Source organism: Hyla sarda, chromosome 7, assembly GCF_029499605.1.
Source record: "Hyla sarda isolate aHylSar1 chromosome 7, aHylSar1.hap1, whole genome shotgun sequence".
Classification (NCBI taxonomy): Eukaryota; Metazoa; Chordata; class Amphibia; order Anura; family Hylidae; genus Hyla; species Hyla sarda.
Genome location: NC_079195.1, coordinates 187199931 through 187344109, shown reverse-complemented (window position 1 = coordinate 187344109; position 144179 = coordinate 187199931). Strand labels below are relative to the sequence as shown.

General features: G+C 43.1%; 2 protein-coding genes across 8 annotated transcripts in view; one reads left to right on the top strand and one right to left on the bottom strand.

The window, feature by feature from the left end:
- The window catches only part of NMNAT2 (nicotinamide nucleotide adenylyltransferase 2), a 74037-nt gene extending 30548 nt beyond the window's left edge, over window positions 1-43489 (bottom strand). The window contains exons 1-2 of the mRNA XM_056531875.1: window positions 43240-43489; window positions 5093-5181 (exon numbers count right to left, since the gene is read on the bottom strand). Coding sequence (XP_056387850.1) covers window positions 5093-5181; window positions 43240-43324 — 174 coding nt within the window. The 5' untranslated portion in view covers window positions 43325-43489. The remainder of the gene's footprint in view (window positions 1-5092; window positions 5182-43239) is intronic.
- Window positions 43490-66641: 23152 nt separating this feature from the next.
- On the top strand, window positions 66642-142868 carry SMG7 (SMG7 nonsense mediated mRNA decay factor). 7 transcript variants are annotated; one of them, XM_056531871.1, is made up of 23 exons: window positions 66642-66886; window positions 90976-91007; window positions 95002-95119; window positions 99794-99926; window positions 101203-101374; window positions 111216-111287; window positions 117566-117716; window positions 117790-117925; window positions 120043-120205; window positions 121955-122111; window positions 122609-122679; window positions 125517-125577; window positions 126878-126997; window positions 127210-127642; window positions 127748-127871; window positions 128001-128383; window positions 129501-129899; window positions 131192-131341; window positions 136233-136313; window positions 136415-136574; window positions 138236-138406; window positions 138511-138662; window positions 141252-142868. In XM_056531871.1, exons 2-23 carry the CDS (start codon window positions 91001-91003, stop codon window positions 141363-141365), a joined length of 3528 nt encoding a protein of 1175 aa, XP_056387846.1. In that variant the 5' UTR covers window positions 66642-66886; window positions 90976-91000; the 3' UTR covers window positions 141366-142868. The 7 variants fall into 7 exon arrangements, with proteins under 7 accessions (XP_056387846.1, XP_056387842.1, XP_056387843.1 ...); XM_056531867.1 differs by lacking the exon at window positions 66642-66886 and adding an exon at window positions 67002-67189; XM_056531868.1 differs by lacking the exon at window positions 66642-66886 and adding an exon at window positions 67003-67189 and having other exon boundaries at window positions 136236-136313.
- Window positions 142869-144179: the final 1311 nt, after the last annotated feature.

Below are 144179 nucleotides of genomic sequence, written 5' to 3'. Positions count from 1 at the left end.
ATATCCCTCAGAAGACCATCAGCCACCTCATCAGGAGCATGCCCAGGCATTGTAGGGAGGTCATACGGGCACGTGGAGTCCACCCACACTACTGAGCCTCATTTTGACTTGTTTTAAGGACATTACATCAAAGTTGTATCAGCCTGTAGTGTGGTTTTCCACTTTGATTTTGAGTGTGACTCCATATCCAGACCTCCATGGGTTGATAAATTTGATGATAATTTTTGTGTAATTTTGTTGTCAACGCATTCAACTATGTAAAGATGAAAGTATTTCATACGATTAGTTCATTCATTCAGATCTGGGATGTGTTATCTTAGGGTTCCCTTTATTTATTTTTTAACATTGGTACATTGTGCACCTATGTATTTTAATATGGAAGAACAATAAATAAAAAAAAGATCTATATATTTTATACAACAATCACAAACCAAGCAATTTGTTATACCCAGAAATTGTCCCTGCCTTGGACGGGTCTCGCTAAACTCTGGCATGATTCGGGTAAATTGGATTAAGGGTGAGTGATAAAGCACCCTAGTTACCTGTGCATTGTATCTCGGCTACATTGGTCAAGTACCTAACAATAGGCAGGCTGACCTTCTCTACCACAGACTCACATGCTGCCTAATCTGTAAGTAAAGGTGTAAGCATCAGAGTCTTCACTGTGCCATAGCATGATGTGTGTTCTTTCTACTACTCACATATAGAGGTCATCATTACATTATGACCTTTGTATCACATACAAATACGTATCCCTTATTCGCAAGATAGGGGATAAGTTTTAGATCGCAGAGGGTCTTTTTAGACTGCTGGGACTCCCCGCAATCTCCTGTACTGGGCCCCGGTGAAGTGAAAAAAATTGTGACCCATAGCCAAATGTGACCTGAGCTCTTGAGCTCAGCCCTTCCCAGTGCTGATCGCTGTGAGAGGTTAGGATTAGGGTTAGGGTTAGGATTAGGGATATCCTGCGGATAGTGGATACGTTTTTGTTCATGATATACGGTATCTCCTTTAATGACCAATCTAAAATGGCCACCATGAGGACAGAGTGAGAGTGACTACTCTCTGTCATTCGGAATTGGACAGTGAGAAGATATAACAATGAACAAGCCCATAGGATAAAGACAAGGCAACTGAAAATATGCATCAGAAATGGAAGATAATCAATGTGAAGCTCTGTACATAGAAGACAGTACGAGGAAACATTGAAAGACATTAAAGGGAGTTAAAAGCTGAAGGCAGGAAGAGAGAGGATGATGACAGGCGGCTGGTACCAAAAATAACAATTACTAGATAAGAATCGTCTGAAACTGGAGACACGTAAAAAGCATAGAAGACAATACAATAGGATCTCTGACTAAGACAAAAATCAAAGCGCTGATAATTGCTTCCATTGTCATGTGTTCTATAAACTATAGTCACTGATGGGTGCATAGACAATATCATTTGCTTACACCGCATATTTCTGCAGTTTAATACAGTGTTTCCCAACCAGGGTGCCTCCAGCTGTTGCAAAACTACAACTCCTAGCATGCCTGGACAGCCTTCGGACGGTACATGCTTGATCATGTGACCAAGGGGCATAACACGGAATTATAAAACACGTGCTTAAAAAATATCAATGAGATGAACAAGGAAATACATATCAACAAGATTTAACAACAATTTAACACCGGCTTTTGATTGACACACAGGGGCATTCAGCCAGCAGCAGCCTTGTGTGTGCAGCCTGCGCATGTGCTAGAAAACACAGTGCTGGAGCCCGCGCAGACTGCACACACAGGGCTGCTGTCGGCCGTTGTGTGTCAATCAAAAGCGGTGATGTTGGGAAAAGAAGAGTGGAGTGTCAGCCCGGCACAGCTCTGGACCCTCTGCGCCCGCCTCTAGGATACTGGCTACCGGATTCAAAGTGATATTTTGGCTTATTTTTGTCCTCAGAAAAGCAAAATTAAGGTATGTTAGGAATTAGCACAGCAAGGATTTTGTGCTTATGGGGCTAGTTTACAAGGGTCAGTTTAGGTGACAGATGTGCTTTAATGGTTTGTTTAAAGGAGTACTCCGCCGCTCAGCGTTTGGAACAAAATGTTCTGAAGGCTTAGAGCCGGTGCCGGGAGCTTGTGATGTCATAGCCCCACCCCCTCATGACATTACACCCCACCCCCTCAATGCAAGTCTATGGAAGGGGGCGTGACAGCCGTCACGCCCCCTCCCATAGACTTCCATTGAGGGGGTGGGACGTGACGTCATGAGGGGGTGGGGTTACGATGTCACGAGCTCCCGGCGCCGGCTCTAAGCATTCGAACATTTTGTTCCAAACGCTGAGCAGTGGAGTACTCCTTTAAACCCAATTGAAGCCCAATTCACCATTTTTTAATAGTGTGCCACAATTTTCCTGACCTTCTATCTCGCCTATCTTTCCTGTCTCTCCCCATACACATGAACACTCAGTACAGCCGGCTTATCACTCCTAGAACAATAGGGTCGGGAGGTGAAACTCCAGTATCACCAGAATTCTTGACTATTTGCAGTGTTAAACCTGCCATGCTATTTTAGTTTTACCTAGAATATTTCTTTAAAAACATATTTAAAAATCTTATTATTTAAAAATAAATGTAAGATGGTATTTGCAAAGTGACTTTGCTCCCCAATATAAAAGAAGAATCCTCAAAGCAAACAATAATGCACTGTATAATGGGCTGATTAATGGAGCTGACAAGAGGGAAAGTGGCACAGAGCTTTCCTATTGCTCTTGTCACTTTGTTCTACTGTTGGCGTGGGTCACAGCAACCGGACTCCACTACATGGACATTGATGATACCGCTTTCTGTATGCAGCTCCTATGTATGTGTCTCCATGGTTACAGACAGGGATCAAGTCCTGGGGAAAAAAGTGTGGGAACTCACCCAAGATTTTCACTCAAGGGCTGGTCCTTCAAAACTCCTGCTAATGAAAACAGTGTCCTGCTGTGGAAAAAGTACAGGAACTCCATTCCCATGCATTCCTGTAGGACTTGAGCCCTGGTTACAGGCTACAAACAAACCCTGTGCATTCTTTATATAGCTACATGTTACTTGTGTAGATTTGCCCCTCTTCTTGTTATCCTACAAGATGTATGTAATTTCTTATGTAATCCACATCATGCATTTCAGAATAATGTCCTACTTCTCCAGCAACTGCAGGAGATAGAGATTGTCTCTTATACCAGAGTTTCTGACAAGACATAACAAAAACTGATTTGGATTTTTTAATAGAACTACAAGTGTAAGTTTCTTTGCTGTAGAAGACAGGCTTAGGACAGTGCTACCAGGATTTATTGAGTTGGATAATCATTCAATTTCAGTATAACCATCATCGCAGTCATAAAATATGCATTGCATGTAATGAAAAGTGGGTGGAATGAAGAATTGCTCTAATTTGGGGACTGCCAAGAAAAATAGTTTTGGATAAATAATGACCTTACTGCTCAGTATATTTTATGTATTATTTCCCAATTCTCTTTTCACATCTGACCAACCCTCTTTAAACAATATTCAGTTTATGGAATTATATATGTTTTATCCTGCTGGGAATATGGGAATAGAATTAAAAGAGTTGTCCAAAGTCACAAAATGTTGGCCTCGGCTGAGATAAAAATGTAAAATAAATTATACTCCCCTGTCCCCAATCCCCTGCTGCACTGTCCTGATGGTCCCTGATCCCAGTTGATCAGCACTTCCTGTTTTCATTTCCACACACAGAAAGGACCCCCTCAGCCAATCACTAGCCACAGTGGTGACCCACACTAGCCAATGATTGGCCCGAGTTGGGAGAGACGATGCAGCAGGGGGAAAGGGCCGGGGGGGGGGGGGGGGGGGAGAATCATTTATTTTACATTTTCCTCCAAGCCCTTTCCTACATATCACAATTGTGTGGTAACCTTTCACCCCTAAAAGACAGACTGAGGCATCTGAACAAATCTCTTTGAAGTTATTCGACATAATCAAGGATGAACACATCACAGGATAGGCAGTGTCTCTTTTATTAAATAGGCTCTGGTAGGTTACATTGCCTTTGCTTTTTGGTGGTAAGAACCTGTGCTGGATCACCCTCTACAGGAGAAATGCATCCAATTTAGGTCAATACCAATTCATATTTGTGCCTGTTGAATATCCCACAGGTGCTCTGCCCTGACTGCTTAAAGCAGTGGTCACCATTGAGTGGTTTTCCAGCTCCCAACATACCCCAACAGACTAAACCTGTAAGAGAATGCTTGGAGCTGCAGTTTCACAACCGATGTGAACCACAAGTTGCAGGATACTGCCCTATAATCAGACAGTACATGACATGACTCTTCTCAGATCACCTGAATGACTTACAGGACAAGGGGAGCATGTGTAACACTTTACACTAACCTGGAGACCGTTTATCTGGTGCAGTCTGGAACATGTCTTAAAGGGTACCTCTCATCAAATAAACTTTTGATATATTTTAGATTAATGAATGTTGAATAACTTTCCAATAGCATGTTAATGAAAAATATGCTTCTTTCTATTGTATTTTTCCTGATCAGTCCTGTCAGCAAGCATTTCTGACTCATGCTGGAGTCCTAAACACTCGGTGCTGCCAGCCTGCTTTGTTCACAGCCAAACAGGTTGTGAACAAAGCAGGCTGGCAGCTCTGAGTGTTCTCGTTTGTGAACAAAGCAGACTGGCAGCTCGTAGTGTTTAGGACTCCAGCATGAGTCTGAAATGCTTGCTGCCAGGACTGGTAGGGAGACCCCTAGTGGTCATTTCTTCAAAGGGGAAAATTAAAATAGAAAGATAGCATATTTTTTAATAACATGCAATTGTGAAGTTATTCTGCATACATTAATCTATAATATATCAAAAGTTTTTTTAATGAGAGGTACCCTTTAATGTGAAGGGCCATGTCTCACCAATAGTTCCATCATTATTACTGCAGGAACTATTTGTAGATCTTTCCATTTATTCCCTGGCTGAGTAATAGGGACACCCAAGCACAGGGTATAATTCCCGATTAATGTCCCCACCACTTCTTATATCAGATTTTAATAGGAAACAAGCACGAAGTAGATAAATAGTAGGGCGAGTACCTGTTTCCCATAAGAATCATGGACGGGTGAGATGATTCCTCCAATCACAATAAACCTTCCTGTTTTATGCAGGTAATCCCGGGCTCTCTCTGCAAAAAGTAAAAGGATTAAGATTAAACAATATAGGAGCTCGGATGATATTTATCCACATTTAATACACTTGAAATACAATTCATCCTCAAGGCAGCAGGTAAAATGGTCATTATGGTGGCAATCAAAGGGAAGGTTCGTTTGGAGCAGGATAGTGGCGCTGACCGGAACAAAGGATCAAGAAGCCAGGATAAAATCCATCTGTTTTATTTCCAATAATGCAACGCGTTTCGCTGCGCATGCAGCTTCCTTTTCAGAGTAGTATAGTACATGTAGTACAGTTAGAGAGCAGTGAAGTAAATATAGTACAGGTATATGTCAGTATAATATATGTAGTACAGGTACAGAGTAGTACAGTACATGAAGTACAGTTAGAAAGCAGTGAAGCAAATATAGTACAGGTATATGTTAGTATGATACATGTAGTAAAGTTAGAGAGCAGGTCAGTAAATATAGTACAGGTATATGCAAGTTTAATACATGTAGTACAGGTACAGAGTAGTATAGTACATGTAGTACAGTTAGAGAGCAGGTCAGTAAATATAGTACAGGTATATGCAAGTTTAATACATGTAGTACAGGTACAGAGTAGTATAGTACATGTAGTACAGTTAGAGAGCAGGTCAGTAAATATAGTACAGGTATATGCAAGTTTAATACATGTAGTACAGGTACAGAGTAGTATAGTACATGTAGTACAGTTAGAGAGCAGGTCAGTAAATATAGTACAGGTATATGCAAGTTTAATACATGTAGTACAGGTACAGAGTAGAATAGTACATGTAGTACAGTTAGAGAGCAGTGAAGTAAATATAGTACAGGTATATGTCAGTTTAATACATGTAGTACAGGTACAGAGTAGTATAGTACATGTAGTACAGTTAGAGAGCAGTGAAGTAAATATAGTACAGGTATATGTCAGTTTAATACATGTAGTACAGGTACAGAGTGGTATAGTACATGTAGTACCGTTAGAGAGCAGTGAAGTAAATATAGTACAGGTATATGTCAGTTTAATACATGTAGTACAGGTACAGAGTAGTATAGTACATGTAGTACAGTTAGAGAGCAGTGAAGTAAATATAGTACAGGTATATGTCAGTTTAATACATGTAGTACAGGTACAGAGTGGTATAGTACATGTAGTACAGTTAGAGAACAGTGAAGTAAATATAGTACAGGTATATGGCAGTATGATACATGTAGTACAGGTAGAGAGCAGGTCAGTACATAAAGTACAGGTATAGAGCAGTATAGTACATGTAATATAGGTAAAAAGCAGTACAGTACAAGTAGCACAGGTAGAGAGAAGAAGAAATTATATTCAAATAAAATGTGCTTAAAATATATATACTTTTTGACTTTTTGATCCTAGAGTAAAATAAAATTTGGGAGGTCAGGGTGATCCAACAGATGGATTTTATCCTGGCTTCTTGATCCTTTGTTCCGCTCAGCGCCACTATCCTGCTCCAAACGAAGCTTCCTTTTGATTATACTCTACGTGTGCTCAGGAAGGCTGCAGACGGAATTTATTTTACTACACACCTTTCCCATTGTTGTGTATGTAGTTGCACAACCTGATCTGGTAAGCGGTATTGAATCTACCCAATTGTCTACCCTTACCATCTATGTTACTCCACAAGGAGCGCCTTTCCCTCTTTCTTTTTCATTATGGTGGCAATGAATTTGCAGCACTTCCCTTTGAAGTAGGCAACAGTAAGGTCTTCTCTAGTGTGAAATGGCTCATATCAGATGTGCACAGGAAATGTAAAAAATATAGAACTATGTTCTCTAATGATAAATAAAACTGGCACATTAGATGCTCAGCCGGTCTCACCAGTTTGGCTAAAAATAAACTAATGTGTACGACCAGCTTAAAGGGTTATCCGGTTATAGAAAAACGTATCTCCTATCAACTGGATAGGGCATAAGTGTGTGATTGACTATCCATGATCTTAAGAACGGAGCCCATATTACCTCGTTCAGTGCTCTGGCCCCCACCTCGGTAGTGACAGGCAGCTTAGTCAATCACCGGTTGCAGCGTTGTCCCACCTCAGTCGGTGATTGGCTGAGACGATCGTCACTGCAAAAACCAGTTAATCTCGTAAGGTGGGGAGGCCAGAGAGCTCGGCGAGGTGAGAGAGGCCCCATTTTGGAGATTTTCAAGGGGTCCAAACAGTCAGACCTGTGGATAGGGGATACGTTTTTCAAAACTAAATAACCCTTTAAGGACTGATAGGTCACTTATACTAAAGTGACTAGATCAGATTGAGGGCTAAGTCATGAAGAATGTAAATCTAAATTATTAAAGGAAACAATTAACATCATAACTATATGTTAGGGTACTGCTATTTATGGAAAAACCAAAAATTTCTGTAAAATTACAATAAAAAAAAAAATAGTTCCAAATATAATAAACTAACATAAAAAAAACTTTATTCATCCAGATGTTAAAGAAATAATAATAAGAGGCTCCCCCTCTGACTCCAAAGCTATCCAGCACATAGCTCCTTTGGGCAGCCAGTTTTTGCTTACTATAAGCTGACTCCTGACCTCCGCAGCCAATCAGTGGCCTCAGTGGTCACATGTGGGCCATTTATAAATAAAGAAGGGTGGCAGACCACTGAACCTACTGTGCTGGATTGCCGCAGGATCGGGGGGGGGGGGGGCTCTTACTTTAATTTTTTTTAAATCTGGATAAACCCTTTAAAGTGTTCTATCTATTTTTATAAGAAAGGCCCCCATTTACTGATCACGACATGTCCCGCAGATGATCAGCTGTATTGTCAGTGTAATCCTGGTAGCAAGATGAATTTTCTAAAACAGACAAGCTCTTTGTAATAGAAAGAGAAAAAAACTGAGAAAAACTAAGGCAGCCAAAGTGCAAGTGAAAGCTATAGAGACAGAAGCCTCTTTGATCCTTCTCTTTCCTAAATGGCTCTTATAAAAGAACAGTATGTTTATAAATGAATTATGCTTCTGATAATTGAAGCTTCTTACTCTGTGCAGCCTGACATGGTACAAGGACCTGTACTCGATCAACCCTTAAAGATTCCGATTAAATTAGTGAGATCCTAAGAGACTTGATGATCAGTAAGAAAAAAAGAACAAGACTAAAAGCAGAGAATGACCACTTTAGTATTACAGATATTTATTATCCTTGCCAGAGAAGACCCCTGTATTGATTGCTTATCTAAAGTGGCTCCATACCTTTGTTTAATAAAATAACTGATATAACTAAGAGTTGTCCAAACAATAAATAATAACTAAGTATAACTTTTCTAGATAGCTGCTGTAGGTTTTGGGTGTTGCTTTTTTTTTACATACAATTTTAATAAAGCATTACAACTGCACAGTACATACATCAATTTATATGAATGGATCTAGGATTAACAAATAATCCTCCATATTAGGGCATTCACTCTACGATAGTCATTCTAAGTTTTTGCTGTAACTTGAGACCATTACTATATGAAAACCTAATAGCAGCAGGACACTTAGATAGCAGGACAGTACATGTACCACACGAAGAGAGCAAGATGGTAAATGGAGTATAGAATAGTACAGTCCATGTAGGTCGAGTGGATGGCAATACTTTGCATACAATACAGACAGAAATGAGTACAGTAAACATAGGCCAAGGAAAGAATGGTATAGTACATGATGCACAGGGAAAAGATTAAAATTACATGAAGCACAGGTAAAGGGCACTATACTGCATTTAGTACTGGTAGAGAACAGTAAGTGGTACAGTGCATTTAGTATAGATAGTTAACTGCAAAGTACATATAGTACAGGTAGATAGCAGTATATGACATATCGAGAGAGCAGTATACTACACTTAGTTCATATAGAGGGCAATACAGTGCATGTATTGAGCAGTACAGTACTATAAGTACAGGTAGATAGCAATACAATACATGTAGTATAGGAAGAGATTAGTACAGAACATCTAGTACAGGTAGATAGCATCATAGTGTATGTAGTACATTTAGAGAGCAGCACGGTACATATAGTACAGGTATATGTCAGTTTAATACATGTAGTTCAGGTACAGAGTAGTATAGTACATGTAGTACAGTTAGAGAGCAGTGCAGTACATATAGTACAGGTATATGTCAGTATAATACATGTAGTACAGGTACAGAGTGGTATAGCACATGTAGTACAGTTAGAGAGCAGTGAAGCAAATATAGTACAGGTATATGTCAGTATAATACATGTAGTACAGGTACAGAGTGGTACAGTACATGAAGTACAGTTAGAGAGCAGTGAAGCAAATATAGTACAGGTATATGTTAGTATGATACATGTTGTAAAGTTAGAGAGCAGTGCAGTACATATGGTACATGTATATGTCAGTATAATACATGTAGTACAGGTACAGAGTAGTATAGTACATGTAGTACAGTTAGAGAACAGTGAAGTAAATATAGTACAGGTATATGTCAGTTTAATACATGTAGTACAGGTACAGAGTAGTATAGTACATGTAGTACAGTTAGAGAGCCGTGAAGTAAATATAGTACAGGTATATGTCAGTATAATACATGTAGTACAGGTACAGAGTAGTACAGTACATGAAGGACAGTTAGAGAGCAGTGAAGTAAATATAGTACAGGTATATGTCAGTATAATACATGTAGTACAGGTACAGAGTAGTACAGTACATGAAGTACAGTTAGAAAGCAGTGAAGCAAATATAGTACAGGTATATGTTAGTATGATACATGTAGTAAAGTTAGAGAGCAGGTCAGTACATATAGTACAGGTGTATGTCAGTTTAATACATGTAGTACAGGTACAGAGTAGTATAGTACATGGAGTACAGTTAGAGAGTAGTGAAGTAAATATAGTACAGGTATATGCCAATTTAATACATGTAGTACAGGTACAGAGTGGTATAGTACATGTAGTACAGTTAGAGAGCAGTGAAGTAAATATAGTACAGGTATATGTCAGTTTAATACATGTAGTACAGGTACAGAGTAGTATAGTACATGTAGTACAGTTAGAGAGCAGTGAAGTAAATATAGTACAGGTATATGTCAGTTTAATACATGTAGTACAGGTACAGAGTGGTATAGTACATGTAGTACAGTTAGAGAACAGTGAAGTAAATATAGTACAGGTATATGTCAGTTTAATACATGTAGTACAGGTACAGAGTAGTATAGTACATGTAGTACAGTTAGAGAGCAGTGAAGTAAATATAGTACAGGTATATGTCAGTTTAATACATGTAGTACAGGTACAGAGTAGTATAGTACATGTAGTACAGTTAGAGAGCAGTGAAGTAAATATAGTACAGGTAAATGTCAGTTTAATACATGTAGTACAGGTACAGAGTGGTATAGTACATGTAGTACAGTTAGAGAGCAGTGAAGTAAATATAGTACAGGTATATGTCAGTTTAATACATGTAGTACAGGTACAGAGTGGTATAGTCCATGTAGTACAGTTAGAGAACAGTGAAGTAAATATAGTACAGGTATATGTCAGTATAATACATGTAGTACAGGTACAGAGTGGTATAGTACATGTAGTACAGCTAGAGAGCAGTGAAGTAAATATAGTACAGGTATATGTCAGTTTAATACATGTAGTACAGGTACTGAGGGGTATAGTACATGTAGTACAGTTAGAGAACAGTGAAGTAAATAAAGTACAGGTATATGTCAGTATGATACATGTAGTACAGGTAGAGAGCAGGTCAGTACATATAGTACAGGTATAGCGCAGTATAGTACATGTAATATAGGTAAAAAGCAGTACAGTACAAGTAGCACAGGTAGAGAGAAGAAGAAATTATATTCAAATAAAATGTGCTTAAAATATATATACTTTTTGACTTTTTGATCCTAGAGTAAAATATAATTTGGGAGGTCAGGGTGATCCAGGGTGCAGAAGGGACCCTTTTAATGGCAACTGCAACACTTGTCACAAAAGGCGCAATTGCACTTTTGTTTTTGGTGTTATTTTAACCTAGGATGTCATAAACATTATATTATCCATCCATCATCTATCTATCCTAGCTAGTTCTAAGTGTGTAAAGTGTGAAATAGGCCTTGTGATAAGATGTATACAGTAAATGTCCTCCTTAGTCTCCTTTGTTACTCTACTTCATAAGATTGTGATACTTATCTCCTGCATAAAAGCAGAAAATGGTATCTGCATTGTCATAGTGTTTCCTAACCAGGGTGCCTCCAGCTGTTGTAAAACTACAACTCCCAGCATGCCCGGACAGCCTTTGGCTGTCCGGGCATGCTGGGAGTTGTAGTTTTGCAAAACTGGAGGCACCCTAGTTGGGAAACACAGATGTCCGGTAACAGCAGACATTTCAGATTTGTCAGGAAACAGCAACATTTCAGGACCAGGAGGCTGGACAGCTCCCAGACTCTTATCATAAGGCTGCATTGACTTGAAGGCTTTCTTAAAGTGGTACTCCACCCCTAGACATTTTATCCCCTATCCAAAAGGATAGGGGATAAGATTTCTGATCGCGGGGGTCCCCCACGATCTCTCCTGCAGCACCCGCTTGTCATCAGCTGCACGGAGCAAAGATCACTCCATGATGACGACTCACTATACAGGGGCCGGAGTATCGTGACGTCACAGCCCCGCAGGTCACGCTCCCTCCCATAGGCTTGCATTGAGGGGGCGGGGCTGTGACATCACGATACTCCGGCCCCTGTATCGTGAGTCATCAGCACAGAGCAATCTTCGCTCCGTGCAGCTGATGACAAGCGGGTACTGCATGCTAGATTGCGGGGGTCCCCAGCAGCAGGACCCCTGCAATCAGACATCTTATCCCCTATCCTTTGGATAGGGCATAAGATGTCTAGGGGCGGAGTATCCCTTTAAGGAAGGCCACCATTCATTTGTGCTCCTAACAGATGTCATAGTTCTGTTTGGGTATGTTCACACGGCAGAATGTCCGTGCGGAATTTCACATGAATATTCCGCACGGACAATCCGCAGCAGCAGAGTCCCATTGATTTCAATGGGATTCTGCCCCTCTGTTCACAGGGCAGAACTTCCACGGCAGCAACATCTTCCGCGGAAAGCCTGATTTTGCAAAAACACTGTACCTGTTTGTCTATGAGACGACGCATTTCCGAGCGGTCCTAGAGCCGGCATGTTCTGCTGGTGCTCCACTGTCTGTGGAATGTCACATATCACTATGCGAACATAGCCTTAGACTATCTTAGCTGCTAAAATCGTATAGACATTCAAGTGCTTATATGCTCAATACCTTACCTACCTTGATGTGAAACGTGTTCTTTGATCATTAATCACTATTAGGCTATGTTCACAATGTGTAAAAAAATTGTGTATTTGCAACAGTTTTTTCGTCAAAATTGCCAAAAAGTGCCCTTTTTTTAATTAGTCACAAATACACGCATAAAAAAGATATGCCCTATTTTGTTTGTTTTGTTTTGTTTCAGATGCTTTTTCGGCCTTGCTTGACAAGAAAACAAGAGGATGTATTGTAATATCATAAAAACTAAAAATGTACAATAAAATGGAATATAATTATGTTCTATTTTTGGGAAACAAAGTGTAAATGCTTTTGTGCATTCAATGTATAACCTAGTGTTTAGATTTTGATAGTGTCATAAGTATCAATTATTTATCTGCTTGCATCAGCAACACACGATACTACCTTCTCCCTGATAATATAGATCAGAATATAGACCATCAGACAGCTTTACATTCAGCTGATCAATAGATCAATGTATGACATTAGTGCCATTATACAGAACAACAGAAGTAAGAATAACAACGCGCCTATATACATTGCAACATGTTAAATTCAGACAAAAAATATATATACAAAGCAACATAACTTACATCTATTTAAAATAAAAATATCATGTCAAATAACCACAGTAAATCTTATATCCATATAGCCACTTCCTAGTGTATGTGAAACACTGACCGTGTCCTCTGCTAGTTACGAAGAGTGTTGCTTGGAAACTATCTCAATAATCCTGTTACTAGATTAAGCATCACATTTTACATCATGCTAGTTATGTTCTCCATTAACTGTGTAGTATAGAAAGGATAGCCAGAATGGAACATTCTAAGAAGAATGAAACCCCCAAACACCTGGAACACTAAAAATCAAGTGAATGAAAGGTTCACACACAATCAGGGGTGTATTGGAAGAAGCCAATCTTTCCTGACCTCTTAAATGGGCACTGTCATTAAAACTATTTTTTTCTATTGCACTCCTTATGGTAAATAAAAAATCTTTCTAATGTACTTTGTTTAGAATTTTTTTTTTAGTTTTCTATGTTTTATTTGTGTTTAAAAAAGCTGCCACTAGGTGTCTCCATACTTGTCCAGAGCACATTTCCCCCTGTCTCTTGCACACACTTTGGACTCCTGCTGTCCTGACAGAAGTCAAAAATAAAGAAATGCAGTCTGGAGTGCTGAGGGGTGTGTGTGCAGCCAATCATAGCTCATCTCACACTGAACTGCTCTGGGTTGTGTGTAGCAGAGTGAGGGAGGAAGTTCTCCCTTGTACGGCTTCAGATGATGTCACGCCTGCTGGGTAACACCCCTTCTCTGTCTGTGAATCTGACTGAGACTGAGCTGAAAATACAGAACAATATCAAGGCATAAAACTAACAAATAATAAAAATAAGGGGGTGGTTTATCATGACAGGTACTCTTTAACATAAAATAGCAGAAAAAGGATCCAGCAATCCAAGGGTACTTGAAGCTTTAGTTAATCTATACAAAAGTCCAAATGAACATACAAACAGTCTTAAGACAGGAACACAGAACTTGATGCATTTCGTGGCGAACCACTTCATCAAAAGTGAGCCTTGTGATTAAGTGGTTTGCCACAAAACACGTCAAGTCCTGTGATCTGAGTAGGGCATCTGTATGTACAGATTACTACAACAGTTTTTTTTTTTTTTTTTTTAGTGACCACAGGTCCTCCTTAACCGGTTGCCGTCTAAGGACTCAAACCCGAGCCATACCGGCCGGCCCCCAGCTGATTCTTGTAGTTGGGGGCCGCCGCTAAAAGCCAACATGCACCGATTGCTCCGGCCGGCTATTAACCCTTTAGATCGCAGCTGTCAAAGCTGACAGCGGCATCTAAAGGCAGCTTTAACCAGTCCCTGGTGGTCCAGTGGGGTGGGAGATCCACTGCTGAGGTAGCCGGAGGGCTTACCTCTACTTCCATTACTGCTGCTGTGACTCTGAGATTGATAGAGCCTGGCAGATCACACAGATCAATGCAGTTTTATGGAATTCCATTGATCTGTATGAGAAATCTAATGATTACTCCTAGAAGTCCCCTAAGAGGACAAATAAAGTGTAAACAAAGAATTGAATAAAAGTTTAAAAAAAAAAAACACCCATTAACCCTTTCCATATTAAAAGTTTGAATTCCACCCCCCCCCTTTTCCCTAATTCAATATAAAAAAATATGTAAACACAATAAAAATAAACATGTGGTATTGCTGCTTTCAGAAAAAGCGATCAAAAAGCAAAACAAACATGGTACCAATAAAGACTTCACGTCACGGCACAAAAAATGAGCCCTCATACATCCCTGTATACGGAAAAATAAAAAAAGTTATAGGGGTCAGAAGAGGACAATTTTCAACATACTAATCTTGGTGCATGTAGTAATAAATAGTTTTAGATAGTAAAATAAAATAAAACCTATATAATATTAGGTATCCTTGTAACCGTTTAGACCTACAGAATAAAGATAAGATGCCATTTTTACCGAAAAGTGCACTGCGTAGAATCGGAAGCCCACAAAAGTTACAAAAGGGCGTTTTAGTTTTTTTTGTCATTACAAAATAAAATTGGTGGCGCCAAAAGCCCTCATATGAGTCTGTAGGTGGAAAATGTAAAGCATTATGATTTTTAGAAGGTTAGGAGGTAAAAACAAAAGTGCAAAAATGAAAAATGGCCCAGTCCTTAAGGGGTTAAGCCCAAAACAGGCTTGGTTTAAAAAAATTTTAGGAATTGAAGTCCTCTGGTATGCCAAAATTACTTATTTGTTAAATGGGCACTGTCACTTGTGACATGTCAAAAGTTTCGATCGCTGAGGGTCTGAGTGTTCAGACCTCCAACAATTAGGAGAACGACCCGGGCTCTCAATGTATGTCTCGATCACATGACACAGATCAGAGAGATTAGGTCTTCTTCCGGCTTGTTCTCCTGATCAGCGGGGTCTGAACACTCAGACCCTCGTCGATCAAAACTTTTGAGATAAAAAAAAAATAATAATTTTAAGAAAAATAAAAACAGAAAATGCTACACTGTTTATTGTTTTTTTTAAAATTAATTTTATTGTTTGTTAAGGTTTTCATGTATGCTGTTTTTGTAAAAAAAAAATATTTAATAAGAAAATTGTGACAGGATTTTTTTCACATATAGTTTTTATTTAAGTCTATTCTCAAGTGTAAAAAGTAAAATTTTCCATATATACTTCCATAAAAAAAAAACTGACAGCTCATTTATGGTTACATTTTATGGCCATAATTACCGTATACCAACAACAAAAAATAAGTGCCTAGCATATGTATTGTTTTACATAAAAATGTCTTTTTTTATGCATTTGTTCACATTTTTAAATGATTTTTGTGCATAAACAATTCAAATCGCAAGCAAAGTGGCTCCAAAAACAAAAATACACATAAAAACAATCCAAAAAGTAACACAAAAGGTTGACACATGAGGCTCCTTTTGCTTGTAAAACAAGCATATTTTTGAGCTTCAAAATACACTGTGTGAACATAGCCTTAGATCAGTGTTTTCCAAACAGTGTGTCTCCCTCCAGCTGTTGCAAAACTACAACTCCCCGCATGCCTGGACAGCCAAAGGCTGTCCGGGCATGCTGGAAGTTGTAGTTTTGCAACAGCTGGAGACACACTGTTTAAAAAACACTGCCTTTGAATGACGGATCTTTATTGAATTTACTAAATACAGTTATAACCAAAATTCCAGTAAGTTCCAAATCTCTCCTTAGTGGTGGATGAGCCAGAAATGCATCTTTTCACTATATGCCTATATAGGGGATTTGGAGTTCTGTATCAAAAAAGGGAAACTCTAACTGCTATATAGAAATACACTGCTCAAAAAAATAAAGGGAACACTTAAACAACACAATGTAACTCCAAGTCAATGACACTCCTGTGAAATCACACTGTCCACTCAGGAAACAGACAACAGGTGGAAATTATAGGCAGTTAGCAATACACACCCAATAAAGGAGTGGTTCTGCAGATGGTGACCACAGACCACTTCTCAGTTTCTATGCTTCCTGGCTGATGTTTTGGTCACTTTTGAATACTGGCGGTGCTTTCACTCTAGTGGTAGCATGAGACGGAGTCTACAACCCACACAAGTGGCTCAGGTAGTGCAGCTCATCCAGTATGGCACATCAATGCAAGCTGTGGCAAGAAGGTTTGTTGTGTCTGTCAGCAGAGTGTCCAGAGCACGGAGGCGCTACCAGGAGACAGGTCAGTACATCAGGAGACGTGGAGGAGGCCGTAGGAGGGCAACAACCCAGCAGCCGGACCGTATGTATTCAGAAACCAGCAGTGAATTTTGGAAGTTAAAGGGAACCAATCATCAGATTTTACCCTATATAACGCTTGGCAAAGCGTTATATAGGGTAAAATCTTTATTTTCACCATTCCCGGGGGATGCTCCTGCCCCCAGGGATGGTGAAGATATAAACTTATAAACTAGTCACCGCCGCCGCCGTAAGTAGTCACCTGGGCGGGGAGCTCTTCTCACCTACTCCCGTTCTTCGGCCGGCAGCGACGCCCCCTCCACTTGATTGATGGGCCGCGTCATCACTCTGCTCCGTCTGTTCAGTGAGCGGAGCAATGACGCGGCCCATCAAGCGGAGGGGGCGTCGCTGCCTGCAGAAAAACGGGAGTAGGGGAGAAGAGCTCCCCGCCCAGGTGACTACTTACGACGACGGCGGCGGTGACTAGTTTATAACTTCCTATCTTCACCATCCCTGGTGGCAGGAGCGTCCCCCGGGAATGGTGAAAATAAAGATTTTACCCTATATAACGCTTTGCCAAGCGTTATATAGGGTAAAATCTGATGATTGGTTCCCTTTAAAATGACTTTATGTTAACAGGTAATAGATGTTAATAGATTCACATTGATACAGGTTTAAATATCTCAGTAGACGTTTCCCAGTGTCAGTCCCATTCTAAGGATGCATGAATTGTAAAACAATTGGAGATCATCAGAAGAGCAGGACCTCTTCCTATCCTCAGCCAGATTAAATAGTCAAAGATGGTACTGCCATCTATCATCACGAGAGCCTATCAAGCATTTGAAAATTCTACATATTACAGAAAACAAATAATGCTTATGTATGTTATTCAGTAGGTCATACAGATGCTTTATATGTATTTTTTTTATGTGTCTAGCTTCTGTATTTGGCTCACAAATCCCTCTGTTCTGCAGCTCAATGATTCTGAAATCCACAGCTCAGGAAGGTGTGTTGCCAAGACAAGCACTGAGCCCGCCTTCACTCACCATGCATTCAGAACCTCCCTGAGTCCGCTGTGCTGTACTGGGTCGCTTCATACAATCATTGTAGGCTGCTCTGAAACCCCCTCCCCACTGTTTTCAGACAGGAGTCTGAAAGGAATGAGCACAGAGGAATGCTAGTTCCGCCCTCACTTCCAGGACTTTGTCCCAGGCTGTGCTTCAGCTGGGACAAAAATGATGTTGCAGCCAAACAGGATTATGTTCTGGATGGTATGGGGTCCCCTAGTGGTTATTAATATAAGCCATACTTTCTATAAAAAGGAGATATGATTTTTATTAAGTATATTACAAAGGTTAATATTTTGATGTACATGATATAAAAAAAGTTTTTTATTCTGACAGTGCTCATTTAAAGTGTCATTGTAATTTAAAAACTTTTGACATGTAACAAAGAAATATCAAAACTTGTCATTAGTCAGGGTCTCAGTTTTGAGACCCCAACAGATAGATATAGCTGATTACACACATTACAAGAGAGAGGCTTCATTGTAAGCCTATGGAGGCTGTCTCCTGCAGTTAGTCGGGCCAGCTGGAAAGTCAAGGGTAAAGTAGCATATGTCCTCCATCTATAGCTAGAGATCTGTGGGGGTCTCTAAACAGAGACTCTGACTGGTCAAAACTTTTGACACTTCTGTGTGACATGTCAGAATTTCAAAAAAACATTTTTTAATGACAGTAATGCTTTAAGCATAAATTGGGTTTGACCATGCCATAAAGCAAAGGCCCATCAGTAAGATATGCCATCATTTTCGCTGGACTGCAGGACCCCAATCAATCCTGATCATGAAGGGCCGAGGATAGGGGATAAGATGTTTGATCGCGGAGCTTCTGCCGCTGGGGACCCCCGCAGTTTCTTCTGCAGCACCCCCGTTCTTTGGCTGCACAGGGAGAAGATCGCTCTGTGGCTGATGACGGGCAATACAGGGGCGGGCATTGTGACGTCACGGCCCCACCCCCATGTGCTGTCACACCCCGCTCTCTTAATGCAAGTCTATGGGAGGGGACGTGGCGGCATCTTTAGATAGGGGACAAGATGTCTAGAGGCTGAGTACCCCATTAAGATAAAATGTTATTTACACAGAAAGCTCCATTAATAAATAATGTGTTTACCCTCATTACATGACAGCCAATATGGTTGCACTTCATGTTGTGTCTTTTACAAAAAAAAATTAAATCACTGCAGCAATACAATAGAATTTTAGGTAGCACAACTATGTCCCATATTAGAGAATACAGGCTGATTAAAGAAAGTAGATGGTGTTGTACCCTACAAATTGTGTGATAGAACTTGCTATTTCATATGTCCTTCAGAATAAATTATGCAGCTGCAATTGTGTATCATGCAATGTCGTCATTTCTTGTCCTGGTAACTTCGACCAGTGATGTTAGATGAACACAATTTACCATTAATAAATAACGAATGCGGACCAGCGCTGGAGGAACATGTTCAGATTCATCATTTATTAATGCAGCACCCAGACTGATAATGTCTGTTATATGTCTGAGGAACATACCCTCACAATATATAGGTGTCCATCGCAATATAAAGTGTGCCTATTGCTTCATTTTATTTAAATTTATTTATTTAAAAAACAAAATGGCTTGGTTTTGTTAAATTAACCCTTTAGAGTGATTACAAGGGGATTTTAGTGCTCCTCTTATAGAGCCCTCAGAGTCCCCATTTTTCATTCTCTCCATTTCAGCAAGTTGGACCAAAGCTAGGCCAGTGATATTAACATGTTCGTTCTTTCCCTTAGTTGTCTGGCCACTCACAGCACCAAAAAAGGTAAGAAACAGTAGCAGCACATCAGGGATTACACTGAGCACTGAACTGCTGCAGGCTGAGATGACAGGGCAGCCTTAACCCTTCAGTAACAGTATGTATCCTCTGGATTAGGCAGACAGTCTCAGCTTCCTTTTAAACAGCCCAGGCTCTCTCATGACACTAGCTAAGCTTTACCCCCACTTCCTGTGCTCAATCTTGATCTTTAAATTTACTGGAGATTGACTCAGCCTATGGACTCAGCCTATGGACTGAGTGTAACAACAGCAGGGAAGTGAGACACCTTGTGGTGAAGACTTTAGAGCTTTTTTTCTGGGGTAAGGAGTCATTTTTGGAGAATGAAGTAATATACAAATATGATAGGAAACACATAGGCTATCACATGGTGGGAGGTTGTTTGAAATAACAGTGACCATATAAATATGAACTATGAAGAATCACAGCTTTATAAAATCAATGTTCTTAATTGTGTCATGAAAAGCAATACAGTGATCCCTCAACTTACAATGGCCTCAACATACAATAGTTTCAACAAACAATGGACTTTTCTGGACCATCGTAACGTGAAACCAGACTCAACATACAATGCTATGGACAGTCCAGATCTGTGCAACGTGTCACAACTGGAGGAACTGACCAATCAGAATGGGCATTTTACTGGTAAATCACCTCTATTACTGAAGTGCATGCACTGACTGGCTGTCTGGTAGCACCCCCTACAGTACAGGGAGGAACTACAAGTTCTGTACTACTCCTTACCTGTGCCAGGGTTAGCTGCTCCTTTGGACACCAAGTAAGGGCAGCTCCATTTGGGACACTGTGTGTACTGTATAGGACCCTGAAGAAGCTCCTGTCCCCTACATAAACCATTGTTTCCCAACCAGGGTGCCTCCAGCTGTTGCAAAACTACAACTCCCAGCATGCCCGGACAGCCGTTGGCTGTCCGGGCATGCTGGGAGTTGTAGTTTTGCAACAGCTGGAGGCACCCTGGTTGGGAAACAATGACATAGACAGTGATTACAGCTCCCAGCAGATCTTTCTTGCTTTTATATGTAAGGATTTGCTTTATCTATATTAGTTATCTACTTATTTTTCTTTAATCCTCACTTTTTCCTATTTTTGGATGACATTTTGGTGGCTTCAGAACCAATTACCAGGTTTCCATAGAGTTCTGGTCTCAACATACAATGGTTTCAACATACAATGGTCGTCCTGGAACCAATTAATATTGTAACTTGAGGGACCACTGTACTTCTTTCTTACCGTATCACACAGAGCCATGACTTGTTTTAAGACACAGAATTGATAACTCTACTGTTACCAGCCATATATTTTAATATGGTAATGTATACTCTGTAGCCTATGTGATTAAAATGACTTGGTTGTCCAGCAAAAAGCTAACCAAAAAAAGCAACTTGGCAGCAGCAGAAAAAAAAACCTTGTACCTGTCCATCGCACACTGCGTATTAAAGGGGTACTCAGCTGAAAAACATCTTATCCTCTATGCAAAGGATAAGATGTCCGATCGCTGGGGTCCCGCCACTGGGGACCCCCACGATCTCCAGAGCGGCACCCCAGTCATCCGTGCACGGAGCAAACTCCGCTCTGTGCCGGATGACTGGCGACTACAGCTGCCACGCCCCCTCCATTCATGTCTATGAAGCTACGGCTACGTACTAGCCACCACGCCCCCTCCCATAGACATGAATGGAGGGGACGTGGCGTGAGATCACAAATACAGAAGCTCCAAGCTTCTGTGTTCTGAGAGCTGCCAATGCCGGCCGGAGATCGTGGGGAGTCTCCAGCGGCGGAACCCCCGCGATCACACATCTAATCCCCTATCCTTTGGATAGGGGATAAGATGTTTTTCAGCAGAGTACCCCTTTAATCCAAGTAGGCATCAATATATAACCACATAGGAGACAATCACTCAAACTATGTGGCATCAGTAAGGACATCACAAGATCTTCATTTGAATAAATGGGTACTTTAATATACAGTCCTGGCCGTAAATGTTGGCACCACTGAAATTTTTCAAGAAAATGAAGTATTTCTCACAGAAAAGGATTGTAGTAACACATGTTTTGCTGTACACATGTTCATCAAAAAAGGGAGGAAAAAAAGAAAATTGGACATAATGTCACACCAAACTCCAAAAATGGGCTGGACAAAATTATTGGCACCCTTAACTTAATATTTGGTTGCCCACCCATTGGAAAAAATAACTGAAATCAGTCACTTCCTATAACCATCAATAAGCTTCTTACACCTCTCAGCCGGAATGTTGGACCACTCTTCCTTTGCAAACTGCTCCAGGTCTCTCTTGTTGGAAGGCGCCTTTTCCCAACAGCAATTTTAAGATCTCTCCACAGGTGTTCAATGGGCTTTAGACCTGGACTTATTGCTGGACACTTCAGAACTCTCCAGCGCTTTGTTGCCATCCATTTCTGGGTGCTTTTTGATGTATGTTTGGGGTCATTGTCCTGCTGGAAGACCCAAGATCTTGGACACAAACCCAGATTTATGACACTGGGCTGTACAGTGTGACCCAAAATTCGTTGGTAATCCTCAGATTTCATGATGCCTTGCACACATTCAAGGCACCCAGTGCCAGAGGCGGCAAAACAACCCCAAAACATCATTGAACCTCCACCATATTTCACTGTAGGTGCTGTGTAGTGTTGAGCGGCATAGGCCATATTCAAATTCGCGAATATTCGCGAATATATTGACGGATATTCGTCATATATTCGCTAAATTCGCATATTCGTAATATTCGCGTTTTATTTTCGCATATGCGAAAATTCGCACGCCAGTCTCACACAGTAGCATTAGAGCCTTCTCTACACTACACAAGCTGGAAGCAGAGAGGGGTGATCACTGTGATGTGTACTGAAAAAAAAAAACCGAATATTCGTAATTACGAATATATAGTGCTATATTCGCGAATATTCGCGAATTCGCGAATATGCGATATTCGCGAATAAAATTCGTATTGCGAATATTTGCGAGCAACACTAGTGCTGTGTTCTTTTCTTTGTAGGCCTCATTCAGTTTTCGGTAAACATCAGAATGATGTGCTTTACCAAAAAGCTCTATCTTGGTCTCATCTGTCCAAAAGACATTTTCCCAGAAGGATTTTAGCTTACTCAAGTTCATTTTGGCAAAATGAAGTCTTGCTTTTTTATCTCTCTGTGTCAGCAGTGGGGTCCTCCTGGGTCTTCTACCATAGTGTTTCATTTCATTTAAATGTCGACGGATAGTTTGCGCTGACACTGATGCTCCCTGAGCCTGCAGGACAGCTTGAATATCTTTGGAACTTGTTTGGGGCTGCTTATCCACTATCCGGATTATCCTGCGTTGACACCTTTCATCAATTTTTCTCTTCCGTCCATGCCCAGGGAGATTAACTACAGTGCCCATGGGTTGCAAACTTCTTGATAATGTTGCACACTGTGGACAAAGGCAAATCTAAATCTCCGAAGATGGACTTGTAACCTTGAGATTGTTGATATTTTTCCACAATTTTGGTTCTCAAGTCCTCAGACAGTTCTCTTCTCCTCTTTCTGTTGTCCATGCTTAGTGTGGCACACACAGACACACAATGCAAAGACTAAGTGAACTTCTCTCCTTTTTATCTGCTTTCAGGTGTGATTTTTATATTCCCCACACCTGTTACTTGCCCCAGGTGAGTTTAAAGGAGAATCACATGCTTGAAACAATCTTATTTTGAAAGGGTGCCAATAATTTTGTCCAGCCCATTTTTGGAGTTTGGTGTGACATTATGTCCAATTTGCTTTTTTTCCTCTCTTTTTTTGTTTAGTTCCAATACACTTATGCATTTCTTTTTGTACATATTTACAATTTTTCTTTATAAATTTTAGCATTTGTTTGAAAGGAAGGTAACTAGAGACAAATTAGTTACACAAATGCTTGGTTACAACAAAACCATTTTGAAAAGGTGTTTTCTTAGATTATCTGGAAAGCATCTTCATGGTCATTTCAGCAGCCCAGGAAACTGATCGATTTGAATTGCTGATTTGCTTTCTATCTCTTTAACCTGATCCTTTTGCAAAATATATTCCCTGAATCTGCAGGATTAAATTTAGAAACACTCGGCTATGGACTGACATTCAATATTTTTATGTTGCATGCATCAGATTTCTAAACCAGGAGCACATGCTCTTGAGATGATCAAATATGAGAAGGCATAAAAAATGAGGAATATTTAAGAGGCCGGCTGGAGGGATGTCAATAACATGAAGATGGAACCAGGTCCTGGAATGTGAGCCGCCCTGGATCCTCAAGGGAAGCAGTGGTGTCAGTCACCATTTTGCTAGATGGATAGAAGCCATCAACAGACAAACAAATTATTCCAGAGCATACACGTCTTTTATAGAATGTGGCTGTGCCATGAAACTGAAAAATTGCTCCTGATCTATAAAATATTAAAATTAAACTATCATAATAGTATCAAACACTCCCCTATTATCATAGGAACTATTGCTCGTATAGTTCAGGTTGATAAACTAACAGAATCATAATTGCAGTGATATCTATACCTCAACAATTAAATGCAATATTGCAGAATATGTTGTGTCCTCATCCAAATGTAAATATTAATCAATTTTTTGCAGTCTGGTTGAGAGTATTAAATGGTATCTTTTTATTTCAGGATTAAATACTAGGTAAACACTACTTTATCTGAAACCTAAAACAAGGTATTTACCTTTTTTGTTATATAGCTATTTTCCTGACTCTTGAACCACTGGGCCTCATTTATCAAGACCACTGGCATAACTATAGCTATAGCAGTCATAACAGCTGCTATGGGGAGAGCCGCAGAGGTAGAGGGGACCCATTTAGTGTCAATATCATTGTACCTATTTATAAGAAATTACAATTTAGTGGCTTTCTGGCACCAATTTGTTGGTTCTCCATTATAAAGCTGTAGCAGCTGCCAAATGATTGGTGTAGCATACTCCACTTTTTGTGCTACGTAAAGACAGAAATCCCACTGTGCTTCTTTGGTGCTCACAATGTTTTGGATGTGTTCCAAGTGACCGCTCTAGGTTGATGTCCTGCTCCAAATTAAAGGAAAACTGTCAGATATTTTCTCCCACACTATCCACAGATACTGTTGGATAGTGCTGGAGATGCTGATTCTCATGAGCCCTACCTTACCCGGATCCGCCCGGCCGTTCAACCGTAATTGCAGTTTTATTATATGTGGAAATCTTGCTGTAACTGGCACGGGTGGGGCTTCTGCAGGTTAACTGGCACTGACGTCAGCGCCGCTTATGAATATGCATCCCCCCTCCCTTCAGTTAGGAGCGACGAAGAGAGGGAGAACTGGAGGGAGGAGGGATGAATATTCATAAGCGGTGCTGACGTCAGTGCCAGTTAACCTGCAGAAGCCCCGCCCATGCCAGTTTCAGCAAGATATACACATAGAATAAAACTACAATTGCGGGTGAATGGCCAGGCGGATCAGGCCAAGGTAGGGCTCGTTGGAATCAGCGTCTGCCGCACTATCCACCAGTACATGTGGATAGTACGGGAGAAAATATCTGATAGTTTTCCTTTAAGTAATACGTGCACAGAGAAAACACACACTGACTCACAAGACAATATACATTCTTCAGTAGGGCGTAGCACATTGTGTAAACATTCTAATTGGTTAGTAGACTACATTTATGTAAGCATTGCATCATTTTTTTTTCTGTGCCAAAAGAGGATGGTCACACAGGTCGTAGTTCAGGATGAAACCACCATCTTAGAAGAATGATCTTCATTTTGTATCTATTATCCATAACAACAAGGAGGGTAGGTGTAGTAATTGAGGGCAGCTGTGGGTAGTAATCCTTCTGAGTTTATTAGTAGCTTTGAGGTATGGCTGAACCCTGTATGTCCCCCCTGTGCACCAGTCTACTTTTGTAATTGGCGTCATTACTTTCCATTACAGATAGGTTGAAAATGGTCAAGACTTTCAAGCAACCTAGCGCTGACTCCAAATGGAAGCCCACAAAGAGTCCAGTGATGGCAGAAGAGCACTTATACAGCTTTTATCTCTTCAAATAAGACAATTCTCCCTCTCAGAGTAGGAACAGGATTATAGGAACGGATACCCTCTCAGCATGGATTGGGGGCAGTTTCTGATTAAAACAACTCTTAAACGCCACATGTGCCATGATTCACTGTCACCCACCCAGAGCTGAGCTCATTTGGTAGCAACTTGAACAAGATTTGGGATTCTCTGACAGGGCCAGGGCTAAGATAATCATGTCTCTGGGGAGAGAGGGTTGGACTTCAGAACATTTTAGTGGCTTCTTGCAGAAGCCTGTATAAAGGTCATGTGACCGAAACTTCATGCATCCTTACATACTTCCACCAGTGGTGGCAGTACACAGAAACATTAACTCTTAGACATCTTAATTCTTTAGTTTATGCATATTTGTAGCAGCGTAAATACTATCTAATACAGTAGACAAATTTAACTGAACAAGGTTTAGCTACCCGGATACACTCTACAGCCACAAGACAACCTTTAGACTACAGCAGCTGGTAGTTAGGTACCAGGACACTGTACTTCTACTGTAAGGTAGATATGGTAATGCATTTAACAGTAGGGTGCATCCCCACTCACCTCTGCATACCTCACATTCGCTGGTGAATGTACAGTACATTAAGGTGAGCTGTGAAGCATTTTGTTACTATTCACCTCAAGTTTGGGCCTGGTGTAAGTTTATCGTGCCAGCCTGGTGGCTGGCTCAATGGCTGTAGCAGGCTGCACTAGCAAGATGTAGTACCACTGTGCTTAAAATAGCAGGCACTGCTCATAGGCATCACAGTGCAGCTTTTGTATTCTACCTCTGACAGGTTGCCAATTTTTTTTGCTAGACAGTTATTATAAAGCAGGCCTATGGTCTCATGGCACTTCGAATAGAGCGAGAGATGCTTCTGATTTAATAGGTAAGGATGGGTATTTTACTGCCAGGAAAAAATAGGTCATATTTAAAAAGGTAGAAAATAAGGACAGCAAAAAGCTGCAATTGGAAATACCTATCCAAAACTATTATTATAACCTGCAACTCTTCATTATGTTTTTGTTTTAAAAAGTAAGTTTGTTTCTTAAAAAAAAAAATATTTGTATGTTTCAACAAATCATGGGAATTTCCTATTACACTAATCGTGCTGTTTTGATGAAGTTTTTTTATGCAGTTGTAAATTAGAGAAAATCATTAATGTGTGCCTCATTGTTTTATTGTTATATGTGTCTGATATGTGGGGCATATGTATAACAACCTAGTGTCACCCTTTTTCTTATATTTCTTGCATATGTTTATGCGAAGGTCTCTGTATGATGTGCAGAAAAGAAGTATATTTCTTCATGTGTCATTGTAAACATGTCTTTGTATAGTTTTTTTACTGGGTTATGATTGGGAAACTTAGAGGTTAAAAGGGTACTCCACCCCTAGACATCTTATCCCCTATCGAAAGAATAGGGGATAAGATATCTGATTGCGGGGGGTCCGGCTGCTGTTGTATAACTATTTTCCTGACTCTTGAACCACTGGGCCTCATTTATCAAGACCACTGGCATAACTATAGCTATAGCAGTTATAATAGTTAGTATGGGGAGAGCAGCAGAGGTAGAGGGGACCTATTTGGTGTCAATATCATTGTACCTATTTGTAAGAAATTACAATATAGTGGCTTTCTGGCACCAATTTGTTGGTTCTCTGATATACAGATGTAGCCGCTGCCAAATAGATTGGTGTAGCATGCTCCACTTTTTGTGCTATGTGAGGGCGGCAAGCCAACTGTGCTTCTTTGGTGCTCACAAGGAGGGTATGTGTAGTCCTTCTAAATGAGTTTATTAGTAGCTTTGTAGTATGGCTGGACCCTGTATGTCCCCCTGTAGACCAGTCTGCTTTTGTAATTGGCGTCTATAGGTTTTGTTACTGGGTCATGATGGAGCAACTTAGAGGTTAAAGGGGTACTCCGCCCCTAGACATCTTATCACCTACCGAAAGAATAGGGGATAAGATGTCTGATCGCGCGGGGGGGGGGGGGGGGGGAGGTCCAGCTGCTAGGACCCCACACAATCTCTGGGCAGACACCACAGCATTCTGAACACAGAAGCTTTGGGCTTCTGTGTTCGTGATGTCAAACCTGGGATTGGTGAATGTTTTGTGCAAGTCTTAGGGGGAGGGGACCAGCTGCAGTCAGCTTGTATAGCTTGGGACTATGATAAGTATTTACCATTGATCGCCAGATCAATGTGCTAACTGTACATTATTTTTAGTACTCGTTATGACCAACTCATTTATTACCGTTGTACACCAAGTAATCTTACTGTTTACGAATTATACATCATTTTTGTTCAAAAGAGAATTGGTGTAAAATAGGTAGGTTTGTGGTGTCTTGTGTGTCTAAAACACCACCAACGGCAAATCTGACATTATTTATATATTCTCCCTGTGAGAGGCAGAGAGGATCCACATGAAAGAGAAGCAGTATTGCCCAGCACATGTAAAGACCCCATGTTGATGGCAGACAACTGTGGGAAGGCCTGCTAAGCAAAGAGTATGGCCATGCTGGCACTCCTTTTTAACACCTGGGGAAACACCACTGTGGTGGGACGCTATTTCCACCAGCTTAGGGGCACCGCATTGGGGAGCCCCTGTGCCCCATCGTACGCAAATTTGACCCTAGGCTGGTGGGAGGAAACTATAGCGTTTGTGGGTGAGCAGGAGGAACTGTACAACCAGGCCATATTTTGGTCTAGAAATATAGACAACATCTTTGTACTATGGTTGGACAGTAAGGAGAATTTTGAAAAATTTGTAAGTCATCTTAACTGTAACCAAATTGGTTTAACATTCACTTTTAAAATTCAGGAACTAAAACTCTCCTTTCTGGATGTTACGATTAGCAAGAATGCACGGGGTAGCCTAGATACTACAGTATACAGAAAGTCCACAGCCACGAACAGCCTCCAGAGATGGGAGAGCTGCCACCTGGTGCCCCTGAAAAGGGGCATGCCGCGGGGGCAGTATCTCCGTCTCAGGAGGAACTGTTCAGACAGGGACAAATTTATACAACAGGCTAAGGACCTAAGAAATCGTTTCATTCAAAGCGGCTATCTGGACTACATTCTACGGAAGGCCTACCACTTTGCTCTGTCCCAGGATAGAACATCCCTCCTGACACCAAAACCAAGCAGGGAGGAGGACAAATATACACGAATTATAGGGACATTCGACAACATGTCCCAGGAGGTGAAAACCATAATTTGTCGACACTGGGACATCTTGAGAATGGACTCGGATTTGAGGGAAGTGATAGGCCCGAGACCACAAATTACATATCGGATGGGACCAAGTGTGGGTGACAAACTAGTCCACAGTCATCTTCAAAATACAACCCCACAAACATGGTTGGGGGCGGGAAGCACGAAGGGTTGCTTTCAATGAGGCCACTGTCAAGCGTGTTCTCACATACTTAAAACTAAACTCTTTGAGGACACGGTATCAGGTACTAATATCTCTATTGAGCATTTTATAAATTGTAGTTCTACAGGGGTCATTTACCTAGTCCTATGCAAGTGTGAAAAGAGATACATTGGCAAGACGATACGAGAGTTTAGTCGAAGAGTGCTGGAGCACGTAGGAGACGTCCGAAATGCCAGAAACACTCCAGTTGCAGTACATATAAACACCATGCACAATAGTGATATATCTCAAATTAAATTTATCGGCATTAATCTTGTAAAGCCATCACAAAGGGGCGGAGATTGGGATAGATCCATCTTGCAACGAGAGTGTAGATGGATCTATAGTCTGCAGAGCATGGCCCCAAGAGGTCTTAATGAACAACTATTGTTTACTTGTTTTATATAAAGTGTATGGGAAGAGGCCCATTGGTATGACTATCCCTAGGGTGGCTGGGTTAGGTAGTCAGGGGAGATCCCAGTGGATCTGTTGATCTAGGCGCCACCCCTTAGTTAGGGTGAATTAGGGCCTTAATAGGAGGTTCGTGAAATCCGGTACCGCCCTTTTTAGGGCATCCATGCTGCTTAGGTTGAGGTGACACAGGGAAGGACCTAATAGGGCCAAAGTAGGTATCCTTAGGGCCATGTCACCCCCCCTCCCCCCATCTTTATTTACTTAGAGTCCAGTCCCATATACTTTTTCCCTGTGGGCCCCATCCCTCCCCCACTCTTATAATATATTCTATATATACCTAATATCAGTGTTGTTCATTAACTCGTGTGTAGGTCTCTCTGTCTCACAAATTTATTGACATGAAGTATTTATTGACATCTTACAGGCTTTTCAGCACTACCAGCCTGCATCGATATTTAGTGTCCATTGACAAAATGGATCCTATACACAATGTACAAAAAAGTTGCAACAGCACTCTAGGTCAAAAAATGGAGGCTCTTAGCGCACTTTTTGATCAAAATGGATCCTATGTTGCTAATCCGATTATACATTAATTGCTCCTAAAGAGAGAATCTTTGACCTTATCTCTGCCCCTTTTTCCTGTGTCCGAGAGTATCATGCATCATATTTTATATTTATCTTTGCTAACAATGGAGAAATTAATATTCACTGCTGCAGCATTTCTGAAGCGTCACTATGTCTTCCAGCAATAATCTATGTATCACATTCCTGACCATTATGCAGAATATGGGCATCATGCATATGCTTATTGCTTACCTAATCTTGGTCAGTCTGACCCTTAGTGGGCCATTGTGTGGTGATCTCTTATGCACAGATTCACTGACAGTCAGTGTTTGACTAAGAGAGACGGCTATAACGTAATGCAGACCTACAGACAGCTATGACTGGACTATGAGAGACGGCTATAATATTGCGCAGACTGGGGAACAAGAAACCCGGTACTGGGCAAATTGTTTAATGTTTAAGTTTTTACTATTCAATATCTGCCAAATGCCAAAATCAGTGACTGTTCCTATACTTTGTTGCACTCAAGCCGGTGCCACATCGGACGTGTGAATGATACCAAGCCTGGTTTACCCCGGTCTCGGGATTCCAGGACTTGAGTGGAGGTCACGGACCTATGTGCGGCGTCATAGGGACGGGCCTCCGATGACGTAAATAGGATGCGCACCGGCTTTATGGAGACGCCGACGTGTTTACCTGACACGCAGACACTACGGACACCGCTCCGGCACTCGCTGCCACTGCAGCGATTCATGTATACTTCTTCCTGAATGGCTATATGTAAGTAATTTGTATAACATATTACTGCTTAGTTTTTGTTTGGTATTATGCGACTATCTTGTCTATATGCTCCATGTACCCTGCTTGAATAAGGTATTAAGTATGGGCATATTGTTGTTGCAGTGCCCGATGCTCTCCCACTATACTTGATCCGGCAAACAGTGAGTACTCACTTGCCAATGCATGATAAACAGCCAAAGGGGTAAGTTATTCACTGGTTGCTAAGGGAGACGCCTATGATTTTTTGTCATTACAGGTTCCTTGTCTCTACTGACCTCTGGACACAGTTGCTATTTGGAGAGTCGGGTGTTTACTGACGCTGGTTGTTTGATGATGTTTTTTTTTATTTTGGTGTTACTGCTTATAATCAGCCCATTTGAAAGGGGGATATATACAGTGACATCTATTAGTGTGATATATGACTCCAGAGCATTTATTAATTACATACCTAAATCCCCTGAAGAAGTGTGGGGGGCAACTTCATATACTATTCCCCTACATGGAAACGCGTTGTGATAAGGGAATTATTGTTTATACCATATGAAAGTGATAATATTCTATACTAAGGAGCATACAATCACAGAATGGTGATGGTTTATTAATCACTGCTGTAATAATTATCTTTTCCGCGTCAATTGTTCGAATTTCTTTCAAAAGTCGCAGGTTACGTGTCAATGCACGACCGCTTTATCAATTTATTTTTCTTTTTCTATCATTTGATTGTTGTTGAACCAATATTTTAACCAATATAATTAAAAGTTATGTTTTATAAGGCACCTCAGTCCTTGGTAGGGACAACTTAATTTTCTTCTATGCAAAGAACAAGACAAGCACTATCTAGTACTGGATTATCATAAAAAATTGATGTGATATGCATATACATGGGTGGTCCCCGCTTGTGAAGATCCCCGCAGGTATATGTGCCAGAGACAGGTATATTCGCCATATCAAAGCATGATTATTAACCCATTCAAGTGCTCACTCAAAGCACATATATCACTGCAGGGAAAATCGCAAACCAAAAGAAATGGGGTGGGGGGGTATCCCACATATAAGCATTATTTTGATATATGGGAGAATTAAAATGTATTAAAAGATCTGATATCAACAATATTTGAAGCCTAAAATAGACTGTATGCCTTGGAGACCAAAAATTTCAATAATGCAGGATGACATCTTGTCTTTTATTCATTCCTGCTGGAAACCTGGTCCCCAATTTGAGTATCCAAAAGACCTCTCGGTCTGGCAGTTTTTGTTTGTGATCACCACCACGTATAGGAGCACTGACCCGTTTGTTGCCCTGGACCGAAATGTTGGAAGAGCTACCTTGATGATGGTCAGCACATTGCTTGCTGACCATGGACATGTGTCGGGAACCAAAATGTGGGATGTCAGACAAATGCTTCTGAACCCTCACCTTTAAGGCATTCATTGTACATCCCACATACTGGACATTACATCCCTGACACGTGACCATGTATACAACAAATGTGGTATTGCAGTTAATATACTGCTGAATTTTAAAACTGCCACCATTGGCAGTAGAAATTAACTCCGTGCTACTATTCATAACAGAACAGAAAATGCATTTGCGATGTCCACATTTGTGGGATCCTGGACATGTAAGCCAGTCAGGTTTAGATCAGGTCTGGCTAGTAAAAAAAAAAAACTGGGTGAAACAATACTGGCAATGGTGGCAGCCTTTCTTGATACACAGCAAACGCCATTACGAAATACATAGGAATATGCAGGATCCCCACTAATCATGGGGATATACTTTAAAATAATCCTACATATGGCTGGAAAATCCTTGCTGTATTGTGTAGAGAATACTAAAGGCTGATCTCAATGCCGCCTTTGTGAAGAGTTTCCCATGGTCATTTATCCACCCCACGTGATAAATTTGCCAGTGGAGGAGATGGTGCCGAAACTGTTCTCGTGATGAGGACTTAGAGATCGGGGCTATTGACTCTGTTTTGTGGATCGGGTGATTCAAATAGCCAAAAAAAAACGACCACTGGGAACTCTTCTCAAAGGCGGCATGAGGTCTAAATAGTCTGGCAATGGAGATAGCCTTTAGTATTCTCTACACAATACAGCGAGGAATTTCCAGCCATATGTAGGATTATTTTAAAGTATATCCCCATGATTAGTGGGGATCCTGCATATTCCAATGTATTTCGTAATGGCGTTCGCTGTGTATCAAGAAAGGCTGCCACCATTGCCAGTATTGTTTCACCCAGTTTTTTTTTTTACTAGCCAGACCAGATCTAAACCTGACTGGCTTACATGTCCAGGATCCCACAAATGTGGACATCGCAAATGCATTTGCTGTTCTGTTATGAATAGTAGCACGGAGTTAATTTCTACTGCCAATGGTGGCAGATTTAAAATTCAACAGTATATTAACTGCAATACCACATTTGTTGTATACATGGTCACGTGTCAGGAATGTAATGTCCAGTATGTGGAATGTATGACGAATGCCTTAAAGGTGAGGGTTCGGAAGTATTTGTCTGACATCCCACATTTTGGTTCCCGACACGTGTCCATGGTCAGTAAGCATTGTGCTGACCATCATCAAGCTAGTTTTTCCAACATTTCGGCCCAGGGCATTGAACGGGTCAGTGCTCCTATACGTGGTGGTGATCACAAAAAAAAACTGCTAGGCCGAGAGATCTCTTGGATACTCAAATTGGGGACCAGGTTTCCAGCAGGAATGAATACAAGACAAGATGTCACCTTGCATTATTGAAATTTTTGGTCTCCAAGGCATACAGTCTATTTTAGGCTACAAATATAGTCGATATCAGATCTTTATATTTTAATTCCCCCATATATCAAAACAATGCTTATATGTGGATAACCCACCACCACATTTCTTTTGGTTTGCGATCTTCCCTGCAGTGATATATGTGCACTTGAATGGGTTAATAATCATGCTTTGATATGGAGAATATACCTGTCTCTGGCATATATACCTGCGGGGATCTTCACAAGTGGGGACCACCCAATGTAAATGCATATTACATCAATTTTTTATGATAATCCAGTTCTAGATAGTGCTTGTCTTGCTCTTTGCATATGTACAGAACATGTTTTGTCTTGCTGATGTGTACCCTATGGGTTAATATATATTTTTGGTTCACCTGTGCATAAGCATCACAGGTTCTGCACATATAACTATGTTTTTTTTATATTTTTGATACTTTTTTCTGTACTTTGATGAAATGTAACACAAATAATAATATATACTATATATTTTTTTCACCATATATATATATAAGTTCTTGACATTAAGTGTTTTGAAGATTATCTTTCCATAGTAATCTCCCACCTTTTTTCATTTTCATGTTATATATTCATATATGTATTTTTATATAGTTTTTTGCATATAAATATTTAATAATATAAATGTGCAGTATAATGTGCCACGTATTTTGACGCTAATACTGTTATTTGATGCACTGGTGGTGAATATCATATGTGTATCCCCGTCTGTCTAGTGGGAGTGTCTCGCCCTCACCTGTCCTGGCATTTCACCTGACGGTGGGTAGAGCTCTCCCCCTACATAGAGGATGTGGACTCTTGGGTTTGTGTAGTACGACTAAGGCAGCTACGCCTGCCGAAACGCGTCTCTTCTTGGTTCGTGCATGCTGTGTTACATGTTCCTGATAATGATGATAATCTAATAAAAAGCAGCGTACTTATTCCATGGACGTTGTGCTGGATATTCCTTGTGCTTTTATGTTAGTTACTATTGGAACTGTAGAGTGTAAAGTAGAGTAAGTTGTAAGTATACTGCACCACCTGTCTCGATCTGTTCTCTTCTGATGTTCTCCATGAAAACCGTGTATAGCTACTCTCTCACTGGCCTAGGTAATACTACCTTGCCACCCCCTGTGCAGTGCCCTCATCTGCTGGCAGTCCCCATTACAAAGTATTTGATGTGGAGCTACATAGTAAACATTTTAATTCTCTTTTAATCCCCTGCTAGTTCCGGCTTAAAAAAATGTACTAAGGGGTACTTCAGATGAAAAACAGCTGCTGTATTCTCCAAAGAATGTTGAGTTGTTCTTTTCAGTCTGATCACAGTGCTCTCTGCTGACACCTCTGTCCGTGTAAGGAACTGTCCAGAGCAGGAGCAAATCCCCATAGCAAACTCCTCCTGCTCTGGACAGTTCCTGACATGGACAGAGGCAGGTATGGCAGGTAAGTACCAAAATCACCTTATGTTGGATAACCCCTTTAAGGGCCTAATATTCCGGCTAAAGTGTTCAGTAGTGTTAATGTCCAAGGATCCCGATCGCTCTAGCTGCCCATGTACATCAGCCTGTATTAACATTCCTGATGTGTAGCGGTTACTTCCACTCCAGGCTCTAGCTCCATGTCTGGAGCCTGTAAAAGTTGTATTTGTTTTCCTAAATATAGAGGTGGTGCTCAGATTAAGAGAAACTAAATAGACTATCTTAGCTTAACAGATGTTGAAAGGTGAAAACCACTAATGGCAGATAATACTTTGCACATTGACAGTGTGACTTTGCTTTTAACATACTGTGCATGACATGTAAATCAGGGTTCTTATGCTGCTTCCTTTCCAGTACAGGTTGTCCCATTAGTAAAAATGTTGCCCATACTATATGTCTTATTAAGGTAGGGTTACACACAGCGCAGCGTTTTTCCTCCATTTATATTTTAGTGACTGTTTTGCACAATTTTGTTGGTCCTTCTCTTTATTTATTTTCGTGTAGTATTATACTTTCTAATAGTAAAGCCAAAAACTTTAATAATTTTGCCATGACAGCCTAAAAACTTCCCTATAGTCCCTAACGAGTAAAAGTTTTGGCTTGTGCATATTACTTTGTTACTGCTAGAGAGCCCAGAATGTGAGAACCTGTCTGCCGTAGGAACTGGTGGTGGCAGTGTTTGTATGGGGGCGTTTGGACTGTTATTGGGGGTGCATGGAACTCATTTGGAGCCTATTGTGTGAGAAAATGAGTACAGAAGCAGAGAAACCCTTTACAGTCACATCCCAAGGTCACGTATGCAGGGAAGACCAGCAAGGGTCAGGACACGTGGACCTATGAGCAGTGGTTCATGACAAAATTTGTGGAATGTGTTTCAGGGTGTATGAATTGTTCTGGGGTGTAATTTATGCTCATTTTTGCAACCTGAATGGGAAGAGAGAGCAGGATTGCATGAGTGAAGCTAGATTAACCCCTTGAAGTCAAACTACGTTTATGTGCTAGAGAAACGTGGATATGATGTACATATGTACCATGTAATACCGGATTTCTCCTAATGGGTGCTGCTAATATTAGTTAATCGTCAGGGCTTTTAGCTGCCAGAGCCAATGTGATCATCTGATCAACAGCAGGTCCTTAGTTAGAATCCAGGTAGCTGTCCAGAGACAACACCATTAAAGAGAACCTGTGGACAGTATTAGAAAAATCAGGTTCTTATGTAGCCTTTGGTATCCTGATTCATCACTGTTTTTATTTTGTTGCTAAGCTCCCCCATTCCCGAGATGAATGAACTTTTCTATTTGGTTGACTATCAATACTTTTTCCACAATATTTAGGTGTGTGGGTGTAAACTAAAAAAAATTAAAATAAAAAAATATATATACAAGTGGTCCCGCAACATACGATGGTAATCCGTTCCAAATGGATGATCGTTTGTTGAAACCATTGTATGTTGAGGGATCCCTGCAGTGTAAAGTATAGGACAGCGGTCTACAACCTGCGGACCTCCAGATGTTGCAAAACTACAACACCCAGCATGCTGGGAGTTGTAGTTTTTCAACATCTGGAGGTCCGCAGGTTGAAGACCACTGGTATTGGAGGTTATCCTCACGTGTCCCCTCACGTGTATCCTCAAGTGATCATCAGCGGACCACACGGGGGACCGTAAACGGCTATCCGGTGACAGCTGAATCAGTCTGCGATGCCGGATAGCCGTTTATGCGATGGCCCCGACATACAAAAGCATTGTATGTTGATTCTGCCTCTGAGAGGCCATCGTATGTTGAAATGATCGTATGTCGGGGCCATCGTAGGTCAGGGGTCACTGTATATATATATATATATATATATATATATCCAAAAAGAATATTTGCAGCACTACTTATCACAGTCCATGAATGGTGCCAGCATCCCAGACCCGATCAAAGTTTATACTAAATATCCAACATGATGGTGCAGCACTCCAAATATAGTGAAAAATGTAATATATTTATTCTCACATCACAACGTTTCTGTCAATCACAGGATCATTTTCAAGCGATATATATATTAACTTGACATATATAAATATATACTTCACAAAGGTCAATACATACTGCAGATTATCAATCTATTTGGATTCTACATACAAAGCAAATCCAATTAAAGGGGTACTCCGCCCCTAGACATCTTATCCCCTATCCAAAGAATAGGGGATAAGTTGCCAGATTAGGGGGTCAAGCTGCTGGGACCCCTCGTGATCTGTGGGCCAGCATCGCTGCGTTCTGAACACAGAAGCCTGGGCCGTCAAGCCCCCTCCCATAGACTTGAATTGAGGGGGCGTGACATGACGTTACAAACACGGAAGTCACTCGTTTCTGTTTTCCGAACGCCGTGATGATAGCCCGGAGATCCAGGGGGGTCCCAGTGTCCGGACCCCCGCAATCTGACATCTTATCCCCTATCCTTTGGATAGGGGAAAAGATGTCATGGGGTGGAGAATAACAACTCTTTTTTGAAAATGTAAATATATTTAAAGAGGTAAAACTTAATACCAGTCGACAGACTATCTCAAGGAATCCCACAGACTTTGAATGGAGGTTCAGTTGCCACTCCAAACAAATGGGACCCCCCATCTCATGATTTCCGAGGATCTCAAACATCACTGATTTTATTATCTGTTCTGTTGATTATGGGAAACCGTTAACTCTGGTAGTCTTTTGCAATTTAGTAAATAGTTTTTATGACTTAATCACTTGTTTTGGTCCTCCCCCTATTATTGTCATGGGTAGGCGGATGCAGAGGGAGACAGACGCTATTTGTCACACAAAATGTTTGTGTAGGAGGCCCTCACAATGACGTCACTTGATTGGTTCAAAGAGAACAAATCCTGCATGAAGATCATCACATTTATATCAGATAGAAAACTAGTCATCGTGAGAATAAGGACTTTTATCATTTCTGTATTTTGACTTTTCTTTAAAAGACCACCAAAAATGAAAGTTCCATCTTTGACTCATGGTGGATGTACAGCGGTCACCTATGACCTTTCCAATCTTTTCGCTATGTTTTGCATCAGTGGTCTTAAACTGTGGCCCTCCAGATGTTGCAAAACTTCAACTTCCAGCATGCCCAGACAGCCGTTGGCTGTCTGGGCATGCTGGGAGTTGAAGTTTTGCAACATCTGGAGGGCCACAGTTTGAGACCACTGCTTTACATTGTAAAATACAGTATAGTAAAAATCTGTTAAATTGTCAATAAGCAAATAAGCTACCACTGACCTCTTTTTATCTATTCCTCTTTTCACAGCAGGACCCCAAGCTTGATCGCTATACTAAGTTATGACAAATAAAATAATAACAGATCTATCAATAGCAGCTTTTTAATTGTTTCTTAATAGCACCAGGGTTTATTTCTATATTGTTCAGATTATAAATTTACTCATTTGTCATAAATTGAGCATTTTTCTTGTGTTGACTGTATAGTAATTGTTAAATAGGGGTTTCAAGACCTTAAAGGAGTAGTCCAGTAGTGAAAAAGTGGTGAACAACTTATCCCCTATCCTAAGGATAGGGGATAAGTTGCAGATTGCGAGGGTCCGACCGCTGGGGCCCCCTGCGATCTCCTGTACGGAGCCCCGACAGTCCGCACGAAGGGGGCGTGTCGACCCCGCACAAAGCGGCGGCCGACACGCCCCCTCAATACAACTCTATGGCAGAGCTGGAGTGCTGCCTTCGGCAATCTCCGGCTCTGCCATAGCGATGTATTGAGGGGGCGTGTCAGCCGCCGCTTCGTGCAGGGGTCGACACCCGCTATCTGGCCGGAGAGCCGGGGCCCCGTACAGAGAGATCGCAGGGGGCCCCAGCGGTCGGACCCCCTGCGATCTCAAACTTATTCCCTATCCTTAGGATAGGGGATACGATTTTCACCACTGGACTACCCCTTTAAAGGGAATGTACCACCTACATTTTTTTTTTACTGATCAGAAAAATGTTCTTTTTTTTTTCTAATCTGTTTAAATTTTTTATTGTCATTTTTTGCTTCATTATGCTTTACTGCAGGACCCATGAACCATAAACCACTACTGACAGGACCTGTACCATTAAGATGAATTGGAAACCTTTCCAGAGGTCATTCTACAGGAGGGCTGATCTCTGTTGTGGATGGGGGTGGATGCAGTGTTATCTACATACAGTTTCTTGAAAAGAAAGGCATTACTGGGAATGAATCTGTACAGAGCAGGAAGTTTCAGATTAGTTTTAAATCTACAGGGTGGGCCATTTATATGGATACACCTTAATAAGATGGGAATGGTTGGTGATATTAACTTCCTGTTTGTGGCACATTAGTATTTGTGAGGGGGGAAACTTTTCAAGATGGGTGGTGACCATGGCGGACATTTTGAAGTCGGACATTTTGAATCCAACTTTTGTTTTTTCAATAGGAAGAGGGTCATGTGACATCAAACTTATTGGGAATTTCACAAGAAAAACAATGATGTGCTTGGTTTTAATGTAACTTTATTCTTTCATGATCTATTTACAAGTTTCTGACCACTTATAAAATGTGTTCAATGTGCTGCCCATTGTGTTGGATTGTCAATGCAACCCTCTTCTCCCACTCTTCACACACCGATAGCAACACCGCAGGAGAAATGCTAGCACAGGCTTCCAGTATCCGGAGTTTCAGGTGCTGCACATCTCGTAACTTTACAGCATAGACAATTGCCTTCAGATGACCCCAAAGATAAAAGTCTAAGGGGGTCAGATCGGGAGACCTTGGGGGCCATTCAACTGGCCCACGACGACCAATCTACTTTCCAGGAAACTGTTCATCTAGGAATGCTCGGACCTGACACCCATAATGTGGCGGTGCACCATCTTGCTGGAAAAACTCAGGGAACGTGCCAGCTTCAGTGCATAAAGAGGGAAACACATCATCATGTAGCAATTTCACATAGCCAGTGGCCTTGAGGTTTCCATTGATGAAGAATGGACCCACTATCTTTGTACCCCATATACCACACCATACCATCAATTTTTGTGTTCCAACAGACTTGGAGGGATCTATCCAATGTGGGTTAGTGTCAGACCAATAGCGGTGGTTTTGTTTGTTAACTTCACCCTTCACATAAAAGTTTGCCTCATCACTGAACAAAATCTTCTGCGTAAACTGAGGGCCCTGTTCCAATTTTTGTTTTGCCCATTCTGCAGCACCTGAAACTACAGATACTGGAAGCCTGTGCTAGCATTTCTCCTGCGGTGTTGCTATCAGTGTGTGAAGAGTGAGAGAAGAGGGTTGCATTGGCAATCCATCACAATGGGCAGCACATTGAACACATTTTATAAGTGGTCAGAAACTTGTAAATAACTCATGAAAGAATAAAGTTACATTAAAACCAAGCACACCATTGTTTTTCTTGTGAAATTCCCAATGAGTTTGATGTGTCACATGACCCTCTTCCTATTGAAAAAACAAAAGTTGGATTCAAAATGGCCGACTTCCAAATGGCCACCATGGTCATTACCCATCTTGAATATTTCCCCCCCCCCTCACATATACTAATGTGCCACAAACAGGAAGTTAATATCACCAACCATTCCCATTTTATTAAGGTGTATCCATATAAATGGCCCACCCTGTAGTGGCCAGAATGGAAACTACAAGATTTTAGGATTATTATAAAATAGCAAAATGTAAAATTATAAAAACAAATCACCAAAAATTTGGTAGCATGAAAGCCGAATTTAAACAATGTAATTTTCTGATGACACATTCCCTTTAATATTGATGGCCTATCCTTAAAGGGGTGTTTTGACTTAAAATTACTTATCCCCTTATCCTGTGGATGTGTCAAATCATGGAGGCTCCCAGTCCCACATGGAGTTGCCTAAGAGAGCTTGATACAGTACTAAACTCTCTTCGGCAGCTCACATATGCGCAACTCACTGCTCTATTCATAACAAAGACCCGGAGCCTCATTCTGGAGATTGCAGGGGGTTTGACCACTGGGACCTCTGCAATCTGACACTTATCCCCTCAGGCAAGAGCATTGGCCTCATCAATGTCTACCAGGCACAGAACTGTACAATTTGTACTGGCCTGGAACTACAACTTACAATTTAAGTAAATGGGATTAATGGGGTACTCCCATGGAATTATTATAAAAAATTTTTTTTTTAATCAACTGGTGCCAGAAAGTTAAACAGATTTGTAAATTACTTCTATTAAAAAAATCTTAACCCTTCCAGTACTTATTAACTGCTGAATACTACAGAGGAAATGGTTTACTTTTTGGAACACAGAACTCTCTGCTGACATCATGAGCACAGTGCTCTCTGCTGACATCTGTCCATTTTAGGAACTGTCCAGAGCAACATATGTTTGTTATGGGTATTTTCTCCTACTCTGGACAGTTCTTAAAATGGACAGAGATGTTAGCAGAGAGCACTGTGGTCATGATGTCAGCAGAGAGCTCTGTGTTCCAAAAAGAAAACCATTTCCTCTGTAGTATTCAGCAGCTAATAAGTACTGGAAGGATTAAGATTTTTTTAATAGAAGTAATTTACAAATCTGTTAAACTTTCTGGCACCAGTTGATTTAAAAAAAAAAAAAAAAAAAAAAAAGTTTTTCACGGGAGTACCCATTTAAGCTACAGGCACAGTCTCTTTAATCAGCTGATCATTGAGAAGTGCCAAGAGTTGGGCCCCACCAATCTCATGTTGATAAAGCCTAACTCTTGTCATCCCACTAATAAGTCATCAATATAAAAGTCCTGGAAAACCAATGTATAAGATATTAGACTTATAGGACAACTGAAGCTCTTTTTCTTATCAGATATTTCATAGCAATGAAATTTAGTATCTCCTGTACAAATAATAAAGGGATGACCACGGAGCACATAAGGCCCAATTATCCCGATGTGTTGGTCGGTAAGAACTTTCGTTCCTCTTATATCCATTGGCTTTATGTTTTAAATATATTAACTTCTGGACAGAAAAAAGTATAACCAATACATGTAACCTCACAAAATAATTTCCCGTGAGAATATATTTTTAATATTAATACTGATATACATATGTTAAAGTCTATTTATCGCAAGTCTGAATTTTTGTCATTTTTTCTAACACATGACTTAAATACGGCACCGGTAATGATGCTGCAGACTCTCCTGACAATTGCTACAAGTCACAATTCTAATTTTATTGTCATTTTTTCACAGCAGGAGATGACATTTGATTTATTTGCATCTACAACAGCTGAGACCTCTATGTCTCGCCCTTAATTTTACATTCTAAATTTAGAAGATGTCAACTCTTCTTGAGACCAAAGCTATTACAATCATTATTATCCTTGTTATTATTACTGTATAATTTTTGTATTAATTATGATTGTTCTAAAATTTAACGCCTTGCCAACTAGAGCTACAACCCAACACGTTTCCCCCTGCTGCACTGGGACCCCACGCAATTACACAGTTTGATAATGCCCAAATGCCAATTAAGGTTCTTAATCCAGTCACCCGGATAAAAACCATTACATCTGACAGAAACCACATAGTGACATGACAGAGATCTTCCTAAAACAAATAATCTCACATCATTAATGCACGTATTAAACCCTGTCCACCAAACCTATGGAGACTGTAAGAATTCACACCCGCCCAAAGTCCCCCCTTAAGCTAGAGGGTCTCTTTGTTGTGAATCCTAATTATGCATAAATTTATCATGGCACAGAATAGCTTTCTTTATACACTGTCTGCCTTGGAAACACACAGAGAGCCGCTAGCGTGTACCCACCACAATATTAACTATTTCATGCATAGATGGAGTTGAAATGAATGGTATTTGATGTATATCATCACATGCACATCTATTGAGCAATGTTAACAAACCGCATTCTGCATTAGAGAACAGGGATAAGGCAGTGTAATAGGTTGATATGTAGTACAGTATAATTGCTATGTCAAGGAAATTTGGTTTGGGGGTTCTGTTGACTCTGCAATCTCCATTATGGAGCAATGCCAACAAGTCAGACGCAATGGAAAAATTGGACTGAAAAGACTGACGGAAGGGCAGGAGAGATGAACACCTAATGGGAAGAAATGTGGATGCGGATGATCTAGAGGAAAGCAGAATGTGGAAGATGGAGGACTGTACAGCTAATGAAGGATAGTTTTGTCAAGGGAGGTTAAAATAACCCATGGAGACAGACAGGTGAACATGCCTATGATGGACTCACCAAACATCTGAATATGTCCTTTGGTGATAGGATTGAAGCTGCCGCAGGACAGCAGGATAACGTGGGTCTTAGTAGTTTCAGCCATGCTGGAAGGTACAGAGGAGCAGGTAGATGATGGGTGGGTGAGAAAGAGGGGTAGTCTGTGGGTGGGGGCAGATTGTGAGTTTGGATAAGGGATTTCTCTAGGTGGGTGGGTATTCTTCGCCTCTGCAGAGAAAGGAGATGAGACTGGCTGCTGAAGTCTCAGAGGAACAAATGCAATAGGCAGCACGTCACTACTCTGCTTCCCTCCCCCTCCTTCACTGTTCTCTCTCTATAGCCTTCCCCCTTTTAACTACTAAGCAACCACATAGCCACCTGATTTATCCTACTGGATGGATGAAAAAACAAACAAAACAAAAGTAGCACTTTATTGCAATGTAATGACATGGTGAAAAAAGTAAACCATAAAAAGGTATGTTGCCAGAAATATCTGTTAGAATACTACGGTATGGAAATTGCTATTACTATTATTATATGAAGCAACAAAGAAGCATTGTCATCTATTGTGTTTATTATTTTACAGCACAGGCTTGCAAAGAATAAAACATTTGTTAATACATAGTAAACATAAATTATTATTAAAGAGTGTTTTAAGGAGTTGTCCAGTTTATAAAACCCATTTCCATACATCCTATTACAGAATTCAAGAGAGAGTCAATAGAGAGAAGTCCTTTGCTCAGCATTTGTATCTACTGGCCACAGAAATGGGGGCCTACAAAGAGCATCTCTCTATCTCTGGGGGACCTGACCTGTCCGGTTTTGCATGGACAACCCATTGATGTGAATTAACATAGTGTAATGCTTTATTTCCCCTGTATTGGTACTGCAGGAAAACTGAACAATTAAGGTGCCTATTAGGGATCGACCGATATCGTTTTTTTAGGGCCAATACGATAATCGGTGGAGGTTAGGACCAATAGCCGATAACGTATATCGATATTTCGGTATAAGTTATCGGCCATTTATCCCCCCGCGACACCGCTGCAGATCATTGATTTAATTCAAAGCGGGCGCTTTAAATCAATGCACTGCAGTGGCTTTTGCGGTTCCATAGGCCACCGCCGCCAACCGCTTCTCTCCCCCTGCCTGTCTGGGGGTCCTGAGACCTATCACCGCCACCGCCGCACCACGACCGCACCCGCGACAGCCCCCCCGACCCGCCGCGACTGACCCCCCGCACCGGCCCCATTGCCTCCCCCATCCCCGGTTTTAGAATTACCTGTTCCCAGGGTCCACTCCACATCTGGCTCCGGTGGCGTCCTCCTGAGCTGTCACTGTGCACACTGACGGTGACGTCACGTCGCGCACGTCACTCGTCATTGCGCACAGCGTAACGCAGGACGCAGCAGGAGCAAGAAGTAGCGTGAGCCCCGGGAACCGGTAATTATAAAACCGGGGATGGGGGAGGCAATGGGGGCGGTGCGGTGGGGGGTGCGACACGGTGCGGTGGGTCGGGGGGGCGGGGCGGCGGGTCGGGGGGGGGGGCGGTGCGGGGGGCGGTGCATTATCGGCTTATCGGCAAGGTAATTGCCGATACCGATAATGCCCAAAATTGTGATTATCGGCCGATAATATCGGCCATACCAATAATCGGTCAATCCCTAGTGCCTATACACCTGGTATTAAAGTTGGCCAAACCTGCACGTGAGACCTTCCGACTATTCCACTAACAGATGTTGTCAGTGGAAAGAAGGGTCAGGTTTTGTTCTGGGAGGGATATGCCATGATTAAGGACCATATGGTTCGAAACGCATCAGCGTCTCTGCTATGCTTTTATCTTTTTTGTTTCCACCATTTTAAATATATGAATTAAACTTTGTGTTACGCCGAGCACTCCGGGTGGCTCTACTCCCCTGGAGCGCTCACGACGTTCTGATCCCTGCGCTCCAGTCAGACTCGCTGACCGGAGGCGCTGTGTCTCCAGCGGGGATGCGATCCGCCTGGCGGGACTTGCCCGTTCGCGAGTGGCATCCCGTTCCCTCACCTGCCCCGTCCCGGCGCGCACGGCCACGCTCTCTAGTGCACGCGCGCACCGGCTCTATGAAATTTAAAGGGCCAGTGCACCATTAGTTGGTGCCTGGCCCAGTTAGTGTAATCACTCCCATTTCCCATATAAACCCACTTCCCCTTCCTGTCCTTGCCGGATCTTGTTGCCTTGTGCCCTGAGAAAGCGTTTCTGTGTGTTCCCTAGCCTGTGTATCCAGACCCCTTGCCATTGCCCCTGACTACGAACGTCTGACCTCGCCTTGCCTTGTCCTTGTGTACTGCGCCTGTCTCAGCTGTCAGTGAGGTTGAGTCGCTATCGGGTGGAACGACCTGGGGGTTACCTGCCGCAGCAAGTCCATCCCGCTTTGCGGCGGGCTCTGGTGAAAACCAGTAACCGCTTAGATTCCGTTCCCCTGGCACTGCCCACGCCATTGCCTCACTGACACAGAGGATCCACTCCAGTGTCCTTTCTGCATACCAGTCCGGATCCTGACACTTTGGACTTTTAATCTACTTTTTTGGGGAGCTGGATCCTGTTCCTTTTTTGTCAAGTATTGGTCACTCCAAGAATGCGGTTGGATGTCAATCCGTGCTTCCTCTAATACCTGCAGTCCTCTTCACATACAAGATATATGGCGGTGAGCTGGTTTTCTTTATAATTACTTTTTTTGCCAGGGATATGCTGGTGCTAGAGCTGGTGCCCAAAGAAAACACATGAATGTTTGGCCGCAGCCAAGACCAGTGTAAAAGTCCATTGTGTGGACATACCTTTGGAAAGATGATATTTTCACAGGATAGGCCATCAATCACTGGTCAGCAGGATCAGAAGAAGAGAATATTTCTTAAGGTCCTTTTTCATGGGTCGATTATTGGGCTTATATGTGTTCCAAATAATGGGCACATGTTAAGGGGCCAACAATTAGACGACAAACATGCAAGCGCTCAATAGTCGGCTGATCACATCCTTTCTGAAGCAAATAAAATGATCAACTGCACATTGCTGCTGAAAGTCAGTCTGTCTGACAAGGCCTGGCGGCAAAGTCCTCCTCATCAAAGGGGTAATGGTCTCTAAAGGACATCAAGGACAAAGAATTTTCAGTAAGAATTCTTCTACTTATTCTTAAAAGTGCTGTCTCAGCAGAGACAAGCCCTCTTAATATTGCAGGCATCACAGTCATCAGCTGATTGCTTTGGATCCTGCATCCAACATCCCCAGCAAACAGATAATTTTTCCAGGGAAAGCTGCAGCCATACTACAGAAATACAGTATTATATGGTGGGGATTCAGATAATTTTCTGTCCCTACAATTAAAGGATGGCTCAAGTCTAAACTGGAGCCGCTCAAACAAGTGGTTCTCTATTGTGGCTCATAGAGGGTGGGGGTCCCAAAAGAGAGTTTCTGATAGGAGGGAAGCAAAGACATTTTACAATGATCACTGAAGTGACAGTACACTGCAATACAAGTGATCAAATTAATCAGAATAGTAAAAGAATGCCCCTCAATAAAAATATAAATCACACCCTGTTTTTGTAAATAAATGTAAACTTCAAAAAATGTACATACAAAAGTTTTTAGTTGTAAAACCAAAACTATGAAAATATTGCTGTCATTGTATAGACCAGCAGGATAAAGCTTAATATGTAATTTTTAATTGCACATTTGTCACAAAACATTGTAAAATAAAGGTGCTATTAAAAGGAGAACTGTAGTGCAATATAACTTATAGATAAGTTATAGATCGCTGGGGTTCCGACCGCTGGGGCCTCCCGCGATCTCCTGTATGGGGACACGGCAGTCTGCTGGAAGCGCTGTGTCATCCCCAGCTGGAAGCTGCAGCAGACACGCCCCCTCCATGTATCTCTATGGGATACATGGAGGGGGCGTGTCGGCCGCAGGGTCATGCGGGGAAAGAAAACCCCCTTCCAGCATACTGCCGCGGCCCCGTAGAGGAGATCAAGGGGGGTCCCAGTGGTCGGAACCCAGCAATTTCTAACTTATCTATAACTTAAAGGGGTATTCCAGGTAAAAACTTTTTTTTATATATCAACTGGCTCCGGAAAGTTAAACAGATTTGTAAATTACTTCTATTAAAAAATGTTAATCCTTCCAATAGTTATTAGCTTCTGAAGTTTTCTGTCTAACTGCTCAATGATGATGTCACGTCACGGGAGTTGTGCATGATGGGAGAATATCCCTTGCATGATGGGAGAATATCCCCATAGGAGCTGGACAGCTCCCGGGACGTGAATCATCAGAAAGCAGTTAGACAGAAAACAGCAACTCAACTTCAGAAGCGAATAACTATTGGAAGGATTAAGATTTTTTAATAGAAGTAATTTACAAATCTGTTTAACTTTCCGGAGCCAGTTGATATATAAAAAAAAGTTTTTGCATGGAATACCCCTTTAAGGACCAAGGGCGTACCTCTACGCCCTTGGTGTTTCCGGTTACCGCCGCACACGGGGCAGTGATCAGAACGGGATGACTGCGGATATTTATTAGCAGCCATCCCTGGACATTGCCTAGGGGGTGATGACCGGCAATACATGGTTTTCCCGGACTGTTCGGGTCTCTGGTGACCCGATCGTCAGAGACAGCGCTGACCACCCTGAAGGATAGGAGTGAGGTGGCAAGGGTGCCACCCCACTCCTATCCCTGCGATTAGCGGGTCAGGACTGACCGGCCAATGGAAGATCAGGGGCGGGCAGGGGTTAACGTTCACATCCCCCACTCTGCCCACCTATGGATGTCCGGCAGAGCGGGGGAACATGGCGGCGGAGGGCTGCAGCGCTTCACCGCCAGTAATATGAAGAGGAGATGGCAATCGTGACCGGCGGGCTGTGGCGGCGATAGTGGCTGTCAGGCTGCGGCGATCAGTGTGGGGGGGCCTCAAGGCTGGTGAGTTCAAACTGGCCCTCTAGAACTTGCAAAACTACAACTCCCAGTATGCCCTGACAGCCTTTTTCTGTCTGGACATGCTGGGAGTTGTAGTTTAGCAACATCTGCAGGTCCACAATTTGGAAACCACTATATAACAGTCCAGGCATGCTGGGAGTTGTAGTTATGCAACATCTTGCAGAACTACATATCCCAGCATGCCTGGACAGTGGTCTCCAAACTGTGGACCTCCAGATGTTGCAAAACTACAACTCCCAGCATGCCCAGGCATGCTAGGCATTGTAGTTCTGTAACTTCTGTCCTTTCAGATGTTGCTGAACTACAACTCCCATCATGCCTGGACAGTCTGAGCATGCTGGGATTTGCAGTTTTGCAACATCTGAAGGGCCACAGTTTGAAGACCACTACACAGTGGTCTCCAAACTGTGCCCCTCCAGTTGTTGCATAACTACAACTCCCAGAATGCCTTTCGGCTGTCAGCGCATGCTGGGAGTTGTAGTTTTGCAACAGCTGGAGGCACACTTGTGGGGAAACACTGAGTTAGGGTCTGTCAACTATCTCAGTGTTTCCCCAGTGTGCCTACAGCTGGGGTAAAACTACAAATCCCAGCATGCACGGTCTGCCAGTGCATGCTGGGAGTTGTAGTTTTGCAACAGTTGGAGGTTTGCCCCCCCTCCTCCCCCCCCAATGTGAAAGTACAGGGTACATTCAAACGGGTGGGGGTTTACGATGAGTTTCCGGCTGCAAGTTTGAGATGCGGCAAATTTTCCGCCGCAGCTCAAACTCCCAGGGGAAAACATGCTTTAAACCCCTGCCCATGTGAATGTACCCTAAAAACACTACATTAACACAAAATAAAGAGTTAAACACTAAATATAATATAAACACCCTTACACAGTGACCCCCCTCCCCCCCCCAATAAAAAGGTAAAACATCACGTATGGTACCGTTTCCAAAACGGAGCCTCCAGCTGTTGCAAAATAATTCCCTGTATTGCCAGACAGCCATTGACTGTCCAGGCATGCTGGGAGTCTTGCAACAGCTCTAGGCACCCTGTTTGGGAAAGAATGTCATAGAGTATTTTTGGTGGCGGTGGCAAGTGTAACACTTGCATCTGGGTCCGTCCCTATGTAAATCCTTAATTTTGGCCTCAAATGTGCATGGCACTCTCACTCCGGAGCCCTGTCGTATTTCAAGGCAACAGTTTAGGTGCATATTTGGTGTATTTCCATACTCGGGACAAATTGCGTTACAAGTTTTGGGAGGCTTTTTTTTTACTTTTACCCTTCTGAAAAGGAAAAGTTGGGGGCTACACCGACATTTAGTGTAAAAACAATACATTTTTACACTAACATGCTGGTGTTAGGTAAAAGGAGAAAAAAAAAAAATAATTTGTAACACAATTTCTCCCAAGTACGGATATACCCCATAAGTGACCCTAAACTATTTCCTTGAAATACGACAGGGTTCCGGAGTGAGAGAGCGCCATACACATTTGAGGCCTAAATTGGCAATTTGCTTTGGTCTGGCTGATAGTTACAGCTGTTCTGACATAAATACAAAAAAAAAACCACTCACATGTGACCCCATTTTGGAAACTACCCCCCTCAAGGATTGTAATAAGGGGTGCAGTAAGCCTTAACACCCAAAAGGTGTTTGACAAATTTTTGTTAAATTGTGATGTGAAAATTAAAATGTATTTTTTTTTCACTATAATGCCGTTGTTACCCTAATTTTCTTATTTTTACAAAGGGTAATAAATGAAAAGGCCCCCCAAAATTTGTAACAACATTTCTTCTGAGTATGGAAATACCCCATATGGGGATGTAAAGTGCTCTGCGGGCAAACTACAATGCTCAGAATGGAAGGAACAAAATTAGTTTTTTGGAAAGAGAATTTAGCTGGAATTGAATGCCATGTTCATTTACAAAGCCCCCATGCTGCCAGAACAGTGGACCCCCCACGTGTGACCCTTTTATGGAACTACACCCCTAACATAATGTAATAAGGGGTGCAGTGAGCATTTACATCCCACAGGTGTCTGGCAGATTTTTTTCAACAGTCGTCCGTGAAAATGAAAAATTTTATTTTTCATTTGCACAGCCCACTGTTTCAAAGATTTGTCAAACGCCAGTGGGGCGTAAATGCTCACTGCGCCCCTTATTACATTCTGTGAGGGGTGTAGTTTCAAAAATGGGTCACTGTTCTGGCAGCATGGGGGCCTTCAATTCCATCAAAATTATCTCTCCAAAAAACAAATTTGGAGGGGTGTAGTTTCCGGAATGGGGTCACATGTGTGTGTGTGTGGGGGGGGGGGGGGTGTACTGTTCCGGCCCCAGTAAAGGCACATGGCCCCCAACTTCCATTCCAACCAAATTCTCTCTCAAAAAGCTTAATGGTGCTCCTTCTCTTCTGAGTATAGTAGTAGTAGTGTGCCCGCAGAGCACTTTACATCCACATATGAGGTATTTCCATACTCAGAAGAAATGGTGTTACAAATTTTGGGGGGCTTTTTCTTCTATTACCCCTTGTGAAAATGAAAAATTTGGGGTAACACCAGCATTTTAGTGAAAAAAAATTTTTTTTTCATTTTCCCATCACACTTTAAGGAAAATTTGTCAATCACATGTGGGGTGTTAAGGCTCACTTTACACCCCTCAAGTAACAAAACAAGGGATAGTTTCCCAAATAGTATGCCATGCAGGTTTTTTTTTTTTGCTGTTCTGGCACCATGGGGGCTTTCTAAATGTTACATGCCCCCCAAAAAACCATTTCAGTAAAATTCTATCTCCAAAATTCCTTTGTCGCTCCTTTCCTTCTGAGCCCTCTAGTGAACCCAAAAAGTGCTTAACATTCACATATGAGGTATTTCCTTACTTGAGAGAAATTGGGTTATAAATTTTGGGGGGCTTTTTCTCCTTTTGTCCCTCGTAAAAATGAAAGAAATAGGGCTGCAAGAACATGTTAGTGTAAAAATTGAGGTTTAGAATTTTCTCCTCCACTTTGCTGTTATTCCTGTGAAACACCTAAAGGGTTAACAAACTTTCTGAATGTCATTTTGAATACTTTGAGGGGTGAAGTTTTCACGATGGGGTCCATTATGTGGGATTTCTAACATAATGACCCTCAAATTCACTCTAAAACTGAACTGGTCCCTGAAAAATTAAGATTTTGAAATTTTCATGAAAATTTGGAAAATTGCTGCTATACTTTGCAGCCCTCTGATGTCTTAAAAAAGTAAAAACAAGTCAACTTTATGATGCAAACATAAAATAGACGTATTGGGCCTCATTTATTAAGAGTGTCGGGTTTTTTCCCGACATGAAATGAAAAAAGGAAATTAAAACAAGGAATAACTAAATTCAAAACAAAGGAAGGAAGGTATGTAGAAGAGAATAAAGGGTTAGCTGACTGCCTTAAAGCGGTACTCCAAAGGATAGGGGATAAGATGCCTGATCGCGGGGGTCCCACCGTGGGGGCCCCGTGATCTTGCACTCCGCACCCCGTTAAAATCAGTCCCCGGAGCGTGTTCGCTCCGGGACTGATTACTGTCGATCACGGGGTCTATGCAAGCCTATGGGAGGGGGCGTGACAGCCTGGTCCTTAAGGTAAAAATGGGCTTGGTCCCCAAGGGGTTAAACAATATTATTTATTTAATAAAAAATCCTCATATAAATAAAAAAAAGTCTGTCTTCTGTCAAGAAAAGGCACAATTATTATTATTTTTTTATGGCTTCCTGCATCGCTATCCCAAGGTGTAGAAAGTGTACTGTCCTCCAGTGGAAAACATTATTTTTTTTTAAATGGACTGTGCCAGAAAGTTAAACAGATTGGTAAATTACTTTTACAGTCATGGCCGTAAATGTTGGCACCCCTGAAATTTTTCAAGAAAATGAAGTATTTCTCACAGACAAGACATTTTCCCACAAGGATTTTGGCTTACTCAAGTTCATTTTGGCAAAATGTAGTCTTGCTTTTTTATGTCTCTGTGTCAGCAGTGTCGGTCCTCCTGGGTCTCCTGCCATAGCGTTTCATTTCATTAAAATGTCAACGGATAGTTTGTGCTGACACTGATGCTCCCTGAGCCTGCAGGACAGCTTGAATATCTTTGGAACTTGTTTGGGGCTGCTTATCCACCATCCGGACTATCCTGCGTTGACACCTTTCATCGATTTTTCTCTTCCGTCCACGCCCAGGAAGGTTAGCTACAGTGCCATGGGTTGCAAACTTCTTGATAATGTTGCACACTGTGGACAAAGGCAAATCTAGATCTCTGGAGATGGACTTGTAACCTTCAGATTGTAGATATTTTTCCACACCTTTGATTCTCAAGTCGTCAGACCATTCTCTTCTCCTCTTTCTGTGGTCCATGCTTAGTGTGGCACACACAGACACACAATGCAAGTGAACTTCTCTCTTTTTTATCTGCTTTCAGGTGTGATTTTTATATTGCCCACACCTGTTACTTGCCCCAAGTGAGCATCACATGCCTGAAACAATCTTATTTTTCCACAATTTTGAAAGGGTGCCAATAATTTTGTTCAGCCCATTTTTGGAGTTTGGTGTGACATTATGTCCAAATAGCTTTTTTTTTCCCCTCCCTTTTTTGGTTTAGTTCCAATACACACAAAGAGAATAAACATATGTATGGAATAACATGTGTTACTGCAATCCTTTTCAGTGAGAAATACTTCATTTTCTTGAAAAATTTCAGGGGTGCCAACATTTACGGCCATAACTGTATATAACAATCTTAATCCTTCCAGTACTTATCAGCTGCTGAATGCTCTACAGGAAGTTCATTTATTTTTGAATTTATTTTCTGTCTGACCACAGTACTCTCTGGTGACCCTTCTGTCCATATCAGGAACTGTCCAGAGCAGGAACAAATCACCATAGCAAACCTATCCTGCTCTGGACAGTTCTTGACATGGACAGAGGTATCAGCAGAGAGCACTGTGGTCAGACAGAAAATAAATTAAAAAAGAAAAGAACTTCCTGTGGAGCATATTGCAGCTGATAAGTACTATAAGGATTAAGATTGTCACAGCGAGTGCTCCGGTTCTGCACCCCGACCGCGAGCGCCTGCCGTCTCCCGCGAGAGTGGCAGTTGCTTTTTAAAGGGGCTCTTCTCTCCAGACCCGACCCCCCAACAATACTCTTTTTAGGGACTGTCCTCTTAGGTTCCCCCCTACCATACCCATGTCTATATGCCCTAATATTACATATGGACAGGGGTTTCACAGTATATAAAAACTGCTATAGGGTACATTCACATGTGCATATTTTGCTGCTGATTGTGCTACCTATTTAACCCCTTAAAGACCAAGCCCATTTTCACTTTAAGGACCAGAGCATTTTTTGCATATCTGACCACTGTCATTTTATGCATTAATAACTCTGGGATGCTTTTACTTTTCAGTCTGATTCTGAGAATGTTTTTTCGGGACATATTCTACTTTATGTTAGTGGTAATTTTTTGTCGATACTTGCATCATTTCTTGGTGAAAAATTCCAAAATTTTATGAAAAAATTGAAAAATTTGCATTTTTCTAACTTTGAAGCTCTCTGCTTGTAAGGAAAACAGACATTCCAAATAAATTATATATTGATTCACATATACAAAATGTCTACTTTATGTTTTCATCCTAAAGTTGACATGTTTTTGCCTTTGGAAGACATCAGAGGACTTCAAAGTTCAGCAGCAATTTTCTAATTTTTCACAAAATTTTCAAAATCAGAATTTTTCAGGGACCAGTTCAGTTTTGAAGTGGATTTGAAGGGCCCTCATATTAGAAATACCCCATAAATGACCCCATTATAGAAACTGCATCCCTCAAAGTATTCAAAATTACATTCAGAAAGTTTGTTAACCCTTTAAGTGTTTCACAGGAATAGCAGCAAAGTGAAGGAGAAAATTCAAAATTGAAATTTTTGTTCGGCAAGCGCAGTAGAGAGCTCAGAAGGGAAGGAGCGACAATGGGATTTTGGAGAGTGAATTTTGCTGAAATGGTTTTTGGGGGGCATGTCGCATTTAGGAAGCCCCTATTGTGCCAGAACAGAAAAAAAAACACATGTCATACTATTTTGCAAACTACACCCCAAGGCATGTAACTAGGGGTCCAGTGAGCCTTAACACCCCACAGGTGTTTGATGACTTTTCGTTAAAGTTGGATGTGTAAATGAAAAATAAAATTTTTTCACTAAAGTGCCGTTTTTTCCCCCAAATTTACCATTTTTACAAAGGGCACTGGGAGAAAATGTGTAACCCCATCTCTTCTGGTATGGAAATACCCCATGTTAGGACGTAAAATGCTCTGTGGGCGAACTTCAATGCTCAGAAGAGAAGGAGTCACATTTGGCTTTTGGAAAGCAAATTTTGCTGAAATGGTTTTTAGGGGGGCATGCCGCATTTAGGAAGCCCCTATGGTGCCAGAACAGCAAACAAAACAAAAAAAAACACATGGCCTACTATTTTGGAAACTACACCCCTTAAGGAATGTAAGAAGGGGTGCAGTGAGCCTTAACACACCACAGATGTTTGATGACTTTTTGTTAAAGTTGGATGTGTAAATGAAAAAAAAAAAAATTGTTTTCACTAAAATGCTGTTTTTTCCCCAAATTGGACATTATTACAAGGGGTAATATGAGAAAATGCCCCCCAAAATGTGTAACCCCATTTCTTCTGAGTATGGAAATACCCCATGTGTGGACGTAAAGAACTTTGCGGGTGCACTACAATACTCAGAGAGGTAGGAGCGCCATTGAGATTTTGGAGAGAGAATTTGTTTGGAATGGAAGTCAGGGGCCATGTGTGTTTACAAAGCCCCCCATGGTGCCAGAACAGTGGACCCCCCCACATGTGACCCCATTTTGGAATCTAAACCCCACACAGAATTTAATAAGGGGTGCAGTGAGCATTTATACCCCACTGGTGTTTGACAGATCTTTGGAACAGTGGGCTGTGCAAATGAAATTTTTTTCATTTTCACGGACCACTGTTCCAAAAATCTGTCAGACACCTGTGGGGCATAAATACTCACTGCACCCCTTATTATATTACGTGAGGGGTGTAGTTTCCAAAATGTGGTCACATGTGGGGGGGGTCCATTGTTCTGGCACTATGGGGGCTTTGTCATCACATGTGGCCTTCAATTCCTGATAAACTTTCTCTTCAAAATTCCAATGGCGCTCCTTCTCTTCTGAGCATTGTAGTGCACCCGCAGAGCACTTTACATCCACATATGGGGTATGTTCTTACTCAGAAGAAATGGGGTTACAAATTTTGGGGGGCTTTTTTCCCCCTATTTTTCATTGTGAAAATGAAAAATTTAGGATAACACCAGCATTTTAGTGAAAAAAAAATGTCTTCATTTTCCCATCCAACTTTAACGAAAATTCGTCAAACACCTATGGGGTGTTAAGGCTCACTATACCCCTTGTTACATTCCGTGAGGGGTGTAGTTTCCAAAATGGTCATACGTGGGTATTTTTTTGCGCTTATGTCAGAACCGCTGTATAATCAGCCACCCCTGTGCAAAACACCAATTTAGGCCTCAATTGTACATGGTGCGCTTTCACTCCTGAGCCTTGTTGTGAATTTTATGCCCACATATGGAGTATTTCTGTACTCAGGAGAAACTGTGTTACAATTTTTTTTTGTGGGGCAACACCAGAATGTTAGTGTAAAAATGTGTATTTTTTTACACTAACGGGCTGGTGTAGACCCCAACTTTTCCTTTTCATAAGGGGTAAAAGGAGAAAAAGCCCCCAAAATTTGTAATGCAATCGCTCCCGAGTACGAACATAAACGGTTTACTTGAAAAACAACAGGGCTCTGAAATGAGAGAGCGCCATGCGCATTTGAGGACTAAATTAGGGATTGCACAGGGGTGGACATAGGGGTATTCTACGCCAGTGATTCCCAAACAGTCTGCCTCCAGCTGTTGCTAAACTCCCAGCATGCCTGGACAGTCAGTGGCTGTCCGGAAAAGCTTGGAGTTGTTGTTTTGCTACAGCTGGAGGCTCAGTTTTGGAAACAATGCCGTACGAAATGTTTTTCATTTTTATTGGGGGGGGGGGGGGGGGGGACAGTGTAAGGGGGTGTATATGTAGTGTTTTTTTTTGTGTTAGTGTAGTGTTTTTAGGGTACATTCGCACTGGGGGGGGGGGGGGGAATACGGTGAGTTTACCGCTAGGAGTTTGCTCTGCGGCAGAAAATTTGCCGCAGCTCACACTTGAAGCAGGAAACTTACTGTAAACTCGCTAGTGTAAATGTACCCTGTACATTCACATGGGGGGGGGGGGGGGGGGGGGCAAACCTCCAGCTGTTGCAAAACTACAACTCCCAGCAAGCACTGACAGACCGTGCATGCTGGGAGTTGTATTTTTAAAACTGCTGGAGGCACATTGGTTGGAAAACCTTCAGTTAGGTTCTTTTACCTAAGTCAGTATTTTCCAACCAGTGTGCCTCCAGCTATTGCATAACTACAACTCCCAGCATGTACTGATCGCAGAAGGGCATGCTGGGAGATGTAGTTATGCAACAGCTGGAGGTACGCAGCTACAACTCCCAGCATGCTGAGACAGCTGTTTGGGCATGCTGGGAGTTGTAGTTTTGCAAGATCTGAAGGGCCACAGTTTAGAAACCACTGCACAGTGATCTCCAAACTGTGGCCCTCCAAATGTTGCAAAACTACAAATCCCAGCATGTCCAGACAGCAAGCTGCTTTGTGGGCATGCTGGGAGTTGTAGTTTTGCAAGATCTAGAGGGCCACAGTTTAGAGACCACTGCACAGTGATCTCCAAACTGTAGCCCTCCAGCTGTTGCAAAACTACAAATCCCAGCATGCCCAAACAGCTGTCTGGGCATGCTGGGAGTTGTAGTTTTGCAACATCTGGAGGGCTTCAGTTTAGCCACCACTGTATAGTGGTCTCAAACTGTAGCCCTCCAGATGTTGCTAGGCAACTCACTGGCTTCCATAGTCTGCACCAGGGAGCCAGCTGCATGTCATCGCTGCCCAATGCCGCCGCCGATGGTAAGTGACCTCTGGTGCCGGTCACCGACTGTTCCCCTGCTCTGCCCGGACTACAGTGGGTGGGCAGAGTGGGGGAACCGAACTTTAACCCCCCTGCCCCCGATCTGTTATTGGTCGGTCGTGGCACCCCTGCCACCTCACTCCTATCCCTTCAGGGGGATCATGGGAACCTCTGATCCCCCTTATTTTCCAGGTCACCAGAGACCCGTATGACCCGGAATCGCCAAAAATCACTGGTGTGAATTCACCGGCGATTTGTGGTGATCGCCAACATGGGGGGATCTCAGGACCCCCCTGGGCATTGGCACGGGATGCCTGCTGAATGATTTCAGCAGGCATCCCGGTCCGGTCCCCGTGGGGACGGAAATTCCCCATGGGCGTACAGGTACGCCCTTGGTCCTTAAGTACCAGCGAGCAAGGGCGTACCCATACGCCTGTGGTCCTTAAGGGGTTAAGTCAATAGGTAGCAAAATTATATGCAACAAAACAATAAAGGTGAACGTCCCTATAGGATGTATTCACACACAACATCCGTTGCAGATTTTAAAGAGTACCTCTCATGATCTTGTTAAATGTTATAATCCTCCCAATTCACTGCCCCATCATGATAAACCATCCCCTGCCTTTATTTTTATTATTTGTTTTTTTCTACCTTGATTTTGCTCTGTATTTTCTGCTCACAGACTGGGAAGGGACGTTCCCTAGCAGGCGTGACATCTTCTGAAACCGTACAGGGGAGAACTTCCTTACTCTGCTACACAAAACCTAGAGCAGGCCAGAAAGAGTCTAATGTCTGTGCAAGAGATGGGGGGAAATGTGTTCTGGACAAGTAGGGAGACACATAGTGGCAGATTTAAACACAAATAAAACATAGAAAACTTCATTTTTATTTTTTTTTTAAACAAAAAACATTAGAAAGCTTTTTAGTTACCATAAGGAGTGCAAAAGCGAATATTTGTTTTAATGACCATTTTAAGTGTCCATTTGAAGTGGTAAAATATGCAATTGCACAACTGCAGATTTTTCAAGCCAATTCTTATGTACTTATTAAAGCTTTGCAAAACCCGCAACTGCAGAACTTACAACTGCTGTTCTTTAGCTTTTCAGAATTTGAAGATAGCAGCATGTCTATAGCTACTGGAGCACCCACTGGTGTCACTTGTGCTAGAAAACACTTTAAGGGTGCGTTCCCACAGGGCGTATAAGCAGCGTATTTGACGCTGCACAAAATTTATGGTAGCAGCGGGAAATACGCTGCGTATTCCTCACTCTCTATACACACAGGGCTTTCCGCCGACAGCCCTATGTGTGCAGTGAGTTTTGGAGGCGGGGCCGCGCGTCACAGACACGCCGGCACATGGCCCCGCCTCCAAAACTCACTACACACATAGGGCTGCCGGCGGAAAGCCCTGTGTGTATAGTGAGCAAGAAATACGCAGCGTATTTCCCGCTGCTGCCGTAAAATACGCTGCGTATACGCCCTGTGGGAACGCACCCTAACTGTATCTGTCATTTACAAAAACTTTTGAGATATCACAGAGATTAGGTCTTTCGATTAGGGATCGACCGATATTGATTTTTTTTTAGGGCCGATACCGATAATCTGTGGACTTTCAGGCCGATAGCCGATAACGTACATTCCGGTATAAATTATCAGCTATTTCTCCACCCCCCACAGAAACCGCTGCAGTTCAATGATTTAAAGCGGGCGCAAGATAATTGCCGATACCGATAACGTCCAAAATCGTGAATATCGGCCAAACCGATAATCGGTCGATCCCTAGTATCGATCATTACTATGAGCTAGTAGGGCACACAGCTGTGTGCTTCATCCAGAAGTGCTGACGTCAGCATGCTCCTGCCTTGCGCCAAGCCTGCTGACGGATTTAGGGTCTATTCACACGTACAGTATTCTGCACAGTTTTGATGTACAGGATTTCTGTCATAAGCGGCGCCCCGGCCGGGCATTCCAGTCGTGAGCGCATTTTCCCCCGTGTCCCGGGAAGCGCCCGCATGCGAGTCCCAGCCTGTCACTCACCTCCGTCCCCGGCCTCTGTCCCTCAGCTCCGACGCCCGCGCCCCCGCCTTCTAGCCCGCGTGCGCGCGCCCTCGCCTTCTGGCCAGCGTGCACCAGAGCTGTGAAATTTAAAGGGCCATTGCGCCCGTAATTAGTTGTATCATCTGCCCTTTTTTTTTTTTTAATAAGTTCTAGCTCCTCCTTAGCACCCCTGCCGGATCTTTGTTTGCCCTGCGCCTTAGAGAAAGCACTTCTAGTTATTCCTTTCCGTGTACCAGACCTCTGTATTCCGTGACCCGACCGTGTTTCTAGCCGCCAGCCGATAGACCTTCTGCTACCCTACTGACTACGCTCCTGAGCCGCCTGCCTGACCTCTAGCCTGCCTTTTGTCTTGCCTATTCCTTTGGTACCACGCTTCACCTCAGCCGCCTGTGTGGTCGAGTCGTGCCAGGGGTAGCGACCTGGGTGTCGCCTCCCGCAGCAAGTCCAACCCGCTTTGCGGCGGGCTCTGGTGAAAACCAGCGGCACCTTAGACTCCGCTCCCTGGCACGGCCCGCGTCATCTGCCACACAGGTCCAGCAGATCTACTACTTCACCTGCTCCAGACTACCGTGGAACTACGGATCTACTACTCCCTGGGTACCTGCCGTCTGCGGTGAATCTTACAGTAATATCCGGCCGGCCATGGATCCCGCTGAGGTACCCCTGCCTGAGGATTCGGATCTCTCCTCCGAAGTGGTCCGTCAGTCGCAGCAGTTGGTCCACCAGTTGCAGCAATTAAATCAACTGTCCGCCATGGCGCAGATACTTCTGTCTATGCAGCAGCAGTCTCTACCAATCCCTGCAGTTCCTTCAGCTTCTAAGCTTCCCCTTCCCACGAAGTTTGACAGAGATTCTAAGCAATGTAGAGGCTTTGTGATGCAATGCTCCTTGCACCTGGAGCTCATGGCGGATCAGTGTTCTACGGAGCATGCTATGGTGGCCTTTGTGATCAGTCTCTTGTCTGGGAAGGCCCTGGCCTGGGCTACTCTGCTCTGGGATCGTAGCGATCCAATTACTTTCAACCTCATGGCTTTTCTGGCTGAATTCCGCAGCGTTTTTGAAGAACCCACATGTGTTTCCTCTGCCGAGTCTGCGCTTCTTAACCTGAGCCAAGGGACTTTCTCTGTGGGAGCCTATGCAGTCCAGTTTCGTATCCTAGCTTCTGAACTGGAATGGGACGACGAGGCCTTGTGTGCTGTATTTAAAAAAGGACTTTCTAGTAGCATAAAGGACGCCCTTGCTGCTTGAGATCTTCCATCTAACCTGTGTGAGCTGATCCATTTGGCCGCACAAATTGATGTACGTCTGTCCGAAAGACAGGAGGAGCTCCAAAAGGAGAGTGGCTATGCCTGAGGATCATACTCGCCTCACCCAGGAGGAAAGATTCCGCAACAAGAATTTGTGCCTATACTGTGCCAGTCCGGAGCCTTTCCTCAAAGACTGCTCTGCCCGTTCTCAGAATCCAGGGAAACGTCCAAACTCAGGATATGTAGGAGGGACTTCTCTGGGTGTGTGCACCGTCTCTTCTCGTTTGAATATCTCCGTACAAGCCCACATTTCTGCTCAGACTTCTTTCTTTGCTACTGCATTTTTGGAATCTGATTCTGCTGTCAATTTTATTGATGCCTCACTCGTGCATGAACATCGCCTTCCAGTGAGTTGCCTTGCCAAGCCTCTGTACATCTCTTCCGTCACAGGACAAAATCTGGACTGTAGAGTACTATATCGCACGGAGTCTCTCCTTCTGCAAATGGGGGTCTCACATAAGGAGAGGATTGAATTCTTTGTGCTATCACATTGTACTTCCCAGATACTACTTCCTTGGCTCCAACTCCATTCCCCGCAGCTTGATTGGAAATACGAAGAGGTCACTCGCTGGGGACAATGCTGCCATAATCGTTGTCTAGAGTCGGTCCAGCCTAAAATTCTTTCTGCAATTTCTCCCATGCCAGTTCTGCCTACACCTTATCAAGATTTCTCTGATGTCTTCTGCGAAAGACAGGCCGAGACTTTGCCTCCACATGGTCCTTACGACTGCCCAATTGATTTACTGCCTGGGACTATGCCACCTCGGGGTAGAATCTATCCTTTATCTGTCCCAGAGACTCAAGCCATGCAAGAATACATCCAAGAGAACCTCCAAAAAGGATTTATCCGGAAGTCTTCACCAACTGGAGCCGGATTCTTCTTTGCCAGCAAAAAGGATGGTTCTCTCCGTCCTTGTATTGATTACAGAGGTCTGAACAAGATCACGTTCAAGAATCGTTATCCTCTTCCTCTGATCTCAGAACTTTTTGATCATCTTCAGGGGGCCAAAGTCTTCTCCAAACTGGATTTACGTGGTGCCTACAACCTGATTTGAATTCGAGAGGGAGACGAATGGAAAACAGCTTTCAACACGATGGACATTTTGAGTACCTAGTGATGCGTTTTGGCCTTTGCAATGCTCCAGCTGTTTTCCAAGAATTCGTCAATGATATCTTCTGCGACCTTCTCTATACCTGTGTAGTTGTTTATCTGGATGACATACTGATTTATTCTTCCAACTTGGAAGAGCATCGTACTCATGTTCGTCTGGTCCTACGACGCCTACGGAGGAATCACCTCTATGCCAAACTGGAGAAATGCCTTTTTGAAAAATCCAGTCTTCCTTTTCTGGGGTACATTGTCTCTCATGAAGGACTACAAATGGACCCAATAAAATTGTCTGCGGTTTTGGATTGGCCTCGCCCCACAGGTCTGCAGGCTATTCAATGTTTCCTGGGATTTGCTAACTACTACCACCAGTTCATCCCACATTTTTCTTCTGTGGTTGCTCCCATCGTAGCTCTCACCAAGAAGGGCGCTAACCCAAAGTTGTGGTCCCCTGAGGCCAAGGAAGCTTTCTCCAGCTTAAAGTCTGCTTTTGCTTCAGCTCCCTTGCTATCTAGACTGGATCCGGGAAAACCTTTTGCCTTGGAGATTGATGCTTCCTCCATCGGAGCAGGCGCCATTCTTACCCAGAAAAGTGCCAAGGGTAAAACTGTGACCTGTGGGTTCTTTTCGAAAACCTTTTCGCCTGCGGAGAAAAACTACTCCATCAGAGATTGTGAACTGCTTACTATAAAGCTCGCCTTAGAGGAGTGGCGACACCTGTCAGTGTGTGTCAGTATTTATTCTGACCACAAGAACCTCCTCTACCTTCAGTCAGCCCAACGTTTGAACCCACGTCAGGCAAGGTGGTCGTTGTTCTTCTCCCGGTTTAATTTTTTCATTCATTTTCCTCCAGCTAATAAGAATATCCGAGCTAATGCCCTCTCCAGATCTTCTGATGTGGTGGGTTTGGATCCTACTCCAAGACATATTATCCCTCCTGATCGCCTGATTTCTGCAGCCCCTGACGATCTTCTACAGCAACCTCCTGGTAAAACTTTTGTACCAGTCAGATTGAGACGCAAAGTTCTAAACTGGGGTCATTCTTCCTTATTGGCTGGCCATCCTGGAATACGCAAGACACTTCTTCTTATCTCCCGACACTATTGGTGGCCACGTCTTGGACCGTAATCTCCTCAAAAAATTTTTGTCCCATAAGAAGAGGGGGAGACCAAAGGGGGGGGGGGGGTACTGTCATAAGCGGCGCTCCGGCTGGACATTGCGGTCGTGAGCGCATCTTCCCCCGTGTCCCGGCCCCCGTGGGGCTGGGATTCGCATTGCTGGATGTGCCCGCATGCGAGTCCCAGCCCGTCATTCACCTCCGTCCCCGGCCTCTGTCCCTCAGCTCCGACGCACGTGCCCCCGTGCCGAAGCTGTGAAATTTAAAGGGCCAGTGTGCCTGTAATTAGTGGTATCACCTGCACCTTTTTTTTTAAATAATTCCTAGCTCCTCCTTAGCACCCCTGCCGGATCTTTGTTTGCCCTGCGCCTTAGAGAAAGCACTTCTAGTTATTCCTTTCTGTGTACCAGACCTCTGTATTCCGTGATCCGACTTCAATGGGTCATCAGAAAATCTGCAATAGAGGCAGTTTTGCAGATTTTCCTTCGGACCCATTGAATTCAATGGTAGCAGATCATCTGCTGCGGATTTTCCGTAGCAAATACACTGCGGAAATTCTTCAGGTAATCCGCACAATGGCTATAAAAAAGTTGAAAAATGTTAGTAAAACTTAACAACATGAAAGTAATGCAGCCTGGTTAGCTTTTTGCAGTGGTCGGTGATTTACTAACTGTGAATTTTTTACATTTTGCTAAATTGTTGCGCAATCTCATGCCAGCCCAGACCACACTAAGAAACTTGTCCACATCTTAGCTACTTTGATAAACCCCAACTGCATATATGTGGTGAAAGTACATGTGACATACACACAGGCAAACTGGGGTAAAAGTTGATTCAGGATATGTGAATGGTTTTCACTTTAAAAACTGCAATTGCATCCCTACCTCTGTAGATGCTGCCACTTGGTGTTTTTGGCAGCAAACAAACACCAAGCTAAAACTAACATGGCATTTTTCCCCCTCCCATAGACCTCTATAAAAAAAAAAATGCCATTGTCTCAACATGCTGTGATTTTGGGAACTGACAGTGATACCAAAAAAACAAAACAAAAGCAGGGCAAAAACACCAAACCCAAAAAATGCTTATTCCCCATTGACTCTCTGCCAATATCTGGCTGTGGCGTTTTTTTGTCATGAAAAAAAAGTTATGTTTATTTTTTTTTTTTTGCCTGCCTGAAAAAAACAGGTTTGGTTCTCACTACATTCCTGCCCCCCCTTAATCTTACCAGCGATATCACACCAAAAACTGGATATCAATGTATACTCTAAACTGGAGAAACAGACCATTAGAGCATTTGCTTCTATGGCTGAACCTAGTAATCTAGTACTATTTTAAAAGCGCAACAGGCGTTCAGTTTCAGCGGGATGACAACAGATATGATTAAAGGGGTACTCCGGTGAAAACCTTTTTTCTTTTAAATCAACTGGTGGCAGAAAGTTAAACATATTGGTAAATTACTTCTATTAAAAAATCTTAATCCTTCCTGTACTTATTAGCTGCTGAATACTACAGAGGAAATTCTTTTCTTTTTGGAAGGATTAATATTTTTTAATAGAAGTAATTTACAAATATGTTTAACTTTCTGCCACCAGTTGATTTAAAAGAAAAAAGGTTTTCACCGGAGTACCCCATTAATGGGGCCAGGAATGTAGCATGAACTTAGCCTTAGGGTGCGTTCACACGCTAGTAGCTAGTTTCCCACTGCGGGAAACCTGCTGCGAGTTACGCTACCATTGATTTCAATGAGTCCACGGACAGTCTCATTCAAATCAATGGTAGTGTACTCGCAGCGTTTCATGCAGCATGAAACCTGCTGCTAGTAATGGCGTGTGAGCGCAACCTTATACAGACAATGATAAAGTCCCCCAATAGTCTAGGAATGGGGAGGTGTTTGATGCTTGATTATGCCTCCTGGGCACTTGTGCCTGACAAAGTGGACTTTAAAAGGCATCTGAGCAGTTTGTCAGATAAAAATGGTCTGACAAACTCCCCTCAATGGTCCGAACAGTTTAATAATGACTTTTTTCAGCCTGTTTCTGAATGCAAATGTTTAATTATGGCAGGACTCAAAAGTGCAGCCGATCAAGCTTATGAGTTTTGCAAAAAAAAAAATTATACCTTCAGGGGTATGGGAACACCACGGTATATGTCAGCATACCTTTCTGCCGGTATGTCAATGCAAGGCCGATCCTGGGAGGGTGCGCCCAGGCACAAGGGGGGGGGCAAAGAAAGAACGGGGTGCCGCAAAAGTGTTTATTAAGTGCTGTTATTATTTTGGATGCCAAGCGCAAGCAGGAGGTAAGGCTTGGCACATTCAAAAATCAAATGCCAAGGGCTGCAACTATTTAGGTAGACGTTTAAAATAAATCTTGCAATGCACATGGTAGGTCCACACTGCTTTCCTACCCCAATAATACTATCTGGCGGCATTGGCTGAAAAGGGTGCTGCATATACTGTTAATGGGAGCAGTGGACTCCATTCCTTACTATGGCAGCATTCACTTAGTGGCTCAGTTCGGTATGTATGCGCTATTTTAAGTAGACTCTTTACAGGGGCTGTTGTGCTTTTGGACTACAGTCCTCTCAAAAGTAGTCACTAGGTGACTCCGTTCTGCCTTATTAGAAAATGGGGTCCGCTGCTCCCATTAACAGAATACGTCAGCTTCCCATTTTCAGTGGGATGCCGACAGATAAAATTAAAGGAGAACTATAATGTAGGAAATTGTATCCTCTATCCAAAGGATAGCGGATTAGTGTCCGACTGCTGGGAACCAACCCCCCCCCCAATCTCCTGCACAGCACCACGGCTCTCTCCAGGAACGGGGCGTGACGACTTTCATGGGTCAACACGCTACGTTCCAGGGGACTGCTGGGGTGCTGGGCAGGAGATCACAGGAGGTCCCAGGGGAAGAACATAGTACGGCCCTACCCTTATAGATGAAGAGGCGGAGTCAATGCCATATAAATGGACATGTATGGAAACGACATTTGTAAAAGGGAAGAACTAATAAAAATAGCCATAGCCATTCAGGGGTTGCTGAAGAATAGTCTGCACCCAGGCGTCTATGATTTTAGGATCGGTCCTGTGTCAATGTATAGCACTTTACTGTAGGGGAAATCAGCTCTCTGTGAACATCCTTATGATTTGTGCTGGGCTTGTGTTAATGCAAAGGAGCCTATCTGAACAAACAGAGCTGCACTGCATGGTCAAGCCAGATATTGCTTACTAGGCAAATAAGTTTTCCTGTGAAAAAATTGTTGGTATTGTGGAAATACTGTGCAGTCACTTCAGTAAGCCGAGTTGCAATTTCCTTCAGAACAGGTGGAGGGGACTGCGGCCATGCAACAGGAAAGCCATGGGGACCGGAGGCCGGACCGCCAGTGACCAGACCGGTCTGCATATCCTATTTCATACCCCTTTAGTATGAGATATATGACTTTCACAAGACTTCTAGACTGCGCCACTGCGTACCAATGGACACGGCGCCAATCTTTCACCTAAGTATTTCCAAAGCAGCGTGCCTCCAGCTGTTGCAACACTACAACTCCCAGCATGTCCGGACATGCTGGGAGTTGTAGTGTTGCAACAGCTGGAGGCACGCTGGTGGGGAAACACTGCAATAGATCATTTTTGGACTAGAAGTCTACAAACTGTGGTGGGACTACAACTCCCAGTCTCCCTGGTAAATATTAACCAGTAAATAACCCGGCTGGATGAAGCTTTAGGCCATTGCCATAGACTTTACATTTCCCATCAGAGGAGAGTCTGTTCAGAAGATGACGCAGCGTCACGTAACTCGCGTGAACAGTACAGGAACTACACGCAAGGTCACTGGTCTCCCATGACAACCGAGGAGCCGTCACCTCACGGCGCTCATATATATAGGAGCCGCAGCACGGACTGCCCAGGGCAGCTGCTTACGCACTGAGCTCGCCTAGCGCCGCCGCACACAGTTGCCTAGGAGACCGCTCAGCAGCAGGGAACTCGTTCCTACAGCAACCGAGTCCTTTCAGCCGCTCCTCCCCTCCGCCTACCTTGGCATGACGTCACGGCCACCGTGAAGCGCTTGGCGCCTGCGTACTTTCCCTAGGTGGGCGTGACTACAGTGTGCGCTTGGAAGCATCAGCCGGAGGGATATAGAAGACGCACCGACCGGAAGTGCTGTTTAGATAGCTGTTTCCGGAGGGGAAAGCGTTCAGTGGGACTCTCCGGGGGGTTGGTTGTCAGGGGGACAGGGGGGGTTTGCAGGCCCGGTGCCCCGACCTCACAGGTGGTGGTGGGGGGCCCGGAAAAGATGGCTGACTCACGACCGCCTCGATATTGAGCCTGTCTGGATTGACCGAAGCAGAGAGCCCCGGTGGAGGATGAGCGTGCCGTGTGCGCAGTATCTCCGGTGAGGGGCAGAGCCCGGGGCAGTGTCATGTAGTGGGGCAGGAGGAAGGCTTCCTGTGTGCTGCCCACATCCTGGGCATTGTGTGCTGGGCATTCCATGTGCTCTGGAGGTGGGCACCACCTGGTCTAGTCCGTGTGTGTACGTGGGCATGTCATGGACACAGGGTATGTGGGCACCCTCTGGTATATTGCCCCTCTCCTCCTATGTTGGCATCCTGGTATAGTGGAGATGGTTATCTCCTGTTATGGTGTGTGGTCACCCATGTGGCATCTCCTGTTATGGAGTGTAATGACCTCCTGGTATAGTGAAGATGGGCACCTCCTGGTATAGGGTTTGTGGGCACCTTATGTTACGGTGTGTGGTCTCCTCCTCCTCCTATAGAGTAGGCAGGACACCACCTTTTAGTGCCCTGATAACCCTATGTCAGTGGTCTTCAACCTGCAAACCTCCAGATGTTACAAAACTACAATTCCCAGCATGCCCGGACAGCCGTTGGCTGTCCGGGCATGCTGGGAGTTGTAGTTTTGCAACATCTGGAGCTCCACAGCTTGAAGACCACTGCCCTATGTGGTGGTGAACACTGGCGACGCCTGAAATAAGCAGGATGCGTTGGTCATCTATTAATATAACTTGTGTGTTTGATCCCCTCAATGTGCCTCATGTGGGGGTGTATACTGTACATTTCTTATAATACATAATATGGTATATACTGTCCTTCTCCCCTCAATGTGCCTCATGTGGTGTTGTATACTGTACATTTCTTATAATACATAATATAGTATATACTGTCCTTCTCCCCTCAATGTGCCTCATGTGGTGGTGTATACTGTACATTTCTTATAATACATAATATGGTATATACTGTCCTTCTCCCCTCAATGTGCCTCATGTGGTGTTGTATACTGTACATTTCTTATAATACATAATATAGTATATACTGTCCTCCCCTCAATCTGCCTCATGTGGTGTTGTATACTGTACATTTCTTATAATACATAATATGGTATATACTGTCCTTCTCCCCTCATGTGGTGGTGTATACTGTACATTTCTTATAATACATAATATGGTATATACTGTCCTTCTCCCCTCAATGTGCCTCATGTGGTGTTGTATACTGTACATTTCTTATAATACATAATATAGTATATACTGTCCTCCCCTCAATGTGCCTCATGTGGTGTTGTATACTGTACATTTCTTATAATACATAATATAGTATATGCTGTCCTTCTCCCCTCATGTGGTGGTGTATACTGTACATTTCTTATAATACATAATTTGGTATATACTGTCCTTCTCCCCTCAATGTGCCTCATGTGGTGGTGTATACTGTACATTTCTTATAATACATAATTTGGTATATACTGTCCTTCTCCCCTCAATGTGCCTCATGTGGTGGTGTATACTGTACATTTCTTATAATACATAATTTGGTATATACTGTCCTTCTCCCCTCACTGCATGTGCCAGGTTATGTATAGCAGTCATTTCATGTGATCATCTGTCCTCAGAAATGTGGTGTATATACTGATGACCATGTGTTTATATTTACCGGTTACCTCCTGTGATCCATGCTGTATGAGGGCAGTGTTTACTGATCAACACTAGAGATGAGCGAACTTACAGTAAATTCGATTCGTCACAAACTTCTCGGCTCGGCAGTTGATGGCTTATCCTGCATAAATTAGTTCAGCCTTCAGGTGCTCCGGTGGGCTGGAAAAGGTGGATACATTCCTAGGAAAGAGTCTCCTAGGACTGTATCCACCTTTTCCAGCCCATCGGAGCACCTGAAAGCTGAACTAATTTATGCAGGAAAAGTCATCAACTGCCGAGCCGAGAAGTTTGTGATGAATCGAATTAACTGTAAGTTCGCTCATCTCTAATCAACACATTATTTATTCTGCTACGATCTGTGCTACCCACTGGATGTGGGCTATATATTGATGACTGATATTCTGTATGCTGGTTACCTCCTGTTCTCCATGCTGTATGTGGCAACATATATTGATCACCCATAATATGTATACCTGTAACCGCCTATGATCTGTGCTCCACACTGTAAGTGGTGTATATACTGATCACCCATATTATGTATGCTGGTTACCTCCTATGATCTTTGCTCCACACACACTATGTGACAAAATATATTGATCACCCATGTTCTTTATACCTGTAACCTCCTATGATCTGTTCTCCAAGCTGTGTTTATCAGTGGATGTACTGATCACCCCATGTATGTTGGTTCCATCCTGTCATCTGTGCTCCAGGCTGTATTTGGCAGTGTATACAGGTCCACCCATGTGACATGTTTTGGGCATCTCTTGGTTTAGTGTCTGCCTGTCTCTACCTTAACGGCAGTTCTACTTTCTGGTGCTTTGTTGTTACTCCCATTTTATTGTCAAACTAATCAATTTTATTGAGGTTGCAAATGGAACATCAGATCAGTACATACAAAACGTATCGGGATGCAACCCGAAGCAAGTACAGGTCATATTATAGAATTAAGAACGATATAAGTAAGAACAATTGTGGGTCTGGAGACTATATCGAGAACCTAATCAGCAGGGTATCGACAAGTAGTAGTAATACATGAACTCGGTGTGGCAGCGTAACTAGGATAGTGATAGGGAATAGCGTATAGCAGGACAGTAAGAGGACGACTGCCAGGGCGACCACACTGTGTTATAGTTGTCAACGAGGTCCGCCCTCATAGCATTAAAGGGGTACTCCGGTGAAAACCTTTTTTCTTTTAAATCAACTGGTGTCAGAAAGTTAAACATATTTCTAAATTACTTCTATTAAAAAATCTTAATCCTTCCAGAACTTATTAGCTGCTGAATGCTACAGAGGAAATTCCTTTCTTTTTGGAACACTGATGACATCGCGAGCACAGTGCTCTCTGCTGACATCTCTGTCCATTTTAGCAACCATGCATAGCAGATGTATGCTAAGGGAAGCATGGTGGCTCAGTGGTTAGCACTGCTGCCTTGCAGTGCTGGGGACGTGGGTTCAAATCCCACTAAGGACAACAATAAATAAAGCGTTATTATTATTATTATTATTATAATAACGTCAGCAGAGAGAACTGTGCATTCCGAAAATAATTTCCTCTGTAGGACTCTGCATAGAACTTCAGGCAAATCTGTATCCTGATCACTGTAGTCTCAAGCTGTATATCCTTCCTTCAGAGCATCATCAGAGTTATGCATCAAAGGGTCATCAGAAAATGACCTATTTTTTAGGGCTGGCCGGTGTACCGGTTCATACCGAATACCGACATTTTTGTGCTGCACAATATTTTAACCAATACCGCAATACCGGTTTGGCCCCTCCCCCTGAATGAATGAATTAGCCCAGCGCTGTGCTGTCCCCACACCGGGGAACTAATCATATGTTGCCCGCGAGCACTGCCACCCAATTAATTATCAGCCTAGCGCTGTCCCCATCCTCCTGTTTGTTGCGGCCGCCGGCGCTGACACTCTATACCAGTGGTCTTCAACCTGCGGACCTCCAGATGTTGCAAAACTACAACTCTCAGCAGGCATGCTGGGAGTTGTAGTTTTGCAACATCTGGAGGTTGGCAGGTTGAAGACCACTGCTCTGTACTGTGTGGTATCCCTATGCCCGGGTTGCAAGAAATAAACAAAATAAACTTTATCTTACCTCCCGTTGGTCCGATACCGGCCTCATCTGCTTCCTAGGGAATGGAACGTCGGACAGCAATGGGCTGAGCCCACTGTCATGTAAGAAGCCGTCCAGAGCTCCTTACATGACAGTGGGCTCAGCCTATCAGCGGCTGAGGCGGAACATCGCTGCAGCCGGTGATAGGCTGACGGCTGTCCAATGTTCCCGTCCCCAGCGTAAGGCCAACTTCGGAACATGCCGTTAGTTTATTTTGTTTTCCTTGTGTCAGCGCCGGCGGCTGCAACAAACAGCACTAGTAGGGCAGCGCTAGTGGGTGACATGTGAGTATTTACCCCAATGGGGGCAGCGCTGGGCTAATAATAAAAAATTTTTGGGGGGGTTGGCCGAGGGGAGGAGAAAATACAGTTATATACCGTGGAACCGCTGAAAGTTACAAGAATACCGTGATACACACATTTGGTCATACCGCCCAGCCCTACAATTTTTTTATCAAGATTTTTATTTTTTGTTTTACTGCCTATATTATAATATAATCCTGATAATTCAAGAATTATTCACCTGGTGCTACTTCTACTGGTAACAGGTCACACTTGAGAAAACGTTATGCTGGTTCAGCTACTGCTGCAGACGCTTCTTGGGTGCTCAGACTTAACTGCTTTCTGCAATATCTTTCAGTATGGAAAGCGTGGCACTTGCCGTTTTGTGTAGCAAAATTCTTTTTTTCATAGGAGCCTTAGTGTGTATTCACTCGTACAGTATTCTGTGCAGATTTGAAGCTGTTTTCAATCATTTTGGTTACATTTGAAATCTGTCGCATCAAATCTGTGCAGGATACTGTACGTGTGAATGCACCTTTTATAAGCCGGTTCCTATCTCTTAAAGTGATAGCATATTGCTAGAATATGCGATTACATTGTGGTTGGTGGGGATCTGACCTCGAAGACACCCCCAGATTCTGAGAATATGGGAATATCCCTTTAAAATGTCAAAAGTTTAGATTGCACTGGGTGTCAGTCCTGAGATCCGCTGCGATTGTGAATTATAAACAAGTGAAGTGTGCAGTAGCGTGTGCGTCCTTTCTCAGCTGTTAATGATACCTGATTGTTTCACTGTATTAGGGTACGTTCACACAAGCGGATTTTTTTTTGCGGGTATTCTGCGTATTTGAAAGGGGGCGGGCTCTTCTCGGCTGTCCGCAGCAGATTTTCCGCTGTTGAATTTACGCTGCGGAAAATCTGCCGCAGTCCCTACTGACTTCAATGGGGCTTGCGGCGGATTTTCCCCAGCGTAAATTCCGCTTCGGAAAATCTGCTGCGGATAGGTGAGAAGTGTCCGCCCCCTTTCAAATACGCAGCGGAAAACCCGCAAAAAAATCCGCCCATGTGAACGTACCCTTAGTCTATGGAGGGAAAGAGTCTAATTGGATGGGTGGCTGGCCAATGAGAGAAGAGTGGCGCCGTGTACTTCACCCAGCTATTACTTATGATCACAGAGGGTCTAAGTACTGAGACCCAGTGTGATCTAAAATTTTGACATGTCTGGGAGAAATGTCAAAAGTTTTTACGCCAACGCTTTGTAAGGATATACACATAATCTTAGGATTATTGGGGGAGATTTATTAAAACCTCTGCAGAGGAAAAGTAGCCCAGTTGCCCATAGCAACCAATCAGATCACTTCTTTTAGTTTCAGAGGCCTTTTTAAAAATGAAAGAAGTGATCTGATTGGTTGCTATGAGCACCTGCTCCGCTCTTCCTCTACACAGGATATGGAAATACCCAAGGCCCTTTTCACACTACTGGTATGTTCCTGCATTCTGACTCCTGTACCGACAGCATTCTGATAGCATTAACTGGTCATAAAAAATGAATGAAATAACTGAATACAACGGATGATAACTGATGACCAATTCTGTCCAAGTAACGGACATGTGCCATCCGTTATCACCTGTTATTTGATCCGTCATGCACAGTTATAGTCCGTTATCTTATGTCCGTTATTTTATTTCCATGTTACTTCCTGGTTGTGATGCTGTACTGGGCATGCTCAGTAGCAATAATGGAACATGAAAATAACGGACAGTAACGGATGTCATTTGTAAACATCCATCACCCATAGACTTCAATGTTAAAATTTTTACGTCCATTATTTCACCGTTATTTTTGGCGAGACAAAAATTTGTGCATGCACTGTTATTTGCACCGTCAAAAATTACTGTTGTTAGTCACAACGGGACATACCTGATACTAAAGGATGGTCAAAAAATCCCATTGACATGAATGGGATTCTTTGACGGCTGTTTTATGGACTTTCTGATGGGAGTTCATGACGGAGGTTTTTACAGGAGGATAACGGTAGTGTGAAAGCGGTCTAAACCTTATTTACATTAAAAAAAAACAACAGGAACACTACTCAATATACCTTACCTGTCTGACATGCCAACCTATTGGGAACCCCACCAGCTGATTCCACCTCCCCAGTCGTTCTGCAGCCTCCTTGTCTGGCATAGGAGCCCATCTGTCAATGACAAGTATCCAGTAGACATACGATTATTATCTTGGTAGTGAAGACTCCTTTAACGGGTTGTGAGAGTTATGTAAAAATGTTCCTAGCCCTAATGATTGTGATGATAAAAGAAGTAACTCTTGCACTACCACACTGGTCCTCATTGTCAGCTTTCTATACTTGGCAGCAGAGATGACCTTCCCATATACTTGTGTTTCCAGTCAGTGTGAAAGTCCCAGGATGCTTTGTTTAGTAGTTTTCATAACGGTTCTTGTGGGTTCTCAACATGTGTACAGCCACTCAAAGATCAGAGCAACCAGGACACAGTGCATCTGGCATCTCACTTTTCGGGGCCATTTTTGTTGTTGTCTGTGAATTTTCTTACTATTTGTCATTATGTAAAAGTGAAGTTGACTCTTGGAGTAGTTTGTCTTCTAAAGCAGAGGTCCCCATCCCAGTCCTCACAGCCCACCAGTCCAGTCAAGGATTTGCGTTTTTTTTCCCCTTTTTTTTATTCCAATGAAGTAACTGAAAAATACTGGAATGTTGGGGGGCCTCGAACGGAGATCAGGACCTCTGTTCTAAAGATTTTGGATTTCATTTTGATATCTGGCATACAGTAAAATGTATACAAGTCATTACAGTGAATGTATCACATCTGAGCCTTCTATCACACCTATGTGTCAGGGGTATTCCCTGACCAATATATTCTACTGTATATAGTCATATGTTGTCTACCATTGGCTTCAGGGTAGAAAAGAAAATGCCCCGTAGGCCGAAATGGGGCACAGCATCTGGCATAGTTAGGAATGTAGACTGCTTTTGTTAGCCTATACACATTACATTATGCCACGTGGTACCTGCCATGACCGGGTAACACTAGATATTAGGGAAAGGAACAATTGGGTACTTTATGGTAGATAAGCCACCGCCAGAGTTTTCTTTTGTCTCCTGCGTTTTATTTCTTTACCTATTGTGAACTCTTGGCAGTGCTAAGCATGCATGTTTATAGGAGTGGTTAAAGTGTATGGCCACATTGACCTTCTAGTGAGCAATATCGACATCCCTGTGAACCCTTACATTTGTGTACCTTACTACTGCAGCTTTATTTTAGCATCTGTCACATGCAACTATATTGACTTGCATATCTTACCTTATGACAGTTTACATTCTTTTATGCAAAGTAACCAGCACTAATAGTGAAAACATGGGATCACCCACAGGAAATATACATGAGACGACATCCTGAGCCTGTAACCAGCTGTACAGGGTTATGAGACATGGGGTTGGCTTTACCCATCAGATAGAAGTCCTGCCATCAGGTGTACAGCCGGTTATATGAATTACTGCTCCACACTTAGGCTATGTTCGCACCATGGAGTTTCCGTGTGGAATTCTGCACGGACATTCCGCAGCAGCAGAGTTCCATTGATTTTGCAACACCTGTGGATTTTGACTTCCCCATTGAAGTCAATAGGGAAAATCCTCAAATCCACAGAGGATCTGACCCAATAATTGGCACACTGTGAATGTAAATCTGCACGGCTAGTCAGGAAATCTCATCCACTTCACTGCTACTGTAATTGTTTCCTATTTACTGTGCTGAAAATCCACAATGAATCAGCAATGCATGGGCAGAGGAGTTGGCATTGATTTGTTTTAAGATCGAGTCCACACCATCCATGACAATAACCATTGATGTCCGACCTCCTGGGATGTCCAAGGGACTGCTGATAATTTTTGTATCCCATCCCACTCCAAGGAGTCAGAGCTGAGTCTTGTATCTCCAGCATCAGTCCTGCACCTCTGCTTTCCCAATAGATCCTGCAGGACTTCCCCCTGTCTGCACCAGTCCCAGTGACAACAGGTGGAATCCCCTGGTCGCTGAATGCATGAAGAGCTTGAACTAAGTACCAGTTTTCTGGTTTTTGAGTCCAAATCCATGAGCACTGTCAGGTATACTAATCCTCTATCTGATCGCCAGGGCCCCTTGTGATCTCCGGGACAGGACCCTGGCGTGATGTAGACTGTACCCGCTCCATTCATTCGTATAGGAGAACTGAAAATACCAAAGTACAGCACTTGTGGATTTCCAGCACTCTCATACAAATGAATAGAACACGTGCCGTCTACAGCACGCTCTCTGAGAGCTGGCATCCTGTTCTAGAGATCGGAGGGTTCCTGTTGTCAGACCTTTCTCCCCACCGTCGGGTACTAATTCTTTATCTCGAGGCTAGGGGTAAGATCATTTTTAGCAGACAACCCCTTTAATTGGTTCCAGGATGAGTATTGTATCTTGAATTGGTTCTGAAACCCCCAGAATGTCAACCCAAAACATGTTAAAATGAGGATTAACCGGTTGCCGTCTAAGGACGAGCCAGCTCGTCCTGAGACAGCAAGTAGTGTATGACGCAGGCTCCTGACTCAAGCCCGCGTCATACTGGGCGGCTCCCGGATGATTCTTGTAGCTGAGGACCGGAGTTTATAGCCGATGTGTGGCATGACATATGCGTAAAAAAAATGCGTATTTGGTCACTCTGTATACCCTAAAAAAAAATGATAAAAAGCGATCAAAAAATCCCATCAAAACAAAAACTGTACCGATAAATACTTCAGATCATGGCGCATAAAATTAGCCCTCATACATCCATAGGATCGACCGATTATCGGTTTGGCTGATATTATCGGCCGATAATCACGATTATCGGTATCGCCAACTACCTTGCCGATAATGCATCGCCCCCACCGCACCACGACCCCCCCCCCCCCCCCCCCTCAACGGGAACGGGTAATTATAAAACCGGGGATGGGGGAGGCAATGGGGCCGGGGCGGTGCGGTGGGGGGTGCGACGCGGTGCGGTGGGGGGAGCGTTGCGGTGGCGGTGATAGGACTCAGGATCCCCGGACAGGCAGGGGGAGAGAAGCTGGTTGCGGCGGCCTATGGCACCGCAAAAGCCACTGCAGTGCATTGATTTAAAGCGCCCGCTTTAAATCAATGATCTGCAGCGGTGTCGTGGGGGGATAAATAGCCGATAACTTATACCGGGATATCGGTATAAGTTATCGGCTAACCTCCACCGATTATCGGTATTGGCCATAAAAAAAACTATATTGGTCGATCCCTAATATATAGGGAAAAATAAAGTTATAAGGGTCAGAAGATGACAATTTTACACATACTTATTTTGGTGCATGTAAAAAAAAAAAAACTTAATAAATTAGGTATCCTTGTAACTGTATGGGCCTACAGAATAAAGATATGGTGTCATTTTTACTGAAAAGTGCGCTGCATAGAATCGGAAGCCCCCAAAAGTTACGAAATTGCATTTTTTTTTTTTGCCCCACAATTATTATTATTTTTTTTCTGGTTTCACAGTAAATTTTGTGGTGAAATGATTGATGTCATTATAAAGTACAATTGGTGGCTCAAAAAAAGCCCTTTGGGTCTGTGTGCAAAATTGAAAGCCTTATGATTTTTAGAAGGTGATGAGGAAAAAACGAAAAAGTGCAAAAACAGAAAAACCCTGTGTCCTTAAGGGGTTAAAGAAAAATAAGCAGTTGACTAATAAAAGTTTAAAGCAAGTTCTCACATGTAAGAGTGCTGGAGGCTGTACATCACTTTCTGTGTTATGGGCAACAGGTTCTTCAGGGTCCTGTTCAGCTATTGTACCAGAAAAACAAAATGAGGTCACCCTCACCTGCTTTCCAGATCATCCTGGCACCGGAAAAGAACAGTACATGTAGCACTGCACTGTACTGTAGGTGTATTACTAGACAGCCAATTGGTGTATGCACTTTACTAGTACAGGTGGTTTACCAATGCAGTTCACATTCTGATTGAGTGGATTTTCCAGCCACACATGCCACGGATTGGACTGTCTGTAGCATTATACAGTCATGGCCATAAATGTTGACACCCCTGAAATATTTCTAGAAAATGCTTGCTATACACATGTTTATTCCCTGTGTGTATTGGAACTAAACAAAAAAGGAGGAAAAAAAGCTAATTGGACATAACGTCACACCAAACTCCAAAAATGGTCTGGACAAAATTATTGGCACCCTTAACTTAATATTTGGAAAAAATAACTGAAATCCGTCTCTTCCTATAACCATCAATAAGCTTCTTACACCTCTCAGCCGGAATGTTGAATCACTCTTCCTTTGCAAACTGCTCCAGGTCTCTCTTATTGGAAGGCGTCTTTTCCCAACAGCAATTTTAAGATCTCTCCACAGGTGTTCAATGGGATTTAGATCTGGACTCATTCCTGGCCACTTCAGAACTCTCCAGCACTTTGTTGCCATCCATTTCTGGGGGCTTTTTGATATATGTTTGGGGTCATTGTCCTGCTGGAAGACCCAAGATCTCGGACGCAAACCCAGCTTTCTGACACTGGGCTGTACAGTGCGACCCAAAATCCATTGGTTATCCTCAGATTTCATGATTCCTTGTACAAATTCAAGGCACCCAGTGGCAGAGGCAGCAAAACAACCCAAAACATCATTGAACCTCCACCATATTTTACTGTAGGTACTGTGTTCTTTTCTTTGTAGGCCTCATTCCGTTTTCGGTAAACAGTAGGATGATGTGCTTTACCAAAAAGCTCTATCTTGGTCTCATCTGTCCACAAGACTTTTTCCCAGAAGGATTTTAAACAAATATATGTAAACATAATAAAAATATGTGGTATCGCCACGTGTGGAAATGTCTGAATTATAAAAATATATTGTTAATTAAACCGCACGGTCAATGGCGTACGCGAATAAACAAAATCCCAAAGTCCAAAATAGTGTATTTGGTCACTTTTTATACCATAAAAAAATGCAATCAAAATATCTGATCAAAACAAAAAATGGTGCTGATAAAAACTTCAGTGCAAAATATGAGCCCACATACAACCCTGTACGCGAAAAATAAAAAAAAGTTATAGGGGTCAGAAGATGACCATTTTAAATGTATTAATTTTCTTGCATGATTTCCCCCCCCAGAAGTACGACCAAATTAAACCTATATAAGTAGGGTATCGTTTTAACCATACGGACCCACAGAATAAAGAGAAGGTGTCATTTCTACCGAAATGTACTGTGTAGAAACGGAAGCCCCCAAAATCTACAAAATTGTGTTTTTTCTTCAATTTTGTTATAAAATCATTTTTTTTTTCTGTTTTGTCGAAGATTTTTGGGTAAAATGACTGATGTCATTACAAAGTACCATAGAATTGGTGGCTCAAAAAATAAGCCATCATATGTTTTTTTTTTTTAGGTACAAAATTGAAAGGGTTATGATATTTAAAAGGTAAGGGGGGAAAAAAACTAAAGTGCAAAAACAAATAAATTCTTGGTCCTTAAGGGGTTAAAGCAGTATTTTCCAACCAGCCAAAGGCTGTCCGGGCATGCTGGGAGTTATAGTTTTGCAACAGCTGGAGGCAACCTGGTTGGGAAATACTGCCTAAAAGCATTGGACAACAACCCAACAAAAAGGGGTTGTCCTTGTGAGACAGATTGTCAGCTCCCACATCTGTGGGATGCCTTGGCGTATAACCTGCAACCGGGGTGTTTGGCGCAGCCCCCGGATGTCAATCACATGTCCTGTGGATAGTTGACAATTTCCATTGTGACATAACCCTGTATCTGCCAATGTTTATTATTTCACTACTTTGTTTACATGATATAAATATATATCCTGTATAAATCTGATCGTTTAGGGTCCCCTTACCCCTCACACCTATTTATGTAAAGCTTAGCTGGCTCCTCCTGCTGCGTTCAGGCAGTAAAGTGATCGCTTGGCGTCCTATGCCTCTACTGCACTCATGTTTATCATCTAGTTTTGGGTTTTAAATGATATGTTGGAGAAGAGCCTCCGCCATCCACCGCTCCTCGCAGCCTATTCAGCGCCATCCACCGCTCCTCGCAGCCTATTCAGCGCCATCCACCGCTCCTCGCAGCCTATTCAGCGCCATCCACCGCTCCTCGCAGCCTATTCAGCGCCATCCACCGCTCCTCGCAGCCTATTCAGCGCCATCCACCGCTCCTCGCAGCCTATTCAGCGCCATCCACCGCTCCTCGCAGCCTATTCAGCGCCATCCACCGCTCCTCGCAGCCTATTCAGCGCCATCCACCGCTCCTCGCAGCCTATTCAGCGCCATCCACCGCTCCTCGCAGCCTATTCAGCGCCATCCACCGCTCCTCGCAGCCTATTCAGCGCCATCCACCGCTCCTCGCAGCCTATTCAGCGCCATCCACCGCTCCTCGCAGCCTATTCAGCGCCATCCACCGCTCCTCGCAGCCTATTCAGCGCCATCCACCGCTCCTCGCAGCCTATTCAGCGCCATCCACCGCTCCTCGCAGCCTATTCAGCGCCATCCACCGCTCCTCGCAGCCTATTCAGCGCCATCCACCGCTCCTCGCAGCCTATTCAGCGCCATCCACCGCTCCTCGCAGCCTATTCAGCGCCATCCACCGCTCCTCGCAGCCTATTCAGCGCCATCCACCGCTCCTCGCAGCCTATTCAGCGCCATCCACCGCTCCTCGCAGCCTATTCAGCGCCATCCACCGCTCCTCGCAGCCTATTCAGCGCCATCCACCGCTCCTCGCAGCCTATTCAGCGCCATCCACCGCTCCTCGCAGCCTATTCAGCGCCATCCACCGCTCCTCGCAGCCTATTCAGCGCCATCCACCGCTCCTCGCAGCCTATTCAGCGCCATCCACCGCTCCTCGCAGCCTATTCAGCGCCATCCACCGCTCCTCGCAGCCTATTCAGCGCCATCCACCGCTCCTCGCAGCCTATTCAGCGCCATCCACCGCTCCTCGCAGCCTATTCAGCGCCATCCACCGCTCCTCGCAGCCTATTCAGCGCCATCCACCGCTCCTCGCAGCCTATTCAGCGCCATCCACCGCTCCTCGCAGCCTATTCAGCTGATACCCATGTGTTGAGGTTTTGGAGGGCTTAACAACTGTATCCTGTGATACGCGTCATCTATGGCGCATTGCTTTCAGTCTAACCATAGGATCACATGTGATAGCAGCAGCCAGTAATAGACATCTGTCTCTTTCAGACACCACTAACTTCTGAGTATGAAACTTGCCTAAAGGACCATGAAATCTGAATGACTGGTTTCCCTATGAAAACAACGCTATTGACTTGTATGTGTGTGCTTGTGGCGTAGTAGAGGGTAATGTGCAGTTAATGGTTAACATTGTATGTAATCTTGTTTTACGGTTTAAAACAAACCATGAGAATGTCTGACATCAGACAGGAATGTCCATGTTCTGGATGCCTGGATCCATTAGTAATAAGGCAAGTGCTGAACCACCATCATGGCACATCAAAGTTTCTTGCTGTCACGTCACTACAGCAAATGTTACAAGCTGTTGGGGTATTGCTGCAATGGTGTTGCTGCTTTTAAAAGTGTTGTACTATTTCTAAGGCCTTGTACACACAGAGGGGCATTTACTAAGGGGTTTAGTCATTTTTTTTTTCTGACTATTTTTGGCACAAAATTGTCGCAATTGCGCCTACCCTATTTTTCGTGCGACTTTCTCTAGCAAGAGCTAGAAAGTAAAAAAAAAATTTCCCGCTTGATTTACGCAAGTTTTCAGTTTTTACTTGCAGTGGTCAGGTGTTTATTAACTGAGACAGTCGCAGTTGCGCTATAAACTGTCGCAACGGCCGTAAAAATTGACTAAATATACTCCAGCTCCAACATGGAGCAGGAAAAGCTACTGCCGCCCGGGCTCAGACATACTTTCTCCCCGCTACCCTCACTGCGCTACCGGGACACTACAGTGATTTACATCCCCCCCCCCTCTCACCTGCCAGCGCCACACAACTCCCATCTGTCTGCTGTTGCAAGACTACAAGTCCCAGCATGCCCTTACAGTTAGGACACACTGGGAGTTGTAGTCTTGCAGCAGCGGGAGCTGAGCGGCGCGGGCGGGAGACAAGGGTGGGGGGGATGTATATTAGTGTCCCCATAAGTGAGGGTAGCGGGGAGGCCGTATGAGGAGCCCGGGCGGGAGACAAGGGGGGGGGGGGGGGGGTTAGCGGGGAGGCCGTATGAGGAGCCCGGGCGGCTGCACTGTAATGTCAGCCCGGGCTCCTGCCCTGAGAGCCAAAAGCTTTGGCTGTCAGGACATGCTGGGTGTTGTAGTTTTGCAACAGCTGGAGGGCCACAGTTTGCAGACCACTGGTTTGTGGTCTGTAAACTGTAGTCCTCCAGCTATTGCAAAACTAAACAGCTGAAGGGCACCGGCGAAGACGTTCACTTACCCTTCCGAGGCTCCAGCTGTTAAATGGACACGATCAGGTACAGAAACTTTTTATGTTTTACATCTTGGCAGAAATTAACCTTTCTAATAAACTTCATAAGAAAATGTTATTTCCTTTTTATAGAAATCATAGCTTATAAAGAAAAAACCACTAGAGGTCCCCATACCATCCAAAACATAATCCTGTCCGGCTGCAGAATCATCTTTGTCCAAGCTGAAGCACAGGCAGGGACAAAGTCCTATCTGACTGCACAATGCAAAAAAGGGAGGCAGGGGTTACAGAGCAGCCTGCAGTGATTGGATGAAGAGACCCAGCACTTGGGGCGTAAGCGGAATCATGCGCTGAATGAGGACACCCCCCCCCCCCCCCCCCCTTTAAAGCACAGAATGACAAAGCAAGTGGGCAACAGAAAGTAGAAATGTGAGAGAAATATAGGTGCTAGATACACAAATTATATGTACATGATTAGGTATTGAGTAACTTAATTATTATTTTTTTTTTATGCGATATGACAGGTACGCTTTAAAGGGGTACTCCACCGGAAAACATTTTCCTTTAAATCAACTGGTGCCAAAAAATAAACATAATAAAAATAAACATATTTGGTATCAGTGTGTGTGTAATTGTACAACCTATTAAAATATCACATTATGTATCCCGTACAGTTAATTACGTAAAAAAGACACACAAAAAAACTATTGAAATTTTTATAATATCCCAGAAAAAAAAGTTGAGATTAAAAAGTCAGATCGATACCAAAATGGTACCCATACAAAAAACAGATTATGGTGCCAAAAATTAGCCCTCATACAGCCTCCTGCAAAAAAAATCGCAATATATGGTCTTTGAGGCAGAATCGGGATATATCGTATCGTCATACGTGCATCGTATCGCCAGATTCTTGCCAATTCCCACTCCTAGTTTCCATACAATACAAGGAGTATAAAATGCTCCACTTTTCCATAGAACTATCTATCTAAGAGACAGGGTGTACTGCAGAGTTTGTCTTCTTTAACGTGGTCTAGAACCTCCAACACTGGTGTAAGATTTTGGAAATATATTAACGTTGATATAAAAAGTGTGTGTGTGTATGTATGTGTGTATGTATATATATATATATATATATATATATATATATAATATATAAAATATAATATATAATATATATAATATAATATAATATAAAAAATATTGCTTTTGACCCTATTGACTACAAGGGGGTATTCCGATCTCATAGAGGATGGCATGTTACTAGGATATCTCAAACAACAAGAACACAGGCAGCATTGTTTTTTTTGTTTCTAAATTTTTACATTGGTATAAAGGGAAAAAATAGATAAGTGGCAAAGTAAAAATAAATACATAAATGTATTAAAGGGGTATTCCAGCTTTTTTTTTTTTCTTCGGCCATTGAGACCCTGATGCCAAGTTATACTATGTAATATACTTCTATTACCGCCATACACAGCTTTGTCCTGTCTTCATGCACGGGACCCACACCCAGTAGTGCTGTAGTCCAAGTCTTTTTATTTTACAGTTGTCTCTGACCTTTCCCAGCATTCCATGCTGCCAAAGACAATATTTTGAATGTCACTTGGTCTCCATAGTTTTTCTGCGGTGGGTGCGTGGATAGCCAAGTGGAAGAGATTTACTGAAGTAATGCTATCTGTCCTCCCACTGCAGGATAGTCGTGCCCGCTGGAGACCATGTGACTTATGACCTATTGTGTATGGCCGCATGGAATGCTGGGAAAGTTCAGAGACAACGGCAGAATAAAGACGTGCACTACAGCACATTAAGGTGTGTGGTCCCATGATCATGTGTTTCTCCGGCCGTGGTAAAACTACAATTCCCAGCATGCCTTGCCATCAGCTGCAGAACACGCTGGCGAGGTATTTTCACCACAGCTGTTGATTCTATTTCTCTAAATAGATTAAGTATTTCTCTCCATCTGTTACTGTGTGGTGGTGCGGCTGCTTTGTGCAGTAATCTAAACCGGACTAAAAATGACTCCAGAGCAGCATTTTACAACCAGGGTGCCTCCAGCTGTTGCAAAACTACAACTCCCAGCATTACGGTGTGTGGTCTCCTCCTCCTCCTATAGAGTAGGCAGGACACCACCTTTTAGTGCCCTGATAACCCTATGTCAGTGGTCTTCAACCTGCGGACCTCCAGATGTTGCAAAACTACAATTCCCAGCATGCCCGGACAGCCGTTGGCTGTCCGGGCATGCTGGGAGTTGTAGTTTTGCAACAGCTAGAGGCTCCCTGATCGAGAAACGCTGCTGTAGAAGATGGCTGCAGAACAGTCAGGTTGCAGGGTGTGTCAGGTGAGACATGAGGTGACACACCTTCCTCAGGTGTTTCCCGGAGCTGCTGGTTGTGTTCCCGTCACCTGCTCACCTTGTATTGTGAGCGCTAGCAATGACAGATCACATTTCTGACACCTCCCTGCCTCCGGTGCCGTCACCGCAGTCGCTGCAGATCGGAGAGTTATGCTTGATCTTGATGCAGTCTGAAAACTTGTACGAGAACCCGGGGCTGTGTTAGTGTAGAGCACGGACTGTAATGTTAGGAATAACAGTGATGGTAAACCTTTATCCCCTAGACAGCGGTGGCCAATACAGCATTTCATATTATAGCAGCACCTACCCTTTTCACCATTGTCATTCCTGGAGACAAAATTTACCTTAAAAACTAAAGCCTCAATGTGATCACCTTGCCTGTTTCCGATCAATTTTTTTTGGCTACCTCACAATCGTATTTCGGTATCCCAGACCTACCTGTGCTGATGTAATTCAGCTGCAGGTATGAAATCTATCATTCAGGGCATGAAGAAGAAAAAAGAGAGAGAACAGATACAGGCGCTCCTTGGTGTAGTAGGTTAGTGGAAAAATGGTAGGTAGCAGAAAAGGTAAAAAGATGTCACCTTTTTGGAGTTGAACAAAGATCGCACGACTGCGGCACCACGTCCCGACCGATGGTCAGAGATGATCGGAGAACGAGCTTGTCGACAGACTTCCGCAGGAGAACTAGAAGAAAAGGGGACTTTCTGTGGGTGCTATGCCGTTAAGTTGCGGTGACCAAGCAAACACCACTGGTATGCTTAAAAGACTATCTATTGGTCAAACATACAGACATTGCATTTCGATGAGTGTCCCCTCCTCTTCATCAGGGGATCTGGCGAAGAGGGGAAACTCCTTGAAACGCGTTGTCTGTATGTTTTATAATCAATAAATAGTCTTAAGTATACCAGTGCTGGGAGTCATGTGGCCAATTCATTGAGAAACTTTGCATGACAGTTACATTTTGTTTCAATTGGTTGTGTGTAGTTACTAATAAAGTTATGGTACCATCCTTGTAGGAACATGTTCCACTATTGCAGCTGGCGGGGGGCTCGGACAAGAATTGGACATGGGTGATTAGTGCCTGCCAAAGGTGCCTAGGTTACCCTTATATAATTCGTAACCATAAGCACATCTTCATGTAGGCACCTGCAGGGAGAATCATCTTGCCACAATTAACCCTTCCATAGTACAACTATATTAACAGGCTATATTTTCGGGTATGGGAGTGGGGGGGGTCTTTAGGCTTCCACCTTTCTGTTAGAGCGTTCAGCTCACATTTATACTAGGGATCGTCTGATTATCGGTTTGGCCGATATTATCGGCCGATAATCACCATTTTGGGCATTATCGGTATCGGCAATTACTGACGGTATAAATGTGAGCTGAACGTGTTGGGCAAGGTACTGACGGTATAAATGTGAGCTGAACGTGTTGGGCAAGGTACTGACGGTATAAATGTGAGCTGAACGTGTTGGGCAAGGTACTGACGGTATAAATGTGAGCTGAACGTGTTGGGCAAGGTACTGATGGTATAAATGTGAGCTGAACGTGCTGGGCAAGGTACTGACGGTACAGCAGCTTCCTTGAAGACGCCAAGTGACTGGCACACAGACAGACTTTAGTTGCTAATTGATACAGAAATTGCCAATGTTCAGCTAAAAAAAAAAAAAAAAATGCAATTTTCTATACTTTTATATATGTATTATTCAGACTCTTTATTGTTAGTGAAGATTGTGCTATTGTTAGTCCCCTGCTCTCTGCCTTCTCACCATGTGCCCTGTAATGTGCCCAACTTCCCGAATATGAATCGATTATCTAATGTTCTAACAGCAGCATATGAAAAATCTATAATCTGCCTTTTGGTTTGCTTCCTCCCATATGTTCTCCGCTCCCGTGAGATAATCTCTTCCCAGACGTCGGTCATGGCCGCGTGGGGCGTGTGAATATTTTCTCTATCATTTTAACCCCGTTTTCACTGACTTATTTATGACGTTTAGCAGCTATGTGTGTATTTTCCACTATACAGATTCATTCATTTTCATATATATTTCTTTTTATGAGATTGATGCTTGGGTCCTTTTTCATAGCAATAGATGCTGCGGTTTATCTCATTTTATGTTTTTGATCCTTGTATGTCCTTTTGACTATGGCTGCATGGAAGCCTTATAAACTAATGTGCTTCATGGCAGCTGATATATATTTTGGTGTAAGGCCAATGCCCTAGAGACATTTTATGTGCCCGTGTCCTTACAATGTATGGTCATGTTAATGAATCTTCACATACATTAGGAAATGGTTGAGTACACAGTTTGAGGCTTCTATGAGGCTGGTTTCACACTTGTATTTTGTAAAAAGTTTCTTCTACCATTTTTAATAACCTATTTTTATGTGGTCAAATGTTTCTTTAAAGTCTGTGGTGAAATATAAAACTTTCTACGTACAATGGAGCAAATTAATAAAAACTGCTTAATAAGAAAGGCCATTTTTACTTAGGCCGATGGTCCCATGATAAGCACGAAGCTTAAATAGTACCTTTTATGAACTAAACTGTCCCTAATTCTCCCCCAATCTGTCCCTGAGTCTGACACTATACCTGCATTAATTGTCCTTAAAACCCCCTCTTTGTACCCGATTTGTCGTCTTCTTTACTGCTCCTTCTGCCGCCCAAGAGTGAGGGAGGAAGAGGGAGTGGCCCGGCAGGCGCAACGTCATGTGAAGCTGCCTTGGCCCTTCTTCCTGTGCAACGATTATAACTGCTTTTATCTATAATAATGCATAGGAAGACCTCCATCAGCACAGGGAAGGGAAAGCAGACCCAATGCTTATGGAGCGCTGGAGCTTGTGGAGCGCTATGAGCACAGCGTTCGCTCTTGTCTGTCTGATTGACCGGCAGGGCACAGATCCCAGCTGCACTATGACATTTCCGACTGATGCCAGGCCGGCATGAGTCCGAAATCTATAGCCAGGACAGCTAGGGAGACCCCTAGTGTTAACTTTTTCAACTTAAAGGAGTAGTCCAGTGGTGAACAACTTATCCCCTATCCTAAGGATAGGGTATAAGTTTGAGATCGCGGGGGGTCCGACCGCTGGGGCCCCCTGCAATCTCCTGTACGGAGCCCCGACAGCCCGCAGGAAGGGGGCGTGTAGACCTCCGCACGAAGCGGCGGCCGGCACGCCCCCTCAATACAACTCTATGGCAGAGCCGAAGCGCTGCCTTCGGCAATCTCCGGCTCTGCCATAGAGATGTATTGAGGGGGCGTGTCGGCCGCCGCTTCGTGCGGAGGTCGACACCCGCTATCTGGCCGGAGAGCCTGGACCCCGTACAGAGAGATCGCAGGGGGCCCCAGTGGTCGGACCCCCCGCGATCTCAAACTTATCCCCTATCCTTAGGATAGGGGATAAGTTTTTCACCACTGGACTACCCCTTTAAAAATAAAACGGAAGAACATTTTTAAACACATTCAATTGGAAAGTTGTTTAGAATATTTCAATCTATAAAATATAAAGTTTTTTTTTGGTGAGAGGTACTCTTTAATGATCGAGACTCATATACTGAGCCTTCACAGTAATCGTACACTGGATCGTGCCTGCCACTATTATCATAGCTTCCCACTTAAAAGATGCGATCAGCCAACAAACAAGTGTTTTCTTAGTCGTTGATTTAGCCCTCGACTCAGCCCTGGCCCTTTTACATGGACAAGGAAAAAGATTCTTGATGTAGCACTCTTTAAAACACAAGTTTTAAAGGGGTACTCCGCCACTAGACATCTTATCCTCTATCCAAAGGATAGGGGATAAGATATCTGATCATGGAGGTCCCGCTGCTGGGGACCCCCGCGATCTCCCTGCTGCACCCAGAGTTCGTTTAGAGCATCGGGTGCAGCACCGGAACGTCGTGGCCATGTCCCCTCAATGCAAGTCTCTGGGTGGGGGCGTGACTGCCTTCACGTCCCCTCCCATAGACTTGCATTGAGGAGGCAGAGCCATGACATCACGAGTGGGGGTGTGACAGTGACATCACAAGCCTCTGCCCCGTATTGCCAGTCATCCGGCACGGTGCAAAGTTCGCTCCGTGCATCTGGTGTCTGGGATGCCGCAGCCGAGATCGCGGGGGTTCTAAGCGGCAGGACCTCTGCAACCAGACATCTTATCCCCTATCCTTTTGGAGGGCCTGTTTCAATAGATTTCTTAAAGTTTCAGACCCCACACCACTGGGAGACAGACAAGTCTAACACGTTTCAAGTGCCTGCACGCTCTTTATCACGTTTTTTTTTTTGCTTGACCACAATCTCCTTAATGCATCACATGGGAGGGTTGTGTCTCAGCAAAGATACGTTTTATGTGTAAAAACACTTACATAAAGGTATAGATCTATTTATAAATATTCAGCAGTTAATCCTATGTTAGATAGAAAGATATTCTGTAATTAATAAACTATATAACAAATGCTTAAAAAAAATGTAAAAAAAAAATCACGCCTGGAACGTTCCTTATTGTCTGAATATATGCAAAGAATTGATGTTTCACTATTAGGTGCACAACTATTATTAACCCATGATGTGCATGTGAATTTTCATAATTTGGAAGATCACACATTTCAGGCATTTTGCGCTTTATATTACCTGTTGTAGATTATTAATTACAGAATATATTTAGATATAGATGGATACGTGTGTGTGTGTGTGTGTGTGTGTGTGTGTGTGTATATATATATATATATATATATATATATATATATATATATATATATATATACACACACACACATATTACCTGTTGTAGATTATTAATTACAGAATATATTTAGATATAGATGGATACGTGTGTGTGTGTGTGTGTGTATATATATATATATATATATATATATATATATATATATATATATATATTAATTTTTTAATTAATTACATTTATTTTTATTTGTGTGGGTCCATACAAGTTTGCATAATTTTGGAGCAGATTTGTGCCGATTTTCCTGTAGCAAATCTTGCCCATGTGAATTTATTCCTATTATTCTATTAGTAATAGAAGTCACTAAGCATCTATTGCAGTGTTTCCCAACCAGGGTGCCTCCAGCTGTTGCAAAACTACAACTCCCAGCATGCCCGGACAGCCTTTGGCTGTCTGGGCATGCTGGGAGTTGTAGTTTTGCAACAGCTGGAGGCACCCTGGTTGGGAAACACTGATCTATGGGTTAATGATTTCATGTATATTGTCTGCCCTGTATCCTCTCTTCCTTCCCCACTAAGTAGCCCTGTCTGTCATGTACGCTCTGCAGACCTGACTGTCTTGCATTGAGGCTCATGCCGAGAGGACGTAGTAATTAAACTGACAAACAGGCTTTGTTGATGCCAGAAGATACATCTCCCGTTTCCTCATCTCCTTGGCGCGGCGGAGCTCAGATGAAGGACGTGTACTTGCTGTGGCAGAGAGCTCCTCTTCACTGATCTCATTTATTGAAGTGAATAGATAATTGATGCTGCAGGTTCAGGAGGCCACGAGCCGCATCTTAGCTCCTTGTATTTTGTATTAAAGTGTGTGGCTATGAATTCATTTTATATGCTGCTTATAACCATCAAAGCATCTACACCGTCACTGTAGAAGCCAAAATCCCTATTTGAGTGTTTAGATATTTGGGGTAAATTTGGAGGGAGTAGAGCAAACGCTCGCTTCTCCTATATAAAAAGAGCTCGGGATGAATTCACACAAGACGATGCACAGGTAATATCCACCGCAGAATACAAAATCCAGTAAGTGTATGAGATCTTACAAATCTCATCCACATAACATGAATAGATTTTCTGTGGATTTTTTATTTACCGGTATTTTTTTTGCAGGTTTTTACTAGGGATCCACCAATATCGTTTTTTTAGGGCCAATACCGATAATTGGCCGATAGCCGATAACTTATACCGGAATATCGGTATAAGTTATCGGCTATTTATCCCCCCGCGACACCTCTGCAGATCATTGATTTAAAGCGGGCGCTTTAAATCAATGCACTGCAGTGGCTTTTGCGGTGCCATAGACTGCCGCCGCCACCCGCTTCTCTCCCCCTGCCTGTCCGGGGGTCCTGAGACCTATCACCGCCATCGCCTCCCCCGACCCGCCTCACCGCGACCACCACACCGTGACCGCAACCCCCAAACCCCCCCCCCGACCAGCCGCACCGCCCTGGCCCCATTTGCCTCTCCCATCCCCGGTTTTATAATTACCTGTTCCCGGGGTCCACTCTACATCTGGCTCCGGTGGCGTCCTCCTGAACTGTCACTGTGCGCACTGACGGTGACGTCACATCGCGCACGTCACGTCACTGCACACAGCGTAACGCAGGACGCAGCAGGAGCAAGAAGAAGCGTGGGCCCCGGGAACAGGTAATTATAAAACCGGGGATGGGGGGAGGCAATGGGGCCGGGGTGGTGCGGTGGGGGGTGCGACGCGGTGGGTCGGGGGGGGGGGGGCGCGGTCGCGGTGTGGTGGGGACGGTGCATTATCGGTTTATCGGCAAGGTAATTGCCGATACCGATAATGCCCAAAATCGTGATTATCGGCCGATAATATCGGCCATACTGATAATCGGTTGATCCCTAATCTCCGTGCGGACATTTCGTCGGCGCTAGGACATTCTGCCGGCTCTAGGACTGCACGGAATGCACAGTCTCATAGACGGCTATGCATTCCGTGCGGAATCCGTACAAAGAATGAACGCAGATTTTTGCCTTGAAAATCTGTAGTGTGAACAAGCCCTAGGACTGTGTGTAGACCGAGCAGATCTTTTCTTTGTAACTTCATCCTTTGGAAAATTAAAAGTAAGACCCAGATTAGTTGCTATGGGTAACCGCTCCACTTTTCATTTGCAGCAGTTTTGCTAGCCCTCCTTTTCCTCATCAGACAATTTGATTTTGGGAAAATTTTAAAATGTATTGCTACAAAATGTCTTTGTGTCACCTGAGACCTTCTGCTGGAGGTCTGATATGTCCTTTGTTGTAATGGACTCCTCTGCTTTTCTCCCCATACAGGCAGGCCGAAGTCCTGAAAGCAGATATGACAGGTAAGAGGGTTTTATCTATCTCGACATTACTATTTTTATTACAATACCTGCTGGATCTCTGATGGAGTATACCACAAAGATTAATGTCCTACCACTAATGTGTACAATACATTAAAAAGAGTACTTTGGCAGAAAGCATAATTATTTTTTTTTATTTTTATTTTTTAAATCAACTGGTACCAGTAAGTTAAACATATTTGTAAATTACTTCTATTTAAAAATCTTCATTTATTTTCTGTCTGACCACAGTGCTCTCTGCTGACACCTCTGTCTGTCTCAGGAACTGTTCAGAGTAGGAGCAAATCCCCATAGCAAACCTCTCCTGCTCTGGACAGTTCCTGAGATAGAAGAGACAGGCGCTCCATAGAGTAGTAACGTTGAAATCCTGTAGTGAGGTAATAATATAAATAAATTGCTCACCCTTGGTGGTTGTGAAACTTCATACACAACAATGATGTAGGCGTAGAATAATCATAGGTCGACTGCTGCCCTCCGGTAGATATACGGCAATATAAAAAGACTTCAAAGGCGCCCGGCTCCACGGCGCTGAACGACCACAACGGGTGAACCATAATATTGAGTTTATTTGACCAGAATGTGACGCGTTTCGCTGCGCATGCGCAGCGAACCGCGTTGCATTCTGGTCAAATAAGCTCCCTTTTATGGTTCACCTGTTGTGGTCGTTCAGCGCCGTGGAACCGGGTTCCTTTGAAGTCTTTCTTTGATAATGGACAGTTCCTGACATGGACAGAAATGTACCCCTTTTTCACCTTTAGGTCACTTTTATATCTGCAGTACCACGAGGAGCCTCTAGGAATACTGTAGGCAGTTGCAAAAGAGGTTTTCTGTGTTCTGTATGTTTATTATCTGATCTTTGCTACTCTAAAGGGAGCAAGGCCAATAACATAGGATGTATGAGGAAGTTGCTAGATCTATAATAATAGAAGAGGCCTCAAGCTGGATTTTCATGTTCTTCTTCCTCTAGTGATTTTTATTTATCACCGGCATATTCCACCACACAGGGTGTCAGCAACTGGCTGTGAAATGAACATGCATACTCACAAATGAGCCAACTCCATACTGTTGATCTATAGACAGTGATTACATACCCTGGTGATCCATTGTCTGATGAGTGAGAGTTCAGTCAATAGGACCCATTTTATATATCAACTGGCTCCAGAAAGTTAAACAGATTTGTAAATTACTTCTATTAAAAAAATCTTAATCCTTTCAGTACTTATGAGTTGCTGAAGTGGAGTTGTTCTTTTCTGTCTAAGTGCTCTCTGACACCTGTCTCGGGAACTGTCCAGAGTAGAACAAACCTCTTCTCCTCTGCAGTTCCCGAGACAAGCAGAGATGTCAGCAGAGAGCACTGTTGCCAGACAGAAAAGAACAACTCAACTTCAGCAGCTGATAATTATTGGAAGGATTAAGATTTTTTAATAGAAGTCATTTACAAATCTGTTTAACTTTTTGTAGCCAGTTGAGATATATATATATTTCCTGGAGAACTCCAGGATGTACAACTTATCCCCTATCCTAAGGATAGGGGATTAGTGTTAGATCGTGGGGGGTCCAATCGCTGAGGCCCCCTGCAATCTCACGAACAGAGCCCAGCTTCCTGTTTGAAACGAGCGTTGGTAACCACAGCATGAAGATGTGGCTGACACCCCCCCTCCATGCCCGGCTCTGTCATAGAACTGTATTGGGGGGGGGGGGTCATCTGTGTGGTTGAAAATGCTCATACCATGCAGAGAGCCGAGGCTCTGTTCGGGAGATTGCTGGGGGCCCCAGCGGTCGGACCCCCCGCAATCTAACACTTGTCCCCTATCCTTAGGATAGGGGATAACTTGTACATCACGGAGGTATCCTTTAAAGGTGCAGTAGTTCTTGGTTATCCACAGCAGTCCTTGATACTTCTTGCAGACACTGAATGCCTCCTCGATCTTGCTTAGGCTGGGTCCACACTACGTTTTGTCCCATACGGGAGCGCATACGGCAGGGGGGAGCTAAAAGCTCGCGCTCCCGTATGTTACCGTATGCGCTCCCGTATGTCATTCATTTCAATGAGCCGACCGGAGTGAAACGTTCGGTCCGGTCGGCTCATTTTTGCGCCGTATGCGCTTTTACAACCGGACCTAAAACTGTGGTCAACCACGGTTTTAGGTCCGGTTGTAAAAGCGCATACGGCGCAAAAATGAGCCGACCGGACCGAACGTTTCACTCCGGTCGGCTCATTGAAATGAATGACATACGGGAGCGCATACGGTAACATACGGGAGCGTGAGCTTTTAGCTCCCCCCTGCCGTATGCGCTCCCGTATGGGACAAAACGTAGTGTGGACCCAGCCTTAGTATTGCAACTTAACGATGGCCATAGCCATTATGTAGAAGTAGGATGATGGTTGAAAAAACAATCACTTTGCACCAAGACGCAGTTTTTTATTGTACAAAAAGATCTTTCATCCAGCTATCAAATGATAATTTGTAATACAACTGAAGCGCTATCCTAGCTATAAACCATCATGGTCTGTGGTGTAATTGCCCCTTTTAGGGTACGGTCCCACGTAGTGCTAACGCAGTGTATTTTACGCTGCACAAAATGTGCAGGAAATACTCTTTGTATTCTGCGATGAGCATACATATGTCTACCCGACGACAGCCATGTGTGTTCAGTGATGTTTGGGGGCAGGTCCATGTGGCCCCGCCCCCAAACCTCACTGAACACACAGGGTGGCTGCCGGGGAGCCTGTGTGTATGCTCATCGCAGAATACGCGGCGTATCTCCTGCTGCGCAGCACTTTTTGCGCAGCGTAAAATAAGCTGCGTAAATGCTACGTGCTACTTTTTTGCCCAAGTACTTGCGGATCCGTTGACGAAGGCTCCTAAAGTGCTGCCCTCTTTGTGCCTGCTAATAGCGGCAATCCGCCGCTACCAGCAGACACACTGTGAAGTGCGAGTCGCAGTGTATCCGCACATCGCGGCCGCTCCCCCGGCTCCCTGAGCTACACAGAGAGCGGCCGTGATGTATGAGAGTACACTGCAGGGTAACTCGCACATCGCAGTGTGTCTGCTGGTAGCGGCGGATTGCCGCTATTAGCAGGCACAGAGGGCAGCACTTTAGGGGCCTTTGTCAGCAGATCCGCAGCTGCGGATCCGCTGACAAATCCGCCCGTGTGAACGTACCCTAAAAGTGCGTTCACTTATGCATATTTTCTGCTGTAGATCTGCTTTAGCAGATTTTGTTGTCCACTGACTTTAATGGGCTGCAGCAGATCTGCAGCAAAGATATACACATGTGAACGTACCCTTAAAGGGGCACTCCGGTGAAAACTTATTTTTTGGCTCCTGAAAGTTAAACAGATTTATAAATGACTTGTATAAACAAAATCCTAATCTTTCCAGTACTTATCGGCTGCTGTATACTACAGAGTAAGGTCTTTTCTTTTTGAATTTCTTTTTTCAGTGCTCTCTGCTGACACCTCTGTCCATGTCAGGAACTGTCCAGAGTATGAGAAAATCCCCATAGCAAACATATGCTGCTCTGGACAGTTCCTGACATGGACAGAGGTGTCAGCAGAGAGCACTGTGGTCAGCCAGAAAATAAATTCAAAAAGAAAAGAACTTCATCTGGAGCATATAGCAGCTAAGTACTGGAAGGATTAATATTTTTAAATAGAAGTCATTTACAAATCTGTTAAACTTTTTTATTTTTTTTTTGCCTATTTTTGCTAGTTCTTTACTCCTTTTTGGATGTCCGCATGACCTATCAAAAATGTTTTTATTTTCATGCCAGCAATTCTTTAAAGGCTTTAGACACTGCTTTTTTTTATTATTATTTTTTATTTTTTTTCTTCTCTCTCCAAAGCCTGGACTATTTTAAAAATGTTACACTATTTCCAAGTCTTTTATTCCTAACATTGATTCTTGGCATCCTCTTCAGCTGGTGGTTGTTTCTTTTGGCTGTAAAAATGTTTTTTTATTTTTTATTTTAGAATCCAAGCCTGGCACAGCGGAGGTGTGGACATCACGTCAAGCTCTACAGGATTTGTACCAGAAGATGCTTGTTACAGACCTGGAGTATGCACTGGACAAGAAGGTGGAGCAAGACCTGTGAGTTCCTATCTGATTATTCAATGGGGTGGTCCGGCAGGATACATTTTGATTTATCTATTTATTTTTATCCTTTTGAAAGAGAATGGTCACTCACTTCATAACCCCAACCCTCATTCCAACCCATATCTCCCCCCACCCTGAGCTGCAGGGAAGGGCTGCTGTGAGAGTGAGCAGGAAGCATTGGGTGTTTCACCCAAGCCAATCAGGGACACTTAAAGGGAACCAATCAGCATATATAACGCTCGACAACGCGTTATATGCTAAAATCACTATCCTCACCATCCCCGGGGGATGTTTGTGCTCCCAGGGATGGTGAAGATATTAAGTTATAAAGTCCGCCCGGCAAGACTTACACTTACTAGCTCCCGTTGCTCTGACCGTGGCCCTGCCCCAAGGGCTTGAATGACTGCTCGCGTCATCGCCTTGCTCCCTTAGCAGACAGAGCAGTGACGCGAGCCGTCAATCGGGGGGGGGACCACGGCCGCAGCGAAAGAAGATGGTAAGTTCTTGCCCAGGGGACTACTTGCCGGGGGGACTTTATAACTTAATGTCTTCACCATCCCTGGGGGCACAAACATCAAGCGTTATATATGCTTAAATCTTCTGATTGGTTTCCTTTAAATACTGCACATTAAAGCTGTTGGCTCTCTGAGTTGGAGAGAAGGGAGTGTGAAGTGTTGCCTCTAGACTCTAGTCTTCAGTGTGATAAGATCTGCTGAACTTCCTGCCTGGAGAGAAACAGGGTATGTGATCAGCAAAGGTAACTTTTCAAAGTTATATAACTTTATCATATGCAGCTATGTAAAGGTAATTTCATTTGGCTGAAGTTCTCCTTTAAGGTTGCCACATATTTAGTAGATTTTTGTAATGTCTGTGATATGCTTAAATGGGCACTCTGATTAAAAAATGTTTTACTATTGCACTCCTTATAGTAAATAAAAAATCTTTCTAATGTACTTTGGAAAAAAAAAAAGTTTTCTATGTTTTATTTGTAAAAGCTGCCACTAGGTGTCTTCCTACTTGTCCAGAGCACATTTTCCCCCATCTTTTGCACAGACTTTGGACTCCTGGGGGGGATGTGCAGCCTTATCCAATCATAGCTTATTTTACACTGAACTGCTCTGGGCTGTGTAGCAGAGTGAGGGAGGAAGTTCTCCCCTGTATGGCTTCAGATGATGTCACGCCTGCTGGGTAACTCCCCTTCCCAGTCTGTGAATCTGACTGAGCAGAAAATACAGAGCAATATCAAGGTAGAAAACTAATAATAATAATAGAAATAAAGGCAGGGGTGGTTTATCATGATGGGGGCAGTGACCGGGGTGGATTATAAAATTTAACAAGATCATGATAGGTACTGTTTAACCGGTTGCCGTCTAAGGACGAGCTGGCTCATCCTGAGACGGCAACCGTTGTATGACATGGGCTCCTGACTCGAGCTCGCGTCATGCAGGCCGGCCTGGCAATCCACTGCTGAGGTATCCGGACGGCTTACCTCTCTTCCTGTGCTGGTTGCTGCGCTGTGAATGATAAAACCTGGCAGGACCAGGCTTTATCAATCGAGTGCAGAGCACACAGATCAATGGGGTTCTATGAAACCACATTGAATCTAATGATTCCTCCTAAAAGTCGTGGTGTGTGGGCTCAAGTGTGTCCTTCATATAAGGATATACTGGCTAATGTCTCAATTTTACATCAGTTTTGAGGGTTAGCTAATGTCATGGTTTACATTAACCACAGTTGTGAAACCACATTGTGATCCATAGGTGCAGGTCCTCCACTCCAACGTAGTTGCACAACTGCACTTGGAGTTGAGCACCTTGTATCACCTTGAATCACATCAATGTAAGTGTTTCCTCCTAAAAGTCACCTAAAAGTGTAATTAAAAAAAAACATTAACCCCCTCCTTATTAAAAGTTTAAATTCCCAAATTCCATATAAAAAATATGTAACCATACTAAAAATAAACGTGGTATCGCCGCGTGCGTAAATTTCCGAACTATAAAAATATATTGTTAATTAAACCACACGCTCAATGACGTATGCGCAAAAAAAATGCCACTGTCCAAAATGGCGTATTTTTGGTCACTTTTTATATGATGAAAAAGTAAATGAACAGCGATCAAAAAGTCTGATTAATACAAAAAATGGTACCGCTAAAAACTTCAGATCACGGCGCCAAAAATGAGCCCTCATACCGCCCCGTACACGTAAAAATAAAGTTATAGGGGTCAGAAGATGACAATTTTAAATGTATAAATTTTCGTGTATGTACTTATGATTTTTTCCAGAAGTGCGACAAAATCAAACCTATATAAGTAGGGTATCATTTTAATTGTATGGACCTACAGACTGAAGAGGTGTTATTTGTACCAAAAAATTTACTTAGTAGAAATGGAAGCTCCCAAAAGTTACAAAATTTAGTTTTTTCTTAAATTTTGTCGCACAGTGTTTTATTTTTTTTTATTTTTTTTTTTTTGTAACCGTAGATTTTGGGGTAAAATGACTGTCATTACAAAGAATTGGTGGCGCAAAAAATAAGCCATCATATGGATTTTAAGGTGCAAATTGAAAGGGTTATGATTTTTAAAATGTAAGGAGGAAAAAAATGAAAGTGGAAAATCCTTAAGGGGTTAAAGGAAAATGGTCATCATTGTCACCGCACTAACCTGCTATAACAGGCAGTTATTGCAGGTGACACTGATGACAACCATACTCACTTGTCCGCAATCCGTGCTACTGTTGTCCTGGTATCTTTATCTGTTCCGTCAGCTGGCTTGGGGCAGGAACAGGGCTTTGTGACGTCAAAGCTGTTATTTATCTGCTGGGCCCTGCTGCGAGCAGTCCTAGAGAAACAGCAGTGGTGATGTCCCAAGCCGAACGGAGCGTATAGATGAAGATACTGGGACAATGGGACCACAGATCGGACATTTACATCCTATACATAACAGCGAGCATCGGAGTGATGCTCGGGTCATGTGCGGCAGGTCCCGGGTGCTGATAGCAGCCAGGGACCCGCCGGTAATGGCGGACATCTGCGATAAGAGCGCATGTCCGCCATTAACCCCTCAGATTCCATGATCAATACAGATAAAGTGTGAAAATTAAAAGTAAAAATTAAAAGTGAAAAACCCCCTCCCCAATAAAAACGTAAATTGTCCCATTTTCCCTATTTCACCCCAAAAAAGTGTAAAAAAAAAAAAAAAAAAAAAAAAAAATTAAATAAAAAAAAAACGCGTGCGTATAACATTATTCCCCCCCAAAAAATTAAAAAAAAATGTATTAAAGTTTTATATAATCAATAAAAAGTACAGATCACGGCGCACAAAATGAGCCCTTATACGGAAAAATGAAAAAGTTATAGGCCTTCAAAATAGGGGGATTTTAAACGTACTCATTTGGTTACAGTTCTATTTTTTTTTTTTTTTTTTTTTTTAGTGCAACAGTAATAGAAACGTATGTTATAATGGGTATAATTTTAATCGTATTGACCCAAAGAATAAAGAACACGTCATTTTTACCGTAAATTGTACGTCGTGAAAACGAAACCCTAAAAAATTTGCAAAATTTAGGTTTTCTTTTTAATTTCCCAACGCAAATAGTATTTTTTTGGTTGCGCCATACATTTTATGGTAAAGTGAGTGATGGCATTACAACAGACAACTGGTTGCGCAAAAAACAAGCCCTCATGCTAGTCTGTGGATGAAAATATAAGAGTTATAGTTTTTTGAAGGCAAGGAGGAAAAAAATGAAAATGTAAAAGTAAAATTTGCTGAGTCCTTAAAGGAGTAGTCCAGTGGTTACTCAGTGGTGAACAACTTATCCCCTACCCTAAGGATAGGGGATAAGTTTGAGATCGTGGGGGGTCCGACCGCTGGGGCCCCCTGTGATCTCCTGTACAGAGCCCCGACAGCCCGCGGTCGACACGCCCCCTCAATACAACTCTATGGCAGAGCCGAAGCGCTGCCTTCGGCAATCTCCGGCTCTGCCATTGAGATGTATTGAGGGGGCGTGTTGGCCGCCGCTTTGTGCGGGGGTCGACACCCACTATCTGGCCGGAGAGCCTGACCCCCGTACAGAGAGATCGCGGGGGGCCCCAGCGGTCGGACCCCCGCTATCTCAAACTTATCCCCTGTCCTAAGGATAGGGGATAAGTTTTTCACCACTGGACTACTCCTTTAAGGCCCAAATAGGCTGAGTATTTAAGGGGTTAAACAGCAGGTTAATGTGGTGACACTGACAGTTTTCCTTTTTAAAATAAATAATTTTAATTAAGAAGGAGGTAAATAATGAAGTAGTTATTGTGTGTGTATGTGTGTATGTATATGTGTGTGTGTGTGTGTGTGTATGTATATATGTATATATATATATATATATATATATATCACACTCACACACACTCACAGACACACACACTCACAGACACACACACGTGTGTGTATATATATATATATGTATATATATATATATATATATATATATATATATATATATATATATATATAAATTAAATTAAATTAAATAAATAAATAAATAAATAAATAGATAAATTAAATAAATTTCTTTTTTGTATACCACTCCTATACGTGTCTCTGCATCTCCCTATTTGTAGATTAACAGTGAACCCTGTGGGTTACGCAGCAGCTACTTTATTTTAATTTTTTCTTCATTTAGCTGGAATCACGCCTTCAAGAACCAAATTACAACGCTGCAGGGTCAAGCTAAAAACCGGGCAAACCCGAATCGCAGTGAGGTCCAGGCTAATCTGTCATTATTCCTGGAGGCAGCGAGTGGATTCTATACACAGGTGAGGAGGCGGATTTGAATACTTATTACATTATAAAATTGGATATGCATACAAGAGGAGTATGGTCCTGTTCACATCTGCGTCGGAGCCTTCATTGTAGGTTCTGGCACAAATCCCAGACAAAATAGCGCAGTATGCACTGCTGTTTTGTCCAGTAAAATGACGGAATCCTGACTGAACCCATTATAGACATTTCAATATCACAAAGTCCAGCTCATATACAGTGATTAAAAGGATGCACAGACGTTGGGTGTGAAAACTTTCCCAAGGTTAGTTTCAGAAACGGAAAGCAGTAAGTCCAGCATCCCATAAAACGTTTAGATTCCTCTTAAAATGAAACTGTCTCCTCTGCACAGGTGCGGAGATGCAGTTACCAATGTATAGATCAGAATGTGACGTAAAAGTGGGTGCTTTTCCTCATTTGCTGCAGTCTGTAAAGGAAAATTCTTACTTTATTCTGACGCCAGGCCACAGTCGAATGGGCAGGCCGACTCCTGTAGCGGTACACCCCCTCCCCCCCTCCTCTCCGCTCCTAGCATGTAGCGCTGCAAGTCAATCATGCAGGATCAGAATGAAGGACATGTAGCGCTCCGTGCTAGGAGCGGAGAGGAGGGGGGGAGGGGGTGTACCGCTACAGGAGTCGGCCTGCCCATCCGACTGTGGCCTGGCATCAGAATAAAGTAAGAATTTTCCTTTACAGACCGCTGCAAATGTGAGTAAAAGCACCCACTTTTACGTCACATTCTGATCTATACATTGGTAACTGCATCTCCGCACCTGTACAGAGGTGACAGTTGCGCTTTAAATCCATACATGGAAACAGGATGTCGGGGCACGGTGTGTTTACATCATTTTAAACAATCCAACACTATCATCCCTTTAATTGTTTAGTCCCTTGGATGGAGTAGAACAGAAATGCTTAGTATTGATGTAAATTCCCCTTACGCCAGTGTTTTTCAAAAAGTGTTTCTCCAGCTGTTGCAACACTACAACTCCCAGCATGGCCGGGCAGCCTTTGGCTGTCCGGCCATGCTGGGAGTTGTAGTGTTGCGACAGCTGGAGACACACTTTTTGAAAAACACAGCCCTACTGGTATCATTTTATTTACATTTCAGTTTTTGTAATTTGTTTAGTTTGTGTGTGTGTGTGTGTGTGTGTGTGTGTGTGTATGTATATATGTGTATGTGTGTGTGTGTGTGTGTGTGTATGTGTGTATATATATATATATATATATATTTATATAATTTTTTTTTTTTTTTTTTATTCCCTTTAAAAGCTTTTGCAGGAGTTATGCACTGTGTTTAATGTGGATTTGCCATGCCGTGTGAAGTCCTCTCAGCTGGGGATTATCAGCAATAAGCAGATGCACTGTGGGACCGTGGTGAAACCTCAATCCAGTTCCTGCTCCTATATCTGCCAGCACTGTTTGGTTCACCTTGGAGATATCGGTGAGACTTTTTTTTTTTTTATATAAAGTTTTGGCTTTAGGAGGGTTGTGGGTCACTCTGTTTGCCATTCTGAATAGATAACAGCTATGATTACTTTAGTTATTGCATCTCTTTTCCTTGGCCTAAGTTGTAGTTGAGAAAATAAATGCCTAAGAGGGTTATCCAGGGTATTTTAACTATGTGCACCTGATGGCAAGTTATGCATATTATCAATTTGGTTTTATTTACCTATATCATGTGTTTTTTTTTTTTTGTTTGTTTTTCTGCGCGCATGTTCATCCCCCTGGAGGTTCTGCTTTCTTGTGCACTATGGATGTCATCTCAAGCCTTTCCCGACAAAGCTGACCGCAGGTGGCTTGGTTTTCTCTCATCTACCCTGACAAGCCTAGCCCCCTGATGACGTACCGCCCTTCTGTATGTCCAAATAACAAAAAAGACCCAAATGAGGGTCAGGGGTCATTAACCCCTTAACGACGCAGGACGTAAATGTACGTCCTGGTGAGCTGGTACTTAACGCACCAGGAAGTACATTTACGTCCTATGCATAACCGCGAGCATCGGAGCGATGCTCATGTCATGGGCGGCAGGTCCTGGCTGCTGATAGTGGTGGACATCCGCGATATATAGAATACAGATCACAGCATCTGCAGCATCACGGTACTTTGAATGGATGATCGGATCACCCGCAGCGCTGCCGCCGCCATCTGATCATCCAGCATGGCAGCCGGAGGTCCTCTCACCTGCCTCCGCTGCCTTCCATGGGTCTTCTGCTCTGCTCTGGTCTGAGATTGAGCAGACCAGAGCAGAAGATGACCAATAAAACTGATCAGTGCTATGTCCTATGCATAGCAGTGAACAGTATTAGCAATTGAATGGTTGTTATAAATAGTCTCCTATGGGGACTATTAAAGTGTAAAAATAAAAGTTAAAAATAATGTGAAAAACCCCCTCCCCCAATAAAAACTTAAATTGTCCCATTTTCCCTATTTCACACTCAAAAAGTGTAAAAAAAAAAAATTGGTATCGCTTCATGCGTAAATATCCCAACTATTAAAATAAAATCTTGATGATACCGTACGGTGAACGGCGTAAACATGAAAAAAAATTCCAAAATAGATGCTTTTTTACAACATTTTATTCCCCAAAAATTTATAAAGTATTAAAAATGTAATATAAGCAAATATGGTATCAATAAAAAGTACAGATCACGGCACAAAAAATGAGCCCTCATACCGCCGCTTATATGGAAAAATGAAAAAGTTATAGTTCTTCAAAACAGAGGGATTTTAAACGTACTAATTTGGTTAAACATTTTGCGATTTTTTTTTTTTAAGCGCAACAGTAATAGAAAAGTATTTTATAATGGGTATCATTTTAATCATATTGACGCAAAGAATAAAGAACACACATCATTTTTACCATAAATTGTACGGCGTGAAAACGGAACCTTCCAAAATGTCCCTTTTTTGGGGGGTTGCGCAATACATTTTATAGTAAAGTGAGTGATGGCATTACATCGGACAACTGGTTGCGCAAAAAACAAGCCCTCATACTAGTCTGTGGATGAAAATATAAGAGTTATGATTTTTTTGAAGGCTAGGAGGAAAAAATGAAAACTTAAAAATAAAATTGTCTGAGTCCTTAAGGCCCAAATGGGCTGAGTCCTTAAGGAGTTAATTACAATACCACCAACTCCTGGGCCGAAGCCTGGAGAAACTCACACCCCTATATAGTGTACCCCTCCCTATAAAATTTAACTTTTATTAATTCAAATAAAACCCTTGGAACAGTGTTTTAAAATAGTATGTGACAGTGCTGTAGTAAGTTTAAGATATTTATCCCGATATAATTCCCTTTTTCCCGTATTAAGGATGGTGCTGCAGACCCCTTTCTCTGTCCCATGTCATGCGCGAGGCCCTGACACTATGAGCTGAGTTCTAGCCGGCATGCGCAGTAGGAGAAAAATACAATACTGCGTATATAAGTATTACCGCATGCGCTCAAACGATCAGTCAGGGACATGCTCATTAGAGACGGGAATCCCTCCACAGAATTAAAGTACTTGGGCATGCGCGGCGCTAGTATATTCTGTCACAGGAGGGTGACGAGAGAAGACATACGGTGATTGGTACCGGATAACAACAAATAGACATAGCAGAATGGTGATAGGTAAGTACTAATTGAATGACCTGGCAGTACTTGCGGTCAGAATGAGCTGATTGATAACAACTATGAGATGTTAGAACGGAGACTATTGTAGGAGCTATGCCTGGCGAGTATGGATGAAGTCATCACTAATAGACATAAATAGAAGTGCGGTATGGGACTGGAAGCCATTTGCCAATGTTCAGCCTCATGACAACGCCGTTGTTACGGCGGAACATGTTGAGGGTGGCAAAGTGTTGATTTTTAACTGCGCACAGTGAATGTGCTAGAGAAAGGTGTCTGCAGCACCATCCTTAGTACGGGAAAAAGGGAATTATCCAGGGATAAATATCCTAAACTTACTACACCGCTGTCACAGATTATTTTAAAACACTGTTTCAAGGGTTTTGTTTGAATTAATTAAAGTTACATTTTATAGGGGGGTACACTATATATAGGGGTGTGAGTTTCTCCGGGCTTCGGCCCAGGAGTTGGTGGTCTTCTGTATGTCCTGCCGTGCCTGTCTTGAATGCAACCCTACTATCTGCAGACTGTACTGAGATCACATGATAGTGGGGGAGGCATTTAAAGCAGGCGATGCGTTTAAAGCAGGCTGGGCAGGAGGCAGCGATGGGCCACACATGTAATTGGGGCTGGCTTGTCAGGGAATACGAGAAGAAGAAAAGCCCCCTCTTGAGCTTTACAGGTCTCCAGGGAAAAGGCTTGAGACCATAATAATTCATAGAGCACAAGGAAGCAAAATCTCCAGCGCATGAACATAGAAAAATAACACACAAGCCACCCAACACAGGTAAGGCTACATTCATTGTTTTCTTTTACGTACGGTTGCCATATCAGTTTTTTGTTTCCCTAAACTGAAAACCAAAAAACTGAGAACAAAATTGTACACAACCAGATACATCTAGTTGTGTACGGTTTTGAATGGAATGTCAATTAATATGGTTTTTCATACGGGTGCATATGGTTTACACATTGAAAAACTGTATACGGCAACCCTATGTTAAAAAAAAAAAAAAAAAAAGCTATGCGAATGCACCCTAATACAACTAAATTAATACCATACATAACTGCCCATCAGGGACACACAGGTTAAATGTTCAAAAAATTCTGGATAACTCCTTAAACCCCTTAAGGACCATGGACGTACGCGTATGTCTAAGCTCCCTGGTAGTTAAGGGAGCTTAGGGAATTTCGTGGCCTGCCGGGCACGGACCGGACCGGGGTGACTTCTGATTATCGATCAGCAGTCACCTCACGCAAATGCCCAGGGGGGTCCTAGCGGGAAACTCCGTGTAAATGCCCGCCAGTGCGAATGTACCCTAAAAACACTACACTACACTAACACTACATATAGGCCCCTTAATAAAACGAAAAAATGTGTTGTACGGCAGTGTTTCCAAAACGGAGCCTCCAGCGGTTGCAAAACAGCAACTCCTCCCAGCATTTCCGGACAGCCACTGACTGTCCAGGCATGCTCTGAGTTTAGCAACAGCTGGAGGCACCCTGTTTGGGAATCACTGGTGTTGAATATGTCCACCCCTATGCAATCCCTAATTTAGTCCTCAATGCACATGGCGCGCTCACTTCAGAGCCCTGTCGTATTTCAAGGAAGAGAAATTGCACTACAAACTTTGGGGGGGCTTTTATGAAAAGAAAGAGTTGGGGGCTACACCAGCCTGTTAGTGTAAAAAGTTTTTTTTTTTTTTTACACTAACATGCTGGGGTTGACCCATACTTTTTATTTTCACAAGCGGTAAAAGGAAAAAAAGACCCCCAAGACTTGTAACGCAATTTCTCCTGAGTACAGAAATACCCCATATGTGGACGTAAAATGCTCTGCGGGCGCACTACAAGGCTCAGAAGTGAGAGCGCACCATGTACATTTGAGGCCTAAATTGGTGATTTGCACAGGGGTGGCTGATTTTACAGCGGTTCTGACATAAATACAAAAAAAGAAATACCCACATGTGACCCCATTTTGGAAACTACACCCCTCACGGAACGGAACAAGGGGTATAGTGAGTTTTAACACCCCACAGGTGTTTGACGAATTTTCGTTAAAGTTGGATGGGAAAATGGTGTTACCCTAAATTTTTCATTTTAACAAGGAAAATAGAAGAAATGGGGTTACAAATTTTAGGGGGCTTTTTTCCTGAGTAAGAACATACCCCATATGTGGATGTAGAGTGCTCTTTGGGTGCACTACAATGCTCAGAAGAGAAGGAGCGCCATTGGGCTTTTGAAGAGAAAATTGAGAGGATTTTTCTCCTTTTACCCCTTGTAAAAAATTCAAAAACTGAGTCTACAAGAATATGCGAGTGTGAAAAATGAAGATTTTAAATTTTCTCTTTCACTTTGCTGCCATTCCTTTGAAACACCTGAAGGGTTAACACACTTACTAAATGTGATTTTGAATACTTTGAGGGGTGCAGTTTTTATAATGGGGTAATTTATGGGGTATTTCTAATATGAAGGCCCTTCAAATCTATTTCAAACCTGAACTGGTCCATGAAAAATTCCGATTTTAAAAATTTTGTGGAAAATTGGAAATTTTTTTCCGAACGCAAGTATCGACAAAATTTTACCACTAACATAAAGTAGAATGTCATGAAAAAACAATCTTGGAATCAGAATGAAAGGTAAAAGCATCCCAGAGTTATTAATGCTTAACCCCTTATGGACCTCTAACAACGGCCGGGACCCGTGGTTAATAGCGCGCGGCAGTGATCGCGGTGCCGTGCGCTATTAACTCTTTAGACACGGCGTTCAAAGTTGAACGCTGCGTCTAAAGTGAAAGTGAAACCATGCCGGTTAGCTCAGGGAGCTGTTCGGGATCGCTGCGGCGAAATCGCGGCGTCCCGAACAGCTGCAGGTCACGAGGAGGGTCTCCTACCTTTCCTCCTGGTGTCCGATCGCCGAATGACTACTCAGTGCCTGAGATCCAGGCATGAGCAGTCAAGCGGCAGAATCATCAATCACTGGTTTCCTATGAGAAACCAGTGATCAATGTAAAAGATCAGTGTGTGCAGTGTTATAGGTCCCTATGGGAGCTATAACACTGCAAAAAAAAAAGTGAATAAAGATCATTTAACCCCTTCCCTAATAAAAGTTTGAATCAACCCCCCTTTTCCCATAAAAAAAAAAAGTGTAAATAAAAATATGTGGTATCGCCACGTGCGGAAATGTCAGAATTATAAAAACATATCGTTAATTCCAAAGTCCAAAATAGTGTATTTTTGGTCACTTTTTAGATCATGAAAAAATGAATAAAAAGTGATCAATAAGTCTGATCAATACAAAAATGGTACCGCTAAAAACTTCAGATCACGGCGCAAAAAATGAACACTCATCCCGACCCAAACGCAGTAAAATAAATAAGTTATAGGGGTCAGAAGATGACAATTTTAAATGTATAAATTTTCCTGCATGTAGTTACATAGTTACATAGTTAGTATGGTCGAAAAAAGACATATGTCCATCAAGTTCAACCAGGGAATTAAGGGGTAGGGGTGTGGCGCGATATTGGGGAAGGGATGGGAATTTATATTTCTTCATAAGCATTAATGTTATTTTGTTCCATGAATGTATCTAATCCTGTTTTAAAGCTGTTAATTGTTCCTGCTGTGACCAGTTCCTGAGGTAGACCGTTCCATAAATTCACAGTCCTCACGGTAAAGAAGGAGTGTCGCCCCTTGAGACTAAACTTTTTCTTCTCCAGACGGAGGGAGTGCCCCCTCGTCCTTTTGGGGGGTTTAACCTGGAACAGTTTTTCTCCATATTTTTTGTATGGGCCATTAATATATTTATATACGTTTATGTAGTTATGATTTTTTTCAGAAGTACGACAAAATCAAACCGATATAAGTAGGGTATCATTTTAATCGTATGGACCTACAGAATAAAGATAAGGTGTCATTTTTACCGAAAAATTTACTGCGTAGAAACAGAATCCCCAAAAATTACAAAAATAGCGTATTTTTTTTTCAATTTAGTCTCACAATGATTTTTTTTTTTTCGTTTCGCCGTAGATTTTTGAGTAAAATGACTGATGTCATTACAAAGTAGAATTGGTGGCGCAAAAATAAGCCATCATATGGATTTTTAGGTGCAAAATTGAAAGGGTTATGATTTTTTAAATGTAAGGAGGGAAAAAACGAAAGTGCAAAAAACGGAAAAACCCCATGTCCTTTAGGGGTTAAAGTGACAGTGATCAGATGTGCAAAATACGCTCTGGTCCTACAGTGAAAATTGGCCTGGTCCTTAAGGGGTTAAAGGGGTACTCCAGTGGAAAACTTTTTTTTTTTTTTTTTTTTCTTCTATCACCTGGTGCCAGAAAGTTGAATAGATTTGTAAATTACTTCTATTAAAAAAATCTTAATCCTTCCAGTACTTATTAGGGGCTGTATACTACAGAGGAATTGCTTTTCTTTTGATTTCTCTTATGTCACTACCACAGTGCTCTCTGCTGACATCTCTGTCCATTTTAGGAACTGTCCAGAGTAGGAGAAAATCCCCATAGCAAACATATTCTGCTCTGGACAGTTCCTAAAATGGACAGCAGAGGTCAGCAGAGAGCACTGTGGTCATGACAGAAGAGAAATCCAAAGAGAAAAGCATTTCCTCTGTAGTATACAGCCCCTAAAATGTACTAGAAGGATTAAGATTTTTTTAATAGAAGACATTTACAAATCTATTTAACTTTCTGGCACCAGTTGATTTAAAAAAATGTTTTTTTTTTGTTTTTTTTTTACTGGAGTACTCCTTTAAACATAGGCACTGTCTTAAACCGTGACTCAACTGCTTATATTTATTCTTAATCTAAAGATTCAAAATGTATTTTCTGCTTTTGCAGTCTTGTGTTTTTCTTTTATGGACAGGACTCATTTTAAAAGAGTACTCCGGTGCACACTTTTTTCATGTTATCCAGTCCGGGCTGCAAAATAAAAGAAAACGCACTTTATCTTACCTGCCAACGAGCCCCCGGTGCTCCGGTACACTCCGGTACAGGTGTTCGGTCCCCGGGCTGTATTCTTCTTACTTCCTGTTAGCCCGGCACGTCACACGGAGCTTCAGCCTATCACTGGCCGAGGCGGGACATCGCTGCGGCTGGTGATAGGCTGAAGCTCCATGTGACGTGCCGGGCTAACAGGAAGTAAGAAGAATACAGCCCGGGGACCGAACACCTGTACCGGAGTGTACCGGAGCACCGGGGGCTCGTTGGCAGGTAAGATAAAGTGCGTTCTTTTATTTTGCAGCCCGGACTGGATAACATGAAAAAAGTGTGCACCGGAGTACTCCTTTAAAGATAAGCTATCCTTTTAACAAACTCTTTTGACATGTCATTAGTTTTATGGGGAGGGTCAAAAGGGTTTCATCCATTCATTTCGGCTCAGCACTGCTCGACTCTTCCTGTAAAGCCATGTGTACAGCTTCATAGAAGGTCTTATAGATCTTTTCTAAATACATACACCATTTGCTCCATTCTCCAAGGAAAGCAGATTGGAAATGAACGGGCACAGTGTTTAGCTAAGCACTTTTGCCTTTTTTTCTCCGTGATGGGGGGGGGGGGGGGGTCTAAGCTCCCGGACATTATTAAAAGACCTTTTAAGGTGGGGCCCTGGTCTGATTATTTGAGTGATTGGTTTATTTTTTTTAAATATGGTGTGGCTTATGGCACTTGTACTAGGTGTGACTAAGCTGCAATAACGGCATGCAGTTTACCCCTAATTACCATGCTTCCCTGGATATCTGCCAAGAAACCATGGCAACTAGCTGTACACCGCTGGAAGTTACTGTGGCTCGACTGCGTTTTGTTTAGGCATTCTTCAGGTAGGTGTGACACAAAGCAGATATTTCTACTACGAATTCAGTACAGTGAAAGGTGACCCCAGTAGAAATAGAACACTGGATCCACCACCATTCACAGCAGAGATGAGCATTCCCCTTCCCTGTAGAATTACCTCATAGACCAGTGTTTCCCAACCAGGGTGCCTCCAGCTTTTACAGAACTACAACTCCCAGCATGCCCGGATAGCTTTCGTCTTTCCAGGCATACTGGGAGTTGTAGTTTTGCAACAGCTGGAGGTACCCTAGGTTGGGAAACTCTCTTAGACTGTCAAGGGGATTGCTCAGCAATGTCTGCAGTTCATGTGAATGCACCAGTTTCTGTCCTGGGTCCTGCAGTTAAGCTTATCACTAAATTATGGAGCCCCATAATGATGAGCCAGCAACCCCCCCCCCCCCCCCCCAAAAAAAAATAAAAATAAAATACCAATCAGAAAATAGAATCATAGTCCTCAGCTCAATATCAGAAAAAAGATTAATGGAGGATGTCTGGTATCAATAATAGAGAAAAAACACAATTAGTGTATAAATGGTATTTAATAAATATTAAATAGTGCGTTCCCGCAGGGCCCTACGGTAGCGCACAATTGGTTAAAAAAGAGAAATATAAAATACAACAAGTAGTTACACTACAGAGCGAGTGTATCTATTACGGCTGACAGCCGTATAATGATACACTGGATGATACACTGGGTGATGGTATGTTAAAGTGTTACTCTAATCAGAATAATGATAGATTCAGTGTGCACAAAAAAAAAAAAAAAAAAAAAAAAAAAATTAGAATAAAAATAATAATAAAACGTTCCTCCTGGAAAGAAAAATGGTTTGATAGAAAAAATGGATGATACAAGAAAAATAAGTCCTGAAAAATAGGTCCTGAAAGTGAAAAGTAGCAGTCCTGTAAATGGTGGAGTTATGACCTGTAGGATGGATCCTATAATTGGCCTAAAGTAATGTCCTGCAAAAAATAATGTCCTGCAAAGAAACGTATACTGTATAGAGTTATGACCTCCATATCACCATATACAGTATACATTTCTTTGCAGGACATTATTTTTTGCAGGACATTACTTAGGCCAATTATAGGATCCATCCTACAGGTCATAACTCCACCATTTACAGGACTGCTACTTTTCACTTTCAGGACCTATTTTTCAGGACTTATTTTTCTTGTATCATCCATTTTTTCTATCAAACCATTTTTCTTTCCAGGAGGAACGTTTTATTATTATTTTTATTCTAATTTTTTTTTTTTTTTTTTTTTGTTTTTTGTGCACACTGAATCTATTATTATTCTGATTAGAGTAACACTTTAACATACCATCACCCAGTGTATCATCCAGTGTATCATTATACGGCTGTCAGCCGTAATAGATACACTCGCTCTGTAGTGTAACTACTTGTTGTATTTTATATTTCTCTTTTTTAACCAATTGTGCGCTACCGTAGGGCCCTGCGGGAACGCACTATTTAATATTTATTAAATACCATTTATACACTAATTGTGTTTTTTCTCTATTATTGATACCAGACATCCTCCATTAATCTTTTTTCTGATATTGAGCTGAGGACTAATATTCTATTTTTTTCACTTTTCTGCATCTCTCTGTGGGGGAGAGCTTTTAGTTAACCTCGCTCATTTTTCTGTGGTTGAGCTACACATATCTACATTTCCCCAGAAAATAGAATCAGATGAGAAAAAAAGAAACCTATATATGCCTCAAATTAGAAAGAAAATCTGTATCTGATGCATTCCCTTTAACACATAAACTAGTAACTTCCTGAATGTAGTAAATGGTCTTAACGTATCTATTGTTTAATCTCTTTTCAGCTCGCTATAGAAATCAGACAAGCCAAGCTGAATCCTATTACAGACATGCTGCTCAACTTGTCCCTTCCAATGGTGAGTAATTACTTTTTTTTGTTTTGTTGTTCCTTAGCCTTAAAACTTTAAGGGAACTTCCAGAATTTTTTTTTTCTTAGTCTTAATGAGGAACTTTAAGAGACAGAGATTGTAAAGTTTTATCCTTTGAACTTGAGTTCTCTATTTGTCACAATTTCCCCAGCACACAGCTAAGCCCTCTGAGGAATAAAATCCCACAAAACTGCCATAAACATTGAGGCATATTTAAAGGAAATCTGTCATCAGTGTCACCTGCACTTACCTGTAGGTACTGACAGGTAGCACATGTGACACTGATGACAATGGTACGTACCTTGTCCCGTTCCGTGCAGTCGTACTCAAGTAATCTTCTCCAGTATCTTCAACTCCGTGCCAGACTTGGAGCATAGGCGGAGCTTAGTGACATCACCGCTGCTGTTCTCTGCTAGGCGCCGATGCTAGAGAAGAGCTGCGGTGACGTCACTAAGCTCCACCCATGCTCCAAGTCTGGCCCGGAGCTGAAGATACCAGAGATGATTACCGGAGAACGACTGCACAATGTGCACCACATTTATTATGAATTGTGTTTGAAGTGTTTATGAAGTGTTTATTTTTATTCTTTAGGCAGTGAATAGCATTAAAAAAAATACTTACCTTCTACACTCCAGCAGTGGCTCCAGTGAGCCGCTCTGGTCCCCAGCTGTGCTTTTCTTCTGCTCCAGAAATCGTGACATCAGGGTCCAGAGTGTTACACTGTCCCTCAGCCAATCACTGACCAAGGCGGGATATCGCTGCGGCCAGTGATAGGATGAGAAGCAGTGTGACGCTCGAGGCCCTAATGTCACTTTGGGCCAAGGTGTCATGATTTCTGGAGTGGAGGAGGAGCACAGTCAGGGACCGGAGCGGAGCCACCGCTGAAGCTCAGGGGGTAAGTAAAAGTTTTTTATATGCTATTCACTGCCTATGTCCTGGGAGGAAAAATAATACCCTCCTTCTGGACAACCCATTTAAGACACGTTCCCACCTTGTCCAAAATAGGGCGTGGCTTCTTTAAAAGGGGAAAGACTTAAAGGGGGTTGTGAAGGATCAGAGAAACATAGCTCCTTTTTCCCAAAAAAACACCACCCCTGTATACAGGTTTTATGTGCTATTACAGCTTGGCTCCATTCACTTTAATGGAACTGATCTGAATACTACACACAGAGGACCTGATTGGTGGTGTGGATAACACACTTTAAGTTACGATACAATTCTGCAAAATTTGCGGAGAATTATTAAAAGTTTAGAGAAAAAGTTGACCAATTGCGCATAGCAACCAGTCGGATTACTTGTCTGTCGAGAAACGAATTTCATTGTGGGAAAATAAACGTAATCTTGCTTGTGCATCTACCGCTTGTATGTTCAGTCTACACTGCATGAAACCAGCTAACTATACAGGAATTTGTTGTTTGTTCTAAACTAAGACGAGGCAGTCTAAGAATGCAATAGGTTTATCAAACGGCCTGATCCACTCGCATCACATTTTTTTTTTTTTTATATATATACGGTTGCCGTATCGTATTTTATATGTACGATTCCCTAAACGGGAAACAAAAAACTGATACAACTGGATGTATTTTAATGCTCAATGCATTTAGCATTGAGTGCAATGTTATAAAAACTGTATACAGTTTTTAGAACATCAAAAAAATCCCAAAAAACTGACAGACCCAAGCCCAAAACTATAGTAGACCAGTTTTGCGCACTGGAAAAAAACCGTACAAGAACAAAACCATACACAACCTGGATACATTTAGTTGTGTTCGGTATTGAATGGGATGTCAAGGAATATGTTTTTTTTTTTTTTTTTGTTTTTTTTTCTTAAGGCTTCATACGGTTTTAACATTGAAAAGTGTATACAACTACCATATGTAAAAACACGCCTTGCACTGTCTTTTGTACGTTTACATTGTCAACTACACAGTTTTAGTAAATCTTTGTCATTGTCTCTTCCGGATGAGGATTCCACAAGGCATATCCAAAATATGTAACCTCCTGCAGTCACAACTCTTAAAGGGGTACTCCGCTGGGAAAAAAATTTTTGTAAATCAACTGGTGCCAGAAAGTTAAACAGAATTGTAAATGACTTCAATTTAAAAGTCTTAATCCTTCCAGTACTTATCAGCTGCTGTATGATCCAGAGGAAGTTCTTTTCTTTTTGAATTTCTTTTCTGTCTGACCACAGTGCTCTCTGCTGACACCTCTGCCCATTTTAGGAACTCTCCAGAGTAGGAGTAGATCCCCATAACGAACCTCTCCTGCTCATTCCAGTTCCTGACATGGACAGAGGTGTCAACAGAGAGCACTGTGGTCAGAAAGAAAATAAATTCAAAAAGAAAAGAACTTCCTCTGGATCATATACAGCAGCTGATAAGTACTGGAAGGATTAAGATTTTTAGGCTGCTTTCACACTATAAAATTCATCCGTTAAAAGATCCGTTATAAATGTCCGTTACAAAATCCCATTCAAGAAACTGGTAAATTAACGGCCGTTATTTAACATTGAAGTCTATGGCAAACGGATGAGCCTTTATGTCATCCGTTTGCAACTGGTTTATAGTATCTGTTATTACTTCTGAGCATGCTCAGAAGAGGTGACATCAGCAGACTCCTGCAGTGCTGAGGGACTACTACTACTCCCATCATGGAACAGACTTGTTTCCATGATGGGAGTAGTAATTCCCCGGCTGCGGGAGTCTGCCGGTGACTGGGGAGGCTACATTAGTGTTTGTAGTACAACCCCCATCTTGGAACAGACTCTGTTCCATGATGGAGGTTGTAGTAAAGGGGCTGAGGGATAGATCGCACCGGCTCTCACTTCTGAGACCTGATGCGATTAGAAGGTATTAAACAGGGGAGCGGGCGGTATTCTGCGCTCCACTGCAATGTACGATGTAGTTACTTTTTAAATTTTTTTTTATTACCCTCCGGGAGCCCTGAATTGCCGTCGCTGAGGAGCCATTCAGGGCCCCCGGCAGGGTTTTCAAATAGAAGCGCTGTGATGGGGAAAGATATATAGAATCGCTGGGGGGGGTGCTTTTCATTCATAACGCTGCCAGGGGCTTATGATAGCGCTGCGGGGGGAACATATATAAATGTGCTGCGGGGGGCAAGATATATAGAAGCACTGTGGAGGCAAGACAAGATATATACCCATCCCCCCCCCCCCACAGATACTCTATATCTTTTCCCACCGCAGCGCTTCTATTTGAAAACCCCGCCTGGAGCCCTGAATGACTCATCAGTACTGACCATTCAGGGCTGCCACCCGCTCCCCTGTTTAATAACTTCTAATCGCATTGGGTCTCAGAAGTGAGACCCAGTGTGATCAATCCCTCAGCCTCTCTACTACAACCCCCATCATGGAACAGTCAGTTCCATGATGGGGGTTGTAGTACAAACACTAACGTAGCGCCGGGGAACTACTATTCACATCATGAATAGAAGTCTGTTCCATGATGGGAGTAGTAGTAGTCCCAGCTGTGGGAGTCTGTAGGCAGAGGTGTTAAAACGGCCTTACATGAGGGATGTTATAATGGGTCATAACGGATAAATATTCAGCTGTTAGCACCCGTTATTTCCTCCGTTATTATACATTTGTTTTTACACAGAAAACGGATGTTTAATAACGGATGAATGCTCAGTGTGAAAGGAGCCTTAAAGAGGCACTGTCGTTGTTAAAAACTTTTCATATATTGCAGGACTCCTTATAATATGACATTTCACAATATACACCTGTTAAATTTTTTTATTTTTTTTAACCTGAAGCATACCAGTATACAGTATAGGAGATTTCTATTGTGTATACAAAACTACAGATAAAGGATGTGTGGACATGCTGGGAGCTGTAGTTTTAAAACAGCTGGAGGCAACACTGCTCTAACACAGTTATATACAAACATTGCAGCTTCAGTTGTTACTAAACTACAACTCCCAGCATGCTGAAATAGTCAAAGCTTTCTCGGACTCCTGAGTGACAAAGAAGTTGATCAGACATTCAGGAGTCTGTGAAAGATGAATGACCCACATAGTGACATCTATGCTGATTAGCATCCAGCTTTACTAGGAGAAGATAAAACAGATAGAACATGTATTCATAAAAATGCTGTACTTTTATCTAAAAAATCCTTGCACTAATTTTATAAAGATCTATTCTTATATTTATAAATTTTATCCTGTTATGAATTCACCATAATGTCTTCTGATTACTGCAGGCATGCTCCAAGTATCTTCCTCTGACACATGACACAGCATAAAACCAGAGAGGAAAGGGTTACAGAGTAGAGAGTACTGATTGGCTGACTGCACAGGCTTGCTCCTGTGAGGGAGACAGACTGACACGCCCCCTCCAGCCTGCACAATGAAAAAGTAACTCACCAGCAGATAAATGCTTATATCTCTGGATATATAGGGCCGAGACACATAAAAATTCTTTTTTTTGCACTAGGACAGGTACGCTTTAAATAGAAGTAACTTACGATTCTGTTTAACTTTATGGCACCAGTTGTTGATTTAAAAAAATAAAATAAAATAAAAAAAAAAGGGGTTAAGGTTTCTCATAATTAAAGCGTGGGGAATTGGAATAATATCCTCAGAATATTAGGTACAGGTATCCATAAAGCAAAATCGCTATACAGTTTACTTAGTGTTTTAGTGTTAATCCACAGGCTATGCTGCATTTGCCTGATAGGGATGGGATCTACCTCTTTTTTGGTCATTTAGGGGTCTGGGTACTCCTGTACACCAGTTCCAATTCATCACATTCTTCATATAATTTAGTATGGTGCTTTACATAAAGATCTAAAGGGGAGATTTATTAAAACCTGAGCATAGAAACCAACCAGATCACTTCTTTAACTTTTAACCCATTAACTAACATGAGCATACATTTACGCTCATGGCAGGCTTCCGCTATGAACGCGCGCTCAGGAGCTGAGCATGCTTCATACCTGGCAGGTCCTGGTTGCTGTCAGTAGTCAGGACCTGCGGCTAATACCAGACATTGCCGATCGGGCTGATGTCCCGTATTAACCCTTTAGACGTCGCAATCAAAGTTGATTGCGGCGTCTAAAATGGCAGAAAACAGTTGCCGGTTAGCTTAGTGGGCTGTTTGGGTCCGCTGCGGTGAAATCGCGTCCTGAACAGCTAAGAGGACTGCGTGAGGCTTCTTACCTTGCTTTCCGCTGTCCGATCGTCACTCTACTGCTCCATGCCTAAGATCCAGGCTGGAGCAGCAGAGCACCGATAACACTGATCAATGCAATGCTGTGGCATAGCATTGAACAGTGTATGCAATCCAAGGATGCATGTAATAGTCCCCTATGGGGACTAAAAAAAAATGTCAACAAAAATCAAATAAACATATGGTATCGCCTCGTGCGTAAATGTCTGAACTATAAAAATATAATGTTAATTAAACCGCACGGTCAATGTCGTACCCGTAAAAATAATTCAAAAATTGCGTATTTTTGGGCACTTTGTCTACCCTAAAATAATTTATAAAAAGCAATCAAAAAGTCTCATCAAAACAACAATGCTACCGATTAAAAAGATAACAATTTTACACATACTAATTTTGGTGCATGTAGGTATAATTTTTTTAAAGTAATAAAATAAAATAAAACCTACATAAATGAGGTATCCTTGTAACCATATGGACCTACAGAAGAAAAATATGGTGTCATTTGAACTGAAAAGTGCATGCGTAGAATCGGAAGGCCCCAAAAGTTACAAAATGGCGGGGTTTTTTTTTAAGTTTGTCCCACAAATCATTTTTTTTCTGGTTTCGCCGTAATTTTTGTGGTGAAATGATTGTCATTACAAAGTACAATTGGTGGCGCCAAAAATAAGCCCTCTTAGGAGTCTGTAGGTGCAAAATTGAAAGCCTTATGATTTTTAGGTGGTGATGAGGATAAAACTAAAGTGTGAAAACTGAGAAACATGTTGTCCTTAAGGGGTTAAAAAGGCTTCAGAAAAACTAAAAAGAACCTGGTTGGTTTCTATGGGCAGCTCTTTTCCTCTGCACTCATTTTGTTAAATCTCCCCCATTGTGTGCAACTGCAAGAGCTGGGTTCTGCTAAGCTACTTCTCCCTTGTAGTGTATGGAGAATGTGGAATCTGTAAATTGGTCCCAGAAATAGGAGGTGCACCTTTCTGGGGTCTACAGCATGTGTTATGGATATGCCATGAACACAGTAATTCCTAACAGAACATGTGCAGTAACATGTGAATTAGAATTTTCCAATGATTCTGTCTTTCAGGTCAGCCATATAATCAGCTGGCTATCCTCGCCTCTTCAAAAGGGGATCATTTGACCACTATTTTTTACTACTGCCGCAGCATCGCTGTTAAGTTTCCTTTCCCAGCAGCCTCCACAAACTTGCAGAAGGCTCTTTCCAAAGAACTGGAGAGGTACAGGTTAAATGACAATGTTTCTTTTTCTATAATGTTTTATGTTTTGCTAAGGTTCTTTCTTTATTTTAAGTCGTCAGGAGGTGAAAAAGCGATGGAGTGTTTCTGATTTTATCAAGGCCTTCATTCAGTTCCATGGACATGTTTATTTAGCAAAAAACTTGGACAGACTGAGCCATTTGCGAGAGCAACTGGAGGATCAGTTCAAGGTGAGTAGCATTTGAAAAGCTCAGTCATCGGGAGCAACCGAGCATCCAGGTTTCCAGGACAACACATATCTGAGAAAGTTGTGTGTGTGACAACTGCAGGAATCAGCCAAGCGTATGCCGTCAGCGTATTGGTACACAATGAGCCATGAGCAGAGTTTACACAAAAATCTGTAGAGCAATAACAGAATGAGAATATAATGTCTCAAAACTTTTGGTCACGACTGTGTGTGATACAAGTTTTAGTTTTCACATCGTTTTTTGATTTTTTTAAAAGTTAGATCTACAGTTTTTGGCTATAGAAGGGTCTATTCACACAGCAGAATTTCCGTTTGCAGAATTCCTCCTCAAATCAAACCCATAGACTTCTATGGGATTCCGCACTCACATTCAAACTCCTGAAATTCCGCTTGCGGAATTGCGCAAGCGGAATTTCTGAGGTGTGAATGGGAGTGCGGAATCCCATAGAAGTCTATGGGTTTGATTTGAGGTGGAATTCTGCAAATCGAAATTCTGCTGTGTAAATAGACCCTAAGGGTCTATTTACACGGCAGAATTTCCTCAAGCGGAATTCCACCTCAAATGAAAGCCCAATACACTTCTGTGGGAATCCACACTCCCATTCGCACTTCTGCAGAATTTTCCCTTGGATTGCGGACCAATTCCGCACAAAATCCACACAAGCGGAATCAGAATTGGATTTTTTTAAAAACCTTTATTGACAAGTACAGTGACCCCCTGACCTACGATGGCCGCGACATACGATCATTTCAAGATACTATGGCCTCTCAGAGGCCATCGCATGTTGAAGGCAGCATCAACATACGATGCTTTTGTATGTCGGAGCCATCGCATAAACGGCTATCCGGCAGCGCAGACTGCTTCAGCTGTCACCGGATAGCCGTTTACGGTGCCCCGTGTGGTCCGCTGACTATCACTTACCTGTCCTCGGGGCTCCGTAGCGTACGCTTTGGGATCCCCTGCATCGTCAGCGCTTTCAATCGTCGTCATCCAATAGGAGCGGCGTGTGTAGCGACGTGATGGGGGCGACGGAGAGAGACGTTCCCAAGCAGCAGAGACCTTGCCGGAGCATCGGGGACACCCCGGGGACGCGTCAACAGCGATGGCGGGCGACATCCAGGGCATCAGTGACGGTCCAAAGCGGCGGGGACACGCGAGTATAACCTCCAATACCAGTGGTCTTCAACCTGCGGACCTCCAGATGTTGCAAAACTATAACTCCCAGCATGCCCGGACAGCCGTTGGCATGCTGGGAGTTGTAGTTTTGCAACATCTGGAGGTCCGCAGGTTGTAGACCACTGTCCTATACTTTACATTGCACGGATCCCTCAACATACGATAGTTTCAACAAACGATGGTTCATTTGGAACGGATTACCATCGTATGTTGAGGGATCACTGTACATTAGGTTTATTCAAGAACTTATTGTGTTGCCTTCTGGCCTGGCATGCTGTGTATCTGCTTCTGAGCCAAATCCTGACTGATGGCAGCCCCATTCTTGCCTAATGAGTGCTTGGCACTTGTCCATCCTCCTTTTGAGGATTAACCACAGGTTCTCTATGGGATTGAGCTCTGGGGAGTTTCCTGGGTATGAACCCATATTTTCAATGTTTTGTTCAAGTAACTTATCACTTTTGCCTTGTGACATAGTGCGCCATTGTGTTTTGAAAAGCATGAATTCCAAATTGCTCCTGGATCATTGGGGACATTACTCTTGTTGGATGTTCAGATACCAGCAAATATCAGTCAGGATTTGTCAGGGCAAATGCACTTCAGTATACCATAGAAACATCTGAGTAAAAGATCTAAAAACATTGAAGTAGTAAACAGTGTGGACCCAAGATTTGTGTCAGTCTCTAAGCTTCTGGCTATGACTAAGGTGCTAAACCTTTTACTAGAATGGGTCTGTTTTGTTTTTTTTCCTCTTCTTTCAGGACACGCACCACTTTTGTCACTGTATCTAGCAGCACAACAGTATTTACTTAAATGGGCTGCAATACCAGAACACCCTTTTTCATAAAAACTTTGCACAGCCCCATAGTTTTGTCTCTTTACTCGTGTTATGTATTAAGTACTCTCTCCTTTTTCTTCAATTTTAGAGTATGGTATTTCAAAAAGCCTTCAATTCCCAGCAGTTGGTTCATATCACAGTGATCAACTTGTTTCAGCTGCATCACCTGCGGAATTTCGGCACCGAGGCCGAGCAACAGAGCTTTAGCCAAGACGAGGACCTGTGCTGGGCTCAGCTGCTAGCTCTCTTCAGTAAGTGTGTGTTCTTCCTAAATTATTTGTAGTCAGAACACTGACTGGCCCCTATGATAAAAGTGTGGAGATCCAACAGAATCCGGAAGTCCAGGATCTTTAAAAAATTGCACATATGTTTATTATGACTGAAACATTTTAAAGAAGAACTCTGGTGAAAATTAACTTAGCCTCTTTCCACAGGATAGGGGATAAGTAGCTGATCGCGAGGGTCCGACAGCGAGGCCCCCTCCTGCAGTCTCCATGACGGGACCCCGGCTCTCTGTGAGGAGCGCATATAATCTACCGGTAGACTACACGCGCTCCATTCATTTATGTGGGAACGCCAATGATGCCTGAGTGCTGTACTCGGGTCTTTTCGGCACTCCTATAAAAATGAATGGAGCACGTGCCGGCTGCAGCCTGCGTTCCTCACTGAACACCGTTTCTGCTACAGAGCACGTATGGGGGTCCCCTATCGCCTTTAACCAGTCAGGGGCTTTTTTTTTCAAATTCCTTCCAAAAATCCTGTCAGCCGAAGTGCTGCATGTATGTTCTTGATGACTCAATAAACATTTAAATATTCAGCACTTCTGGATGCTGTCAGATCTCCTTCTTGAAATCCACTTAGAGCCAACTACTGACTTTCTTTTCATCATTAATTTTGATGCCATCCCCACTACAGTGCTGATGTCAGAGACATGTAAAAAAAATTTGATCGTTGGGGGAGTCTGATCACTAAAATGAATGGGGCTGTTACTTCCCTCACTCTCCTCTCTGCAGGAGATGGACTCGTAGACTTTCTGTAATGCCCATCACCTGCAGGGAGTAGATGTCGCGGTCTCTGCACCCAGCCCCCCCATCAACCAAAACTCATGTCATGCCTCTATGACATGTCAGAAGGTTTTTAAATATTTTCAGACACAACAGAAGCAGTACATCTCTTTCACAAATCCACAGCTTGCATGTGTTCTATGCGGACTGAGCTGCACATTCAAAGTAGAGTGCAAAAAGGGAAGTCCATGATGAAAAGCATGTCTTTATTTATTAATTTATTTTACCTAAAGAGTAAGCATTTTGTTGTTTAGAAAATCCTCTGCTTTCTGTGCACACATTTTAAACTTCATGTGGAAGACTCCATTCATTTGCTTTGTAGGACTTGCTGTGCAACATCTGAATATGATCTGTGAGTTCAGTTAGTGTATTTTTACATTTGTTTTGCTCCATTGCTATTTTTTTGTGTAGTTGGAGAAAAATGCTACAACATCCAGATGTTACATATGGTTGGTAGGATATGTTGAAACTTCCATCTACGCATTGTGTTGGAAGCCACAGGTTTTATGGTTTTCTGCCATTATTTACAACTGCAGCATATCTGGTTTTGCAATAATTTTGTTCCCCAGTAACTTTAGTGGAAGAATAGCGCAGCGTTTAAAGACACGTGTTGTGTTGAAATCCTGTCTGGCCAAAGCAACAATACTAGGTGTGAACCTGGCCTATTATTAATATTCTATAATGATATTGGCTCTTCAAGTGGAAGCCCTTTTAAAGGGTCCAGCAGCACAGATTTTTATAATGTCAGAGTAGCGTTTCCATCTTCTTCACAGGTTCGGATACAGGTAATCTAGCATTTGTCATTTTATCTATGTTGTAGTACTTTATACTTGTCATCTTTTTCACTTTATCTTTCTGCAGTTTTCTCTATTTTCAGAGCATACAAGCTATTTTCACATTCACATTGTCAATTGATGTGCCATTTTCTTTGCACAGTGTCGTTCCTTGGCACCCTTTGCAGAAGTCCCTCAAAGACCCGTCACTGTGATGAAACATCCTGTGCCGATCCACTTCCTGCTATCAAGGTGTCCCTAGACTGGATGAAGCTGCGTCCCACTGTATTTCAGGAGACTGCTGTGGAGGAAAGACAATAGTAAGTGGCTCATTGATCAGACGATAACTTCTTTGTTAGGACTTGTCCACACCCATCTGTCAGTCATCTGATCAGCGTCTGTGTGAAATACTGTATAAGCTGTGAAAAGCTTGTGACATGTACCTCAAACCCATAACTGCAGTGTATCCCACTGCAGAGGGATACAGTGTAAACAAGAACTTAGGGGGATTTATCAAAACCTGTCTAGAGGAAAATTTGATGAGTTGCCCATAGCAACCAATCAGATTGCTTCTTTCATTTTTCAAAAATTAAAGAAGCGATCTAGTTGCTATGGGCAACTCATCAACTTTTTCTTTGAACAGGTTTTGATAAATGTTTCCCGTATGTCTTTAGTTTCACATTGGCTTAAACTGTGCTTACCTGAGTATAGGTGTGAACAAGCTCTTTGCTGCTTATAGTTCTATAGTGGCATTTGACTAACTTAACATTTATACCCAAATTCTAAAATAGTGAATATTTTGTTCCTCTTCCTACAGTGTTTGGCCTTGGCTGATTTCTCTGTTAAACAGTTTCCATGTTCTAGAGGAAGACCTGACCAGTGCTAACTGTAAGTGACTATTAGTTCTTGCTATGTTGGATTGAGACATGTAACCTAACTCGACTGCAAAGCCATAGTCATAAAAAATCCAAACCTGTTAGTTTTGTGGTTACAGTGTAAGTTACAATGTAAGTTAAAATGTACGTGTTGGTAAAAAAATGTGTATATTTTTGTCCCTACAGCTATTGTCTTTGTCTCTGTGAGGAGTCCAAATACAGGAAGTGAGGGTAGGACAAGCGGGGCTCTGTATGCTGAGGACAAGCGGGGCTCTGTATGCTGAGGACAAGCGGGGCTCTGTATGCTGAGGACAAGCGGGGCTCTGTATGCTGAGGACAAGCGGGGTCTCTGTGCGCTGAGGGCAAGCGGGGTCTCTGTGCGCTGAGGGCAAGCGGGGTCTCTGTGCGCTGAGGGCAAGCGGGGTCTCTGTGCGCTGAGGGCAAGCGGGGTCTCTGTGCGCTGAGGGCAAGCGGGGTCTCTGTGCGCTGAGGGCAAGCGGGGTCTCTGTGCGCTGAGGGCAAGCGGGGTCTCTGTGCGCTGAGGGCAAGCGGGGTCTCTGTGCGCTGAGGGCAAGCGGGGTCTCTGTGCGCTGAGGGCAAGCGGGGTCTCTGTGCGCTGAGGGCAAGCGGGGTCTCTGTGCGCTGAGGGCAAGCGGCGTCTCTGTGCGCTGAGGGCAAGCGGCGTCTCTGTGCGCTGAGGGCAAGCGGCGTCTCTGTGCGCTGAGGGCAAGCGGCGTCTCTGTGCGCTGAGGGCAAGCGGCGTCTCTGTGCGCTGAGGGCAAGCGGCGTCTCTGTGCGCTGAGGGCAAGCGGCGTCTCTGTGCGCTGAGGGCAAGCGGGGTCTCTGTGCGCTGAGGGCAAGCGGGGTCTCTGTGCGCTGAGGGCAAGCGGGGTCTCTGTGCGCTGAGGGCAAGCGGGGTCTCTGTGCGCTGAGGGCAAGCGGGGTCTCTGTGCGCTGAGGGCAAGCGGGGTCTCTGTGCGCTGAGGGCAAGCGGGGTCTCTGTGCGCTGAGGGCAAGCGGGGTCTCTGTGCGCTGAGGGCAAGCGGGGTCTCTGTGCGCTGAGGGCAAGCGGGGTCTCTGTGCGCTGAGGGCAAGCGGGGTCTCTGTGCGCTGAGGGCAAGCGGGGTCTCTGTGCGCTGAGGGCAAGCGGGGTCTCTGTGCGCTGAGGGCAAGCGGGGTCTCTGTGCGCTGAGGGCAAGCGGGGTCTCTGTGCGCTGAGGGCAAGCGGGGTCTCTGTGCGCTGAGGGCAAGCGGGGTCTCTGTGCGCTGAGGGCAAGCGGGGTCTCTGTGCGCTGAGGGCAAGCGGGGTCTCTGTGCGCTGAGGGCAAGCGGGGTCTCTGTGCGCTGAGGGCAAGCGGGGTCTCTGCATTGAGGCTCTGTGACATTTTCCCGGCTCATACAGCAGGATGACTGACAAGCCAGGAGCCTGCACAGAGCCCTACTTGTTCTGCCCCCTCTTCCTGAATTTGGTCTCCTCACAGAGACACACAGGCAATAGCTGCAGGGACAGCATTTTTTCACCCAAACGTATAAAAAAAAATTTTTTTTTATGTACATTAGCAATAATAATCTCTACATTAGATCAAAAAGTTTTTTTTTATGGACGGGTACACTTTAAATGTGACTGACTCCCTTGTGACGTGTAGGTTTTTGTTCCCCCCCCCCCCCCCACACATATAAAAAACATAGTCACGACATGGATATTTGTTGATATTGAAAATTATTGAGCTCCAGAAGAATGGGAAGTTCTTACTTTTAAATTAATGTATATGATTTATCCCAGTGGTTCACATCTACCGTATATACTCGAGTATAAGCCGACCCGAGTATAAGCCGAGGCCCCTAATTTCAACCCAAAATCCCAGGAAAAGTTATTGACTCGAGTATAAGCCTAGGGTGGGAAATACATCATCCCCCCCCCTGTCATCATCCAGACCCATCATTAACATCCTCATCATCATCATCACCACCCTGTCATCATCCAGACCCTCATCATCATCACCTGTCATCATCCCACCCCCCCCCCTTCATCATCCCACACCCCCCTTTCATCATCCTCTTGTCATCATCCACCCTCAGTGGTCTTCAACCTGCAGACCTCCAGAGGTTTCAAAACTACAACTCCCAGCAAGCCCGGGCAGCCATCGGCTGTCCGGGCTTGCTGGGAGTTGTAGTTTTGAAACCTATGGAGGTCCGCAGGTTGAAGACCACTGCGGCCTTCGACATTATCCAGCCCCCTCTCACCCCCTTTTAGTTCTGTACAGTACTCACCTCCGCTCGGCGCTGGTCCGGTGCTGCAGGACTGTCCGGTGGGGAGGTCGTCCGGTGGGATAGTGGTTCCGGGCTGCTATCTTCACCTGGGGCGCCTCTTCTCCGCGCTTCGGGCCCAGAATAGAGGCGTTGCCTTGACGATGACGCAGAAGTACGTTGGTAATGAACGTACCTCTGCGTCGTCGTCAAGGCAACGTGACTATTCTGGGGCCGGGCCCGAAGCGCTTAGAAGAGGCCTCCCCGGTGAAGATAGCAGCCCTGAACCACTATCCCACCGGACGACCTCCTCTCCGGACAGTCCTGCAGCTCCGGACCAGCGCCGAGCGGAGACGAATACTGTACAGAACTAAAGGGGGTGAGAGGGGGCTGGATGATGTCGAAGGCCGCAGTGGTCTTCAACCTGCGGACCTCCAGAGGTTTCAAAACTACAACTCCCAGCAAGAGGTGGAGAGTTCACTCGAGTATAAGCCGAGGGGGGTGTTTTCAGCACGAAAAATCGTGCTGAAAAACTCTTATACTCGAGTATATACGGTACATTGAGTTATTATTCACATTGTCTCTTCCCTTCTCCTCACCTAGTATTGCCGCTTCCAGAGGAGTTTGAGCTCCAGGGGTTTTTGGCTCTTCGACCAGCTTTCAGGTAAGTGATTTCCTCCTGAGGCTCCTCTTCAGTAAGTTTTTGCTTGTTTCTTGACACTGTATTCCCTCTCCCTAAATAAGTACATTTTCAAGGAGCTGTAGGAGCAGCTTGTGAACTGCAATGTGTATGAGCTGGCTTCTATCATTTAATACAGAGACTCAACATTGACTCTCCTCTATACATAGTCTCTCTCTTACTAGAAGGATTTTAAAACATTTTACCTAAGAACAAAGCATTGTGATCTGCACATTAAGTTATAGTAAAGAATCCCCTTGAACTTGACACACAAAAGAAATAACAATAGAATTACAGTACAAGTTCTAGGGACTTTTTTTCCCTGCACAGCTTGGATTCCGATAAAGACTGTTTGTTTTTTTGTTTTTTTTATCCCCCCTATTGTACGTTGTCCTATATATTAAAGCTAGCCATACACGTTAGACATGGCTGCTGAACTTGCCGATACATTGTGTCCATTGCTTTACCATGTTGGTTGCTATGGTCGACTAAGCAAGTTTTTCTTTGCTTTTCACTAACTGCCCATTAACCCTCATGTTACTTCTACTACAGGCCTTTAATTTTGGACCATCCTTTTTGAAGTGTGTGTGTGTGTGTGTGTGTGTATGTGTATATATAATATGTTTGTGTGTGTGTGTATATAATTATATTCCAAAACACTTGAAGCACTACTTAGACAATATGTAGTTGGTGCCAGCGGCCCAAACTCTGATCACCGATCCTCCAAATAGATAACAAGAAATGGCGCAGCACTCTGAATTGAAAAAAAACAACATGGATATATTTACTCATGTCAAGTACAACAAAGTTTCTGCTCATATGGAGCCATTTTTAGGCTTGAAACTTTGCTGTACTTGCCATGAGTGAATAAATCCATGCTGTGCATATATATATATATATATATATATATATATATATTTATTCTAAATATGTATCTATATATACATACATAGTAGATGTAAGCATGCTTCATACATGGTGGTTGTCAGAAACTGATAAATATGTCCCATTGATACTTGCCGGGGAAAATACATAAAAGCTGTGCCAGACTAAAGTTGTGTAATTTGCCCTAGCAACCAATCACAGCTCATCTTTCATTTCTTAAGGAGCTCTGGTTAAAACTAAACCTGAGCTTTGATTTGTTGCTATGGGCAAATCATACCAAAAAATCAAAGCTCAGGTTTTGATTTGTACTAGACATGTTAGCCACTTTTCCTTACGCAATCTCTGCAGTTTTTGTAATTGTATGTAAATTTAGCCCCTGAAATTCCTCATTCGTTTTTAGAAACCTTGACTTCTCTAGAGGCCACCAAGCCATTATTGGCGACCGGGAGACTCAGCATCGCCGACTACGACCAATTCGCCTTGTCTCGCTAGGAAAGTGGATATCTGAAAACCAGTGCAGGTGTGTGCTCTTAATAAATGCTTTTTATTTATTAGTATATAGGCAGAAAGACTGGGTGTGGGTACTCGCAGTGATCACATAAAACAGAGGTACCAGGGAGCGAGCTCTTTATAGAAACAAATGGTGGAAACAGTCAAGTGCATTACCTTTTATTTCTCTGGTATGATAATTTTGTGAATGATCATTTTGTGATTATTTTATTTTGCTGTTAGGCTGATGCAATACTGTACTGTGCACGGTGAAGCTTCCTTCTCCACTGATATTCCTGAAGTCATGATTGAAGATGCAGATGATGCTGAAGATTTTTCCTCTCCGCTGGAGACTAGACAAGCAGACACTCAGAAAACAGAGGGAAGTCCTGGTTTGAAATCTGTCCTTTCCTCCGGGCGCAGTCCCAACTGTGAATCTTCCGAAAAGCCTGTGGTTACTTTTAAAGAGAACATTAAACCCCAGGAGGTAAACCGTGAGGTGCCAGCTCGGAGTTACACAAGAACAGTCAATGCTATTAAAGAGCAGAGAGACTTTAATAAGGGAAATAATGTAATTGCTAACAAGAAGGATATAACCAGTAAACGGAAGACTGAACCCAAGAAGGTCAGTACTGACAAGGTGCAAGAACCAGCAAAACAGAGTATTGCTGTGCAGGTAGGTACTACATATCGGAACAAAGTAATGGCTGCTAAAACTTCCCAATGTTGTGTGTCTTTTTTTTATCGAGAAGATTTTGTTTAACCTTCCTGTCCTTTGCAGGTGAAAACGCCAGTCTCTGAGGCAAGGAAAACGCCAGTGACTCCAACATCAAGTCCGAGCACCAACACACAGTTCATACCTATTCACCACCCTGGAGCCTTTCCACCTTTGCCTAGTCGACCAGGTTTGTCATACAATTATTATTATTTTTTTTTTTTATACATTTCAGTAAATGTGTCTTGGTATTGGTTTATCTGTTAATAACCCTGCACTCCAAGGATCCTGACTGGCTACACTTCTTCTTTTTCTGCAGGATTTCCTCCTCCTGCCTATGTCATCCCTCCTGTGGCATTCTCAATGAGTTCTGGGTATACCTTTCCTCCTGGAGTCAATGTTCCTGGATCTTTCCTGCAGCCTTCATCTCATTCTTCTGCTGGGAGTCAGGGGCCTCCAGGGAAACAGTCCCACATTCCTTATAGTCAGCAGCGGCCATCGGGCCCTGGGACACCTAACCAAGGAGCTCTTGGTAACCAGCTGCCTGGCCAATCACAGCCACAGTCAAGTTCTCCAACTCAATCAAGCACACCCACTTCAGCACAGCTGCAGATCCAAGTTATGGCACAGCAGCAGCAGTCGCCGACTAAACCTATACAGTCACTTGGAAAGAACCCACAGCACCACCCCTCTCTCCAACAGGTATCAGTCTTTATAATTTTATATTCATTGAAATCCATTTCTAGACCAGGACTCTCAAAGCTCCCGTCTCAATAAAGAGTCTGAGTGCATACTCCACTACCACTCCATTCATTGTCAATGGCAGGGCCATAGATAGCTGAGAACTGTACATGCCTTTCTTTGTTACTCCCAAAAACCATGAATGGAGTGACAATAAAGTATACAGGCTGCTGCTCCATTCATATGGGAGCTTTTCAAAGTCAGAGACTTATCCCATAGTCTGTGCATCTGGAATAAATGTCCACGGTTGCAAAACCCCTATTAACTGATGTCATAAAGTCTATTAAAGTGGAGTATTTTTTTGTAATTTTTTGTCATATATGCAAATTAGCAGCCAGTGACCACATGGCAGGGCGAAAAACCTCAAGCGTGTAAAGTTTCCATCCCTTGTCACTGCTGAATTTTAAATGCTGCTGTGCAGTGTGGTGTAATGGATGCCCCCCTTTTCTGTGGGCGCTTGAGGTGAGGAGCCCCCTTTTCTGTGTGCGCTTGTGGGGAGGGGCCTCCTTTTCTGTGGTCACTAGAGGTCAGTAGTCCTCCTTTTCTGTGGTCACTAGAGGGGAGGGGGCCTCCTTTTCTGTGGTCACTAGAGGGGAGGGGCCTCCTTTTCTGTGGTCACTAGAGGGGAGGGGCCTCCTTTTCTGTGGTCACTAGAGGGGAGTTGCCTCCTTTTCTTTGGTCACTAGAGGGGAGTTGCCTCCTTTTCTTTGGTCACTAGAGGGGAGTTGCCTCCTTTTTTGTGGGCACTAGAGGGGAGGGGCCTCCTTTTTTTGTGGGCACTTAGTTACAATATGTGAGTGTTTCAGGGATTGTCTCCTCACAAACACTTATGGCAGTAAGTGTATTATGTCTTCAAAGTCTACTAGTTGATAAAATTGTCTAAATCAGTGTTTCCCAACCAGGGTGCCTCCAGCTGTTGCATAACTACAACTCCCCAGCATGCCCGGACAGCCAACGGCTGGCCGGGCATGCTACGAGTTGTAGTTCTGCAACAGTGGGGGGGCTTCCTGGGTGGCAAACACTGGTCTAAATGCATGGATTTAGTCTTTTTGTAATGTTGGTTTTATGTGTGTTTTAGTACCAGCAGAATGTAGACACACCTAAGCAGTTATGGAACTCTCCTCAAGTCCCAAACTCTCTTGGAAAGCTTCTGCCCCCCATGAAACAAAACTATTTCATGGATGGCCGTCTACCCACTGAACCTCTGAGCATGTTGGAGCAGTGCCTACAGCATCCAGTCATGCAGCAGCAACAGCCGCTGGAGAAGAAGATGAAGTCTTTCCCCATGGACGCCTACAACCAGAACTCTTCTGAGATGAAGATGTCCGACTTCTACTGGGGGGAACAGACCTCCTACAACCTAAATGACAACCGCGCTCTATTAGCACAGCAGTCGATCAATAACCAAAGGGGCAAACGCCAACTAGCAGCTGGCTATCGTTCAGGGCAGGATTCTATGACAAGATTGCCGTTTGAGGTAGGATTCAATTTATTTGGAGAAAAGCCATTTAATTCCATATAGTGCAATAATCTATTCACTCTGATTCTCCATATTACCTTTTGTGCGGTTTTTACGTTTGAGTGAGTGGCTTTCCTGGGTTTCTGGTTCTTTTCTCTTTTTTTTTTTTCTTTTCTTTTTCTTTTCTTTTCTTGCATATTTCATTGGGATTGCAGTAAAGTGACAGCGCTGTAATGTCTACCACAGTATGCCTTTACAGCCAATTTTTTTCATTACTCCGGTGCATCTAAAATACACACGAGACAACTTTACAATAGGCTTTGATTAAAGGGTAACGATCATCAAAAATGTTTTTGATATAGTGTAGATCAAGCCTATCTTTCTAATTGTTTTGTATTAAAAATGTTGCATGCTTAGTTTATTTTTTATTTTTAAAAAAGTTACCACTAGGGGTCTCACTAGCAACCTTATGTACTGATTTCGGACTCATGCCGACCTGCCGGCATGAGTCCGAAATCAGACTGCAGGCAGGACACAGGCGAGCTCAGTGCTGCTCCCCACCTGTCAATGAGACAAGCGGGAACGAGCACTGTGCTCATTAATCAGCAGGGCGCGCTCCTGACTCTTGCCTGAGCCCCGGCAGGCATCAGATGAAGTCGCGCCTGCCGGGACATGCCCACTTCCTCCTTTGGAACTGGACAGCCTACTGAGCTACCAAAGACATTAATAAACAGGTATTTTCAGGGGGTTTTGAATAAAAAAAAAAGGACTGGGTTAGATCATATCCTAGTCCAGTGTTTCCCAACCAGGGTGCCTCCATGTGTTGCAAAACTACAAGGCATGTTGGGAGTTGTGGTTTTGCAACATCTGGAGGCCCCCTGTTTGGGAAACACTGGACTAGTCTCTCATCTTCCTACTTTGTGAACTGTAAGGGGCAGATAGAGAGTATAACGACAGAATTCGATGACGCTGGGTTCTTTTTGTATTGTATTCTGTTACTATGGAGACTCCTAGTTCTGCAGAGGACCTGTAGAATTTTTTTTAACGATTACTATATCTACGGTGAAGCAACGCTGGAAAAGAAGAACACGTTACTTTGTGGACATGAATAGCTGATAACATTATAAATGAACAGCGCTGTCATTTTAGTGCAAGACCTTGCATGTGGTATTTTATATTGTACTTGTATTCTATTCTATATACTTTGTATAACCTCTTCTTCTTTCGTACTATCTCTATTTTATTTTTCTGCTTTTTTTTTTTCTTTCCTTCTCTTTCTACCCTGTTTATTTCTGCCTGTCTCTTATTAGGAACCCAAGCGTTCCCCTCTCCTTCCCCCGGACCTGTTAAAGAGTCTGGCTGCTCTAGAGGAGGAGGAAGAGCTGGCTTTCTCCCCTCCTCCTGATCTTTACCCAGCTCTGCTCGGCCCCCTGGCCACACTCCCTGGACGAAGCCTCTTTGTATGTATTCTGTGTGGTGCGCTTCTCCCTGCTTTTTAATGATGTCTCTTTGAAGGAGCTGGTGTATTAATTCTCATTGCAATACTAATATTCTTTTATTCTGATGTCTTTATAGAACTGAATGGGATTTTTTTTTGTCTCTCTTCCACTGGCCAGGTTAAAGGGGTACTCCGGTGAAAAACTATTTTTTTTCCCCCAATATCAACTGGCTCCAGAAAGTTAAACAGATGTGTAAATTAAAACAAAAGGACACATTTTGATCAAAAAGTGCGCTGAGAGACTCCATTTTTTGACAAAGAGTGCTGTTGCAACTTTCTTTTTTGTACATAGATGTGTAAATTACTTCAATGAAAAAAAAATAATAATCTTAATCCTACCATTACTTATCTGCTGCTGAAGTTGAGTTGTTCTTTTCAGTCTGACCACAGTGCTCTCTGCTGACACCGCCTGGAGAGGTTTGCTATGGGGAATTGCTGCTACTCTTGACAGTTCCTGAGACACAGGTGTCAGCAGAGAGCACTGTGGTCAGACTGTAAATAACAACTCAACTTCAGCAGCTGATAACTAATGGTAGGATTAAGATTATTATTATTTTTTATAATTTTTTTTAAAGTAATTTACAAATCTGTTTAACTTTCCGGAGCCAGTTGATTGGTTTTTCACCGGAGTACCCCATTAACATCTTGCCTTGCCGATCCTGTAAATCCAGTAAAGTACAGGAGCCCCACTGCACTACCATATCTGTCCAGTGTGCAGCTGTATTGGCGGGTTCGTTTTCCTTCTGTGGGACACACTTGTCACTCCAGTTAAATCATCTGAAAGTGAGAGCCGAACAAAGAGGCCATAATGAAAATCGCTCCAGGGATTTTCAGACACTGGGGAAAGATCTTGGCATAAATATAGTAGTTTGTAAATATAATAAAAAAAAAAAAATGTATCGTGCACACTCACCATAACTAGTCGTACAGCGACATTTGATTTATTTCAGCTCAGCTACATCTATGTTTTGTGACACTTATTTAATCATGTGATCACCAATTATGACCCTCTTAAAAGTTTCATGGCTTAATGCAGTGTTTCCTAAACCAGGGTGCCTCCAGCTGTTGCAAAACTACAACTCCCAGCATGCCCGGACAGCCGTTGGCTGTTCGGGCATGCTGGGAGATGTAGTTTTGCAACAGCTGGAGGCACCCTGGTTTAGGAAACACTGGCTTAATGTGTCAAAAGAAAGTCAGTCCTGGGTCAGCTGACTTCCTGTGAACTATAAGTGACATAATCTCCTATAAGAGCACACGTCATATCTCACGGACCCCTCCCCTCTCAGATCTGTATACTGTTGCATTTTCTGTGGAATCAGGATATATAGTAGTTATACACCTCCCTTGAGGCTGTGTTCACACATTGCCTTTCTTGCTGAATGTTTTTTTTTTTTCTTCTTCTTCCTTTTTTAAGGGCGGGTCAGACATGCCATGCTGCATATTTTCTGCTGTTGATTTTGCTACCAATTGACTTTATTGGGTAGGAAAATACACAGCAGCAGATACACCACAAAATACGGCATGTGATTGACCCGACCCTAAATGTGATTGACCCGACCCTAAATGGGATTGACCCGACCCTAAATGGGATTGACCCGACCCTAAATGTGATTTCCCCAAAATCGCTTCAAAAAGGTGCTATTTTACTGCAATTTTGAAAAATTACAGCAGAAACAGCCACAATGCAGTAAAAGTGTGTAACAAAATGCTGTAGAAATTTTACATATCTCCACAGCCTGAAGACTTTAAATCTTTATAAAATCAAATAACTTTAGCCTTATGACAATAAAAAAAAAAATGCACTTGGAATAAGAAAACCTGTTAATAGTGTGAACTTCCCTTAAAGGGGTACTTCGGTTGAAAACTATTTTATTTTAGGTCAACTGGTGCCAGAAAGTTAGACAGATTTGTAAATGACTTCTATAAAAAAATCTTAATCCTTCCAGTACTTATCAGCTGCAGCATGATCCACAGGAAGTTGTGTAGTTATTTTCGGTCTGACCACCGTGCTCTCTGCTGCCACCTCTGTCCATGTCAGGAACTGTCCAGAGTAGGAGCAAATTCCCTTAGCAAACGTCTCCTGCTCTGAACAGTTCCTGACATGGACAGAGGTGTCAGTAGAGAGCACGGTGGTCAGACAGAAATAGATAAAAAAAATTCAAAAAGAAAAGCACTTCCTATGGAGCATATAGCAGCTGATACATACTGGAAGGATTAAGGTTTTTTAACAGAAGTAATTTCCAAATCTGTATAACTGTCTGGCACCAGTTGATTTAAAATATACTGCTCAAAAAAAATAAAGGGAACACTTAAACAACACAATGTAACTCCAAGTCAATGACACTTCTGTGAAATCACACTGTCCACTCAGGAAGCAACACTGATTGGCAATCAATTTCACATACTGTTGTGCAAATGGAATGGACAATGGGTGGAAATTATAAGCAATTAGCAAGACCCCCCCCCCCCCCAATAAAGGAGTGGTTCTGCAGGTGGTTGCAACAGACCACTGCTCAGTTCCTATGCTTCCTGGCTAGTGTTTTGGTACTTTTGAATGATGGCAGTGCTTTCTTTTGTGTGGGTTGTAGACTCCGTCTCAAGGTACCACTAAAGTGGCTCAGGTAGTGCAGCTCATCCAGGATGGCACATCAATACGAGCTGTGGCAAGAAGGTTTACCGTGTCTGTCAGCATAATGTCCAGAGCATGGAGGCTACCAGGAGACAGGCCTGTACATCAGGAGACGTGGAGGAGGCCGTAGGAGGGCAACAACCCAGCAGCAGGACTGCTACCTCAGTCTTTGTGCAAGGAGGAGCAGGAGGAGCACTGCCAGAGCCCTGCAAAATTACCTCCAGCAGGCGACAAATGTGCATGTGTTCACTCAAACGGTCAGAAACGGACTCCATGAGGCTGGCATGAGGGCCTGATGTCCACACGTGGGGGTTGTACTTACAGCCCAACACCGTGCAGGACGTTTGACATTTGCCAGAGAACACCAAGATTGGCAAATTTGCCACTGGCGCCCTGTGCTCTTCACAGATGAAAGCAGGTTCACACTGAACACATGTGACACGTGACAGAGTCTGGAGATGCCGTGGAGAACGTTCTGCTGCCTGCAACATCCACCAGCATGACCGGTTTGGCAGTGGGTCAGTAATGGTGTGGGTTGGCATTTCTTTGGCAGCCCTCCATGTGCTTGCCAGAGGTAGCCTGACTGCCATTAGGTACCGAGATGAGATCCTCAGACCCCTTGTGAGACCATTTGCTGGTGGGGTTGGCCCTGGGTTCCTCCTAATGCAAGACAATGCTAGACCTCATGTGGCTGGAGTGTGTCAGCAGTTCCTGCAAGAGGAAGGCATTGATGCTATGGACTGGCCCGCCCGTTCCCCAGACCTGAATCCGATTGATCACATCTGGGACATCGTGTCTCGCTCCATCCACCACACACTGTCCAGGAGTTGGCGGATGCTTTAGTCCAGGTCTGGGAGGACATCCCTCAGGAGACCATCCTCCACCTCATCAGGATCATGCCCAGGCATTGTAGGGAGGTCATACAGGCACGTGGAGGCCACGCACGCTACTGAGCCTCATTTTTACTTGTTTTAAGGACATTACATCAAAGTTGGATCAGCCTGTAGTGTGGTTTTCCACTTTGATTTTGAGTGTGACTCCATATCCAGACCTCCATGGGTTGATAATTTTGATCATTTTTGAGTGATTTTGTTGTCAGCACATTCAACTATGTAAAGACGAAAGTATTTCATACGATTAGTTCATTCATTCAGAATGATGTGTTCTCTCTAGGATGTGTTATCTTAGTGTTCCCTTTATTTTTCTGAGCAGTGTAAATTGTTTTCCACCAGAGTACTCCTTTAACCCACCTATGAGTCTAATGAGTTAACCTGGTTAAACTCCAGGACTAGCAGTTAAGTTAGATGAACAGGTGCAATGATCAAATGCCACAGCCAGAGGATTCATAGGAAATGTAGGCAGTATTAGAGAACCATGTCAGTGATTAACTTACATTCAAACTATAGCCTATCCCATGCCTGCCACATCAGCTAAAACTGGTAAGCACAAGAACCTCTACTTTATTCTATAATAATAGCTTATGCTGCACTGTGAAAGCAAAATAAAATCATGCAGTGCTTTAATGTTTGTTTTTTTTTGTGTTCCCCCAAAGATAAGCTTATCACAGGGAGCGGTGTTCGATGTTACTGGAGCTTTACATGGATTCCATTGAAACTGTCCGTTTATTGCAATGTTTCCCAACTAGGGTGTCTCCAGCTGTTGCAAAACTACAACTCCCAGCATGCCCGGACAGCCTTCGGCTGTCCGGGCATGCTGGGAGTTGTAGTTTTGCAACAGCTGGAGGCAACCTGGTTGGGAAACACTGCTATAATGTATGGAGAGGCTAGTCCTCCAGAGCAGGTTTTGTAATCCCAATAACCCCCTGATTCTATTTCACTAAAGCATCGAATACAATTTTGTTTGCTCACATTTACATATATATGTACAAAAAAAGGAAAATCTCTTAAATGATGACAGCAGAAGCATACAAACCATGTTGGCTAGATCTAGCTAGACCAGTGGTCTCAAACTGCGCCCCTCCAGATGTTGCAAAACTTCAACTCCCAGCATGCCCAGACAGCCCTTGGCTTGTCCGGGCATGCTGGGAGTTGAAGTTTTGCAACATCTGGAGGGCCACAGTTTGAGACCATGGAGCTAGACATAGGTAGTGTGTTTCTACAAAGGCTGCCTTGATGGGTACGTGCTGTTCCCTGCCTCCACAGTTACATGTTGGTAGCAGATTGCACTTTGGTCTGGCAGTAAATTGTCTCTCTTTCTTTTGGAGAAGTCTCTTCTGGAAAAGCCATCTGAGCTGATATCCCAGCCCCCCTCTTTCCTCTCGCTCACTGGATTTTCACTGAGCCAGGTAAGGGAGGGTATGGAGAGCCGCTTATAGAGGTGACAGGCGTTGTACTTGACATCTGTTCACATTCTCTGCTCTAATGCTGTATTCTATTTTCTTTACAGGAAAGGTTCCCTAGCAACAGCGTCTTTAATGATGTATACAACAAGTCACCGTGCAGTAGCACAAAGTCTGAAGTGTGCGCTCCCATAGGACAGCAAGAGACCTCTCTGTATTCTCTGTTTGAGGGTAAACCCTGGTCTCCATCTCTTCCAGCAAGCTCAGGTAAGTGGAATCATTAAGATCAAATGTCTGCATCATTGACAAAATAATAGGGGTTTTTTCCTAGCATTATATCAATGCCATCACTTGCTGATTGAGCGGGGGGGCTCGCGCGCGCAACTTCAATCATTAAAGTTCATGAGAACGAAGAGACCAAGGACACTTCTGCACTTTCTGCACAGCAACAAGTATTGTGCAGGTACTGCAGCTCAGACCTATTCATTTGAATGAGGCCAAGTGAGGCCTTTATAACAGAGAGATGCAGGCAGTCCTACAGCCCTGCCGTACTTAGGACCCTCAACAATTCAATGATATGCCTTGATGTGCAGTGACAACAAAATCCCCTTTCTTATTGAGCCTTCATCTAGACTTCCATATGTACCATCAGATTTTCAGGCCAGAGATGGGAAATATCTTTTTATTGTTTTTCTGACTTTGGCTTAAAGGGGTACTCCGCCCCTAGACATCTTATTCCCTATCCAAAGGATAGTGGATAAGATGTCAGATCGCTAGGGGTCCTGCCGCTGGGAATCCCTGCGATATTTACTGCGATGCCGCAGACATCCGGTGCATGGAGCGAACTTGGCTCTGTGCCGGATGAATGGCGATGCAGGGCAGAGGCTTATATTGTCACGGCCATGCCCCCTTAATGCAAGTCTATTGGAGGGGGCATGATGTCCGTCACACCCCCTCCCTTAGGCTTGCATTGAGGGGGTGTGGCCGTGATGTCACAAGCCTCTGGCGCAGCACCGAGTGCTCAAAACAAACGTCGGGTGCAGCAGGGAGATCGTGGGGTTCCCCAATGGCGGGACCTCCGCGATCAGACATCTGATCTCCTATCCTTTGGATAAAGGATAAGATGTCTAGGGGCGGAGAACCCCTTTTAACTACAGTGGCAGTTAAAAAAAATAAAAATAATAATCCTGGGTAGAAACCTAGCCTCATACTAATAACACATTATGGTTTACTCTGTATTGTCTTGATCTGATGGTTGTAATATGACCCTAAAAACCTGTCCTTTCACACAAAAAAACTGTATTGTTAATTCTTATTGGCTTTCTGTATTAAGATAGATAGATAGAGAGGGATATATATATATCTATCTATTACGTAATAATTTTTAGTTCAGATTTAAAATGTTTTATTATTGGATCATTTTGATTTCCAAATTTTTTTTTCTGTAGCAGAAATTTGTGATCCAAATGACTTAAAGGAGTATTCCAGCGCAAATTAATTTATCCCCTATCCAAAGGATAGGGGATAAGTTATAGATCGCGGGGGGGTCCGAGCGCTGGGGCCTCCCGAAATCTCCTGGACGGGGCCCCGGCAGTCTGCAGGAAGTGAAGTTTCGTCCCCAGCAGAAAGCCGCGGCAGACACTCCCCCTCCATGTATGTCTATGGGGCACATGGAGGGGGCATGTCGGCTGCCGCGTCATGCGGGGCCGGAACGCCCCCTTTCCAGCATACTGCTGCTGCCCCGTCCAGGAGATCCCGGGGGCAGCAGCAGAACTCGGACCCCCCGCGATCTATAACTTATCCCCCATCCTTCAGATAGGGGATAAATTATATTGCACTACAGATCTCCTTTACCAGTATGTTCTTGCGATTTAATTCCTATACAGTGGATTCCTTATAGGCATGCTTGTCCTTAATTTGTCTTCTAGATCATTCAACACCAGCCAGTCAGTCACCTCATTCTTCAAACCCGAGCAGCTTACCAAGCTCTCCTCCCACCCATAACCATGCAGCTCAGCCTTTCTCCAACTTTGGGCCTATAGGAACCCCAGACAACCGCGATCGGCGTGGTGCTGACCGATGGAAGACTGACAAGCCAGGTAGTCACTTTGAATTGACCCATTGCAGGCTGACAACTCTGTGCCTCGAGAACATTTTTACCTAACACTTCATTTTTATTTTTCTCGTTTTTCTTCCTGCCTAGCGATGGGGGGCTTTGGCCTGGACTACTTGTCTGTGGCCTCGTCATCGGAGAACAGCTGGCGCCATATAAATAATTCCAGCAGTGCTAATGCTTGGGCGGCTCAAAGCAATGTAAGAGAGGACTCCTCTGCTGCCCTCATGGAGAGCTTGAAGGTGTGTGCCCATGTTGGATTTACAATATGCATATCGGGCCTTATGAAAGTAAAGACAATGGAGTGGGAAAGGTTGTCGGCCCCTCTTTATTACAGGAAGCGTAAACAGCTTAACTGCCCGTGTATTGCACAGAGTGAAGTCTAAAGTCTTTACGAGGAACCAGATAATACTTAAATGGTATGTTCACACGTGCGGGTTTCCTGCTGCGTATTTGAAAGTGGGCGGGCTCTACTCAGCTGTCTGCAGCAGATTTTCCGCGGCGGAGTTTACGCTGCGGAAAATCCGCCGCAGTCCCTACTAACTTCAGTGGGGCTTGCCGCGGATTTTCCGCAGCATAAATTCCGCCACTGAAAATCTGCTGCGGACAGCCAAGAAGAGCCCGCCGTCTTTCAAATACACAGCAGGAAACCCGCAAAAAAATTTGCCCGTGTGAACGTATCCTAAATCTATGTTTCCCCACCAGTGTGCCTCCAGCTGTTGCAATACTACAACTCCCAACATGCCTGAACATCCTTCGGCTGGACGCACACTAGTTGGGAACCACTATTTTAGATGCAAAGTTAAGCAATATATAATTGGCTGATCAACTTACCCAGCTCATCTTTCCTAGAGCAGTGTTTCCCAACCAGGGTGACTCCAGCTGTTGCAAAACTACAACTCCCAGTATGCCAAGACAGCCTTCGGCTGTCTGGGCATTCTGGAAGTTGTAGTTTTGCAACAGCTGGAGGCACCCTGGTTGGGAAACACTGTCCTAGAGGGTCAGGGAATAACCCCTTCACTGCAAAACTTCATCAGTAGAGGCACAATGTACTGCCAGTTTACAGTACAGTTTCTCCCGCATGATCCAGTGCACCACAACAATATTACCAGTAGAGGGCACAGTTGGACCACAAAGCTGAACGGCAGGGTTCATACTAAACCATGGACGCTGATAATATACACAACTCTTAATATTTTATGCTGCAGCAGAAGTTACTTTACTTTTCCTGTCTGCCTTGGAAAAGCTTAGATCTTCCCTTGTTTTAAACTAACAAATGCATTCTCCATGGACTGATACATTTCTAATGAAAATACCCGTCTCTAACATCATAGTGGTGATTTCTAGATGGCCATAAATAATGAAAATATCATGCCGATCTCTATGGTAACTTACAATAAGTAAATTCCTTATTTTTTTGCTATTTGGACTTTTGTTTTGTTTTTTAGGAACTTTTTAAAGGGAAAACCATTATGATTTGCAAAAAAAAAAAAAAAAAAAAAAAAAAAACATTTTGATAACCTTTGAATAATTTGCTATTCCAAATTAATGGAGGCATGAAAATATGAGCCGATGTCGCTAGTGTTACGTTATGAACAAACTATATATTGCAAGCTATATAATGCCTGTGGAGGCCTTTACTACAGAAATATAATCTTCATATAACCTTTTGGGACTGTAATGTTAAAGGGGTATTCCAGGAAAAAAAAATATATTTTTTTATATATATCAACTGGCTCCAGAAAGTTAAACAGATTTGTAAATTACTTCTATTAAAAAATCTTAATCCTTTCAATAATTATCAGCTGCTGAAGTTGAGTTGTTGTTTTCTGTTTGGCAACAGTGCTCTCTGCTGACATCTCTGCTTGTCTCTGGAACTGCACAGAGTAGAAGAGGTTTGCTATGGGGATTTGCTTCTACTCTTGGCAGTTCCCGAGACTCGTGTCACCAGAGAGCACTTAGACAGAAAAGAACAACTCAACTTCAGCAGCTCATAAGTACTGAAAGGGTTAAGATTTTAATAGAAGTAATGTACAAATCTGTAAAATTTTCTGGAGCCAGTTGATATATAAAAAATAAATAAATAAATTTCCTGGATAACCCCTTTAAGTTTAGGTGACTAACCCGCTGGTTTCATATGTGTTTGGGGTGTTACCTCTTCTCCACTAACCATTAGGACGGGTTCACACTACAGAATTTCCAACCGGAATTCATTCCGCTGCATGAAGGTTAACATGCAGGTTTTCTGTTAACCCATTCACACTGTAGAATTTTCTGGTCGGAGTTTCAGAATCCGTGCCGCAGACATTGCCGTCTATCGGGAAGGCAATGTCCATGTGGTCCTAGCATCAGCTGAATCGGTCATTGCTGGCCGCCCTCCGAATCTCCATCTGGATTTTGTCTGGCCGGAAGTTGCAAAGTCTGAACCCAGTCCATATTACAATCCTACAGTACCATTGCTCTGCAGCCAGCTGTTAGGTTTTAAGTTTTTGATTTTGGGATATATAAAATTGTCCTGATGAAATCGTACCAAATTTTAGGATCCATAAAAAAAAAAAAATTTAAATGTAAATCTTAAACCACCCTGTGGCAATGTTTTGCATTGTTTAACATACACAAGACACAGACCGTTCCCTATGCTATGGCATCAGCTGGAATCCTGAGGTTGCTCATAATGGAGTTTTGAGGGGTCATCTTCTTGTGTAATGGGCTTTTGAAAATAAATTTCTACTCCTAGAATACATTTTTCTGAATAATTATTTTCCTTGATCTTAGAAAAATACATTTGTTTGCCCTTGTTTGACTTTGCTGACTGTGCGTTTTCTTCTTAGTCTATTTGGTCAACCACAATGATGCATCCTGGCCCATCAGCCCTGGAACAGCTCCTGATGCAGCAGAAGGAGAAGCAGCAGAGAGGACAAGGATCACTCAATCCTCCGCACTGAAAGAGAAGGGGAGAAGAACCCAGTGACATACATGGCATGATTGGTCAGCAGCACAGGACAGGATAATGTCCTGAGCCCTGAGGAGGGCAGCCCTCTCTCCCCCCTCACCGATCTGGGGGGGAGCACATGTGGGGGAGCGTCCAGCGTATCCCACCAAATCTGAAAACCCCTGCCCGCAGGCGACCAAGTTACCTGACGGACACAGCAGGAAGTTCCCATCCAGAGGGAGCTTGGGACTTCATAAGTATGGGGGAAAAGGGGTAACGTGCCCCCATCTTTCTCGTCATTTGTGCATGCCTCTCACAGCACCCCCTGAACCTCTGCCTAACACACGGATAGGAAATATCCCCAGAAGTGCAAGGCAGGCGGGGGCAATAAGAACTCTCCCCTCAGTTGTAATGAGTTTTATGGCTCCGTTTCTAGGTGGCGGGTGCACAAGGAACACCCCCACATCCAATTTACAACCGAATATCAGTAACTATCTCCATTAGTCGAGACGGAGGAATCGGTCCCCTCTTACCTACCAGCTTGTGCTGGCTGAGGGAGGTGTGATTGAATGGGTGGCTTTTTCTTCCCCACTCGAAGGGGAATGGGTGAGGGGTTGTGTGTCTGTCACAGTTATGAATGCTAGCTTGTTCCCATTGAGTGTCCTTAAACTACTTTGGTGTCTGTCCTTCCCTGCCTGCTTTATTGTCATGTGTGTTTGTGTGTGCGCTCAATGTCCGCCCCCAAAGAGTATTGCAGGATGGATGGTGGCATACTAGGGGAGTTGCTTTTATGATGGGGCAGAACATAGAATAAATAGAGCCTGGCTGTACAGCCTCCCCATGGTTCTAGCTAGACTACAGCTAAAATATTTCCTCTCCCCCCGTATTAGCCTGCCTCTGTGCGAAGTCCCTTCCATCTGGCAGAGGGGCAACCGAAGTGTAGGATCAAGTTGCAATACTAGGTGCAAGTGCCAGAGCTCATAGCACAAGGCAAGAACAGGAATTGTTCTGTCCTCTACACTGCTCCAGCAACATAAAGAGCATTGCGCGCAAGCAGTGAGAGAGCTGGGATGTTTGTGGTGAGCAAGATGAACACATGATCTAGTGGAATTATGGTGAAAATGAGCATGAGTGCCTCACGTGCCCACCTGGAAGGAACAAGAAATGGTTCTTCTATGTAGAGTCATCACACAGGTCACCTGTGTGTGTGCTTTTGTGTATGTCGAGGGTACCATCTGGTGTCCCAGCACGTTTACCACCTCATGCATTGAACATACACCTAACACACAGTTTGGGGCCAGATGTTTGTGTAGAGCTAAGGATTCTCTCAGAAGAAGCCAGTTCTTTTTGGGGATAAAATATAAACAAAGAGGTGGCAAGGTGCCACTTTGGCTATCCTTTTAGCAGGATCTAGAGTGTGGAGACCCCTACTCACTCCCACCCTTCCCTTGTGTTCTTGTGTGAGCACTGTCTGCTCAGATCTGCTTTACCATTAATAAACTCATCTTCTCTACAACCAGCTGCCTATTTTTTATTTATTTATTTTTTGCCTAAAGAATAAGGTTAACTTTGCACTAAACTCATATATTTGTAGTGCATCCAGAAGTGGCATTAGCATGAGGAGATGCAAGGAGTAGTATTCTATTGTAAATGAATGCACTGAAAGTTATTGGAAGAAGAGTATTGTTGCTTTTTCTATGCCCATCTGAAAATCTAGAACAGGACTTCTTAAAGGGTTATTCCAGCAAAAGACATCTCCTATCCAAAGGATAGGGGATAAGATGTCTGATCGTGGGGGCCTGCCGCTGGGACCCCCCACAATTTCCGTGCAGCACCCAGCATTCTTTGCCGGGCTGCTGCTCCGGTTTCGGCAACCTCTGTTTTTCCGGGACTGGAGACATGATGTTATGCCACGCCCCTCCATTCATGTCTGAGTGGGGGCGTGACAGCCATAACACCCCCTCCCACAGACATGAATAGAGGGGGCGTGGACATGAACACAGAGGTTTCTGAGGCTGGAGCAGCAGCCCTTTTGGATAGGGGATAAGATGTCTTTGGCTGGAATACCCCTTTAAATGTTAGCTTTTGGGGCCTCTTTAGACAAACCAGCGATGCCTGTGCCTCCTTATAGTTCAGTATCCATGCCAATAAAGTAGCATATAGATGTTGATTATGTATAGTGTGTGGCATCACTTCTTTAGAGAACACAGAGTCCCCACTGCAAGTCAAAGTGCCTCAGAGTCTGTCACTGTCAGGAGAATCCCAGTGTTGTGAATAGTGGGGTCCCCAGTAAATGCCCTTTAATTTTGTGTTTCTTGAGGTCCTCAAAGCTGGAGAGAGATTTGACATAGCAGTGATCATGACAGTCCACATAGATTGCAAGTTTTTATTCAAAGCTATACTTTAATTTTTTTTTTTTTAGATATTTAAATTACAAAATGAGAAGTCACAAGTCATCCAGTTATGTGCACATACATCCATTATTAATACAAGTAGAACTAATTGAGCATAAAACTATAGAAGAGACATCAGCCACTATTTCTCGGTCAGCAAGCATATATGATATATATATATATATATATATATATATATATATATATATATATATATATATATATGATAGTATATTACATATGGGTTGCCAATGTGTAAAGCAGCTATTGTAGCATTTTTAGGACATCCTATTTTTAAAGACACTAATGTAGCATCATTTTTCAAGAACACATTATATAGAGCTAGGCCCACCTTTTATAATAAGAATATATATATAAAATTTGTTCCAGTGCAGTTTCATTCTATCGATTTTGTAAAATAAGTATACTGCATA

Coding starts and splice junctions, on each gene's coding strand:
- SMG7 (XM_056531867.1), top strand. CDS start 67,161: ATGAGCGTGCCGTGTGCGCAGTATCTCCG. Junction 117,717..117,789: donor CTTTCCAAAGAACTGGAGAG/GTACAGGTTAAA, acceptor CTTTATTTTAAG/TCGTCAGGAGGTGAAAAAGC. Junction 136,314..136,414: donor CTGGATTTTCACTGAGCCAG/GTAAGGGAGGGT, acceptor TTTTCTTTACAG/GAAAGGTTCCCTAGCAACAG.